Here is a 134,205-nt window from a genome sequence, read left to right as displayed (position 1 = left end):
GGAACAAATTAGTTAGGTCTTTCTGTGGATGCCCTTAACAGTATGCTCATCTTTAAGTGGCCAGAATCAAGGATAATTGAAAGTAAATTAGGAAGTGTTATTTACTCCTCCTCATAACACAAGAACAAGGGGTCACCAAATGAAATTAATAGGCAGCAGATTTAAAAGAAACAGAAGGAAGTATTTTTTCACACAACACACAGTCAACCTATGGAACTCCTTGCCAGAGGATGTTGTGAAGGCCAAAACTATAACAGGGTTCAAAAAAGATCTAGATAAGTTCATGGAGGATAGGTCCATCCATGGCTATTAGCCAGGATAGGCAGGGATGGTGTCCCTTGCCTCTGTTTGCCAGAAGCTGGGAATGGGCAACAGGGGATGGATCATTTGATGATTACCTGTTCTGTTCATTCCCTCTGGGGCACCTGGCATTGACCACTGTCAGAAGACAGGATACTGGGCTAGATGGACCTTTGGTGTGACCCAGTATGGCCGTTCTTATAAGTTTCTACTATTTAGGAAACACATGTTTTAAAAGTGAGTTAAGAACTTCTGTTTTCTAAGCCATCTGCATGTTCTGGAGGCTTCAGGCTCTAGAGAATAGCCAGCTTATGATACAGTCCTGGCTTATAGATCCAGCAGGTTTTGAAATCCTTAGTGGGGAAGATGTTTATCTTCCTGGCTACAAAATAGTGTTGCATAATAGGAAATGCTGCAATTAATGGAAACAGGTCGCCAAAAATGAGGTAATATTCAAAGAATGTTGTTTCTTCTTAGCCCATCAGTTCTGGAAACGATTGCATGTCTTTGGCACTGTAGCTCTCCAGAGAAAGAGATGTGCCATCCTTGGGGGAAAAGGAGAAACTCTCTTTTCCTCCTCTATGCCACTCACAGTGTAACTGTCCAAAGTAGGAGCTGGTTAGAAAACCAGTTACTTTTTTTTCCAATATTGAGAAATGCTGCCCAGCTGTAAATCATTTTAGAGACATTAGGCCTCTATTCAATCTTTACAACCACTTACTTTTATCCTCCAATGTGTGAGCCACATTTGTCAATTTATGGACTAAAGGCCAAACCTCAGTGCTTTCTCAACTGTGACCCTTGCATTGATGTTGGTCCTGGATACACTGGTGCTGGAAGGCCATTTAATTGGCTCTCCTTGAATCATCCAGCTGGATGCTTGTAAGTACAGCCTAAACAATTGTGTGAGCTACACCCAAATAAGACTGGTATTAAAGCCTACAATAATCACATCACTAAAAATAATACAAGAGAGACTCTCTTAAAAACAAGACAGAATTAAATGGAAAAAAAGAACCACAGCAGGTAATGATGAGACTTCTTTTGAATCCTGGTGCAAATGGCTGCTGCCCTTTACTGAGAGAAGGGGAGCTGATGGATACAGGAAGGTACATAATAGAAATCTTCTAGCACTGTCTACAAAACCACACATCAAGTACCTAATGACTTAGCTTGGAAGGTTCTTCACTGAGCTATAAATCACTTGCAATGTGGCCCAGGATCAGGGATCCCTATAGAATACTTTACACGCTGCTTAATTCATAGAGAGCTGCTGGGTCTCAAGTAGACCATGCTGCATGGAGGACGCCATTTTGCAGTGTGCGCTGCTCTGCCCCGGCAGCATGTACGCATGTGCTCAATGCGTGGAGGACACTGTGACGTTGCACCCCATAAGGCTTTATGGAAATATACTTATGAATGTATATATAACATAACTGGAATATGTTTATGCTACATATGCCATGTAACATATCTCTGTTAAGGTTATGATCTACTGAATCTATTCCTCCTATTTGTATGCATGTATCATGTTTGTATTCAAAGTTATGAATATTGGCTGTGTACTGGTTTGATTTTAAGTAGCCTTAGTAAGGCAATTGGGCAGCCTTGAGAAAGGAATTTGCAAGTTAAGTGCCCAGTCAAGAAACACGTAATGGACAATGGATCTTGGAAGGCTCCAATCCACATAAGAAGTATACTTGAGGACGTTCAAGGTAGCATGTGAACCATGGCTGCTACCTGTAAGTTCTGAGTCATGCATGGACATGTGACTTGCCCATGTGACTCCAAAACTCCATCTTGTATCTGTGATTCTACACGGGGAGGGAGGGGTGTCTACCCACAAGAGACAGTCTACTTAAACCTCTGGGGACCCTTCCATTTGGTCTTCAGCTGTCTCAAGCCTCTCCACCCCCAAAGGATACCTGAAAGAAACTGGAACAAAGGACAGTAACCACAGGGGGTGTGAGTGATTGCTGGACCCAGACTAGAAGGAGACTAGTCTGTAAAAGGAAGCTTACTGGAACTCCTCTGAGGGTGAGGTTTTATCTGTATTCAGTTTTCTTACTGTATTAGGCATAGACTTGTGTGTTCTATTTTATTTTGTTTGGTAATTCACTTTGTTCTGTCTGGTTACTACTTGGAACCACTTAAGTCCTACTTTCTGTATTTAATAAAATCACTTTTTAGTTATTATTTAACCCGGAGTATGTATTAATACCCGGGGGGGGGGGTGCAAACAGCTGTGCATATCTCTCTCTGTGTTACAGAGGGCAAACAATTTATGAGTTTACCCTTTATAAGCTTTATACAGGGTAAAACAGATTTATTTGCGGTTTGGGCCCCCTTGGGAGTTGGGCATCTGAGTGTTAGACAGGAACATTTCTTAAGCTGTTTTCAGGTAAGCCTGCAGTTTGTGGGACATGGTTCAGACCTGGGTCTGTGTTTGTAGCCGGGGAGCATGTCTGGCACAACCAGGCAGGGTTCTGGAGTCCCAAGCTGTAAGGGAAGGCAGGGGCAGGAATAGACTTGGCACATCAGTTGGCAGCGCCAAAGGAGTTTCTGTGATCCAACCAGTCACAGACACCATAGCAGAAGAGGTGCTAGAGCTATGCCCCAGCATGAAAAGAGGTGCTGGGACCAAGCCCTGGCAAGCTCTGGCACAAATTCTGACTTTACAGAAAGAAATGTGCCACCCTGAGCAGTAGGAGTGAAGAGATGAGCACTATTCACCACTGCTGAGTGGCATGCCACAGGAATTTTAAAATGCTTCTAATGTCACTCCGAGAGGTTGAACAAGTATAGGTCCTCTTTCTTCTTCATGCTGACTCAGTCAAATAGCAGGTGATGCTAATTCTGTTTTCTTGAATATTCAATGTGAAGTTTCTCAAGACTGAACCTCTTTTCCAGTGATTTATTTTTCTTGATTTACAATTTTGCCTTTCAGCTGCATCTCTCCTGTCAAGTATCAGGGTTTTTTTTTAACATTAGGAAAGCTCTATATAAGTGCTCAATATTTAGACCTTGATGATGTCTGTTTCAGTGTAACAGAGTGTACTAATGGAGCTAATGTTGCAATAAGGTATCTTCAGCAGTTTGGGGTATCAAACCCCACATACTTCCTCCCATAATTCATTCTGGCCCTGAACCCTTTTGAAGTCTAGCTTGAGTGAAGGATATATTTGCAGTCTGTTAGAAGTTGAACATAAACAACGTTGTTTTGTTAAACATTTATGCAAAGTGATAAACCAAGAAGGTGGCTTGCTAGCAAAGTGCTAGATAAGTGTCTGATCGCTTATAGTTTACTAAACAGCTATTTTATTGTAATAGCTTATTGCAGATTTATTCCCTTTTAATACTCTGCGGCTGTGAAGGCGGATGAGGGCTGCAGGGCCCTGGTTGTCTTGGATCCCCTTGCCACTGGGTCAGGGTTTTCCTCCTGCCGAGTCTCGTGTGGTCACTGCCTGCGCACTGGTTTCCCCACGTTAAAAGATTTCACGTGCAGGCCTCTGCCAAAGGGTTCACACCCACACAAAGCCCTGCGGCGATGGACAAGTGGCAGGGAAGACAGGAGCACAGTGATCTCTGGGAGTCTTTAGTCACAAATCTGCATGCAGGCGGCAGCTGTGTGATGGTCGTCTTGGGCTGGGATGAGAGAAGTGCATTTTGACAGCAGCAGCTGTGACTGAGCAGGCCTTTTCAGGATCCCCTCTGCTCACCCCAAATGGGGAGGGGGCTAGAAAAGGTGCCCCAAACATAGGCGCTCTCTCACTCTTCCTACTGGATGGCTGTATCCTGTGGGTTCACTCAACTCTGCAGCCAAAGTAAGAGCTATAAGACAATGAATTTCACCACCTGGAGTGTCCGCACCCTTATGGACTCTCAACACATTGAATGCCCAGAAAGAAGAACTGCCATAATTGCCAGAGAACTGGCAAGACTCAATGTTGACATTGCAGCTCTTGGTGAGACCCACTGGGCCGATGAGGGCCAATTAAAAGAGGATGGAGGTGGCTACACCTTTCGGAAAGGAAAGCCAGCTGGAGAGAGACGCATTCACAGGATTGGCTTTGCCATCAAAAAGAAGATCACCAGTCAGCTTTTGGAGGGTCCCGTGGGGATCAACGAGCATCTCCTGACTCTTCGGCTCAAGCTCAGCAACAACCAATATGCCACGATTATCAGCGCATCCGCCCCAACACTTGATGATGAGGAAGGCAATAAGGAGCAGTTTTATAGTGGTCTCGATGCAGTCCTCACCTAAGGCAGACAAAGTCATCCTCCTGGAAGATTTCAATTCCAGAGTCGGATGGGACTCCCACCTCTGGAGTGGCACAATAGGCAAAGAAGGGGTGGGAAATTATGTTCTCCTCCTCAGCCAATGCGTGGAGCATGACCTGCTCATCACAAATACCATCGTTAGGCAGAGTAACAAATTTAAGCCCAACTGGAAACATCCTCGGTCCAAACACTGGCACCTCCTTGACTGTTACAGTCAGAGCTGGAGATTACGCCAATGTCCGTACAACACAAGCCATGAGAGGTACAGATCACTGTTGGACAGACCATCGATTAGTAAGGTCAGTCATGTACCTGCAGCTTGCTCCACCGCACTGCAAACACCCAGAGACTAAGCAAAAGCAGTACAATGTCAAAGCACTTCAGGACCAAGCCAGCTGCGAGATGTTCCAGCAACCCCAGTCTGAGAAACTCTCTAACTTGGCTGATAACATCATGGACGTTCAAGAGTACTGGGATCAACTTAAAAATACCATTCACAGTGCACTTGCTGAAACGATAGGATACTCCACTCATCGGCACCAAGACTGGTTTGATGAAAATAAGGAGGAAATCCTAGCGTTAATTCAACAGAAAAGAACTGCATTCTGGAACTGGCAAGATGATTCCTCTAACCAATGAAAACATGAGGCTTATCACCTGCTCAAAGTCCAAAGGAGGCTACATGACATCAAAAATAAATGGTGGCAAGAGCAGGCCTCTGAGATCCAGGGTTTCATAGACCAGGATGACATGAAAAGCTTCTTTCAAGCAACAAAAGCTATATATGGGCCACACTCCGAAGGCCCCACCCCTTTACGTTTCCAGGATGGCTCCACTCTCAAGGGCAATGTGGCCATTAAACAACGCTGGAAGGAGCCCTTTGAGAGCTTACTAAACTGTGAATCCATGGTCTCTGAAGACACCATCAAGACTATGCTATAGAATACCTGACTCTCTCAATCCCTTGGGCTGCCTGTGCTATTCATTGCTGTGAAAACAGCTCTTGATGTACCCATTGCAATTGGCTCCTGCAAGTCTGGGTTTAGTGGCTAATGGCTGTTGAATTTCTTTAGCATTGGTAAAAATGGTTGCAGGCTGAAGTCCTGGCTGCAGACAGCACTTTGCAAAGATAGAAAGCGGTGATTAGGGACCGAATGGCTAGGCAGCAGTTCTGCAGAAAAGGACCTAGGGGTTACAGTGGACGAGAAGCTGGATATGAGTCAACAGTGTGCCCTTGTTGCCAAGAAGGCCAATGGCATTTTGGGATGTATAAGTAGGGGCATTGCCAGCAGATCGAGGGACGTGATCGTTCCTCTCTAGTCGACATTGGTAAGGCCTCATCTGGAGTACTGTGTCCAGTTCTGGGCCCCACACCACAAAAAGGATGTGGAAAAATTGGAAAGCGTCCAGCGGAGGGCAACAAAAATGATTAGGGGACTGGAACACGACTTATGAGGAGAGGCTGAGGGAACTGGGATTGTTTAGTCTGCGGAAGAGAAGAATGAGGGGGGATTTGATAGCTGCTTTCAACTACCTGAAAGGGGGTTCCAAAGAGGATGGCTCTAAACTGTTCTCAGTGGTAGCAGATGACAGAACAAGGAGTAATGGTCTCAAGTTGCCATGGGGGAGGTTTAGGTTGGATATTAGGAAAAACTTTTTCACTAGGAGGGTGGTGAAACACTGGAATGCATTACCTAGGGAGGTGGTGGATTCTCCTTCCTTAGAAGTTTTTAAGGTCAGGCTTGACAAAGCCCTTGCTGCGATGATTTAGTTGGAGATTGGTCCTGCTTTGAGCAGGGGATTGGAGTAGATGACCTCCTGAGGACCCTTCCAACCCTGCTATTCTATGATTCTATGATTAGTAATGTAGAAATGGGGGTTGGGTGTGGGGGGTGTCTGTGTCCCCAAGTGGGACAATGGGCCTTCCAGACGTTCTGTTGATGAGACTCACAATTATAGTCAAAATTTTTGACTTATGTATTGTTCACAGAAGTCACTTTATCCCTAAGGACTGATGCTTGTTCGGCTTCTTCTCATGCTGAATGAAGAGGGCAAGTGGAAATGCTGGGCATGGCATGGCACATTGAATATTCTGGATCTTTTTTTGACTGGGAAAGAAGACTGCAATAGAGTGGAGCTGAAAATGCAAAGTGTCAGCTTGGCTCTCTTCCTTTAGAACAGTGGTTCTCAATTTATTACATGTGCGGCCCACAATGTGTTACCTAGGCCGCCGCCGCAGTCCCGACCCCCTGCTGTGGCAGCCCCCATCCCCGCCGCTGTGGGCCGGCCTGGTGACCCCGGGGCCCTGACCCCGCTTTGCTGGGCAGCGGGACAGCCCAGACCCCTCACACCGGGCTGCTGGGAACCTGGTGGACCCCAGCACACGGGCCAGCCTTTAGCACGCAGCTGAGCTGGGCTGCAGCTGTGTGCTAACTGGGCCGCGGGCTGAGAACCGCTGCTTTAGAAGGATCCTATTCCTCTGTGCACAGTCCAGTTTTCTTAAAAAATGTATCCTGTCTCTGACTTCTGATTGCTCTGGGCTTCTAACACTGTGATGGCTTGAATTTGATTCTTTAATCTTTTGTGTGTGTTGGCTTTACTGGCTTGTTCACCCACTATCCATCACAGATGGATGTATGACCTAGTAGACCAGGGGTCGGCAACCTGCAGCTCTGGAGCTGCATGCGGCTCTTTGGCTGCCCCCTTGCAGGCAGCCGTTTTTTGAGGTGGTGCGAGGTGCAGGTTCGGGCCGGGAGGCGCTTACCACAGGCGGGTCCCGGCCGGCGGCGCAGGAGGGCTCTGGCCCCACGCCACTCCTGGAAGCGGCTGGCTGCTGGCATGTGCTCCTTGCAGGGACGGGGGCAGCAGGTCTCTGTGCGCTGCCTGCGCCCACAAGCACTGCCCCCGCAGCTCCCATTGGCCGGTTCACAGCCAATGGGAGCTGTGAGGATGGTGGTGGGGGCGGAGGCAGTACGTAGAGCTACCTCCCCCCACCAGGGGTGTGCAGAGACATGCCAGCAGCCAGCCACTTTCAGGAGTGGTGTGGGGCCAGGGCGGGCAGGCAGCCTGCTTGAGCCCTGCTGTGCTGCCAGCCCGGAGTCGCTGTGGTAAGCACCTCCTGGCCAGAGCCTGCACCTCACACTCCCTCCCGCACTCCAAACCCCTGTCCCAGGTCAGAACCTGCTCCTGCACCCAAACTCCCTCTCAGACCCCGCACCCTCTCCTGCACCCAGTCCCCAGCCCGGAGCCTCTTCCTGTTTATATTCAAATTCAAACTGCAGAAGTCCAATTAAAAGTATTGGTGAGCAGTAATAACTTTTAATATGTAATATGATAAATTCTAACTCTACGAGTAGCTTTGTGTGTGATGCAGCTCTCGAAATATTTTGGTCAAAGACAAAAACAAAAAAATGGCTGCTCTCCTTGGAAAGGTTGCCGACCCCTGTAGGAGACCGTCTCGTGCAGGGGTCGGCAACCTTTCAGAAGTGGTGCGCCGAGTGTTCATTTATTTACTCTAATTTAAGGTTTTGCGTGCTAGTAATACATTTTAACATTTTTAGAAGGTCTCTTTCTATAAGTCTATAATATATAACTAAACTATTGTTGTATGTAAAGTAAATAAGGTTTTAAAAATGTTTAAGAAGCTTCATTTAAAATTAAATTAAAATGCAGATCTTATCAGTTTAGTGTGATCCGTGCCCTTGCTTTTCCTTGCTGAGTTTTCCAATGTCTGGCATGTATTTGGATACTTTAAGCTGCACACAGGCTTCTGAGTGATCAGTTGTTAACCAGCTCCGAGAGGGACAGAGGACAGATTTCATGTGTGAAAATACCTGTTCACACAGGTATGTGGATCCAAATGCTGAAAGCATTGCAAACGCAATTTCCTTCAGACAGTTAAATTTCACTGGCAGGGACATCTAGCAGGTCAGAATAGAGGCCCCATGATCTCTCTCGATAGCTTCAAGTGCACTCCACAGATCTCCAAACTTTGATGCCCGCTATTCTGAGCTTTTTAACTGAATGAGCTGCATTTCGAAATCTTCAACACCCATCCACTGAAATTCAGACAAATCCAAGTCGCTTTCGTTGAACTTTTCCGGTTTAATTGGAAAAGAAAGCATTGGGCCAAATCGCTGGAAATCTTGAAATCTGTCAAAATTCTGATTCCAGTCCTTGCATGTACATTCTAATCTCAACGTCAAACACAGTGTGCTGTTCCACGTGGTACGATGGTGATGTAAGCAGCAAATTAGGACTTAAAAATATCCCAGTATAGTGGTGCTGGAACAATTTTAAGGTGGGGGTTCTGAGCTGTGCCCCCTCTTGCTGCTGTCGGCACCCCTCACTGCCCCAGGTGGGGGCCAGTGGGCCACAGCTGGGGCTGGCTGCAGAGCCCCGGGCTGGCGGCCGGGACTCCAGGCCGGCAGCAGAGCCCCCCGGACTCGTGGCCAGGACCCGGGGCTGGCAGCGGGCTGAGCGAGGCTGGTGGACGGAACCCCAGCTGGCAGGGGGCCGGCGGCCAGTACCCGAGCCCCCGGAACCAGGGGCCAGGACCCGGGCAGTGTGAGTGCCACTGAAAGTCAGCTCGCCTCCTGCCTTTGGCATGCGTGCCCTAGGTTGCCTACCCCTGGTCTAGTGTCTCCACATAGCAGCACAGGGTTGTTCCCTAAAATATAAAAGAGAATCCACAGTTGTGGCGCCCTCTGGTGGCAGGTGGGCCATCTACAGGAGGGTCACACCTCCGTTCCCTGAGTCTCTGTGCTACTTCAGAGACAAGTCTGTGACCTGTTTAGTCTAACTATTCCCCTTCTTGAGGTGATTCTTTATGTAACATCAACAAATCCACCCCTCTTCCAAATTCTAATCCAGCCTATGAACTGGGATTAGTCTTTACAAATTAGTCTTTAATCTAGGGATTAGTCTTTACAAATTCCTCATCAACTCTCTCCTGGCCTGGCTAAAACACCCTTGTGTCTGGATCTCTCACCACTTTATTTAAGCTCCTCTGGTTTTAGACTTCCAAGGCTTCTCTTGCTTTTTAGGCTTAGCCTGCACCTCTGCCAAAGGCTGCAATGTCCACCCAGATATTTGAGCCCACTAGTGCAAGTCTGTCTACCCTGGTTAGGAGGCTGACTCACCCGGAATATTTTTCACTTTTAGGTTAGTTAAATGTCCCAAGGATGGGAGCTGCAGACCAAAAACCCACCCCTCTCGTGGCATTTGGAAGTACAAACTTCCTTTTGCAAACACTGCCTTTTCTTATTTTTTCTCTGCACTTGCTTTAATGACAAGTTATTGAAATAAAAAAATCTGTCTGTACCACAGGTGTGACTGAAAATTAATCAATTAGTTCCAAAGAGTCCCTTTTCTAGCCAGGTTAGGAAATAAACTTGTGCTCTGTTTGCAGTAGTTAATGAAATGAGGCTCTGAATCTCGGGCTTCACATTATTTGATGCCTTCTTTATGTCCGATGAAGTAAATGCAATAACATTGATCAACAATGGGTTCTTTCCCCTCCACTTCTGCATGTCTTGTGGCAAAAATAACATGGATTTGACAGAGTCTTTGCAGTAAGGTCATGTCTACACTGAGCATCTTCCAAAATTCTAGCACGGGTGTAGGGTTGCACGATATGGTACCAAAAACTCCTGCATCTCGTCTGCATCAACAATTGCTGGCCTTGTTACCAGTGCGAGGCCAATGGTGGGAGAACTTCTGAAAGTATCTGCACTGCTCAAGGTCTGGTGTTAGAGGCACCAATCAAGGACTTAGGCCAGCATTGTGCTAGGTGTTGCATGGACACACAGTAAAGAACTCCTAATCTTATATAGCACCTTTCACTAGGGAATTTGAGCTTCTCAGAACACTAATTATTCCTTGCAACACCAGCTGCTCCTCCCTGCAGTGGTCTAAGCAATGTGAAGTAGGCTTTATTCGATCTTCTACAGATGGAGAAATTGAAGCCCCGTGGACAGCAAAAAAGCAAACTGGTGTTTGAGATGGGAATAAGCAGAACCTCCTGAGTAGCTGTGTTCCAGCAGATGTAGACAGTAAGGAATGATGCCTTTTATTTGTATTGGGCCAACATAATCTACTCAAACTTTTGAGGGTTTATTTTGCACAGTGAGATGAATCATTAATATGCAGATGTAATAGTTTCCATAAATCTTTCAATTCAGATTGACAAACACCTGTAGAGTTGGCATTTGTGCCATAACTTCTGCAGTGTTAAGAATATGTTTAAAGTCCAACGAGATACTGTTGGCAATAGATTTAATAAATAAATAAAATTTAGCTTCCACACCAGGAGAGCCTTTGAGGGGGAAATGTTTTTTTTTTTTCAATAGAGTGACAGCTAAACTTATTGTTTATTAAAGTGTGGGGTGGGGGGCCCTTAGTGAACTCATGCATCACCCATTGCTCTACACTTGCAGAATATTTCAGAGATTCCTTATAACTGACCTTCTTAGCAAACAGTCAGTTTACTAGGATTTCATTTTTCTTCAACGTTTTGGGGCAGAAAGATGTCAGCTGATAAGGTCAGCCAGAAGGCATGGATCTTGTTAATATTCATTTTGAACCACAGGCATCTCTCTGATCATGAAACCAGAAATATTTTAATACCTGCCATGGATTTTTAGCACAGTAAGTTGCATTACAGATGTTGTGTTTCCATTTCATTTTTCACAGCTATTGACAAAGAAAAGCTTCAACTGGAGCAGCTCCAGTCATTCCTGTCAATTTGCAGAAACATACTTTCTGCTCCTCTTATTTATGCTCCCGTCTTATTTTGCTTCACAGATCACCTGTGAAATTGTAGCTTGAGGCCTTCCTACTTAATTTAATTTGTGAGGAAACCCTTTTGCTGCTAATATTTGAATTCATTAATATTTTGTCTCTGAGTGTTTCCCTTTGTAATATTGCCTAACCAGCATGTTGTTGTTTGTACTTCACATGTTGCAAGTTCAGATTTGAGGGGTCTAGTTTTTGCATAAGCTTGTTTTCTTCTAAAGCGTCTATAGTCTACTATCAAGTTTTCTTTAAAGATTATAGTTTTTTTTTAAAATAAAAGAACCAAACTATCATCAGTTCTGATCAGTATTAAATCAAAACTGAAGTAGATAATTTTTAAGCATGAACCAAGTACCATCAGCTACAGTTCAACTTGTGCTTAAAAAGCCTCTTAAAAGCAAAGAGCAACATTTTGCTGAAGGCGTCCCTGCCAATAATGTTGAAGGAATTTCCCAAGTGGAAATATTTTTTTTTTCTAATCTAAATGGCTCTGTAAATACCTGCTGTGTGGCATCTTGGTTTTTCCACTGATTGTGGACTTAGCACAACATACAGAATTTTAGGTGAGACCCTCTTGTTTAAATGTTTGAATCTCACAGCCACAAGGATGACAGGATGATGCATTGCTTGGTGATCAGGTACAAATAGTGAAATACTTATTTAGCCATTTCGTCATAGAAAATGCATCGTTTTCTAAGATTATCTTCCTTTGAGTTTTATGGGGTAATGTTCTATTTTGAAAGGAAAGATATTATCAAATTGCCAAACTGCAAATCATAAATTACCACAAGTATTTGGCTTTTCTATGGTGTTCAAGTTTCTGTTGCCAAGACGGCTAAAATGTGTTAAGAACAGTGTAAGGAATGTCTTTTGTGTGACGAGGATGAACGAATGTATAAGGCTCCACAGTGTGTTTATAACTTAATGTTTGTACTCCGTGGAAAAACTGCTTACACACGTATCTGTATGTAAATAAATGGTTTTTAATGGTTGCTTAGTTTGTTTAATCAAAATGGATAAAATGAAGCTGCACAGATGCCAAAGGTGGGCTGTCCTTAAGAGTGAGATTTACAGCCCCAAAGAGTGAGATTTTCCATGTGGTGTGTTAGGTTATTGCTTAAGTCAGGGATACCCATCTTTGGTCCTAGTCCAGGTTTTTAATCCAACATGCACTTAACAGTTTGTTTTAAAATGTACACTGCTTAATATTGCATATGAAACGCTATGTCCTAATTCAAACCAGTGGATTTTAATTTTAAAACAATCAATTGCTGGTTGGAACAACCACCTGGATGGTTGGAGAGCCCTTGAAGACCAGAGTTAATAACCCTTGGTTTAGTGGACAGAACAAGAGAAATATTCAAAAATGAACTGTTTTTACATAACCTAACAAAGAGAACTTTTTATCAATACAATGTTTATTTTCCATATCACCTTGTCATAATGATCATCCATTTGAAAACCACTTTACAGTATAAATATTTTTTGGTTTGTATATTATTGCTCATATTACAAAATTACAGCAAAGTAAAATAATCAGATTCTAAAATAAAGAAATGCAAAATAAGGTAATTAAAATAAACCACAACCAAACAATACATTAAATGAAAGATTTAAATTAAATTAGCTTATTTTTACAAACAAACCATATGTAAAGGATTAGATTCCACATTGCCTTTTAATATCTAATTTGGTTTCACATTTTATTCATGTGCTTTGTTATATTGCCAGGTGGCCCCCTTTGCTATTTTTTTAACTTGAAACATGGCTAAGGATTTGCAAGGTCACTTGGATGATAGGATGACTGTGTCCTATCTAGTTCAAGGTTTGGTCTAAATGGTGTCTTAGTCTTGTTCGAAAAAATAAGCACTCTCTCTGGGGGTTGGCTACACTGTGAAATTAGGTTGAATTTATTATAGTTGACCTGTAGCCTCCGATTTTACAAAATCGATGGTGTATGTCTCCACTACCCTGGGTAGCATTGACTCACGGATCAATTCACTGTGGGCAGCTATCCCACAGTTTCTGCTGCCAACTGGAATTCTGGGTTAGGCTCCCAATCCCTGATGGGACAAAAACATTTTCGTGAGGTGTTTGGGGTACATAGTCAGCCTCCCATGATACACTTGGCTCCTCCCTCCCTCCTTCCCACCCAGAAAGCAACGGCAAACAATCATTTTCATGCCCAAGTCTGGATTACGTGTGCAGACGCCATAGCATAGCAAGCATGGACCCCGCTCAGATGTATGCTGTTGTGAGCGTCACAAACACCTCGCGCATCGTCCTGTGGTATTTGCAGAGCCTAGCCAGGAGCAGCCGCACGGAAGAATGTGATGCCATGCAAATAGCTGTGTGAGAAGCCATGGAATGGAGCAATCTGACATACCTGCAGTAGCAGCCGGGCTTGTTGACACAGTGGAACGCCGCTTCTGGGCCAGGGAAACAAGCACAGACTGGTGCGACCACATCGTGATGCAGCTATGGGATGACGAGCAGTGGCTGCATAACTTTCGAATGCATAAGGTCACTTTCATGGAACTTTGCGAATTGCTTTCTCCAGCCCTGAAGCACAGAAATACCAAAATGAGACCACCTCTCACGGTTGAGAAGTGAGTGGCGATAGCCCTGTGGAAGTTTGCAACGCCAGATTGCTACCGGTCAGTTGGGAATCAGTTTGGAGTGGGTAAATCTACCGTGGGGACTGCTGTGATCCAAGTAGCCAGGGCAATCTATTCACTTCTGCTAAGAAGGGTAGTGACTCTGGGAAACATGCAGGACATAGTGGATGGCTTTGCCGCGATGAGATTCCCTAACAGTGGTGGGGCAATAGCCAGAACGCATATCCCTATTTTGGCACCAGACCATCTTGCCAAAGAGTACATAAATCAGAAGGGCTACTTCTCAATGGTGTTGCAAGCACTAGTGGATCACAGGGGCCGTTTCACTGACATCAACGTGGGATGGTCAGGAAAGGTACATGACGCGCGCATCTTTAGGAACTCCGGTCTCTTCAGAAAGCTGCAGGAAGGAACTTTCTTCCCAGACCAGAAAATTACAGTTGGTGATATTGAAATGCCAATAGTTATCCTTGGAGACCCAGCCTACCCCTTGCTCCCGTGGCTCATGAAGCCGTACACAGGCAGCCTGGACAGCAGTAAGGAGCAGTTCAACCATTGGCTGAGCAAGTGCAGAATGGTGGTAGAATGTGCCTTTGGATGTCTAAAGGGGCCCTGGCGCAGTTTACTCACGAGGTCAGACCTCAGCAAAACCAATATTCCTGTTGTTGCTGCTGCTTGTTGTGTTCTACATAATATCTGTGAAAGTAAGGGGGAAAAGTTTCTGGCGGGGTCGGGGATTGAGGCAGATCGCCTGGCTGCCAATTATGAGCAACCAGACATCAGGGCAATAAGAAGAGCACATCGAGGCGCACTGCATCTCTGAGAGGCTTTGAAAACCAGTTTCATGAATGATCCAACACTGATGTGACATTTCTCTGTGTTGTTCCTCACCAACCTGCCCCCTTTTTTGCATGTACTGCTTGTAACCTTAACCCCCACCAACTAGAGCGTGCACAGTGAATAAAGAGCTCTTTTACTCAATTTGTGCATTTTTATTATCCTAACAAACACTGAACAGAGACAGCAATGAATAGCAATGATAACCAGGTAAGGGCCTGATAACACAGGGAGGGAGGGGCAAGGACACATAGCTTATTACAATTGCACTGTCTAGCAATCAAAGCTGTTGGAATGAGGGCTTTCTGCTCCATGAACCATCCCCTGGAGCTGAGTTCAAGCGATAATGGAGCTTCCCTGCCCCTGCATTCTAGGACGTCTGGGAGAGGAGGATAGGGAACTTGGTGAGGAGGGCAGCTGGCTCATCATTTGGGTGCAGCGGGACTCTAAGGTCTAGCTGCCTTTCCTGCATCTCAACCAGATGCCTTAACATGTCTGTTTGCTCCCCCATAAGCTACACCATCTCCTCTTGCATGTTACGCTCTTGTTCCCTGCTTGCTTTCCTGTCCTCTTGGTCGATGTGCATGCTCTCTGAGAGTGTGAGCCTCCATGCATGCAGCTGGGCCCTGTCAGCCTTGGAGGAACGCATCAAATCACAGAACATGTTTTCCCTTTTTTTTGCCTTCTAATCTGGGACAGCCTTTATGCTGGAGTGGAGGAAGCACCCACAGAAAATGTTACAGCTGCACAGATTGTTGAAAACAAAATATTAATTGTTGCAATGAATGAAACAATTCACAGCAGTAAATACATTCCCTGAGGTACGCGGCCAAATTTTGTGTTTTCAAAGAACAGCCTGCCAGTGAGGTACAACATGTGGCAGAGTGCTGGGCAGCAGATTTCGGTTTGCAGGCAGGCATGGTAAGCACCCACAAAATGGTATGCGGTGTGAGGGCACACCCAGGGACGTTTTTTAGTGTGGAAACTCTTGGCACATAAACAGGCTTTTCTGGGAAGCACCCTTTGCAAGGCTGCACTGGCCGCCACTGTATCCCGATTGTTTACCTCAGATTAAACATTAACCACAATTGCATTTAACCCCTGTAGTGTTATTACAAGTGTGCACTGACTAGAGGTGCCTTCCCGCCATCACAGTCCCACACCAGTGGGTCCTTGGAGGCGATTGGCTCCGGAGTTAGGAAAAGGTCCTGGCTGTCGGGGAAAATGGATCCTTCATTTGCCTGCATTCTTCTCCTCCTCATCAACAATATCCTCCTTGTCGTTGTCCTTGGTCGCCTGGGTCCCCTGGGAGGTATCCACGGAGAGTGTTGGGGTCCTGGTGGGATCCCCACCTAGAACTGCATGCAGCTGCTCATAAAGCGGAATGTCTGTGGCTTAGCACCAGAGCGACTCTTTGCCTCCCTTGACTTCTGGTACACTTGCCTGAGTGCCTTTATTTTCACGCAGCACTGCTGTGTGTCCCTGGTGTAACCTTTTTCTCCCATGCCCTGTGAGATTTTGGCATAGATGTCAGCATTTCTTCTGCTGGTTTGGAGCTCTGCCAGCACAGATTCTTCTTCCCACACAGCAATCTGATCCAGTGTCTCCTGTATGCTCCACGCTGGAGCACATTTGCATACCTGGGCAGCCATGGTCAGCTGTGGTGGTGAGCTCTCCACGCTGATCAAACAGGAACTGAAATTCAGAAGTGCCTGGGGCTTTTCCTGTTTACCTGGCTGAAATGCAGTGGAGTTGAAAGTGCTATCCAGAGCGGACACATTGGAGCACTGTGGGACACCTTCCGGAGGCCAAACAAGTCGAAATACACTGTTCTGTGTCTATGCTACCCCTAATTTGACCCGGGAAGGTTGAATGTAACGCTACTCCTCTCGTTGAGGTGGAGTACAGGCATCGATTTTAAAAGCCCTTTAGGTCAGCGGGAAGGACTCCTGTAGTGTAGACAATCACATTATAAATTTGACCTAATGCAGGGAATGTCGATCTAACAACGTAGTGTAGACCAGCCCTTAGAATCATAGTAAATTAGGATTGGAAGAGACCTCAGGAGGTCATCTAGTCCAACCCCCTTCCCCAGCCAGGACCAACCCCAACTAAATAATCCCAGCCATGGCTTTGTCAAGCCGGTTCTTAAAAATCTCTAAGGATGGAGATTCCACCACCTCTGTAGGGAACCCATTCCAGTGCTTTACCACCCTCCGAGTGAAATAGTGTTTCCTAATATCCAACCTAGACCTCCCCCACTGCAACTTGAGACCATTGCTCCTAGTTTTGTCATCTCCCACCACTGAGAACAGCCTAGCTCCATCCTCTTTGGAACCCCCCTTCAGGTAGTTGAAAGCTGCTATCAAATCCCCCCCTCACTTTTCTCTTCTGCAGACTAAATAAGCCCAGTTCCCTCAGCCTCTCCTCATAAGTCATGTGCCTCAGCCCCCTAATAATTTTCGTTGCCCTCCGCTGGACTCTCTCTAATTTGTCCATATCCTTTCTGTAGTGGGGGCCCCAAAACTGGATGCAATACTCCAGATGCAGCCTCCGCAATGCCGAATAGAAGGGAATAATCACTTCCCTTGATCTGCTGGCAATGCTCCTACTAATGCAGCCCAATGGGCCGTTAGCCTTCTTGGCAACAAGGGCACACTGTTGACTCATATCCAGCTTCTCGTCTACTGTAATCCCCAGGTCCTCTTCTGCATTTGAGTGGGGTAAAACTAAGACAAACCTGGCACCCCTGGCCGGTAATGGGAACTTGAGAAGACCACTACAGCTTTTGACAGTGCTAAAACGTGTCCATCCTGTTCTGCACAGTAGTGTTATCCATGTCAGTTTGTAGTGCTGCCTCATCCCATACACCCTGAGGGGGAGCTGATTTCTGCATCAACTGGCAATCAACAACCTCCTCTTGCAGCTTCTCTATCTCAGGTGGAGAAAGATTGAACATGCTTAACCTGTTCAAAAGTGCAGTTTTCCTTAATATCAAAGTTCATAAATGCTGCCATCTTTAACCTTTCATCATTCAAAGGTAGCTTCTCACATGCAGACTTGGCTACGCTCGTATAGAATGCTCTGGCTGCACAAAAGAGCTTCTGTTTTGCAAGAGGACTAATGTCCCCTTGCTCTGCCAACTACTGTACAACCTGTTTTGTGACCAAACCTACACACGCTGTTTGTCTCTTTCAGATTCAAACTTCTTTTCAAATAGAGCATGACTAAGGCTAAGCTTTTGTCATGGTTATTTTTAGTAAAATATTAGTTATTGCCCAGGACCTGTCCCTGACTTTTACTAAAAATAACTGAGAAAAATGGGAAGGGAGGAGGCTCCAGCCCTCCCAGCTGCTGGGGTTCCAGGGTTCCCCCTGTGCCCACAGTGGCTGAGAGCATACGGTCCCCCTATTGCCACCACCAGCTGGGAGTTGCAGGGTCCCCCCGGCTGCTTGCAGCAGCTCAGAGCTGCGGGGGAGCCCCCGTCCCGCCACCACCCATGGCGGCTTGGAGCTCTGGGGGCACCCCCACTGCTGATGGTGGCTGGGAGCTGCGGGGAGCTGTGACAAAGTCTTAGCCTTAAGGATGACACAAATCACAAAGAATTAATCATCTTATAAATAGAAAAATGTGAATGATTCGTTTCTTAACACAAAAATTGAGATCTGAATAAATAAGGTAAGCTATATAATTGCTCAAATGTGTATAGCTATAGTATATCCTCCTGGCTAGCAAAAAGAAGCATGAAATTTAGTGTAAAGGCTATATTTAGTTGCAAATCTACGTGTTTTAATAGTTACCAACCAACGAGAATCAACCTTTCTTTAGGAAAATAAGTACAATTGCAAAACATGTTTAAAATTGAATATTTAAATCAGGGGTTCCTGCCTGCTGCTTTAAATCATGATTAAAATTGGTGATTTAATCACTTTGATTTAAATAATTCCACCCTGGTGAAGATAGGCCCAAGTTTGGATCAGAGCTGAAATCGGTATGGGGGTTTGATTTTTTTTTCATCCAGTGCTTTTGGCTTGGGACCAGCTCTAGGATCTTGGTATTTTCATGTTATAACTAGGAAGACTGTAGGTCTCTAAAACATAACTTTTCTAATACTTGTGTGCACTTTAAAAAGAGACTTCTACTTGTCTAGCTGATTTAAGGCTTCAAATTCAGGCTCTAGATTACATAAAATTTAAGCCTTTGAATAACTTCCAACTTTAATGTGTAGAGCCCTGCCTGGATACAAATGTATAGCTGCAGATATAAATCGGTATCCATGGAGCTGCAGGGCTCTCCCAGGAACCGCAGCGGTGAAAAGAGCAGAACGTGATGCCGCTGCTCCCAGGAGCCCATGCTGGCAGCTCCTCCGGCGTGGCTATACCGCCCCTAGCCCCATCCACTGGGGTGGGCACCAGGCTCACCAGCAGCTGTCCGTGGTCACGTTAGTGTGCACACCAGCACTCATGCCCCCAGACAGGAGATGCAGACAGCTGTGTGGAAGGGCCTCCATGTGCCTTAACAAGCTGCTGTTTGAATCAGTGGCATTATTAAAGGATGAGTGTTGGAGAGGGAAGCAGCTGGGTCCAACTCTGGGATAGGGAGAGTGTGATGTTCTCTTCTGGTGTGATCTGTTAGGTCACTCCAATCCTTGACTCTGGGAGCCAGCCTTACCCTGCTCTGCTGTGAGAACCCCCAATCCTGGGCTGTTCACACACAGCCGCTGGCACGTAAGCTGCTCCTTGGATTGTGCAACCGAATGATACTAGCCAATCTCTCCAGTCCCAGACACAACCCTAGGAACCTCTGTCTTGCAGTGCCCAGTTATGCCCGCTGGATCTGCAAGCTTATATGAGTTCATCAGTTTAACAAAGAAATTGATGCTTGTTATCCCCAGGGGAATCTGACGCTTCAAACCAAACACACTGCTTCAGGTAGAATAAACAAACAGATTTGTTAACTACAAAGATATATTTTAAGTGATTATAAATCAAAGCATAACAAGTCAGATTTGCTAATTCTAAGCTGATCTTAACACTTTGTGACCTTACAAACTTAGATGCTTCTCACCACAGGCTGGTGGGTTGTTTTTCAGCCAGGCTCTTCCCCTTTGATCAGCACTTCAGTCGCTTGGTGTGGTGTCTGTAGATGTAGGTGGGAGAGAGAAGAAGGGCATGGCAAACATCTTTCTTTTATCATGTCCTTTCCTCCTTCTTGGTTTTGCCCCTTCTCCCCTTCAGAATCAAGTGAGCATTACCTCATCGCAGTTCCAAACTGACCAAAGGAAGGGGGGTTGACTCCCTCGAGATTCTTTTGAATCTCAACAGATTCTTTTGTTGCTGCCTAGGCCAGCGCCCTTTGTTCCTGTGAGGCTGGGCTGGGTTTGTCCCATCCACGCCTTGATGAGGCGTGAATTGCTCCTCTGCTTCTGGAGAGATTTTGTCTGGGCTTGCTTTAAGCCATGAGGATATATTTTCAGCCTCATAACTATATACATGAAATTATACCCTATAACATTACTGTAACAAGATCTCTATCAAGCGTTCTTACAACTACAGTACTCACCTGCTGAAGTGAAGAAACAGATTGACAGAGCCAGAAGAGTACCCAGAAGTCACCTACTACAGGACAGGCCCAACAAAGAAAATAACAGAACGCCACTAGCCATCACCTTCAGCACCCAATTAAAACCTCTCCAGCGCATCATCAAGGATTTACAACCTATCCTGAAGGATGATCCTTCACTCTCAGATTTTGGGAGACAGGCCAGTCCTTGCTTACAGACAGCCCCCCAACCTGAAGCAAATACTCACCAGCAACCACACACCACACAACAAAAACACTAACCTAGGAACCTATCCTTGCAACAAAGCCCATTGCCAGCTCTGCCCACATATCTATTCAGGGGACACCATCATAGGACCTAATCACATCAGCCACACTATCAGAGGCTCGTTCACCTGCACATCAACCAATGTGATATATGCCATCATGTGCCAGTAATGCCTCTCTGCCATGTACATTGGCCAACTGGACAGTCTCTACATAAAAAAATAAATGGACACAAATCAGACGTTAAGAATTATAACATTCAAAAACCAGTAGGAGAACACTTCAGTCACGCTGGTCACTCAATTACATGTCAATTACATGTAAATGTCGCAATGCATTAAATGTGGCAATACTACAACAAAACACCATCAAAACCAGACTCCAACGAGAAAATGCTGAATTGGAATTTATTTGCAAACTGGACACCATTAAATTAGGCTTGAATAAAGACTGGGAGTGGATGGGTCATTACACAAAGTAAAACTATTTCCCCATGCTTATTTCCCCCCCTACTGTTACTCACACCTTCTTGTCAACTGTTGGAAATGGGCCATCCTCATTATCACTACAAAAGTTTTTTTTCCGCTCCTGCTGATAATAGCTCACCTTAACTGATCACTCTTGTTATAGTGGGTATGGCAACACCCATTTTTTCATGTTGTGTGTGTGTGTGTGTGTGTGTGTATCTTCCTACTGTATTTTCCACTGAATGCATCCGATGAAGTGGGTTTTAGCCCACAAAAGCTTCTGCTCAAATAACTTTGTCTCTAAGGTGCCACAAGTACTCCTCATTCTTTTTGCTGTAACAGTTACTATAATATCTCTATAACAACCATGCTCAGTGCATCATGAGCCTTCCGAAGACACCCAACATGACAAACTTTGCATTGGATACCGCACAATCATTTTACAAGGATGAACATGGGGGTTCTGGGTGCTCCCCCGAGGTACAGAGCATCACAGAAAGGAGTGGGAGGGAAACATCCTACTCCCAAGGAAAACATCTGGCACTGGAGTGAGGCACACTCCAGAAAATACCCCCTGCAAGAGCACTGGCATTAGTGACTCCTGCTTGGTATGGGGGGAGGAGGAAGAGGAAGGAGGTTAGAACCAGTCTTGGTCCCCCTCTCTGTATTTGCATGGATGATAAAAGGGCTATGTGAAGGGCACCAGACCTGGACTGTGTAACAGCAGGGGGTGCTGAGCACTCCAGGCTGGTTCAGCAGCATGCAGAATGGGGGTTCTTTACCCCCATCATATAATTGCCTTTCAGCAGGGCTGTTCCTGCTGCACGAGGTAGCAAATGCTTTGAGTGGGATGTCTCTCCCTGCTGTCTGGGGGGTGACAAATTCTTGTGCAACCTTCTGCCAGCAGCTAGGTTTCGGTTGCTGCATGGGGCATAAGCATTGTGTTTTCAGGCAGTCTCTTCTGCTACAGGCCTCACATCCCAGCTGAGACAGCCAGCAACTCAACAGTGCGCAGAGCACCCCAGGAAGAAAAAGGACCAAGTGAGGCAGGAACTAGAAACCATCACGATGGGGTCATAAGAGTAAAATCAATGAATCTCTCCCCGCCCCCTTCTCTCCCTTAAGGGCTCTCAGGTTAATTCATTAACATGAGACACTCAGATCTCTACATGAGAGGTGCCAGGGAGTTTCTTTATAAATGAATGGCTTGTCTGCAAGTGCAAAGGGGGTTTAGGGCAAGTATTTGCTTTAATTGTGCTTTGCACTGGTGTGTAATTTATTTATTTAAGCTTTTTGCTGTTGGGCTCTGCATTGTCACCCTCACCTGTTTACATTTAGCTAAACACCAGGGAAGATTAGGTCTTACCTTGCATGTTCTGCCATCCAGCAGATGTGTTGCAGTTGGACATTCCTAAGACTTGGTGCCAATATGTGGCAAAATCTCACACTCCCGTGGCAGAGCAAGACACCTTTCAGGACCTAAGGGCCAATTTCTCCTCTATTAGAGAGGCAACACCCTGCTGACATCAAGTGTACTGTAGCTGTGAAATGGGATGGCTACTGTTCTGACCTAGCACGGACACTGTATCCTTATGTAGATGTTTTCCCATAATGAACATCATGTAAGAACACTACATCAACTGGAATGGAGAGGTCTCTGAAGCTGAACTGTTTATTTCTGTGCCAGCTGGATACTTCCCTTACAGTAAGTGTGGGTCCATCTTCTACATACAATAGCCATGCTAATATGTATTTCCAGGCACCCATGCCTGATGGTCACACCCAACTGCACTGAGTGGCTGATGATGGGTAGATGCCAGCTGGCAAATAGGACTTAGTCAAATATGCCAAACAACTTGTGAGGCGGCTCAGTGTGAATAGACCACATGGGCATAAGTTCAGGGAGCCAAAACTTAGTATCGCACCCTCTCATCTGCAGTTGAGAATTGCACTAGCATGACTGAACCAGTGCAAAGCATCCACACTACCCGGCCGGCTTCTGGTACTCCAACTGCAGCATGTCCCTTCCCCCTCCATCCCCACCCCGAGTGCTGCAAGGCCTCTGGGCTGGTACATCGGTCCCACAGGGAAAGACACTGCTCGCTGCTGCAGGGGCACACCATCTATGGCTTTTACATCTATGTACCTGCTCACATTATTGGTGTGTTCCACTCACCAGCTGTTCTGAATAGTTCTGTCCTGTGCATCTCAGCATGAGGGGCAGAGATTACACTTATGCAGTGTGGAGGATCACTAGACGCTTACTCATGAGGCAGCTGGTTGGACTCTTGGGCCGGCTGCCCAGAGCCTGTGATGAGGATCACCAGTTTTTAGGTGGCACTGTTCAAGTAGGTAAAGACCTTGATTTTTTTTCTGTTCATTTAAGTTTTTTTTTTTTTAATTCTATTTTGTGCTTTACGGTGTAGCTGAGCCTATGTGTTTTGTTCCTCTAATATGTCTGTCTAGGATCCACAGATGGGACAGGGCTGGCAGAACATCCCTGCAGGTGCCTCACTATGGCCCAGCCGTTTCCCTTCACCACCTAGTGGTGTAGGATCCCCAGAAGTGGGAAGAACTCTTGATGTCAGAGTGTCACAGTGAGTCATAGAAGGTTGAGAGGAAAGATGGTCTGTCTGTGGTTAAGATTCTGCTCTGGGACTGAGGCAACCTGGGTTCTATGTCTGTCTGTCTACCACAGACTTCCGGCAAGTCTCTGAACCTCTCTGTGCCTCACTACCCATACTGTACAGATGGAGAATGACTCTGCTCTGCCTCATGGGCTGCTGAAGATCAGACTGTGAATGGGTGTGAGGTCCTGACATTGTATATCACTGAGCAAAACTGAAAAGCTTCTTTTAAAATGGATTTGTTTGGGGATATTAGGTAGCCTTGGTATGTGTCCACTAATGACTTTTCTTTTTTGGCTTTCGGAAACACTGCAGTGCTAATATGCTCAGCTGCTAAGAGGGAGGAAGCACCTCATGCTAACTGAGTGACCCTTCTCGCCAATTACAGAGAAACAGCGAGGGGCTTCAAAGTCTTTGGTTAGCAGATGAGTGGCTACAATGTGGGGGGCCATGAGGTAGGGTAGAGAAATGGGAGAGAGATTTTCAGAGCTCCATAGGGCAGATGGAAAGTCCATGCTGAAAATAAAGGAAAGCTGCTGTTCAGGCAGATTTGGAACAGGAATAGATCTGCATTTACACACTGCTTTCAAGCAGCTCTCAGTGGCTGAGTTTTCTTTTGCGGATTGAAAAACCCATTAAGGCCCAGAGACAGTGGATGCCTTGGAGCCGATTCCACTAGCCCATGAAATAATGAAAAGTCTCCTACTGACTCCTCTGACAAGGGACTGAATATGCCAAGAAGGCCAATGGCATTTTAGGATGTATATGTAGGGGCATTGCCAGCAGATCGAGGGACGTGATCGTTCCCCTCTAGTCGACACTGGTGAGGCCTCATCTGGAGTACTGTGTCCAGTTTTGGGCCCCACGCTACAAGAAGGATGTGGAAAAATTGGAAAGAGTCTAGCAGAGGGCAACAAAAATGATTAGGGGACTGGAACACAAGACTTATGAGGAGAGGCTGAGGGAACTGGGATTGTTTAGTCTGCGGAAGAGAAGAATGAGGAGGGATTTGATAGCTGCTTTCAACTACCTGAAAGGGGGTTCCAAAGAGGATGGATCTAGACTGTTCTCAGTGGTAGCTGCTGACAGAACAAGGAGTAATGGTCTCAAGTTGCAGTGGGGGAGGTTTAGGTTGGATATTAGGAAAAACTTTTTCACTAGGAGGGTGGTAAAACACTGGAATGCGTTACCTAGGGAGGTGGTGGAATCTCCTTCCTTAGAAGTTTTTAAGGTCAGGCTTGACAAAGCCCTTGCTGGGATGATTTAGTTGGGGATTGGTCCTGCTTTGAGCAGGGGGTTGGATTAAATGACCTCCTGAGGTCCCTTCCAACCCTGATATTCTGTGGTTCCTGGTGCCAAGACAGGTGCATTAGAAATATCATAATGACCTCCCTCAAAGACAAAGCTAAATGGGTAGCAGAGATGGAACTGAATGCAGCTCATCTGATGCCTAGTTCCAGTCACAGTACCCAATGTTTTAGAATAGAATTTATTCCCTCCTGTGACATATTTCCTAACAGGTCCTAAAACAGTGAAGTCAGCCTTCCACAAAAGGATTTCACTGAAAGCAAAATCCAGGGCCTGTGTTTTGAACAAAGCAGGAGAGAGAGCCCTAGGAATGCACCACTCTCTGGGGAAGATACAATTATTGGCTAAACAAGCCTCTGCTTGAATAGGCTTCAAAAGTAAGGTTGCATAGCCGATCTATTAATGTTAAACTTTTATTTCACATTTTTTTAGCTTAGTCATTTCATCCACAAGAAAATAAAGTGACAGCAGGGTTCTGTGTTCCCCAACCTCCGTGCAGGACAAAAGGCTTTGCAGGTAGGCATAATTCATCTTAAACAAGACAGATGCCAAGAGATATATGAATAATTACATTTTTTTTAAAACAGCCCTTTTCCTTCTCTGGTAAGGCTGGCACCCTTCCAAAAATTAAACAAAATGAGGTGGAGTCATGTTTCAAGATGAGGCTTTTTTCCCCAAAAGCCACACACTTAGAAATAGTATTTTTCTGTAAACAGTTCAGGAGACCAGCTAACTGCCTCATCCAGTCCACCCACTAAATAAGTTGCACATGAATGGCTCTTCTGGGTTTCTGAGCAGGCACAAGTTCCAGAGACTGCATCTTCTAGAAGCGAGGCCTTAGCAGCATTTGCAGGTTTAGCAGTTGCTGGAATTCCAGCTCTATTCATAGGATTTAATTTTCTGCTTCTTAAACATGTATCAGTTCTTGACTTTCCATTGTTGGCTTTGTCTTCAGAAATAGTTTTTTTGTCAAGGGGTTTGCAGATAGCTGGGCTCCTAGCTTGCAATCCAACTGTTTTTAAATTAGAAAATGCAACTGGCTGTAACAATTTTGTTGCTGATGGAGGGATCCATTCTTTAGAGTCATTCTCTGGCACCTCGCTGTTGATAAACGACTGCTGTGAAACAGACTTATTGATGGCTGTGTTACTTGAACTTTTGTGTTTCAGGAAGTTGCTGGTAAATTGTCTTAATAAAGTATTTTTAAAAGAAGGCCTAGACAGTTTACATTTGCAGTGGATTTTAGTAGGACTTTTAGATGTCAATTTAGGGAGAACTGATTCTCTCCCCCTCTGGGATCTGAATTTTTGAAGAGGTCTTGCAACAGGAGTTGACTGTGAATAAGGAACAAAGTTCTGGGTATCTACCAGATCAAGTTCTGAATCATAAAGTGAGTAAGTTATGGGTGTACTGTGTATACCAAAAGGAGGTGGTAAACTAAGTGAGGATCTGCACTTCGAATAGCTGCAGTCAACATCTAATGGACTACACTCTAATTCAGATGCTGTGTACTTTTCAGTCAAAACATCTTCCTGTGCTGAAGAGTTGTGAGACTTATCTGAAAATTCTACCATGGTTTCTATCTCTCTGGCGCTAGCATCGAAGAGGTCAGCAGAAGCATTGTAGCTGCTTTTGAGGTGATTGGAGTTGTTCTGTAGCAAGTCACTCTGGTTTATAGCTCTAACGGTATTTTCTTGCAATTCAGTTAATGGTTCTAATTCGCTCTTATGCATATTTTTAGCTTTGTAGGGAGCCGCTGGATCACAGCCCAGTTCTTGAGAACTTGTAAAATCTGTTCTTGGGTCTGGTGGATAACTACAATTTTCTTTATTTTCCCAATCAGCGACACAGCCATCATATAGAGAATGTAAGTGGGCAGGTTTCTCTCTCCTTTGTAAATACGGGCTTTCTGCATCTTTCATAGTACACTGAAGGTTGGTGAAAGAATGGGCACTGTTTGAAATATTAACATTTGCTTCCTCAGATTGTAGAAAACTGCCCGCTGAAAGAGCAGAAGTTGCTCTAACTGCTGACTGTGACAGCACTAGCAGAGGTGGGTTAGGTAAAAAGTCAGACTCTCTGCCTCCCTTAGTACTTGTAGATAAAATGCTGGTCAAAGGCTCACTCTGTGATACTTGGCCATTTACAGGAGTGAGGTTTGATTGATGGCAGGAGGTAATATGCTCTTTGCAAGTATTCACATTCTCTGCTAGTTGTGGGAACCTCCCTGTTGTGGTGGTTGATTTGCAGGCAGTATGTACAATGCCTTGCCTACATGATGTTTTGCTATGATTTTCATCCAACTCACTTCTTTCATGCATGGAACATTTATGAGCATTGAGACCTACTGGGGATATGGTGCTCTTGTTGTTTTCAATTCTGGCTATGAATTCATTTAGACTTTCAGAGAACGGCAACTCGTCCCAAATCAGAGAGTCATCCTGAGAAGTTCCAGCTGCAATTCCATGATTAGGAGACACTGCTGAGGTGCAAAATGAATAATCTTTTCTCTGGTAAAGCAAGGAGTTAAAAGAGTTTTCTTGAAAGTAATCATGTCTGCTGATAATCTCTGGGTAAGAGTATTTTAAATCCAATGGGCTTTGTAACAACCTGGACCTGTTCCTGTCAGGTGACCATTCTCTCTTTAAAGAAGAGAAGCTCTCTAGTTTTTCAGTTGCAGTGATCGTGTTTGAGTGACTAGATAGTGAACTGAATTCATTATCTTCCTGTTCATTTCTCTCATTCATAGGGTTACAGAGCTGTAAATCTTGAATGGCTTGGTTGCTGGGGCTTAGGGTGCATAGTTCTGCAGAGAAACGCCTCTCCTGTAGTTTACACTGTTCACCAGCAGCCTTGCCCAGTTCTAAAGATGAAAAGTCTTCTGTTGTTACCCAATCAACAGATGAAGAAGTCAGGCCAAAGGACTGCTGCCAGGGTCCTGAAAAACTCTCTCGGCCACTTGACTGAACAAAACATGAGTTGCTGCCAGAGCTACACAAGCTGCTGAGCTCACTGCTAGGCTGATCTATTGCAATGAAAGGACAACCAGGTCGCTGTGAGCTACTGTGACTGCTCCTGAAATTAGCTGATTGCAGGAGCTGACGGAAGTAGCTGATAACAGTAAAGCCGGCAACAGCCGTGTTTGGCAGGAAAATCTGGCAGGCTGTAAGATCTCTTGTAAGTCTATTATTTCTGTAGCAGTTTTGCAAAATGTTGTCAGAAACAGAGTGCCCTCCATCATGGTTTTCAGAGCTCTGCAAAAGAATTAATTATGTTTATTAGTGTAATGATTTGTCTGTATACAGAGCAAAATTTTATGGGGACTGAGAGCAAGAAAGCTCTAAACAAGTCAAGTCCACAGTTCATTTTAAAGACCTTCTCTTTTCATCAGGGTCTTAGGGGAAAGAGAGGAAAACCTGCTGTTTCACAGCAGCACACCCTAGCAAATGAGTGCTACTGAAAGCTATAAAGGACATCCCAGTCAGAAGGCCTTTGTGGCAATGATACAAAGAATTTTCAGAGCGCTTGGTGAAAACTCAGTAGGAATTCTGAGGAGAAAAGACAAAACCTGGGCAGAAGAAAAACTACATCACTAGAGAAGGCCACCTTGTGAAGAGGGACGTACTGCATAATTGACTAGGTGGCCACTAGACAGCAGATACCTTCCTTTGAACAATGACGTACTGAGCATGTTCGAAGCAGGGCACCCTGATACCGGGGAGCAGGGATTGGAGAGGAATATTATCTGGACCCCCTCGGTTAGGTCTAGATAGGCTGGAGCTGTATGGCCAGATTTTCAGAGGGGCCTCATCTGGAACTCTATTTGCACCCCCGTTTATCACTCACTGAATTGAAACTGCAAGTGCAAATTTAGAGGCATTCTTGGAAAAAGAAAGGCCTAAAGCATGTAGCTCATGGAGTGATTAAAACATCTGTAGTGTCTAGAGGAAATGCAAGTTGCCAGAGCTGAGCAACTGGTGGAAGGTACAGACTGCAGAACGATTCACAGATTCCAAGGCCAGAAGGGACCACTGTGATCATCTAGTCTGACCTCCTGAATAGCACAGGCCTGAGGACTTCTGCAAAATAATTCCTAGAGCAGGTATTTTAGAAAAACATCTAATCTTGGATGGTCAGTAATGGAGAATAAACCATGACCCTTGGTAAGTTGTTCCAATGGTTAATTACTCTCATTGTTAAAAATACATGCCTATTTCCTGTCCAAATTTGTGCTGCCTGGTAGATTGAAGAGTCCATTATTAAATATTTGTTCCCCATGTAGATACTTATAGGCTAGGGTAATCCCTTTGTGTTTGAGTCTTAGTTTTAACACTGCAGAGTTTAATACTGGTGTTTTGAGCTGGGAGCGTGTACAGATGGTGAACACAACTATACCCAGTCAGACCCTCCTTAAACATCTGAGTAATTCTTATAATGTGAGTAGCCTCATTCTCATCAAAAGGATGATTGTTCAGGTGCATAAAGTGTACTCACATTGGAGAATTGGAACCTTAGTGAATAGCTGCTCTCACATAAAGCTGATCTCCCAACTTCCAGTATTCAGATACCAGGGAGATCTGTGTATTTCTAGTGCACCTGTCACATAGAATTCCCATCATATCTGTGGGAGTGGGAGCTAGCCAGTATCTCTCAGGATTTAGTCCAGACTTTTCAGTCTAGATTAACAATACCTGAGATTACATAGATATAAAATGTTTAAAATGAACGTTTAAAATGAAAATATAACCAACACCTTGGAGTCTTCTATTGAGCTATCAGTTTCTAGTAGTGTCTTCGGATCTGTGGAGACCTCTATTAACAATCAAATGCAGAAAGGTCTGTGAATGCAGGTGCTAAACTGTAGCAATTGTAGTAATATGTTTAGCACTTTTTATCTTGCAGTGTCCAAATGTTAAAAAAAACTAAACAAAAAACCCGCAAAGCAAACAAACAAACTAGACATTTGGAGAGAGAGAAAGTTACTCTACAGTCCAGGGGTTAAGGCACCCACTTGGGAGGTTGGAGACCTCAAGTCCAGTCTCCTGGCTCCAATGACTAAAATATTTATACAAAGTGGACTAGCTTCATCAGGAGAGAAGGAGAGGTATCAGAATATCCCATGGCCAAGTGGTTAGAGCACTCTCCTGAGAGGTGTGGGAGACTTCTGTTCAAAGCCTCTCTCCCCATTAGGTGGGGCGGAATTGAACCTGGGTCTCCTACATCCTGGGCGAATTCTCTAGTCACTAGACTAAAAGTTACAAAGGTGGGCACCTCCTGGCAAGTTTTGAATGGGGCCCGATTCAGTAGGCTTGCTCCGAGCATGCCTATTGGATCAGATCCCACAGGTGAGATAGGTGGCCTCCCACCTAACTTCTCCCACTTCGTGGATTGTACTGGGGCTTAGGCAAGAGAGAAACATCTGAATGCCTAGAGGGAGGCAACAATGCATGTGCCCAGAGGCAGAAATGTAGGTGTCAAGGGGAACCTTTACCCTGAAAATGTAGGTGCCAAATGGCCTTAGGTCCTACACATAACAGCCGTGTGGGGGTTTTGCGGATGGCAGCGGTGCCTAAGATTGTGACATAGAAGCCTAAATCTGGGGTTTAGGCTGCTAAGTACCTTTGCAGATCTGGGCCTTATTCAGTTACATAGGAAGTTAATAGCAGAATTGAGAGTGGAACACAGGTCTGATTCCTCATCTTATGGCCTAGCCCCACTGCCTTCTTTGCTCGATATTTCAGTCCCCAGAAGAAATCATACATGCTGCTCTGCTACTGTCAGTGTGGGAACACGGTACATTAGACTCTCAAGCCTGCCTAGTAAAATTTGCATGATTCAACTGGAAACTAATGGATCAAAGGTGGAAAGTTACCTTCACTCCAAATATAAATCTTCTCCCAATGAAACAAGTTTTGACTGCTTGAATTAACACACTTGGAGATGCATCTCTGTCCAGCTCTCCTGATACTTGGTTAAAATCTTGAATATACCTTGAATGAAGAAAGTTAAATGTTAAGTATTGACATGGGCAGAGAAAGCTTTACATGGTATTTAAATTGTAATGATTAGGGCACCCACACTAAAGATGGGGTATTGGGTTAGGTTGTTGAGCTACACATGGAATGAAAAGACGAAATCAGAGTAGGAAGTTAGCAGTGACAAAGCAGTGATCTGCAGAGAATCAACTTAACTATTATATAGAAGAGAAGTAAGGACACATACAGCTGGAAAAAAAATCAAATAGAGAAATAATGGAGTAAGCAGACAACTACATAATTTGCTTTAGGACTGGTCTGTATGCAATTTTTATAGCAGTATCAGTATTTCTGTTAAAGGTGTGTTTTTATTGATAGTTAGACCGGTACCACCCACAGTGTGGATGCAGTTATACTGGTATAAAGGTGACATACCAGAGTAACTTGTTCCCCTTCTGGTATGGGAATAGCTATACTGGTACTAAGCACGCTTATAACAATATAACTTTGTCCACACTAACAGGAGGTGAGAGGTCTGCCATTTCATGTATAAAGATATAGTAAAAGCAGTACAATGTTTTATTGTAGACAAGGCCAAAAATTAAAGCTAGGACCAAGCTTGAAGTATAGCAGTAAATTCGCACTACACTGGGTGGGTTTTTTTAAAACAAAGTATTCATGATACATTCTTCTGCTATAAAGTAATAAAAATTTACAGAAGCATGTGTGCACACAGACTGAGCCCTGGTCTACACTACAAACTTGTCAGCATAACTATGTTGCTCAGGGTGTGGAAAATCCACACCACTAAGTGATATAGTTATACAAACTTAACCCCCGGTATAGACAGTGTAATGGTGACGGGAGGGCTTCTCCTGTCAAAATAACCATCGCCTCTCGGGGAGGTGGAGTACCTACGCCAATGGGAGAAGTTCTCCCGTTGGTGCAGGAAGTGCCATTGCAGCACTGTGAGCATAGACAAGCCCTGAGACACTATACACTCCTTATTCCTATCATCTACAGCTGCTAAAGGAACTGGAAAACATGGAATTGAAGCATGAGAATGTCAGTTGGTAAGAAGGTGGTACTACATATTACTCTAATGATGGGGCCTACCTGATGGACAGCTTACTCCTGGTGGAATTCTGCACCAAAAAATTAAAAATTCTGTGCACAATATTTTAAAATTCTGCATATTTTATTTGTCAAAAACAACACAATTATTTTTGGTCATTTATTTCAAAATACCTGTCAGCAAGTATGTCTGTAACAATACAGACAACAAAAAAGATTCAGGAAATGTTTTTCGACAAATAGAGTTCTGTATTAATATGCCTAGTAAGGAATCTGAGTAATAATTCACTTAAACTACACCACAGAATCATTTTCCCCACACCCCTCAGAAGCAGTGCAAAGGTTTGGGGGAGTCAGAGGTAACGGAGGAGCTGAGGGAGAGGGAAATATATTGCTGTGAAGGAGCCTGGGTGTGAATTTGGAGGGTTGTTGGGTATGAGTTGGAAAAGTATGGAACAGGTTTTTGCGGGGCGGGGAGGGATTGTTAGAGACCTTCCCCCATGCAGACCCTGGCTGACCCCTATCCTTTCCTATTCAGTCAGGCACATCTGCCCCTGTCCCCATGTGTCTCTGTTCCCCCACCCAGCTACTCCCCTGTCCCTACATGTCTCTGCATCTCCCTCCCCCGTGGCCCTGTGCCTCCACTCCCATTCAGCCCCTGCCCCAGTCTGTCCTCCCCCATTAGCCCTTAGGAGCCCCTGTCTGACCCCGCCAACCCCAGCACCCCATGCTGTTTGTGTCCCCCTAACCCCTGTCTCCTGACCTGGCCTGACAAGCTCTGTGAAGAAGGCAGCTCTCTCTCTTCCCTCGCTGGCCATGAGCTGTAGCTTTGTTTTATTGCCACAGTGCCCTCTGGTGGGCAAAAGACAAAACTGCATAAAGAAAAGGAGTACCTGTGGCACCTTAGAGACTAACCAATTTATTTGAGCATAAGCTTTCGTGAGCTACAGCTCACTTCATCGGATCCGATGAAGTGAGCTGTAGCTCACGAAAGCTTATGCTCAAATAAATTGGTTAGTCTCTAAGGTGCCACAGGTACTCCTTTTCTTTTTGCGAATACAGACTAACACGGCTGTTACTCTGAAAACTGCGTAAGTTATTTTCTGCTGGGAGCTGCTGCTGTTCTTGTGCCACAGTGCCCTCTCGTGGGCAAAAGGTGGAACAGCAGCAACATTTTTTTCTGTGCAAAAAATTAGAAATCTCCGGGGCTCATTAATTATGTGCACATGCAATAGTGCACAATTCTCCCAGGAGTAGCAGGTGCTAGACTGGGATAAAAAGCAAGAATATTATCCTAACTATTCAGAATGTAAGACAAAGCAAGCTTCTTTGTCTATCCACCACAGCTTGTGTGTGAAATTTGAGAGAGGGAGAGGTCATGGTGATGGTCTTGAAGCGGAGGAACAAGCTGTAACTATGTGTTGTAGAGAGTTAGCAAAGGATAATACAAATCAGATGGGTGAGAAAGGATTCCCTACCTAGGGAAGCTATTAAGGTGGTGTTTTCAGAAATGCTTGGCTTAGGTTCAATTCTGCTCCTACTGATCACATGCATAAAATTCTCACTGAAGTCAAATCCCACTCTAAGATTTTTATAGTCAGGATTTTTATGGCCAAAGGGTGAAGCTTGTAGGGCTGGTGGTTGAGTTCTCAGTAGCATGCCTGGGAATTCACTCCTTGCTAACTGCAACCTGACCACTTCAGTGACGAGCTATAAGACACATTTTCTACCTCAATGTCCAAAACACAAGGTAATGCAAGAGAGAGATGTCCCCAATGAGGCACCTAAATGACACGGAAAAGTGTGTCTAAACCTGAGGGAAGCTACGCTATTTAGCGACTTGCCATCAGACCAGAAATGATCACTAATGACAAAGGGACATAAGGGACCAAGCTCCCAATGCAGCGTGAAACTCACAAAGGGCAGATAATATCTACCTTTGATAGAGATCCTTCATGTCTCTCTCCTGCACTCTGGCAACACTTGTACAGCTGTCATACCAATACATTGTTAGTGAAATGAAATTGTGAGGTGCACCTCTTTGACAAGATCTTCTCAAATGTTAACCCCTGGTTTCCTAGTAGATGGATTAAGCTGCAGGCAGTAGGGCTCATGGGGTTTTGTCTCTTACGAACATCTTTAATGTCTCAACTTAAGTCTTTTAAAGTGTCCAGATAACATGGTGATAGGTGCCAAATAAATGCTTGTAACAAGTAGGTATTTTCCTGATTTCACCCTTACAAATAAATCACCATCTACTCAGATCTAATTTTTACCAGTTTATGGAGGAATACTGCTCAGATACCAAGTTGGCAAATAGTTCTAAGAAAATATTTAGAGACATGAATGTAGCCACACACTCATTTCCCCTCCTCCCCCGATTCTGCTAGGTTGAGTGAGGGGAGGCAGCTATATAATTTTAAAAAAAGTAATCCTTTACCTCTGCAGACTTCCTGCTGTGACCCCAAAGAATGGATCTAAAGAGCTTCCAAACACGGTAATGGCAAATAAATCACTAGTGCCAGCAACTTTTAGGGACAGCTTATACCTGTAGTTTGCATCCTTAGCTTCACCCGTGCAGCCACATTTTAGACAGTTAAACCTGGTAAGACAGTAAGAAAAATGAGCACACATTTTTGTTAATTGATGGTGTAGTAAGAATTTCTATCCATCAATAAATACCACCAGCATAATGCACCTTGTACCAAATCAGAAATGTAGTTTTTTTCTTATTCTTTGCTCTTTATGGTCCCAATCATGCAATACGCTCAACAAAGGCAGATTCCTGTGATCATGCAAAGCCACGTGAACTTCAGTGAAGCTCTTTTACATAGTTAGTAAACATAAGCCTAATATAGGCTATGGGGAAGTTGGGGTTAATGTTTTTTTTGGGGGGTGGGGGGGGTTGAGGGATGTCTGACTTCACTTTGAAACTCCTAGCACAGTAGTTTTTGTATTTCGGATTTCTTTTATTTTATTTGCCTAGAGCTTTGGATAAATCAAAAAGATAACAAAACCCCCTCAGACATTAGAAACCTCCACCATCTATCTTCTCTTCAGTATCTGACACTATGGAGATACCAAGCTTTGTAAAGCTGGATGTCTTGATTTAGTATTTATGGAATTCATTGTTTTCGTGTGCTTCAGAGTCAGTGCCCAGGGTTTGACAGGGCATCAATCTGGATGTTCCACACATTTGTGGGAGTTTCTTGATTTTACAGAACAATGGCACTATGTGATTGCCAAATGCTGTGGAGTAGGAAAGGGCAAAATTTGGGCACTGTCTAGATGTGAGATAAGGAGGAGAAATCACACAGGTGGACCCTATGTTATGAGAGGAAGGATGGGGTTGTCTACAGTCAAAGAATGAGGAAAGTCAAAAGGGTTCATGAAATTCAAGAAACCAGCTCAGTTTTAGTCATGTTAAACTGAAGTTAAGACATCCAGGAGAAAGTGTCTATAGATGCAAGAATGAGCCCATAATTCCTACTGGCATAAGAAAGCAGAAGCTAGAGAATCTAGATTTCAAGGAATCTATGGCAAAGTACACGTATTCTGCGCTCAGTGCCCCGTATTCTGCCACCATATTGTCCTCTTTCAAATCCCCCCTTAAAACTCTCCATTGCCATAATGCCTACAAGAAACTTTACAACAGTTAGGTTGCTAGTGTGCTGAGACCACTGTCATTGACGATCATGAGGATTTTCTCATTGTGCTCCCCTTCTGTCTTTTGTCTCACCTGCTGTGTCATCTTATAATTACATCTGTAAACTCTTTGGGATAAGGACTGTTTTTGTATGGGGCCAAGATCAATCAGATCCTGGTCCATGACTAGGGTTCTCAGGCACTAACATAATAGTTCTAATACAACTTTCTACAGGCCACTTATATATATAGCACCCAAAGTGTGGTAGGTGCTTTCCAAATTAACAATTAGCAATGCCCCAACATGGACCTACCTATTAGAATCTAGTATCAGCTTAGAAAAGCAGTTTTGACAAGAAGGGTACACAAAGTTGGAGTTTTGGACAGAAATTACAGAGGCAGCTAACAGTCTTCTCCTGCCATTCATGTGTTCACAGTGTCACCTGAAAAGACAGAAACACAGAATGATCTGATGAGATTATCATGTATGAAATTTTAACACAAACTTCTTTTTTTCTTAAAAATAAAACTTTAGCTTTTTTAAAAAGAGTAGTCTGTATCCCGGTTAACCTCAGCATATTATTTACTGCTCCTTGTGAAACAGAAGACAACGGCTACTTGAAGTTGTGTTAAAGAGAAACATTTAATAGTTTTTCAAATAAGTACTGCAAAATACTGTACTGTTTAAGGTGGTATTATAACTATGCTTCATACCAGCTTTAAAGCATAATTGTTCTGGGCTCTTTTTATTTAAGCTGGAGTCACAATATGGGGTTAAAAACCTGAGATACCTACATGGTGGTGTTCGCATTATTGTGTTGAACTTCAACGAGTTCATGAATGAGGGAGACAACCTAGTGACAGAGGATGTGGAAAAAGTGAATGTACTCAATGCTTTTTTTGCCTCTGTCTTCAAGAACAAGGTCAGCTCCCAGACAGCTGCACTGGGCAGCACAGTATGGGGAGGAGGTGACCAGCCCTCTGTGGAGAAACAAGTGGTTCAGGACTATTTAGAAAAGCTGGACAAGCACAAGTCCATGGGGCCGGATGCGCTGCATCCGAGAGTGCTAAAACGAGTTGGCGGATGTAATTGCAGAGCCATTGGCCATTATCTTTGAAAACTCATGGCAATCGGGGGAGGTCCCGGAAGACTGGAAAAAGGCTAATGTAGTGCCCATCTTTAAAAAAGGGAAAAAGGAGGATCCTGGGAACTACAGGCCAGTCAGCCTCACCTCAGTCCCTGGAAAAATCATGGAGCAGGTCCTCAAGGAATCAATTTTGAAGCACTTAGAGGAGAGGAAAGTGATCAGGAACAGTCAGCATGGATTCACCAAGGGCAAGTCATGCCTGACTAATCTAATTGCCTTCTATGACAAGATAACTGGCTCTGTGGATGAGGGGAAAGCAGTGGACGTGTTGTTCCTTGACTTCAGCAAAGCTTTTGACATGGTCTCCCACAGTATTCTTGCCAGCAAGTTAAAGAAGTATGGCCTGGATGAATGGACTATAAGGTGGATAGAAAGCTGGCTAGATTGTCGGGCTCAATGGGTAGTGATCAATGGCTTCATGTCTAGTTGGCAGCCGGTATCAAGTGGAGTGCGCCAAGGGTCGGTCCTGGGGCCGGTTTTGTTCAATATCTTCATTAATGATCTGGAGGATGGTGTGGATTACGCTCTCAGCAAGTTTGCAGATGACACTAAACTGGGAGGAGATGTAGATATGCTGGAGGGTAGGGATAGGATACAGAGGGCCCTAGACAAATTAGAGGATTGGGCCAAAACAAATCCGATGAGGTTCAACAAGGACAAGTGCAGAGTCCTGCACTTAGGATGGAAGAATCCCATGCACCGCTACAGACTAGGGACCGAATGGCTAGGCAGCAGTTCTGCAGAAAAGGACCCAGGGGTTACAGTGGACGGGAAGCTGGATATGAGTCAACAGTGTGCCATTGTTGCCAAGAAGGCCAATGGCATTTTGGGATGTATAAGTAGGGGCATTGCCAGCAGATCGAGGGACGTGATCGTTCCCCTCTAGTCGACATTGGTGAGGACTCATCTGGAGTACTGTGTCCAGTTTTGGGCCCCACACTACAAGAAGGATGTGGAAAAATGGGAAAACATCCAGCAGAGGGCAACAAAAATGATTAGGGGACTGGAACACATGACTTATGAGGAGAGGCTGAGGGAACTGGGATTGTTTAGTCTGCGGAAGAGAAGAATGAGGGGGGATTTGATAGGTGCTTTCAACTACCTGAAAGGGGGTTCCAAAGAGGATGGATCTAGACTGTTCTCAGTGGTAGCAGTTGACAGAACAAGGAGTAATGGTCTCAAGTTGCAGTGAAGGAGGTTTAGGTTGGATATTAGGAAAAACTTTTTCACTAGGAGGGTGCTGAAACACTGGAATGCGTTACCTAAGGAAGGAGAATCCACCACCTCCCTAGAAGTTTTTAAGGTCAGGCTTGACAAAGCCCTGGCTGGGATGATTTAGTTGGGGATTGGTCCTGCTTTGAGCAGGGGGTTGGACTAGATGACCTCCTGAGGTCCCTTCCAACCCTGCTATTCTATGATTCAACGATGAGGGGACAAGCGGATGCTGGACACTCGAGGCACTCAGAAAATCATTAGGTTGTCCTTTCAATTGAGAATGAAGACCATAATTCTGCCTTTTGATCCAACAGTGCAGACCAGCAAAGTGCGTAACTAACTTCAATGAGGCACAGGTCTGCCCATGTGTATCGGATAGCAGTATGAGGAGCTAAATAGTTTCCAAACTAGTCTTAATTTTCTCTGCAGAATTACCAATGTACTCTATAGTTAAGGGGTGGGCAAACTTTTTGGCCCGAGGGCCACATTGGGGAATAGAAATTGTATGGCCGGCCATGAATGCTCACAAAATTGGGCTTGGGGTGCAGGCTCTGGGGTGGGGCTGAGGATGAGGAGTTTGGGGCGTAGGAGGGTGCTCTGGGCTCGGACTGAGGGGTTTGGAGGGCGGGAGGGGAATAAGGGCTGGGGCAAGGGTGCAGGAAAGGGTGCAGGTTCTGGCTGGGGCCAGGGATGAGAGGTTTGGGATGCAGGAGGGTGCTCCGGGCTGGGATCAAGGGGTTTGGAGACTGGAAGGGGGATCAGGGCTGGGGCAGGGGTATGGGGAGAGGCCCAGGTGGTGCAGGCTTCCAAGCGGCGCTTACCGCAAGTGGCTCCTGGAAGCAGTGGCATATCCCTTCTCTGGCTCCTACGCGGAGGCACGGCTAGGTGGCTCTGCACTCTGTCCCATCCGCAGGCACCGCCCCTGCAGCTCCCATTGGAGCGTGTAGGAGCCAGAGCGGGGCCATGCCATGGCTTCTGGGAGTTCCATGGTGCAGCCCCCGATCCAGCGCCCCAGCCCCCGATCCAGCGCCCCAGCCCGAGCAGGGCCAAGCCACATGGTGCGGCCCCGAACTCAGTGCCCTAGCCGGAACGGGGCCAAGCCACGTGGTGCGGCTCACGGGCCGTAGTTTGCCCACTCCTGCTATAGTTAAATCATTCTTTTGAGGAGATATTTGGCTCATGTGGTTTTAGTCTTATGTTTCACCAAAATTAAAAAATGCAAGTCATCTGGTTTGAATTAATACATTTTTGCTCAGGAACACTTTACTCCAGGGGTCGGCAACCTTTCAGAAGTGGTGTGCCAAATCTTCATTTATTCACTCTAATTTAAGGCTTCACGTGCCGGTAATTCATTTTAATGTTTTTAGAAGGTCTCTCTCTATAAGTCTATTATATAACTAAACTATTGTTGTATGTAAAGTAAACAAGGTTTTTAAAATGTTTAAGCAGCTTCATTTAAAAGTAAATTAAAATGAAGATCTTATCAGTTTAGTGCAGTGGTTCTTAACCTGGGGTGCACGCACCCCCTGCAGGGGCGAGATGCCCTTTCTGGGGGTGTGAGACATGCGAGTTTTTTTAGAAAGTAAATTATCGAAAACACAAATTAAGCACAGGCACATAAGTACAACTACTTTGTTTCATCAAATCTATGTATTTATTAACATTATACATTTTTTAACGATTACTGTAATATACAAAGTTTTTAAGTTTTCAAGCTTTTAAGCTAACTCTAGTGTAATTTTTTATAAGGGCTGTACAGCGCTGGGCCCAGGCCAGGAGTAGCACCCTGGGCTGGCTGCCGGTACCCCAAGCTGGCAGGAGGGCTGAGCAGGGCCGGAGGCCTGGACCCCGGCTGGCCGGGGGCCAGGCGGCTGGAACCCCAGACCAGCAGCGAGGTGAACAGGGCCAGCGGCTGGTATCCCAGGCCAGCAGCAGGCTGAGTGGGGCAGATGGCTGGGACTCCGGCTGGCAAGGGGCCAGCGGCTGGAACCCCAGACTGTCAGCAGTCTGGCTGACTCGCTGCCGGTCTGGGGTTCTGCCAGTTCCTGCCAGCTGTGGTCCTGGCTGCTGGCCCTGCTCAGCCCGCTGTTGGCTGGGGGTTCCATTCACTCAGGTTTGCAGCGGGCTGAGCGAGGCTGGCAGCCGAGACCCTGGCTGGCAAGGGGCCGGCGGCCGGAACTCCAGACCATCAGCGGGCTGAGCGGGGCTGGCGGACACAACCCCAGACCAGCAGCGGCCCAAGTGGCTCAGCCTGCCGCCGGTCTGGGGTTTCGTCCGCCGGCTCCTGCCAGCCGAGGTCCCGGCTGCCGACCCCGCTCAGCCTGCTGCTGGCCTGGGGTTCCGTTCACCCAGCAGGCAGTGGCCTGAGCGGGGCTGGTGGCTGGGACCCTGGCTGGCAGCAGCGTGCCAGTAAAAATCGGCTTGCCTGCTGCCTTTGGCACGCATGCCGCAGGTTGCCGACCCCTGCTTTACTCTGAAAGCTGTTGTTTTCTCAAGGAGTCATTTAGCCATTCATATATGCTTCTTGCTCTGCAGGCTTTTTTAAAATATAAGACTAACACAAGACTTCAATTCTGAAACTGCAGAACACTCTATTTTAGTGAGACAGTCAATTTACCAAAATATTTCTTATGTATTTGACAGCAACAACTCTGTTTCTTCATTTGTGTGGGTCTTTCAAACAGCAATGGAGGAGAGAAAAACATGTTTAAGAATAGGAAAAAGTGATTGTAAAACTAAAAGAGTTATCAGAAGGATTCATATAGATGAAGTCCCTCAAGGTACTTTTAACATGAAATCAAATCAAGTTAAAAAAAACAAGCTGAAGCGTCTCTTTAAAATGTTTCATGATAAACATTTTTAATCCAACAGGGCAACACTTGGAATTTTAATGTTGCTTTTGTAAATCAACCTCCTCACTATACTGGCACAGAGAGAAAAAGAGCCCTTTTAATCATATGGTGTCATGAACACCTGCTTTTTACCCAGACAACGTTAAAATTCCAAATTAAAACTTTGTACCCTCAACTATATTCAAATATTATCTAACCTAAAATATATTTGAGAATTTTTTTTTTTTTTTTTTTTTTTTTTAAAAAGAGCTAGCACCTTATACCGTTTACAGTTCTAATTAAAAATACCCAGCTCTTCCAGTTTTCTTCACTGAATTATCCATTTGTCTCAGCTGTGGGTTACTACATAGTAGAAATATCTTCTACTAATCAATATGAAAGATGTGGTTCCAAAGCTGTCAAATAGAAGTGGAGGACTTTGTTTAAGGGCCTTATTTAAGGTGATGTGTAGTTCTTCAGATTGTTAAAGTTCATAGAATGGAGAACAGACTGTGGATTTCTGAAACTGACAAACTGAAGTGTTCATATAACTGACATATGCATTTGTGCATTCAACAATTTAGGTATCCCCCTGTCATAAATATAAAGGGAAGGGTAAACCCCTGTAAAATCCCTCCTGGCCAGAGGAAATCTCCTCTCACCTGTAAAGGGTTAAGAAGCTAAAGGTAACCTCGCTGGCACCTGACCAAAATGACCAATGAGGAGACAAGATAATTTCAAAAGCTGGGAGGAGGGAGAGAAACAAAGGGTATGTGTGTCTGTCTATATTTTGTCTTTGCCGGGGATAGACCAGGAATGAAGCCTTAGAACTTTTAGTAAGTAATCTAGCTAGGTACGTGTTAGATTATGATTTCTTTAAATGGCTGAGAAAAGAATTGTGCTGAATAGAATAACTATTTCTGTCTGTGTATCTTTTTTGTAACTTAAGGTTTTGCCTAGAGGGGTTCTCTATGTTTTGAATCTAATTACCCTGTAAAGTATTTACCATCCTGATTTTACAGGGGGGATTTTTTTTTTTTCTATTTACTTCTATTTCTATTAAAAGTCTTCTTGTAAGAAAACTGAATGCTTTTTCATTGTTCTCAGATCCAAGGGTTTGGGTCTGTGGTCACCTATGCAAATTGGTGAGGCTTTTTATCCAACATTTCCCTGGAAAGGGGGGGTGCAAGTGTTGGGAGGATTGTTCATTGTTCTTAAGATCCAAGGGTCTGGGTCTGTAGTCACCTAGGCAAATTGGTGAGGCTTTTTACCAAACCTTGTCCAGGAAGTGGGGTGCAAGGTTTTGGGAAGTATTTTGGGGGGAAAGACGTGTCCAAACAGCTCTTCCCCAGTAACCAGTATTTGTTTGGTGGTGGTAGCGGCCAATCCAAGGACAAAGGGTGGAATATTTTGTACCTTGGGGAAGTTTTGACCTAAGCTGGTAAAGATAAGCTTAGGAGGTTTTTTTCATGCAGGTCCCCACATCTGTACCCTAGAGTTCAGAGTGGGGGAGGAACCTTGACACCCCCCATAAGCTCCAAAGGTGCCATTTTTAAGCAATGTTTAGGCATAATTGCTCACAATGAGCAATACCCTTCACCTTAAATAGTCTAATTAAAATCAAAAGGAATATCCACGGATATTCTCCTCCACAGAAGGGTAAGACAATTTGGTCTTGCACCTTCAAATCAAGTCACAGACAAGCTACTTTTGAGCAGTGCAACATGTAGAAATCAAGCTTTTTTAAAGGACTACACAGAGCTTTACAACTGCATCAGGAGAGGCCCTAAAACTTCTTTATGGAAGATTCACTGTCATTGAACTATCCAAACCTATATATCCCTTTTCAAGATACACTAGCCACACCCATCTCTCCAAAACTTACAAGTTAGAGAAAACATGTTTTAATAATTTCAATGGAAACTGAATTCCCAGGTCCTACATTATCCATAGCATCAGCCTACAGCTCCTTCTGGTATGCATGTGTGTATGACTTCAAGGGCAGCGTTTGTAGATATAGCTATATTAAAATACTTCAAAAGGATATCTATTTTGTAAATATTTAAGGCAAAGTATCTAAATAATTGAGGACAGCTCCTCTGGCCTTGGCCAGAGCAGGCAGGGCTATCTATCATTTTGGAAAAGTAAAACAAGATTTGGAACAAGCACAGTGGTCATATTCAGGTTACAAGACTTGTTGTCTATGCATAACAAAAACAAAGTTAACATGTCCAGTGTTGTGCAGATATCAAGATGGACCCAGCCCCAGAAAGTTTAAAGTTTAGAAAACAGACACAGAAAGACAAAATACATTGGGACATCAAGTGAGAGGACAGATATTATCCATAGCATTAATGAACCGGAGAAAGATTTGACTGTATACACATTGTATTCTGTAAGTGCTACCAGAACTGCATAACAATCTTGATTTCAAGAATAAACACACAAGCGAGCTACAAAATCACACAACAGGACCAAGAAAATAAGTTTGGACAGGGAATAAATTTGAGAGTTGATAAAGAATGAGTCTGATCTTGTAACTGCTCCAAATATGAAATTCAGATAGAAATCAATAGGAGTTTCATGGAGAGAAATTGGAAGAATTGGCACCGTGCTGTCAAAACACCCTGTTACGTATGCATTTTCAGTCAGCTAGGAAATAAACACAAATGCACATTCTGAAACAGAGACAGGGTGAGAGATGTAATGTTTGTATTTTGTTGTTAACCCCTCAGGTGCAGTTTATATAGAAAAACATGTAATCAATAGTTCAGTTCCTGCATGGTGGAAATATTAAGGCCACTCAGTAATAAACATGTGAGAGACAGAGTCAGCTTTAGTTACCTGAATACAATTTTTGTCTCAGAGTGCTGTGTATCGAAAGGCGCAGTCCTGGAGACAGGGCTGTGTCACACAACTCTTTGACACACAGACAGGCTTCAATAAGCATCCCCGTTCTCCAGGTATGTTGTCCCCCTCAAACCCTATAAATCAGTGTTTAGTGCCCTCTAGTGGATCAGTTATTTTTTTCCCCCTTCAGCCATGAGTTTACACTGCTCATGAAGAGAGCAATACACCTGAATTGTAACTTGCAGTGCTCCTGCCATTCTAATCCTGAGATGCCTAAATGGAGCTCACTAGCTGTGCAGTTAGCATTTCTGACCAATCTGTTCCCTTGTTTTTAAAGTGAATGCTGATGAGGAAGGTACATCCACAGAGAAGTGGATGCTGATTAGGTCACGACCGTCTCAACACTGGTCATCTCAATTAAGACTTGGGTGAGCAAGCCACACAACTAGGATTTGGCATCTCCATAGCAACGTGCAGTACGTCATTCTGACACACCATCTTCCAGACTGCCCAATGTTGTGGCCATGCTGACGGTCTCTTTCTCTGCAGGAGATCTCTAGAGAGAAACCAGGTGCGCGCCAGCGCTCTTCCCAGGGCCGGAGCAGCGAAGGGGTGGAAGAAACAGCCACTTAATCCATGTCTGAGGGGACTGTCAGTGAAAGGATGCGGGGGGTGGGGCAGGAGGGAATTTGGACACAAATGATCAGCACCTGGTAGCAGGTTTAAAACAAACACAAGAAAGTATTTTTTCAAGCAACGCACTGTCAACCTCTGGAACTCCTTGCCAGAGGGTGTTGCGAATGCCAATACTATAATGGGGTTCAAAAGGAAGCTAGACAGATTCATGGAGAATACTCCAATCAATGGCTATTAGCCGGGGTGGGCAAGGACGGTGTCCCTAGCCTCTGTTTGTCGGAAGCTGGGAATGGGCAACAGGGGATGGATCGCTTGATCATTACCTGTTAGGTTCACTCCCGCCGGGGCACCTGGGGTTGGCCACTGTCGGCGGACAGGATACTGGGCCAGAGGGACCTTTGGTCTGACCGAGCAGGGCCGTTCCTGTGCTCTGCCCGCCTGCGCTGCGGAGGGTGGTGGTGGTGGTGGTGGTGGGGGGGTGTGGGGTGGAGGGGGACGCGGGGTTGGGGAGAATCCGCGGGGGTGGCCGGGAGCCCCAGGCCGGGGCTAAGCACAGGCCGAGGCCGCCTGTCCAGAACGCGGTGTGGGCGGCAAGGCCATCGCTGGGCCCAGCCCGGCGGAGGCGGGGCGCTCCCGGGGGGGGGGGGGTAACGGCGGGCAGGAGGCGCGATGCCAGCGACGGACGCGGCGAGGCGGCCGTTACTGGGACCAGGCGGACAGTGGGGGGGTTACTGGACTCACCCTATCGCAGCCCGGCTCAGGGAGCGGGAACCCCCTCCCCAGACACCGCTCCCGCCGCCCGCGCGGACCCGGCTCGCTTAGCCCGGAGGGGAAGTGACGTGACACGCACCGCCTCGTTCTCACACAGCAATCATCGTGCACAAAAGCGGCCCCTTTCTCCTCGACCCCCTGGGATAACAGCACGGAAACGGATCACGTGAGTGAAGCATCCTCAAGGAGCCAATCGCCGCCTCCCAATATCAGACCAGGTAGCCAACCCCTGCTCTTCACAGAGAATAGTCAAAGAATCCGCTGAGCGCGATCAGGCAGCCAGTCACCACTTCCAAACACAACAGCCAATCAGTGTTAGCCATCCCCAGCTTTGCAGCCAATCACTGCAGTCAAGCCAAAGAGAGACTCATTGCCCATCCCCGGAAATTCAACCGCATCCTGGCATGCCCGGCCCGCCGACCAATCAGAGCACCATGCTGGGTAGGCCCCGCCCCCTGGATTGCTGACGGGTCTGGAGGCTCTCGGCGGATAGCTCCGAACCTCCATACCCTGGCTCGGCCTGGGGGCGGGGCGCTGAGGCCCCCAGCAGCCCCTCCCCACCGGGCTCGCGCTGTCCACGGTCCCCGCCCCCGGGGTTGCCCCTCGGCCTCTCCCGCCCCCCACGCGGCCCCGGGGCCGGTATAAAGCGGGCGGAGCGCAGGCGGCGCCGCTCATAGGCGCTATGCTGCGGCTGCCGGGGCTGCTCCTGCTGCTCAGCCTGGGCAGCGTCTGCTGCCCTCCGGGGGTCCTCTCCGGCCTGCTCCTGGGCTCCCGGCGGGGCCCCCCGGGGAGAGCTCAGCCCCCCCGCGCCGCCCTCTACCAGACCCGCTATTTCCCCCAGAAGGTAAGCGCCTCTGCTCGCCCCGCCGGAGACACCCCCGGCCTCTGCCGGGGGCTCCCCTCCGCTGGGCCTAGGGCCACCCCAGCGTGAGTGTCTGGGGGGAGAGTCCCATCTGCTGGTCTCCCCCCCCCGGCCCCTCCCCAGCGTGAGTGTCTGGGGAAGGGGTCCCATCTGCTGGCCTCCCCCCCAGGCCCCTCCCCAGCGTGAGTGTCTGGGGGGAGGGTCCCATCTGCTGGCCTCCCCCCCAGGCCCCTCCCCAGCGTGAGTGTCTGGGGAAGGGGTCCCATCTGCTGGGCCCCCCCCCCCCCAGGCCCCTCCCCCAGGCCCCTCCCCAGCGTGAGTGTCTGGGGAAGGGGTCCCATCTGCTGGGCCCCCCCCCCCCAGGCCCCTCCCCAGCGTGAGTGTCTGGGGAAGGGGTCCCATCTGCTGGGCCCCCCCCCAGGCCCCTCCCCAGCGTGAGTGTCTGGGGAAGGGGTCCCATCTGCTGGCCCCCCCCCCCAGGCCCCTCCCCAGCGTGAGTGTCTGGGGAAGGGGTCCCATCTGCTGGGCCCCCCCCCCCCCAGGCCCCTCCCCCAGGCCCCTCCCCAGCGTGAGTGTCTGGGGAAGGGGTCCCATCTGCTGGGCCCCCCCCCCCAGGCCCCTCCCCAGCGTGAGTGTCTGGGGAAGGGGTCCCATCTGCTGGGCCCCCCCCCAGGCCCCTCCCCAGCGTGAGTGTCTGGGGAAGGGGTCCCATCTGCTGGGCCCCCCCCCCAGGCCCCTCCCCAGCGTGAGTGTCTGGGGAAGGGGTCGCCTCTGCTGGGCCCCCCCCCCCCAGGCCCCTTCCCAGCGTGAGTGTCTGGGGGGGGTCCCCTCTGCTGGGTCCAGCCCCTCTGGCCCCTCCCCAGCGTGAGTGTCTGGGGGGGGTCCCCTCTGCTGGGTCCAGCCCCTCTGGCCCCTCCCCAGCGTGAGTGTCTGGGGGGGGGTCCCCTCTGCTGGGTCCAGCCCCTCTGGCCCCTCCCCAGCGTGAGTGTCTGTGGGGGGTCCTTTCTGCTGGGCTCAGCCCTTCTGGCCTCTCCCCTAGGCCCCTCCCCAGCATGAGTGTCTGGTGGGGGGCGGGGGGGCTTCCTACTGAGCAACCCCGTTCCCAGCATGAGGGGTGTCTGTGGGGCCAACTCGGACTCTCTTCCCCAACATCTTCTCTGGGGTGCGGCATAGCTTTGGGGGCTTACCTGCATCCCATAGATGCTTCTCTGGTGTGTCTGTGGGGCCCCCAACTGCTGCCTGGGTAGGGCCCCTCTTTCTGTTGATCAGCACCCACTCCCTGGCACGAGGGTCTGATGTCTGCCCATTCCTCATGGTGTGTCTGTTAAGGGTCTTCTCTCTTATGCTTCTGAGGCTGTCTAAAACTTGGGCCAAGGGAGACCTCAGGCAGTTGTGAAAGAGCCTTTGAGAGTATCTCTACACTAGTTAGACACCTGCAGCTGGCCCATGCCAACTGACTCAGGGTCACAGGGCTCGGGCTCAGGGACAGTTTGATTGCCCTGTAGCTGTGCCTGAACATCTGCACTGCAATTAAACAGCCCTTTAGCCCAAGCTCTGTGAGCTCCAGTCAGCTAGCATGGACCTGCCACAGATTTTTAATTGCAGTGTAGACATACCCTAAATGTCTTGTTGAAATACAGCCTGTCAGGGTTCCTTCCACACTCTGAACTCTAGGGTACAGATGTGGGGACCCGCATGAAAGACCCCCTAAGCTTATTTCTACCAGCTTAGGTTAAAACTTCCCCAAGGCACAAAGTCTTTGCCCTTGGATTAGGTAAACGCTACCACTACCAAGTGATTTAACAAACGATCAGGGAAAGGACCACTTGGAGTTCCTATTTCCCCAACATATCCCCCCAAGCCCTTACACCCCCTTTCCTGGGGTGGCTTGAGAATAAACAAGATGAGCACAGACCCGCCTTGGATTTTTAAGACCCCCAAGAACCCAATCAGATTCTTAAAAAACAGAACTTTATTAGAAGAACAAAAAAAAAAGAGAACAACTCTGTAAGATCAGAATGGAAGATAATCTTACAGGCAGTCAGATTCAAAACATAGAGAATCCCTCTAGGCAAAAACTTAAATTACAAAAAGACACAAACAGGAATGCACATTTCCTCCAGCATAGTGAATTTCACAAGCCAAAACAAAGAAAACCTAATGCATTTTCTTGCTAGATTACTTACTAACTTTACAGGAGTTCGAGGGCTTGCATCCTTGATCTGTTCTGGCAAAGGTATCAAAAAGACAGACAAAAGCCTTTCCCCCCACTTCAGATTTGAAAGTATCTTGTCATTTTGGGTCAGGTGCCAGCCAGGTTACTTGAGCTTCTTAACCCTTTACAGGTAAAAGGACTTTGCCTCTGGCCATGAGAGATTTTATAGCACTGTATACAGAAAGGTGGTTATCCTTCCCTTTTTATTTATGACACAGCCCGAATAGCTGTACTTAAAGTGGAAGCTCCTGGAGGCAGGGACCATCTTTTTGTTCTGTATTTGTGAAGTTCCTTGTGTGGTGGGACGCTGGTCTCTGACTAGTGCTGCTAGATGCTGAGGTAATACAAACAATAAAATAATAATAGTGGTGCATAAACCAGTGTGAGATCTTACCAGAGCTTTAAAAGAAATCCCATGTGGAGGCGTCTGCTTAGAATTTAGGGGCACGACTGTATCTGGCTGTATTAGGGTTTTTTTTTCCCTTTAAACTTCAGAACGGGAAATCATCAGTCCCAAACTACTGGCCTGTGGGATCCTGCAGTCTTGTTGCAAATGGAAAGAATTGCTTATAAAATGCTGGATAATGCTATTCTCAGTGGAACTTGTTCTAATTTCCTAGCATTGCGCAAATGGACATAAAGTATCTGAATGATAATCCTATTTGAGCACAGGCTCTTTCCCTTTCCATATATAAAGCATTATCTCTGAATGCTTAATATCTAAAACTAATAAAAATTTGGAAAAACATTTCATTTCTGATGAATAGTTTAATATTACCTTTCTGTTAAGGGTAATGTTGCCCAGCCAGTAGACTTGCTGGGTAAGACAAGGTTGCTATAAATGGCCCTGTTTTTTCCTCTTGATCATTCAGAGGATGGTGATTGGCAATGAATTAGTCATGTCCCCTGTAGAGTCTCCTGGGTTGCTGCATAATTTTATTGTCACCCTTCTATGTGACTGTGAGACTGCTGTACAAGAGTGAAACAGTGCAGTGATGCTAATACGGTGTTTAGGGATTGGAAAACTTTACACACCTATTAGCAAGAGGAGGCCAATATGCAAAATAAGGCCACTAATGAAGTCCAGGGGCAATGCTCTGTGGAGGTGTCTAGTCCACTTCCTCTCTCAGCTATTGAGATTCTTGCCAAACTCTTGTGCTTGAACTATGCCCAATCATATTGACCTCTGGGTAGTAGGTATTGTGATACAGTTGAAATCACTTGACTCACATGGACTGCTGGAAGGGAAAGGATCTCCCTCCCCAATTTAACTTCCTACCTCCTATGGGATTAGGACACTGGTGTGGAAAGGGAGGGAGAGAAAGTCCACAGGATGGTCAGACAGCATGCCGTCCCCACCCCATGTATAAGCACATGACCTTACTGGGATGCTAGCACTGGACTGGAGTCCTCCCTCTCATGTTAGAGACAAAGGAGGGGAACGGGTTTAGTAAGGATTCCATGAAATAGTACTGCTTTCCTATGGATCATAATCCAATAGTCCCTGGGGACTCTCCTTTTCCAACTATCTGCCCACATAAGGGGGCACTTCCCACCCTTCAAAAAGACTCTCCTTATAGCCTCTTCCAATCACATATGTGCAATTTTTTTTTAATCTGGAAGTGGAATTCCAGCTTTCTGTCTGGTAACTAAAAGTCCCCCAGCTCTAACCCCTAACAACACAAAAGCTTTGCTAACCCTCCAATAGGCTTAATCATATGGAGGAACAGACTGATTCTTTTGCTAGTGTAGCAATGAGGGCAAACAGGGATGTGGTGCATCATTCATTACCATGATACTAGTGTTGAGTGCTGGTGCCCAACTAACTGAGATGAATACGCAGGAATCTCATGATACTGGTGCTGAGCATGAGTATCGTTGTGTTGCAATGAATATAATTACAGTTCTACTTTTTCTTCTTTGCACCTTCATGCATCAGCTACAAATTTCATTTCCTTCTAGGTCTTGATACTTAGTTATGATGAAAAACATTAGAAACTTCATTGTACGCAGTGTTGTTGTGGCTGTGTCGGTCCCAGGATATTAGAGAGACAGGTGAGGTAATATCTTTTACTGGACCAACTTCTACTGGTGAGAGAGAAAAGCTTTCATGCTTACACAGACCTCTTTTTTTTTTAAGCCTCTCATACTACACCAGTGTTCTGATCCCGTAGGAAGATAAACTGGGGAGGAAATCCGGGCAGCATGCCTTTCCTAGCCAATGCTAAAGAGCAAAAGTTGGTCTGATAAAAGATATTACCTCACCCACCTTCACATTAGAAACTTCAGGCAATTAAAGCTTTAGGTGGTATATGCTCTGGTGGTTGGAATAGGAAGTACTAGGAGCCAGGAATCCTGGATTCTATTCCCTGTTCTGCTACTGACCCTGGCTATGTCTACACTAGCGCTTATGTTGGAGTAACTTATGTCGCTTGGGGAGAGAAGGTGGGTTATTTGCACTCCTGAGCAACATAAGCTGTAATATAGATCAAGCCTAAGTTTATGCCTACACTATCATGTTGGTCGGTAAAACTTTTGTTGGTTGGGGTGTGAAAAAAAGGGAAACTCTTTCCTGCCAACACAGCTACTGCCACTCATTAGGGGTGGGTTAATTATGTAGGCAGGAGAGCAGCTATGTGGGAGACCTTACAGCAGTACAGATGCAGTGGTACAGCTTTGCTGCTGTAAGGTCTGTAGTGTAGACATAACCATGGTTCTGTGGGTGAACCACAGGTTCGGGGAGACTAGTCCCTGCCGCGGCCCACCCCTTCTGCTTGAGGCCCCAGCCCCCAAGCCCAAATTCCACCCCCTGCAGCCACCAGCTCCCCTGCAGCCCCAGAGCACCAGGTGGGGTGTGTCCCCCCCAACCTGAGAGCACCAGGTGCGTGGCTCCCCCCAGGTGTGTGTGTGGCCCGCCCTCCCTCCTCCCCCCGGAGCATTGGGCTTTGCAGCCCCGGTGCCAGGGACCCTTCAGCACGGGGCAGCCCCAGCTACTCTATCCCCAGGCCCAGCAGGCTTCCCTTCCTGGAAGAGTTGCAGCTTCCCTGGGCTGGGGCCAACTAGCTGCAGGGGAGGGACCTCTGGACTGAGTGTGGGTGGGGCCACCTTAGTCTCCTTTCCCACACACAAGCCCCCCCTCAGCTGTTCCCCCCCCATTTCCTTTCCTCCCTAAGACTGGAGGGGTGTTAATGGGCCACTTCGCCTTGAATGGTCCTTTAAATATGTGTTAAGTACATATCTAAACAATCTGTTCATCTTGTATTTATCAGTGACACTCTGAGACCTTGTCTACCTAGAACTTACTTCAGTATACCTTATGTTGCTCAGGGGTGTAAATAATCCACATTCCTGAACAACATAAATTACTCCGACCTAAGCGCCAGTGTAGACAACGCGGTATTGGTTGGAGAGCTTATCTTGCTGACATATCTACCGCCTCTTGTGGGAGGTAGAGTAATTAAGCTGACAGAAGAGCTCTCTCCTGTCGGCTTAGAACGTCCTCACCTGAAGCGCTACAGCAGTGCAGCTGTAGTTTCCCAGACCTGAAGAAGAGCTATGTGTAAGCTCAAAAGCATGTCTCTTTCATGGACAGAAGTAGGTCCAGTAAAAGATATTACCTCACCCACCTTGTCTCTAAAATCCTGGGACCAACCCGACTGTAACAATACTGCATACAAATGGGGATAACAATGTTTCACAACTTTATAGGACATCAGAGTATTATATTTCTGTTCCCTATTTCTTATTTTAGCTTCTCAGCAACAAAGATCCTATTTTGATTCAAATGGTCTCTAACGCAGGATTGAGAGAAGAAAAACATGTTCGGCATAATGACTTCTAGAATGTTATATAAAAATAGAGAACTGAATTTGTCCATACCGCAACAAACATTATAGTGTAAATCACAAAGCATGCTTTCATTTTTAACCCATTTCTGTATATTCACCACTTCCAAAAATTCTCTTTCGGGCTGAAACTTTCTATACTAGATCTCTGTCCAAAGAGGTACTTTAAAAAGTTTGAGCAGAATCCTTTCAACAGGGGGTAAATTCCACTGCCAGAGAACAAACTTGATACTTTAAGCTTTAAAGAATATTTAATGGCATGTTGCAAATGGATAACTTCAGAAGGATTACCTCGAAAAGTCTCAACTTTTCATATTGTAAGTTCTAACTAATCTGTTAGGTAAATTTTTTTTTTGCTGGGTGTGGGGTGTGCAGGGGAGAAGACTACAGTATTAAATAAAAAGTTGCAAATGACTGTAGGGGAAAATCACTTTTGCACAGAACAGTATTTCTGTGTTTAAATTGAGTTTGACTGTGAAGCATATAAACAGTTTATAGCACTGTTTGAAGCAGGATTTGTATCAAAGCTTTGCTGCTGAGATTCAACTATTGCTGAATATGCTCTTTGTGCAACTGGGGAAGTACATAGTAGAATTATAAAGTTTAACATTAACTTCCTCTTTACCCGTTTTTTCTTACTTAAAGTGAGATTAAATGCAAAACACTTATGTTGATGGAGGCTGAAGTCCAGAATGTTGAAAAACAAATCAAGTAATGCAGAAGTTAATGTTGCTATGAGACCTTTAACTTGCATACCTTGCTTGTACAGTATGGTGCATATCCGTGGCTGTCAATCTTATTTGTTGAAAACCAATTTTGGAATGGACTGGTGCAATGATGGCCATGTCCTGACACAGGTCTCTTTTTTTGCTACCTATTATTTCTCCTTACTGACCTTTTTCCCATCTTTTCTTTTATTTATTTTCTTATTCACTTTTGCTCTCATACATATTTCTTTCTGACTTCTGAGTCTGATTCACACAGAATTTTGTATCAGTTTAACTATTTGAGTTAGGTATGTGACTTTTCTAGTGTAATAGTGAGAGGTGTGGGGGTGGTGTACCACTTTGTGTGCACACATTTATACCAATATGAAGGTGCTTGATAGCTTAATTCCCTTCCATTACAAGAATAAGCTATATCAGCATAAGCACTCTTATACTGGTGTACTTGCATCCACTAGGGGAGATGTACTGCTTTAACTATATGGGTATAATTAATGCAGTATAATTTGTGTGTAGACAAGAACTTATCCTCTTTTCTTTGGTAGTTTTGATCCCATTCTCCTACTCACTAGAAGGCTACATATTGGGAGTGTTCACCGATGCTGTCTGAAGCCGAGCTGAGTGTAATGGAGAAGGGAAGATGGGGATGACAATCTAGAGCTTGCACCCACATTTGCTTGAGCTATTTTTATACAGCTAGCTATGTCAGAGGTCGCAACGAGAGGCAGGTGTGGGTAGCTCTCAAGGAGCCACTTACCAGTTTTATTTGCAGACTGGCAGCAGTTTTGCCATGTGTCGGGGGCCTGAGGGGTGGAGAATCTGGAATCATGCAGCTTTCCAGACCCACAGTGATCCTCTTCTGCCCCCTAAAACTCGTCTGGCACCTTTCTCCCTCCAGGAATCCCACATCCTAGATTGGAAACAGCGGAATGTGTATTAAAGTACTGTAGCCCTTGCAGGAGACTGTAGCCCGCACAATTGTTATAAGGTAAAGGACTAGGAACATGATGCAGAAATGCAAGGGGCCCATAGGCCTAGACCTATAAGAATGGCCCTCCACTCATGCTAACTGCTTAAGTTAAACAGCCTGTGTAGGAGTAGTTGCTTAAAAGGGTTTGTGATCATGGTGCCTGGATGGGCCATGCTGAGAATGCCAGCTCAGGGCAGACTGCAAGAGATGGGGCATACAATCACCAAGACTGGTGATTTATTCTATAATCAGATTCCCCAGTCCAGTAACAAAACAGCTTCTGTAATACCACACTGGTTAATCAGAAACCAAATACAGTCCCCTTTTAGGCAATCCAGCCTTTGGCTCCCATCTAGACAGCCAACTCTAAGGGCTTGTCTACACTACCCGCCGGACTGGTGGGCAGCGATTGATCCAGCGGGGGTTGATTTATCGCGTCTAGTATAGCGCTCTCCCGTTGACTCCAGTACCTCACCAGAACGAGAAGCGCAAGCGGAGTCGACGGGAGAGCGTCAGCTGTCGACTTACCGCAGTGAAGATACCACGGTAAGTAGCTTTAAGTACGTCAACTTCAGCTATGCTATTCACATAGCTGAAGTTGCGTATCTTAGATCGACGCCACGCAGTAGTGTAGACAAGCCCTAATATAGTGAGGGGTTACTAAAAACCTTATTCACCATAAAAGTTTTAGTCGTCCCAAAGGACCGGACGCATTGCCCACCAGGCCAGTGAATATTCCAGATTTCACCCAAATACAGCCAATCCTTATTAACTAAATCTTTTAAGAGATCAATATATGTACAAACGTGTGTAAAATCCTTAGGTCAATTTCATAGCAGAGATGGTGAGGCTGCTGGTTTGTAAAAGACTTTCTGGAATAAGTTTCGAAGGTTATAGTCCAATAGGCAGTCCAGGTGTAGAATCTGTTCAAGTTCTTCCATGAGAATTCCAGGATAATCCAAGGTAAACCCAGAGACTTCAGTTTTATGGTTTAGACCTTCCCTGTTCAGAGTTTAAGCAGACCTGAGATGGCTGGATTAGGCCCGGGGCTTTCCTTTATAGCTTCCTAGCAAGCTGGCAAGCCTCTTGTCACAGCAGGACCTCTCCGGAGGAAGCAGAGGCCGTGCAGATAGTTGCTTTGAAGCTAATCTTCTATTTCCTAGGCATACACAGATCATGAATGCATCCGATGAAGTGAGCTGTAGCTCACGAAAGCTGATGCTCAAATAAATTTGTGAGTCTCTAAGGTGCCACAAGTACTCCTTTTCTTTTTACAGATAAACTAGTTGCATTCATTCACATAAGCCAGTTAGCCACTACTTCATTGTGGCATAGATAATTAAGTTGAAGATAATATAGATAATATTATTAGTTTCCTGCAGTATCTTACATCTTCGATCTTAAAGTTAACTGAACGATCCGCATGCATAATATAAAGCACTTAAGACATGAAAGGGAATTAGCATCTACAAGCTGATTTCTATTACTACAAATAAATGGGTTAATGATTGCTGGTCTAGTACATTTCTTTGAAATTCACATACAAGTAGATTGTCCTGATCACATTTCAGTGCCTCCTGTTAAGTTATGGGTCATACCCAAGTTGGCTGATCTGTCAGTGTCACAGGGTTAGCATAAGTAAACTATTAGTGACCTTAAACCACAGGATGGCATAAGACTTCGTTTTGCTTGTTTTGTAGTAATCACAAGTGCTGAAATTAAGGAAAACTGCAGACAGGTAACAGCAAGAAGGCAGTTTGTACCAGTTTAGGGTGTTTTTGGAGAACATCCGCAGATGTCTACTGCATGTAGTCCTAGTAACCCAACCAATGTATATGCCAATACATTTAAACTAATTAATATACTAACCTATAAGATAAGGACACTCCAACATTATGAGGGTGAGGAATTTAAGATAGGGCATAGGAGGAGCTTCTTATACATATGCATGAAGAACATCAGACCCTATAAAACATCTGGTTTTAGTACAAATTTAACAACTGAACTGATGATCCAGAATGCTATGTATGGCCCGTATGGCTGAGGTGATGTTACTCTGAGAACTTTAACTTTTGCATTTCCTGATGGGTCTGATTGTATAGTACTTAATAACTTTTACAGTTTTTTCAGAAAAAGAGCTAATAAGATGTATGTCAGAGTTGTCTTTGATACATAGTGCTTCTGGGGGATTTGATGCATATGTCTGATAGGCCCTGTTTCCCCCTATCACTCATTCTGATTCCATGTTTCACAGAATTAAGCCTCTATTCAACAGCTTGTAGTGATATAATGCATTATTTAAAACTTAAACTGTTTTCCAGCATTGGTTTAAAAGATCAGGTCCTATAAATTCTATCAAGATCGTGAGACTATTATCTTTAGCAAGGGGTTTATATTTTCAAACTAGTGCATGTAAATTGTGTGACAGTTTTCAAAATGTACTCTTTTTGCATGCAAGCAGCTTCAAGTGCTAATTCGTACAGGCTATAAAATAGACACACACAGCCACCCAGTGGGTGTGTAATTGGTAATGCTCTAAAAAACAAATGTATGTGTGCATAAAAGGGAAGAGTGCATTGAGACACGAAAATTTGGCTTTTTTTCAATGGGAGCAATACAGCTAACTCAGTGCCCAGCTGGATCAGATGCCTTCAGTACCATGGCTTACATTACAGTCAGAAATGCTGCTAAACCTAGAAGAGCTGGAGAAAGAAAGACCTTAAGGTCAGAATTGCAAAAGTAGGGAGGAAAGAAAGAAAGAGAAGACAAAATATTCCTTTGGAATTAGTTCTTTCTGTCAGTCACAGAAGTTGCCCTGCCTCCAAGAGATGCATCAGGAACTCCCACCCATTCGTGCTTAATGTGTTCCTTTCCCAGCAACGCACAAGACCTAGCTACAATTTGGATTATTATTCATTATCAAGCCTTCACATTCACCTGGGGAAGTCCATGCATTCTTGTACCACCACCATGGGTGCTGGGATATGATGGTGCTGAGCATGCTCAAATGATTAGATAAAAAAAGCAGTGTCAAAGTGTGACTGGCCGTTTAAGGCTCCGAAGCCTGGTCCGCGCTAGGAAATTTTGTTTTTGCTGTGGTTTTATTGGGGAAGAAAGGGGGAGCGGGTTAAGCATGTTGTTTGTTTTCTTTACAATGGTGCCTAGAGGTCCAATGTTAGATCAGGGCCCCGTTGAGCCTAGTATTGTATACCTAGTAAGAAACTGTCCCTGACCCAAAGAATACAGTATGAGTTGATTTTATTATTAAATTAGAAATTTCTATCTTTGCATGTGCCTGCACTAGGAAATTTCTACTAAAATTTCCCACTGGTGGAGCTGAAGTGGAGGGAAAATTGTTGTGGGGAGAGAAGCAGGAAAACAGCCATTAAAAGGGTGTGATGCTTAATAGGTGTTGCCTATAAATTCCACAGTTGAATTGCATATGGCATGGAGGGTAGTGTATGTAGTAATCCTTCAAACTATTTGTTTGAAAGGTAGCTAAAAACATCTTTCACTTCATTTTTGTCATCAAATTCTCACAGTCAGAGATAGAACGCTTCTGTCAGATCCGGACCTTACTACAGTCACTCCTGCCTTTGTGTTGTCCAGACTGGATTATTGCAGTGCTGTTGTCAGTGTGGCTGCATATGAAGCTCACTTGGAAGTTACAGCTGGTTCAGAATGTGATACTGTATTGGCCACAAAGACAGTATTACACCAATTCCTCGAGAACAGCATTGTTTAATAATTTCTGGGTACAAGGTATGGACTCCATCTATCAAGCCCAATATGGCATGAGTCATGTCTACTTGAGAGACGGTCCCCCTTCCTGTGGAGCGCTAAGTCTAACAGTTTCTTGACCTGCCTGTGTACTGTGTTCACAAGAAGGGAGTTTATAATTATGAACAAAAATGCCTTTAGCCCCAACTCTGGAATTCTCAATGCAGTATGATATTTTTGTGTGGATTAGTGTCTGACTTGTTTTTAAACAGAGCTGTATAATGTAACTTGGCACAAACGTAGCACTTTTTATCCATAGGTTTCAAATCACTTTACAGTACCTCCTTTTTTGAACTGATAAAACTGAAGCACAGAGGCTAAGCCTGGGTAAAACAATGAATTGATGTAGGGTGTCCTTAAATCACATGCTCTTGAGATTAATACTTTTAATTCCAGTAATTATGGTGCAATATTTAATTGGTACTAGTGATGGCATCTCAGAATAGTAACATGTTGAGAACAAAGAAGTTGGATCTCTTCTTCATCACTGACAACATAATACAATAGCTTTTTAATTTTTTTGATGAAAGGAAAAAAAACAGTGGTTTTTGAAACCCACTTAGTGCTAATTAAAAGTAGTGTCATTGGTTAAAAAGAAGTGATAATTCATGTCTGTGACAAACACTGTGTTGATTATATGTTTTATTCATCAAATAGTATCGGAGTATTTGGCAACAGCTATGCTGTGATTTCATAATGGGATTTAAACCAGGAGCTATAAGTGAACACAAGCTATAAGCAAAAACAATAGATCTTGTTCAGCAGATAGGCAAGTGCGGAAGTACTTGTTACAGCTTGTCAGTGAATTTTTATTTTTATACACTGTTTATCTACGGGTCACAATGCAGACATCAACTTTTCAAAGTAAGCAGGAAACACTTAATTTCCTCACAACTTGCAGCCGCTTTCTTCAAGGGAGCAGTTAATACAGTAACTACAAAAGGCAGCAATAATCACCACTACCTCTTTGAAAATAAACACTTCCTCTTTCGTGCACCAGCCGTTTTAATCATTAACAAACTATAATAAGCAGAGCATGAGAATTGTGGATGACAGTGTCTTGATTAAAGAAAGTTTAAAAGGCGAAATAAATGAAACTTCGAAGTAGAAAGAGGCCTTTCATGAACTCCACACACACATTAGATTCTCAGTTGATATAAATCAGAATAATTCTATTGAAGTCATTCTGATTTACACCACTTGAGGATCTGGCCCTCTTTTTAATGGGTCAAACCAAAACTGTAAATTCCTCTGATGGTAAGGGTTCAGAGCCTGCTAGCAGTTCAAAGTGGTATTTAATGTCAACATGTTCTGCATTGAATTCATTCTCCAGCTGAGAAAGATCAAGACCATATAACTGCCTGAGAGCATGTCTGTGATGAGACATCATTGTTGTAAATGTAGATGATGTGTAGCACATCCCAAATTGTCAAGAGGTTAGGGACCACATGACTGTCTTTGGGTCTGTTTCAAAACCTGAAGGAATACAAAATGAAGAGAGAGAGATGGAATATAATTGAAACAGTGTTTGTTCTGCTTGATAACTTTTCTTCCCCACTAGCGTCCCTTGGTCTCCCTGTTTAGCTGATCCCCTCTCAACAAAACCCCACCCAAAAAATTAAATCAAACAAAGGGTGAAAACATGGTGGCACTAACAGGATGTTTGCAAAACCTTCTTTGTTATATCCCTTTCTCCTTAATCTTTTGTCTATTTTATCTGTTTAAATTGTAAACTCTCCAGGGCAGAGATTGTCTCATTCTGTTTGTGTAATGCCTAGCGGAGTTAGGCCCCTGATCCCAGCTGGCCCTTCAGTTACACCATGATATAAATAATAAAAATTGACTCTAAGCCTGTTAGTAGCCCGGACAAAAATTATCTTAGCTATGCAGGAATTCAATTTTAGTCACTTGGAATACCTATGTTAGTCTGCTCTTCTCTGCAGTTTTACAGAAATTAACTCTTGCTTCTGAAACTTTGACCTGTACATTTTACATAATCAGCTGCCCTTAACTAGGCACTAAATTACTGAATTCTGCAAACCTGTTGATTAACGCCACTCCCAGACTACAGGTGTGCAATAATCTTTGTCTCATCACATGAATTTAATCCCAAAATTAAAATGGGACCACTTTGTAATTTATTGCTGATTTTCAGATAAAAGAGTAGGCTAGCTTTTTAGGACATTGTGATGGGTTCCTTCCAGGGTGCTGGCTGAAACTGTGGTACCGTTGAGCCCCCCGATCCACCAGCCTGGGCTCCCACTCACCCTGTAATGCTTTGACAAGCTGCAGACACGCTCCAGGTCTCTCACTTTCACCAGCACACAGGTAGGGACACACCCAGTTGTAGTAACATGCAGACAGGCTTTCTGACCAGCCCCTGCATGGGAAGGCTATACAGCTAGGGCACTTATCAGCTTCTCAGGTGCATACCCCTTCTGGAGGGTTAACCCAAAATTATACCGTCTTGAGCTGCACCGGGAACTGTACAGCATAAGCTCATAAAATTCTTGCCCTCCCTCAGTGTGGAGAGGAATATACACAGCTTTGTGCCCCAAGTTACACACTGGTTTTAGACAAAACAAAAACACACTGGTTTTAGACAAAACAAAAACAAGTTTATTAACTACAAAAGATAGATTTTAAGTGATTATAAGGATAGCAAACAGATCAAAGCAGATTACCTTGCAAATAAACAAAAATGTAATCTAAGCTTAATATTCTCAAGAGATTGGATATGAGTAGCAAATTCTCACTCTAAATGATGATTTAGGCAGGTTGCAGAGATTCTTAAGCTGCAAGCAAGTGCAGTTTGCCCTTTAAAACCCCAGGTATTCCTTTCATAGGCTAGAAATCCCTCTAGCCTGGTTCAGCCCTTCTTTCCCAGTCCAGTCCTTGTTCCTCAGGTGTCTCCAGGAGCCTCTTTGGGCGGGGAGTCAGTGAAGAACCACGATGATGTCAGCCCCTTCCTTAAATAGCTTTTGCACATGGCGGGAACCCTTTGTCTCTAAACTTGTTTCCCACAGCTGGTCAGTGGAAGAACTTTGGTATTCCAAGATGGGAGTCCAGTATCAGGTGACTTGGTCACATGCCCCTGTACGGTCACAGCAGCCATGACTCAGGGACTGTTTGTTGCATCCTCAGGAAGGCTCCCCTGTGGGAGATTAGCTTCTTCTAAGACCTATTCTCCCTAATGGCCCTTCCCAACCAGCCATCTAGACTGATTGCATCGTGCCTAGTGGGCATTCCCCAGGTGTAAACACATTTGTAATAGATGCATAGACAATATTCCTAACTTCAGATACCAAAATGATACATGGATACAAAAAGGATAATCCTATTCAGTGAATCATAACCTTTTCAATGATATCTTACATGACCTATCCTGCCTAAAATACATCATAGTTATGCCATAATCATATGATAATATTACTATGAAGAATATGGGGCGTAATGCCACAGACATAACTTTTTTTTTAATACCAAGACCAAAGAGGATCCCAAGGAGTTTAAAAGTACAAGTTCTATTAAGGTTTTGTCATATTTCAGAATGTTAATTTTGCAAAACAACAACAACAAAGAATTGGCATTTATGGGAAAAATACGGTTAACATGAAAAAATATTTTTTTCTCTTTTAAATTACTCCATGGAGGCAGCCATGTTCCCAGAAGTTAGGACAGTTTAGGCCAGGGAGAAATTCATTCTGTATAGAAATCATTGGGGAAAACAGACTGCCTGAATACCTGCTGCTTACATGTGAATACCAGTGCAGATCTTGTGGGGCCTTTGTTTTTCATTTTAAAATGAAAGCCTCCAGCTGTCTTGTCTTGAACTCTGGGGAAAAAGTATTTCCACTCTGCATTTTGCTTCTGGCATTTCCAACTACAGGGGACCAAGTCTACTACTGCCCCAAATGTTCCAGCTCTCTCTACCATGTTGAGCAGCTGTTGTCTCCTTTACGACATTCACGTAGCAATGTAGAGCCATGCTGCAGCACTGCCAGAGTGGCAGCTGGTGATTTTTAATATTGTGTGGCTGTATGACTAATTGCTGCTTGCTTGTTGAATTTTAGCTGACTTGCCCAGTGGTTCATAGTCAAGCTGGAAGGGCATATTGAGAGGGGTCCCGCAGGTATTGGTCCGGTTCTGTTCAATGTCTTCATCAATGATTTAGATTATGCCATAGAGAGTACAGTTATAAAGTTTGTGGACGATATCGAGCTGAGAGGGGTTGCAAGTGCTTTGGAGGGTAGGATTAGAATTCAAAATGATCTCGACAAACTGGAGAAATGGTCTGAAGTAGGTAGGTTGAAATTGACCTCTTGAGGTCCCGCCTACTCCTACACGTCTACGATTCTGAAAGTTTACGTTTCTAGACAGAACCAGCAACTGTTTTATAACTGATATACCTGTTACTTGTAAAATCCTCCCTAAAGAAACTGGGATTCTGGACCTAAAAGTTGTGTTGTGGAAAACCCAATGCTGGAGGTCTTTAAGAACATATTAGTCAAACACCTATCAGGGATGGTCTATACTTAATCTTGCCTCAGCACAAAGGGGTGGGCTTGATGACCTTCAGAGTTCCCTTCCAGGTTTATATTTTTATGATTACACAGTACCTGTTCTGGGATTATACAATAAAAGCTTCCTCATGATGCAAAGTGGTTAACTTAATGGATATATGGGAATCTGCCATTTAAAATTCTGGCTATTCAGGTTTTGTAGGATTGACAGCATTGCATTGTGTGTGGCCCAGTCACTTACAAAACAATCCATCTGAAAGGAAGTGTTTTGCTACCCTAAACCTATGTTTATGTTTTTGGACCTATGTGTGTTATTCCTAACTTGTAAAATTCTAGCAAAGCCTGGGAGTAATAATGTATTATACAACATATTTTCACCATGTCCTATTCAAAAAGATGCATTTAGGGAGACTATTTCTCTTTCCTGGTTTGTTTTGAAATAGAGACTACGTAGCGTGTATTACTATCTAATGCTGTTATATAACAATGCCTCCAACTGCCTCCCAAAACAAACAACGCATCCCTGTACCAAGATTACAGCTTTTATCAAATGTCACATCAAGGGTGAGGGGAGGGGTACCAGTTCTCTTTCCTCATTCAAATCCATCCTTAAGACACTCGTCTTCTGTGACTCCCACAACAGGAGTTTATCATCCCTAATATTAGCTACTTAAAAAAATACTTGTGATTGGTTGTGTCTCCATCTTGATTGTTCAATCTTCACATCAGTTATCCTGGCTGTTTTGTCCTGTCTAATATCAGATTAACTGTTTGGGGTAGGGATTGGATTTTTTCCCCACCTGTTGCCAAGTGCCTAGCACATCTCTAAGTCCATGTCTACACTACCCGCTGGATCGGCAGGTAGTGATCGACCTATTGGGAATCAATTTATCGCGTCTAGTGTAGACGCGATAAATCGATCCCCGATCGCTCTGCAGTCGACTGCGGAATTCCACCATGGCGAGAGGCAGAAGCGGAGTTGACGGGGGAGCGGCGGCCATCGATCCCATGCCACGAGGACACGAAGTAAGTGATTCTAAGTCAATCTAAGATACGTCGACTTCAGCTACACTATTCTCGTAGCTGAAGTTGCGTATCTTAGATCGATATTCCCCCCGCCCCCCAGTGTAGACCAGGCCTTTGTGATGCAAAGTAATGCGCCTTGATTAATGCAGCATGGACGCAGATAGGTTTTTTTCTCCTCATAAAAATACTTCTCTCTGGGGCCATATTATTTATTGTATTTCAGACAGAATGTCCTAATTTAAAGTGTCACTGATGTGAATAGAAAGGAACATGAAGGCCATGCTGGGTCAGACCAAAGGTCCACCTAGTCCAGTATCCTGTCTTCTGACAGTAGCCAATGCCAGATGCCCCAGAGGGAGTGAACAGAGCAGGTAATCAAGTGATCCATCCCCTGTTGCCCATTCCCAGTTTCTGACAAACAGAGGTGAGGGACACCATCCCTGCCCATCCTGGCAAATAGCCATTGATGGACTTATCCTCCATGAGTTTATCTAGTTCTTTTTTGAACCCTCTTATAGTCTTGGTGTGACATTCCCCTGGTGTTATCTGGACCGGTGATCTGCTCGGTCACTCCAATCCTCGAGTCTGGGAGCCAGCCTTACCCTGCTCTGCTGTGAGAACTCCCACTCCTGGGCTGTTCACGCACAGCCTCCGTCATGTAAACTGCTTGGATTCTGCAACTGAATGCCACTAGCCAATATCTCCGATCCCAGCCACAACCCAAGGAACCTCCATCTTGCAGTGTCCAGTTATGCCCGCTGGACATTGCAAGCTTATGTGAGTTCAGTTTAACAAAGAAATTGATATGTAGGCTTGTTATCCCAAGGGGAGTCTCTGACACACTTCAAACCAAATGCACTGCTTAAGGTGGAATAAACAAACCAATTTATTAACTACCAAGATAGATTTTAAGTGATTATAAGTCAAAGTACAAGTCAGATTTGGTCAAATAAAATAAAAGCAAAACACTTTCTAAGATCTTTCAGTGCCCTTACAAACTTAGATGCTTCTCGCCACAGGCTGGCTGGTTGCTCTTCATGCAGGCTCTCCCCTTTGATCAGCGCTTCAGTTGCTTGTTGGTGATGTCTGTAGATGGAGGTGGAAGAGAGAGGAGGAGTATGGCAAACGTCTCTCCCTTTTATCATGTTCTTTCTTCCCTCTTGTCCTTTCCCCTTCCCCTTCAGAGTGAGGTGAGCATTACCTCATTGCAGTCCCAAACTGGGTAAGGGGGGTGACTCACTGGAAAATCCAACAGATCTTTTGTTGCTGCCTAGGCCAGTGTCCTTTGTTCCTGTGAGGCTGGGCTGGGTTTGTCCCATACATGCCCTGATGAAGTGTGAACTGCCCCTGTGCTCTTGGACAGTTTTTGCCTGGGCCTGTTTTAAGCCATGAGGACATATTTTCAGCCTCATAACTATATACATGAAATTACAACCTATAATGGGGAGGGCAAACTGCAGCCTGTGGGCCAGATCTGGCCCGTCAGGGCTTTCAGTCTGGCCCATGAGATTGCCAGCCCCATGGTGCAGTGAGATTAAGGCAGGCTCCCTGCCTGCCCTGGCCCCACACCACTCCTGGAAGCCGCCGGCACCACGTCCATGCGGCCCCTGTTGGAGGGGGGACAGAGGGCTCCATGCGCTGCCCTCACCTGCAGGCACCACCCCCCGCAGCTCCCATTGGCCAGGAACGGGGAACCATGGCCAATGGGAGCTTTGGGGGTGGTATCCACAGGTGAGGGCAGCGCGTGGGAGAGCTGCCTGCGCCACCCCACCCCCAAGAGCCACGCTGGCCACTTCTGGACACGCTGCTGGACACGCTGGCCACTTCTGGGAGTGGCGCGGGGCTAAGGCAGGCAGGGAGCCTGCCATAGCCCCGCTGCGCACTGCTGCCACCCCAGAGCTGCTTGAGGTAAGCGGGGCCAGGCTGGAACCCAAACCCTGAACCCCTCCTGCACCTCAACCCCCTTCCCTGAGCCCATTCCTGCACTCCACATCCCTCCTGTACCCCCAACCCCCTTCCCTGAGTCCCCTGCTGCACCCATTCTGCACCACAACCCCCTGCCCCAGCCCTAAATTCATAGCCCTGCATACAATTTCCCCACCCAGATGTGGCCCTTGGGCCAAAAAGTCTGCCCACTCCTGACCTACAACATTACTATAACAACTCTCAGTGCATCATAAGTCTTCCAAAGACACCTGACATGACAAACTTTGCATTGGATACCACACATTCATTTTATAAGGCTGAACATGGGGGTATAGGGTGTTCCCCCGAGGTACAGAATGTCACACTTGGCTTTCATAACATTTTCTGGCAAGGAGTTCCAGAGGTTGACTGTGCATTGTGTGAAGAAATACTTTTTTGTTTGTTTTAAACCTGCTGCCTATTAATTTCATTTGGTGACTCCTATTCCTGTGTTATGAGAAGGAGTAAATAACACTTCCTTATTTACTTTCTCCACACCAGTCATGATTTTATAGACCTCTATCATATCCCCCCTTAGTCATCTATTTTCCAAGCTGAAAAGTCCTAGTTTTATTAATCTCTCCTCATATGGCAGCCGTCCCATACCCCTAATAATTTTTGTTGCCCTTTTCTGAACCTTTTCCAAGTCCAATATATCTTTTTTGAGATGGGGCGACCACATTTGCACGCAATATTCAAGATGTGGACGTACCATGGATTTATATAGAGGCAATATATTTTCTGTCTTATCTATCCCTTTCTTAATGATGCCCAACATTCTGTTTGCTTTTTTGACTGCCGCTACACAGAGTGGATGTTTTCAGAGAACTGTCCGCAATGACTCCAAGATCCCTTTCTTGAGTGGTAACAGCTAATTTAGACCCCATCGGTTTATATGTATAGTTGGGATTATGTTTTCCAATGTGCATTACTTAGTATTTATCAACATTGAATTTCATCTGCCATTTTGTTACCCAGTCACCCAGTTTTGAGAGATCCTTTTGTAGGTCTTCGCAGTCTGCCTGGGACTTAACTATCTTGAGTAGTTTTGTATCATCTGCAAATTTTGCCACCTCACTGACCCCTTTTTCCAGATCATTTAGGAATATGTTGAATAGGACTGGAGCCAGTACAGACCCCTGGGGGACACAACTATTTGCCTGTCTCCATTCTGAAAATCATTTATTCCTACCCTTTGTTTCCTATCTTTTAACCAGTTAGCAATCCATGAGAGGACCTTCCCTCTTATCCCGTGACAGCTTACTTTGCTTAAGAGCTTTTAGTAAGGGACCTTGTCAAAGGCTTTCTGAAAATCTAAGTACACTATATCCACTGGATCCCCCTTGTCCACGTGCTTGTTGACCCCCTCAGAGAATTCTAGTAGATTGGTGAGGCATGATTTCCATTTACAAAAGCCATGTTGACTCTTCCCCAACAAATTGTGTTCATCTATGTGTCTGACAGGTTTGTTCTTTACTATACTTTCAACCAGTTTGCCCGGTACTTAAGTCAGGTTTACCGGCCTATAATTGCCGGGATCACCTCTGGAGCCCTTTGTAAAAATTGGTGTCACATTAGCTGTCCTCCAGTCATCTGGTACAGAAGCTGATTTAAATGATAGGTTATAGACCACAGTTAGTAGTTCTGCAACTTCACATTTGAGTTCCTTCAGAACTCTTGGGTGAATGCCATCTGGTCCTGGTGACTTATTACTGCTTATTTTATCAATTTGTTCCAAAACCTCCTCTATTGACAACTCAATCTGGGACAGTTCCTCAGATTTGTCCCCTAAAAAGAATGGCTCAGGTTTGGGAATCTCCTTCACATCCTCAGCCATGAAGACTGATGCGGAGAAACTAAATGAATTCTTTGCAATGACCTTATCCTTGAGTGCTTCTTTAGCATTTTGATCATCCATTGATCCCACAGGTTGTTTAGCAGACTTCCTGCTTCTGATATACTTAATTTTTTGCTATTACTTTTTGAGTCTTTGGCTAGCTTTTCTTCAAATTCTTTTTTGGCCTTCGTAATTATACTTTTACACTTCACTTGCCAGAATTTATGCTCCTTTCTATTTTTCTCGCTAGGATTTAACTTCCACTTTTTAAAGGATGCCTTTTTTTGCCTCTCATAAATATAAAGGGAAGGGTAAACACCTTTAAAATCCCTCCTGACCAGAGGAAAAACTCTTTCACCTGTAAAGGGTTAAGAAGCTAGGATAACCTCGCTGGCACCTGACCAAAATGACCAATGAGGAGACAAGATACTTTCAAAAGCTGGGGGGGAGGGAGAAACAAAGCCTCTGTCTGTGTGATGCTTTTGCTGGGGACAGAACAGGAATGGAGTCTTAGAATTTAGTAAATAATCTAGCTAGATATGCATTAGATTCTGTTTTGTTTAAATGGCTGATAAAATAAGTTGTGCTGAATGGAATGTATATTCCTGTTTTTGTCTTTTTGTAACTTAAGGTTTTGCCTAGAGGGATTCTCTATGTTTTGAATCTGATTACCCTGTAAGGTATTTACCACCCTGATTTTACAGAGGTGATTCTTTTTCTTCAATTAAAATTCTTCTTTTAAGAACCTGATTGCTTTTTCATTGTTCTTAAGATCCAAGGGTTTGGGTCTGTGTTCACCGATGCAAATTGGTGAGGATTTTTATCAAGCCTTCCCCAGGAAAGTGGGTGTAGGGTTTGGGAGGATTTTGGGGGGAAAGACGTTTCCAAGCGGGCTCTTTCCCTGTTATATATTTGTTAGACAATTGGTGGTGGCAGCAATAAAGTCCAAGGGCAAAAGATAAAATAGTTTGTACCTTGGGGAAGTTTTAACCTAAGCTGGTAAAAATAAGCTTAGGGGGTTTTTCATGCAGGTCCCCACATCTGTACCCTAGAGTTCAAAGTGGGGAAGGAACCTTGACAGCCTCTCACTGCTTCTTTTACTTGGTTGTTTAGCCCCAGTGGCACTTCTTTTGTTCTCTTACTATGTTTTTTAATTTGGGGTATACATTTAAGTTGAGCCTCTATTATGGTGTTTTTAAAAAGTTTCTGTGCAGCTTGCAGGGATTTCACTTTTTGTGCTGTACCTTTTAATTTCTGTTTAACTAACTTCCTCATTTTTGTGTAGTTCCCCTTTCTGAAATTAAACGTCACAGTGCTGGGCTGCTGTGGTGTTTTCCCCACCACAGGGATGTTAAATTTAATTATATTATGGTCACTATTACCAAGTGGTCCAGCTATAGTCACCTCTTGGACCAGATCCTATGTTCCACTTAGGACTAAACCAAGAATTGCCTTTCCTCTTGTGGATGGGGTGGAGGTTCGGGGGGTGGGCGGGTCAGGGGATAGGGAACAGTGGGGGTTGGATAGGCGTGGGCATCCTGGAGGACTTGTCGGGGGCGGGGGTGTGGATAGGGGTTGAGGCAGTCAGGGGATGGGGTTGGGTAAGGGGTAGGGTCCCAGGGGCAGTTAGAGGGGGGAGATCCTGGCAGGGTGTGGTCAGGGGATAAGGAGCAGGGGGTTTGGATGGGTTGGGGGTTCTGGGAGGGGGCGGTCAGGGAACAGGGAATGGGGGGGGTTGGATAGGCGTGGGAGTCCCCAGGGGACCTGTCGGGGGGGGGGGGGTGGATGGGGTTGTGGCAGTCAGGGGACAGGGAGTGGGGGGGTTGATAGGGAGTGGGGTCCCGGGGGGGGAGGGTGGTTAGTGGCGGGTGGTCCCGGGAGGGGGCAGTCAGAGGACAAGGAGTGGGAGGGTTGGATGGGGTTGGGGTCCTGGTCAGGGTGCAGGAAGTGGGAGGGGGCCAGGCTGTTTGAGGAGGCACAGCCTTCCCTACCTGGCCCTCCATACCGTTTTGCAACCCTGATGTGGTCCTTGGGCCAAAAAGTTTGCCCACCCCTGCCCTACACCATCCTCTCAGCCACACATTGAGACCCTGAAGTTCTCCCTGTCTAACTGGCCCTGCGCATGGAACTGGAAGCATTTCAGAGAATGCTACCATAGAGGTCTTGGACTTCAATCTCTTACCTACCAGCCTAAATTTGGCCGCCAGGACCTCTCTGCTATCCTTCCCTATGTCGTTGGTACCTATATGTACCACGACCAACGGCTCCTCCCCAGCGCTAGACATAAGTCTATCTAGATGTCTCGAGAGATCCGCAACCTTCGCACGAGGCAGGCAAGTCACCATGCGGTTCTCCTGGTCATCGCAAACCCAGCTATCTATGTTTCTAATGATCAGCTCGCCCGTTACTAATACCTGTCTCTTCCTGATAACTGGAGTTTCCTCCCCTGGAGAGGTATCCTCAGTGTGAGAGGATCCACAACATCATCTGAAAGGAGGGTTCCAACTATGGGATAGTTTCCCTCTGCTCCAGTTGGATGTTCTTTCCCTGAGAGACTCATCCTCCTCAGCAGCACAGAGGCTGTCAGACTGGGCGTGGGACCGTTCTACTGTGTCCCAGAAAGTCTCATCTGTGTACCTCGCTGTCTCCCTTCGCTCCTCCAGTTCAGCCACTCTGGTCTCCAAAGGCTGTTCACGGTCTCTGAGGGCCAGGAACTCCTTGCACCGAATGCACACATACACCACCTGCCCATAGGGCAGGTCATCAGACATGCTGCATTGAGTGCAATAAACAGGATAGCCCCCCTCTGTTGCTGGACTTCTGCCTGCATTCTCTTTTGACTCCTGAAGCTCGTTCCTTTGTTGTTGTTTTGTTTTTATCAGGGGGTGTTTTTGGCTTTAAGTTTAAAGAATGTTAAGTGTATCTAGCTCCCCTCACACTCCCGTTAGCTGCTCCTGTTATATATAACATGCAATATATTTAAGTCAAGCAGCAACCACAACACAAACAACACACTACAGGCAACAAACTTACCCCAAGGGTCACGTAATCTCTCCTCCTTCACCTGAAGAACTCCCTTGCAAAACTCCCCTGTTAGCCGCTCCTGTTCGCTAGCTCATGAAAACTGCTCATGTATTGGGACAGTGCTTTACACTCTTATTTGGTTCTCTGCAGGACAAACATGTCCATTGCTTACAGATCGATGTGGAGGGGAGTACTGTGGAGGGAGTGAGAGGGTATGTCTGTGCTGTGGCTTGTGTCAGCTGACTTGGGCTTGTGGGGATCGGGCTGCTGGGCTGTAAAATTGCAGTGGAGGTGTTTGGGCTCAGGCTGGCACCTGCGCTCTCAAACCCCATGAGGGTATTTTATTGCAGTGTAGACGCACTCAGTGTGATCTTACTGTGATTTCCACAGGTTTTTTTTCTTAAATAATTAAAACCCAATTTTATTCTGACGCTGCCTTACGTGGCAGGGATATCTATGCTTTTAATCAGACAGCCAATGCTGTTTCAAAGGAGTGGGGAGTTTGTCAAAGCATGTAACCAAGGTTGTCTTTCACTTCCCTAAGACCTTCACTGTGTTGCCATTTAAATTTTATCTCTTTATTTTGATTTTATATAAAAATAGCCCTGTATTATGTTCTGCTTACTGGGTGACCTGTTTTTAACAGAGGCTAATGTGAATAGCGTTGGCTACTTTCCTACAGTTTCCTCTGGGTATCTGAGTATTTTTCAGCCTGTTGTTTTCCAGGCAGTTTGTCTAAGCTGTGACACAGGACAATAGCAGAGTTCCTCTCCAAGATTTCCCTTTTGAGTGTTTCTAATCACAAATGAGACAAATGGGTGCTAGAAGCAGGGTGATTTATTTAAACTATGACCGCCTATTCAGAACAAGTATCAAGGCTATCACAAAATAAAACAAGCCCCAGTGAAACAAGTGAAAGTATAATAACTTGCTCTTATCCCCGAAGAAGACACACTAGCAATGGTACAGTCACAGTTGAAGAGGTGCTTCCTCGCTGACTCCCTGTTCTCAGGGTTTTCTGAAAAAATTAGGTTGTAAATTCCCATGCCTCTCCTGTGTTAGAGTAACCACTGGGGTAAGTGAATACTGGCCCCTGCCATATGACAAGGCATTAACCCTGTCTTGGGTCAAGGAGCTGGGCCAGGAAGTACAGTCATATCTTAACAGCTCTCCTGTATGTCATGTTATTATAGACTGATTTCCTTTTGGCACTTCATAAAATGATTTAATTTCCTAATCTAACCTTTGAAAATTAATTTAAGGTCTAAAATAACTTTAGCTTATCCTTATTGCCTAATTGCAGGCAGAACTAGGCACAGACACAATAGGAGTCCAGCCTTTTAAACTGTTTTTTAAAAAAATTGAAGCCGAGAGGAGGAAATTAAACACTAAAACCACTGAGATTTTATGAAATTTTTTAAACCAAAAAATAAAAGGCAAATTCAGTTATTTATCATAACTACTTTTCACTTATTTAGCACTTTAACATTATGTAATTGTCCTTGAGTATTTCAAGGTTATTAGAAAAGTGCATGATCCAGTGCAGTAAGAGGTGGAAATATATCGCAGATCATGCCTTCTGATAAATGGCACCCGACATTTCTCATACTTGGGATCGAGAAAGTACTTGGGATTTAGCTATATTATTTAATCAATAGCATCTTCTACAAGTATCAGCGTTCTGAAAAGAATACAACAAACACCCATTAAAAAAAATTGGTGCGCAAGTTGAAGCCCACTAACTTAAAATGGAAAATGAACTCATAAAGCAGCGTTTCAGTATTGCCAGCTCTTGTGATTTTTATCGTGACTCTAGCGATTTTGGGGTGCCTCGTTACCTGTCTCATGAAGATGTGTTCACATGTGGCCAACTCATGAATTTTCCCTTATTCAATGTGGCCACCATCTCATATTATTACCAATGGGTCTCGTCACCACTTCCCTCAAGTCTCTCTGCATCTGGAAGTGAGGCCGTCCCTAATAAAGTCCCATAGTTGGCAGCCACTTTGCCCATGGACTTGGCTTCAGTCTGCTTTAGGAGGCTGAGCGGAACACAGGGACTGTGAGGAGCAGCCAGCAGAGACTCTGTGCAAGGTAGACGGGGGAAAAATGAGTGGAGCAGGAGGTCTGTTTAGGGGTTTGGGGAATGTGGAGGCAGGTGGGAGGTTGAGGAGTATGCAGAGGACAATGTAAGAGTGGGAGATGGTGGGGATAGAATGGCAACTCCCTCAGCCAGGGGGTAGGTGGGTGAGTAAGTGGGAGACCCCTCTGATCAGCTCAGGGGAGGGCAGTGTTGCTAACTCTCATGAATTGATCTCCAGTCCCCTGTCTCAGGATTTTGGAGCCCACCTCGGGAGCTGTCATGACAAGACACTCCCATGATTCAATCCCATGATTTTCAGGGCTCGGCGCATGGGCAGAACGCTGTGGAAGAGCCTTGGGGCTGAGGACGCAGATCTGCCCTGGCTTCCTGTGGCCCTGTAGCAGAGAGCGGGTTCTGGGAGAGCAGGAGGATGGGGAGTGGGGAGCCGGGACAGCAGTGCCGCTGCATAGAGAAGTCCCAGGGCGGCAGGAGGTAGAGAAGTGTCACTGCTGCATCAGGACTGTGCTTGAGGGAATGGATGGCAGTTCCCCTCTTTGGGGTGAGGAGAGGGTAAAGGGGCTCCAGCTGAGCAGCCAGGGAGAGGTGCATGTTTGTGTGCATTAAAGGTTGATATTTCAACCTGAAATTCTCTCACATGCACGCCATTGGCAGGGGAGTAGAGGGGAGTCAAAAAACAGATTAAAACCATAATTTGATTATTTTTTTTTAAATGATGGTTTTTGATCTCGAGATTGGCAGTACTGAAGTTTTAGGGTTAGATTTAAACAAAACCAAATTGGCACTGAGAAGGGAGAGAATTTCACCCAGCAATAGGTGACACAAGGTGGCGCTTGATCCTTTATGTGAACAAGAATGAAAGTACAAGCAATCTCAAAATGGAAGTACAGTGTGAAATCCTAGCTATTGTAATATAAAAGCTTGATTTCTACCTAGCTTTCATTCCCTTTCCCTCCTCTTCCCCCCCCATAAAAGGTAAATTGCATTTTATTTTGTAAAATACTAGTGTGTCTTGTGGGCATAGACTTGGGGATGGTATTTATTATTTGTATTATGGTAGTACCCAGAAGCCCTAAACAAGAGTGGGGCCGAGTTGGGCTTTATGCTGTACGTATGCATAGTAAGGGACAGTCTCTACCCTGAAGAGTTTATGGCAGTGGTCCTCAAACTGGAACCCACCCCCTGGAGGGGTGCAGAGGAACATCAGGGGAGGGGCACAGCGGGGCCTAGGCCAGCTCCCACAAGGGGACAGGGAGGGATCACCCCCCAGCCCTGCTCTGTCTCCAGCCCCACTCCTGCCCCAGCTCCCACTCCACTACTGGTAAGGGGGTGGGGCAAGAGGAAAAGTTTAGGGACTACTGGCTTATGATCTACAGAGACAGGACAAGCAAAAACTGGGTAGAGAAAACAGGCACAGAAAAGCAAAGTAACTTGCCTGAGGTCACGCCGCAGGTCAGTGGCAGAGCTAGGAATAGAACCCAGGTCCTGCGAGTCACAGGCAGGTCAACGACCATGCTGCTTCTCAAGGGAGGAGGATATCCTCTACCCTTCCTGTGTCTTTCCACAGTGAGGAAATAATTCAGACAGGATGAGCTCTTGGAGGGTGTCTTTCTTTTACTTAAGTTCTTTTTTGGCTGTTCACCAATGGAATCACTAAAGTAAACTCAGTTGCAAATGAAATATCCAACTATGTAAAACAAAACTGTTATTGCATAAAGAAATTCTGAAATATAAGCCATCACAGCAATGCTTTAGAGTCTCATGATCCTGCCAGAATCTCCAGGGGGTAAATAACATTGCAGTTATTTACAGTAAAAAATGGGTATAATCTCCTCTGGAGGAGACTTAGAACTGAGGTCCTGACTTTGGTCATTAAAGATCAAATGGGACTTCTGAACAGAGAAGTGTTCTTAGTCTTGATGCTCTGTTCTGTTCCATATAGGTGGTTATACTATGTTTATCACAGTAGTATGTGATTGCCTTCCTGTAGTGCATTAAGGAATATGACTAACATCTGCCACTTGTTTTTTCTCTCAGCCTCTCCCCAGGGGCGGGGGGGAAGTATGGCAAATGGAGTATTTTGGTTTGGATAGCAACATGAGTATAATAAGGCAAGGTCAAGGAACTTCTTACATCCCAGGTGTTAACACTCCGTTTCAGAAGTGTAAATTCAGTGTTGTGGGTTACAATGGCTGTAGGTTAAGTGCTGAAGTCACACATGGATTACTGCTACAACTGTAGAATAGAGTGCTGTTCTGAAGGTCTGGCTTGCACCGCTACTGTTGATGGCTAGGCTTGTTTCTAGCCAAGTTCTCTAAAGCGACATACTTAAATTTTAAGCCTATATAGCCACTCAGGATGAATGTCTTCATACATGTGCCTTTAATAGTAGTATCCCTTCTGGTAGCTATACTGTAATGATGGGTTCACTATCTATATAAAATCCTTACATACACTGTGTATTTGTGTAAGATAATAGACCATCTCTTGATCAGTGTTACAGATAATACTTTAGATGATGATTAAAATCTGAATTTTAAAAATCTGCTGTGATTTCTGTATCATTGCTTCTGTTTTATTCCTTTGCGTTCCACACTGATTGGACAACAAAAGTGAGTTTTTGTTTCTTGTCATTTTCACTTTTAGATTTCTATGCACTAAGCGGAGTATTGTTCTGTGGGCTGATAAAGCTACAAAGGAAAACCTGTTTTCCTTCCACTGGAAAAAAATTCATACTAATTTTTTTTTAAAAATCTAACTAAAAAAAAGCTTAGTTGACAGGATCTGTAAATGTTTAAGCTGTGCCTTCCCTTTTAACCCTCTGTTGTCTGTCTATCTTGTTTAACTTTCAAGGATCTTTGTGTTGAGCTACCTGTTCTCATCCCAAAAGTGGATTTAAAAAAGAAGTGTGCAAAATCTGAGTTGTTTTAAATCCTTTGAGTAAATCTTGACGTTCGCTTTTGACAGTTCCTTGTCTTCAGTAAGCCTGCTCAAAATGGATTATGTAATAGCTCCCTCTGGTGTTCTCACATTTTTTTTATCAAGCAATCCAGGTTGTTCTGTATCCCATTAATTACCATGCCCCCATTTTTTTTGTCACTGCGAACTTTCAGTGATGATTTTGTTTTCTTCCAAGTCATTGATAAAAATGTTAAATAGCATAGGGTCCAGAACAGTTCCCCACAGGACCCACTAGCAACACACCTACTTGCTGCTGATTCGCTGTTTGCAATTACATTTTGAGACCTATCAGTTAGCCAGCTTTTAATTCATTTAATCTGTGCCATGTTCATCTTACCTTGTTCTAGTTTCTTAATCAAAGTGTTGTGCAGTATCAAGTCAAAAGCCTTACAGAAATCTAAGTATGTTACATCACCACTATTACCTTTATCAACCCAATTTGTATTATAACTTGATTTTTTTATTAGTTTGACAGGATCTATTTTCCATAAACTCATTTTGATTCGCATTAATTATTATTACCCTCCTTCAATTCATCATTAATCAAGTCCCATATCAGCTGTTCTGTTATCTTGCTTGGGATCTATGCCAGACTGACAGGCCTATAATTACCCTGATAGTCTTGTTTATTCTTTTTAAATATTGGCACAACATTAGCTCTCTTCCAGACTTCTGGAACTTCCCCAATGTTCCAAGGCTTATTGAAAATCCGTGTTAATAGGCCAGCAAGGTCCTCAGCCAGCTCTTTTAAAATTATTGGGTGCAAGTTATCTAGACCTGCTGATTTAAAAATGTCTAACTTTAATAACTGCTGTTTAACATTCTCCTGCCATACTAGAGATTCTTGTCTCTCTGGACATATATAAACTTTCAAACAGTTGCAACTTTCAAATCAGTGGAAACTGCATCATTAAATCTCCCTTGCAGCACTTAAAAATCAAAACATCAGATACATTGTCTAAGTTGTTTTGATTTCTTGATATTAATATTTAGCACTTGCATGTTCAAAGTACTTTACAAATATTGGATTCTCTCCTGCAGTCCTTCTGTGATAAACTGGCTTAGCCCCTAGTAACTGGTCCTATCAAGGATGAGCCTGCTACTTATTTAGTGCTTAAAGGAGTTACTATTTTGTCACAAGTAGAGGTACTTGTACTTTTGGTGCTGAAGGTCTGGAATTTGATCTCTGGGGCCAGATATGTGATGTCTCTGTGTTTATATGGCCACTGTTTGTTTACCGTGTTCAGGCCAAATCAAAGGGAATTTGTTTGAATAAGGACTGCAGAATTGGGCTTATTAACTAACCCTCAGCAGTGCTCTGAGGAAGGTAAGTGGGGTTAATACAACTTTAGAGATGGGGGAGGAGAGAAGAAACAGACATAGAGCCTCTAAGGGCATGTCTATGCAGCATTTTTTGGAGTGAGCGTCCCAGCCCAGGTCAACAGACTTGGGTTAGCAGGGCTCATGCTAGTACCAAGGGGAGAGTGTGGGCTTCAGAGTCCGAGCTACAGCCCGAGCCACAACTTAAAAGCTCTGTCTGTTCAGCTATTCTTAAAGCTCTAGCATGAGCCCAGCTAACCTGACTCTGTCGACCTGGGCATTGCTGCAAAATGCTGTGCAGACCTACCCGAGGTGATGACCACCACCAAGGAATGAGTCTGCAGCAGTACAGACTAGGAGCCCTGATGCAGAACTTTCATAATGTCGCTTGACTCATTAAAATCTTGGTCAATAGCAGTGATGAAAGAGGAAGTAAAAATAGAATTTCTTTCTCAATACTAAAAATCGAAGATATGCCATCAATAGTGCACTGGCAGTTTGGCCTTCTGCCTTATGTTTAGAAGGGACAGCAGAATAAAACCGTATAAAAAAGAAAATCCCACTTAACCAAAACTCTAAAAAGAAAGTTAGCCAAAAGCGGGGGGAACGACCGAACAATCCCCGCACCTCAAACCAAAGAACTGATTTCAATTTAAAACTCAGGATACTAAAAATTGTTAGAAAAATCAGATGCATGATTTTATGTAGAAAAATTCTCTTCTGTGTCAGAATGTTGGGAATCTGCCAACTTTTTACTAGCCTAATGTTAATCCAGATCTTCCACTTTAATTCACCATTTAGCAAGGAAAAATAGAACTCCTAGTACAGAACTGTTTAAAAAATGATGGTGCATATGTATAAATAAAAAACAAATGAATGTTTATACTAGAACTGGCTGGAGGTTGACAATTCTGTTTCACAGCAACTTTCAGGGTTTTGGAATTTGTTTTTGTTCCTCATTGGACCAACAACAAAACTTTTCAGGCATCTTTTGCAAAAGATGGAGTTGTCAGGGGAGGGATGTGTATGTATTTGTATCAGTATCACACCCCATAGGGTGGGGGTTAGGGTACTGGCCAGGTTTAAGGCCTTGCCCTACCTGACAGCAGAATTTTCAATCCCACATCACTCCAAATCAAGCAGAGCAGCGACTTGAATCTTGGTCTCCCACATCCCAGGCCAGTGTCCCAATCATCCACCTATAGAATCTTACTCTGTCAGGAAGAAGATAAGGAAGTTTTGTGGAAACAGATTTCTCATTCCTCCTAAAACCAGGCATAGACTACAAAATGGATTTTCCATTACTACCAACAGAGTATTCAGGTTAGTAGACTATATTATTCGAATAGTTCTTGGAAACTACTTATCAAATATGTTCCCTCTAAACCTGCTTAAATTCCCTCCCCAAAACGTGTACACTTCTAAACTTGAGTATTTTCTGCTGCTGAGTCTATTCTTGATTCATGGGAATCACTTTCCAACTACAGCACTAAGTTTATTACATGTTAAATAATGGCACTGCAAAGAGTAGCAAGCCAAATATCAGCATACAATGACATAATCTGTTGTCATCATTCATTAGGGCTGTGACCCAGCAAAGCCATTAAATGCATGCTTAACTTCAAGCATTCGTGTAGTCTCATTGACTGCAATGGGACAACTCGTGCTTAAAGTTAAGCACATGCATAAATAGTTTACTAGATTAGGGACTGAATTAGTTGTCTAATTTATGTGGGGGCTCCTACCCGTGGGTCAGGGCCCTGTTGTGCAAGGTATTGAACAAACACAGAACAAAGGAGATGGTCCCTGCCCCAGAGTTCACAATCTAAGTATAAGACAAGAGACAACAGGTAGTTTCAACAGACAAGGACAGCACTGGTTTGGATGATAGGCGGTGGTCACAGCACAGCAGCTGCCCAACTGCTGTTAAGTTTTTGGTAGGTGTGACAGCAGAGGAGGTGAGAGGTTGGTTCAGCTGCTACATCTGTTTAGTCCTTGGCCTTTCCACTCAGCCTCAACAATTAAAGACTAATCGGATGGAGATTTCTGTGATGTAGACAGGTGGCCAATAGGAACTGGATTGATTAATAGACAACTCATTTTGCCAGGGCCAAACAGCATCAGTTGGCAATAACTCACAAATAGGTCTGCTCTGACTATGCTCAGGTCTGGTGGCTGGTGCCTTGGGGACTTTTGCCAAATGGGCCAAGAAGAGTGTAACTAGCTTCCTGATGTCTTTCCATCCCCATCTTCACAGAGTGAGAACTTGGAACAACAGAGAACCTTGTCCTTCAATCTTATTTTGTTTTTTTATGTTAACATTTTGTGGAACTATGCAAGTGTTACACAACTGATAATGAACAGCAACAATGCCAAGAAAAACTGATATCCCTCTTACAGTTAAATGAGTGATACCATAGTTAAAATGTTTCATGCTTCATGACTTGGCAAAGCTAGAAAACTTTCAATCAATGCAAGTTCTTTTTGGACCAGTACAAATTTTCATAGGACCAGGAATCCCTGTGGTCCCTTGCAACCTGGTATATATTTCATCTGGTCACATTTGACTCCCATTGGCAGTTTGCTAAACCATCTGACATTCACACTTATCGTCTCAAGAAGCTTAAAGATAAGCTTCTTTGGTGTAGCTTTCTGATATTTACATTCATGAACACTAAATGGCTCAGACTTATCCTAAAGTTATGTCTGATCTTCTTTGTTAGACTCCAAGACTAATCGTATGAGATAATGACCCCAAACTGAAACTATGGCTTTGGCAGCTGCTTGTCTTCTAAACAAACAAATTGAGATTAAATACCAGAATTAAAACCATTCACAAATGGTGCAGGGAGAAAAAAAATAAAGGAAAGCAAAAGGATCAAATACTTGAGCACTTCTGATTTTATTTGACCAATGGTTGACCAGTCAATTGACCAGTTATTTTTGGACTAGTAAAAACCCTAAATCTAGTTAATAAACTCTCAGGCAAGGACCGTGTCTCTCTGTTTTCCATGTCTGTAAGGTAAAATTCACACACATGGCATTATTATGAATAGTAGAATGGGCCTGAGGCACAGAGGATCTGAACTTCTTCTACGTTCAGTGCTGCTAAGGCCCATCTCTAATAACAGCACCCCCAAAAGTGAGTGCGGCAAAATACTTTTTGCGAACTTGTTAGGTTTTGAAAATAAACCATTTTAAAATGTCTATTTTTTTTTTTTTAAGTTCAAATCCTGTTCTTGGGCCCAAGCAAAGCCTGGAGTCTTATCACATTCCCTGTTTGTACATACCAACCTCTTAAAAAGTGTGCGCACAAGGCCATGCAGTTTTGCTATCTGGATTGGAATATCTGGGTTCTGGTAGTCAGGAATTAGGCTCAGCATTTGAGCTGCATGGGGAAGTTTGCACAGCAGCTGCTCATGCTACACACGGCTTGATCTAGTACTGAGATGCCTCTTTTCCGTGAGCACTAAATCCACTTGCAGATGTTTGCAGAACAAAGGCCGTGTTAAAAGAGCCCAGGTTTTATGGGGCACATGAGGGACTGTAGAGGCTGTATGTTAACGACAGAAGGCAGCAGGCACAGATGTTCATTCCAGCAGATGTCAGGCTTCTACCAGCAGCACGCCATAAGCTACTGCCAATGTCTTTGTTCTGCTGGTCTGGCAGGGAGACTGACAGAGAGAGATGAAGCAAAGATGCTGCTCTCTCCTAGAATAATTCAGTGATATCCAGCTACAGGCTACCCTCACTCCCAGGGTGGAAGCACCAAACACTGGTTTCTAAAGCAAAAGTGATGATGTTTTAAGACTTGGCTGTGATTTGGAAATTTACTGAAACAGCTACTTCAGAATAGTTACCTTGAGATAAGCCCCCCTGTGGACACTCTTATACCAAAATAAGAGTGTCCACATAAGGAGATATTCCAAGATAGCTATTTTGGTAAACTTCCCAGCAGGGGTGGTGCCAGCCTCTTCTGGGTGGGAGCGCTGAGGTGGACTAGACAGAAAATTGGGGGAGGGGCTATGCTATACATTTTGTGTGCACACATGGGAGCACTGAGGCTCCCCTGTGCCCAAGCTGGGTCTTGGGAGAGCATGAGGGCTCTGGCCCCTCGCTGCCTCTTCACGGGAAGGGCCCCGGAGCCATCCTGGGCTCCGGACCTGGGGCTCAAGGTCAGCCCCGCACACCTCACGTTGCCCGCCACCCTGAGGCACAGCTCTGCTCAGTTCCTGGCAGCCCTCAGACAGCCATGGCAGTGGGACCGGACCCCTCACAACATCTGATGGCTCCTGCCTGCCCTGCTCACAACGGCAGCAGCATCCCCTGTGCTCCCAACCATGAGCTGCTTCATCGTGTGCCATCTCCTCTTTGCAGGGTGCCTGCCCATCTGGGACTTGTTCCCCCACCCACGCTCCCTCTGTTCGGGGCTCTCCACCCCTAGTCCGTGCCCCCTGTTCCCTTAACCATGCCTTAACCATGTGCTCGATATGTCACCCTTACTTCTCCACTTCTGCTGCTGGCTGTGGCTCCGCCTTCAGAGCTGGGTGCCCAGCCAGCAGCCATCGCACTCCCTGCTCTGCCTTCAGAGCCAGGCCCTGCCATGCCACCTTTACCTCTGTGTGACGTTTGACCTTTGCACTGGGAAGGGTGGCTACGGGGGGGGGGGGGCTAAGGGCCCTGCAAACCCTCCCCCCAGCATTGCCCCTGCTTCCTAGTGTAGACAGGCTCGCCAAGGGGTGGGGGGAAGGACGTGTGTAAACATTTGTGTGTGTAAAGTAGCATAAATGAAGGCTGAAAATTTCACCTTTGTAATCCAGGGTAAATTTGCAACAAGGTTCCAAATAGGGCCCTACCAAATTCAGGGTCCATTTTGGTCAATTTCATGGTCATAGGTTTTTAAAAATTGTAAATTTCATGATTTCAGCGATTTAAATCTGAAATTTCATGGTGGTGTCATTGTAGGGATCATGACTCAAAAAGGAATTGGCGCGGGGGGATCGCAAGGTTATTGTAGAGGGGGTTGCAGTATTGTCAGACTTACTTCTGCACTGTTGTTGGTAGCGCTGCCTTCAGAGCTGGGCAGGTGGAGAGCGGTGGCTACTGGCGGGTGCCCAGCTCTGGAGGCAGAGCCGCCTCCAGCAGCAGCGCAGAAGTAAGGATGGCATGGCATGGTATTGCCACCCTTACTTCTGTGCTGCTGTCTGCAGAGCTGGGCCCTCAGTCAGCAGCTGCCACTCTCCGTCCACCTGGCTCTGAAGGCAGCAGCGCAGAAATACGGTGGCATGGTATGGTATTGCCACGCTTCCTTCTTTGCTGCTGCTGGTGGGGTGCTGCTCTGAAGGCAGCACAGAAGTAAGGGTGGCAATACTGTGATCCCCCCTAAAATAACTTTTCGGTCCCTCTCTTTTGGGTCAGGACCCCCAATTTGAGAAATGCTGGTCTCCCCCGTGAAATCTGTATAGGGTAAAAGCACACAAGACCAGATTTCACAATCTGAGATGCGTTTTTCATGGTTTTGAATTTGGTAGGGCCCCAGTTATAAAGCTAATATTACTGCTGTTTTATGTAGAAAAACACCTCCCCACCCCCATGGAAAATTTAGATAAAAATGGGAGGAAAGTTTTAGTGAAAACATTCAGTGGAAAATTTCAACTCTTAAACAGAAATGAAAACTTTACCATTTTTAAGCTGTATACTGTTGAAAACCAAAAATATTTTAGCTAGGAAAACTTCAGTTTTGGGTTTTCAGTATTTCATCAAATATGTTCTAGGAAACATAATTCCTTGAAAATGTTTCCATTTAGTTGAAAAAACTACTTTGTATTTTCCCCACCACACCTCTCCAAAAAAACAAAAACAAAAAACTGACAGAAAACTTTTGACCAGCACTACCATTTGCCCCCTCACTCTTCTACCTTCCATCTTGCCCCATTTGTTTATTTCATACAGCTATCCCGTCTTAGTCATTACCCTAACAGCGTCCCAAGATGTGACCCTAACAGCATCCCAGTGCAAGAGGGCAAGGGATTTACTGGTATCTGGTAGTGAGTTTCAGCTGGCCTGACCAGTGTACCCCAATTCATTAATGTCATAAATTGTATCTGATAGGTGTCACGTAAGGTATCATTGAAAAACTAATAACGTACTGATCATTAATAGTCTTGCCTGGGGTAGGTACGGTAAATGCCCAAGGGACCATACAAATAATGAAGGAAATGCAGAACTAAAATATGTTTACCGGACAAGTCTGGGGACTGAGTAAACAGGTTTCTCCCAGACAAAGGACAAGCCAGCACTTCCAGCCAGGTGTCATCAGCCAATTCATATCACATCAGGAGGCCATTAATTTGCACCGGAGGGGGCAGGACCAGATCAATATACATTTTAGCAAATACCATTAGGAAAGAAACTAGCATGGAACTTCCTTTATCACTAGATCCCATGTCTCCTTCCTCACGGTTTGAATGAACTTTATTTTGGGAAGTAACCTTCAGAAGAATCCATTTCAAAGTTTCACTGGTCTATACAAGAACTTGGGGTATTTTGTCTTTGGGGAGAGATTTTGACTGAGTGGGAGGAGTCAGCCATCTTGCTCTTTGAGCGTGCAGTAAGAATTTTACCTTGAATCAAGACTGTAGTTTTGTTAAGTCTTAGTCTCTAGAAAGCATTTTTCACCTTTATTTGCTTGTGACTATTTTTAACTGTATTCTTAATACTTGAACTCACTTAAAATTCTACCTCCTTTTGTTAATAAACTTGTTTTACTTTTAATCTACACCAACCCAGTGTTTGAATTAAAGTGATACAACTGTGAATTTTGTCTCTTTAGAGGAACGAACGAACCTTGTTATTCCTCTGAATGGTCCAGGAGAGGGCTGGACATTAAAGAGCACGTGGTTTTGGGAAATCTTGGGACTGGGAGCATTGGAGTCACTGGGCTAATAGTAACAATCTTGGGAGATACCAGTGTGCGGCTGGGCTGTAACAAGCAGATGTGCTGAGCCGGAGTTGCTTAATACACAGATGCTCAGTGCGTGCTTGTCTGCTGGGTGTTGCTGTCCAGGCTGTGAGCCACACCAGCAGAGCATTTAAGGCCCCCTGGGTGACAGGGCAGGCTGTGACACAATCCAAACTAGTGAGTGGTTGTACCCCAGAACGTGACACAAGACTGTAAGCAATATGGGACAAAGACTGTGTTTTTACTGCGTTTGGAGAGCATACTCCTGGAGAGCATCGCCTTTAAATATGATGCTATTAAAACTGCATGTATCTTTTGTAACTGAGATTAAATTTCACTTCCGTCTTGAGTGTACAGCCTTCATCCAGCCCTGGTTAACTGTCTCTTGGAGAGGAAAAACTTTAAATCAATTTCAGTGTGTTAGAGTCAAAGAATCCTGGGTTAAATTATGTTTTTCAACCTTGGTGAATCTCATCTTGAATGTCAGCACTTTCACTCCTTGACCCTATTAGATCTTTCTGAAGCTATTTGTTTGTTTTTTTTCTGTTCATTCCCACAGATTGATCATTTTGGATTTGATCAAGATCTTACATTCCAGCAGCGGTACCTAGTAGCAGATCAGCATTGGAGAAAAGACAATGGATCGATTCTCTTCTACACTGGCAATGAAGGCGATATCACCTGGTTTTGCAATAATACGGTGTATATAAAATAGATTTTTGTTCTCTAATATTGCTCTTACTTTATAATGTGGCATATTAGTGGGAGACCGCATCGGAATACGTATTTAAAATTCAAGTCTGCAGTAATTTTGATTAAAATAATAGTGTTCCTTGAGGAACAGTGAGCTAAAAGAATAAACAAAATAAGAGTTTAGGGCCTGATTCAAAGCCCATTGAAGTAAATGGAAATACTTCCATTGATTTCAAAGGGTTGTCAATCAGATCCTGAGAGGAAGGACGATATTGTGGTTGAGACACTGGACTGGTTGTCAGGAGATTTTGGTAAGTCACCTCACATCACGTTGCTTTAGATTCCTCATCTGCCCTCTAGGGGAGTTGAGTCTAGATTCATGGACGTGGTCTGATAGTAAGTTGATGATCACCATAGGAAAGTCTATTATACATAATAGTAACTGAACATCCGTGCTGTCACACAGACATGGTAGTTGGGCGAAGTAATCCTCTTTCAGTGCACTCCATACAAGCAATGAAATTGTTGCATGTAAATTAACTTTAGAATTAGGCTGTGATTGTGATATATCAGAGGTAACTCAACCAATATCTAGGACTGTCACCATGGCATAGATACATGCCTTGCTGCCGCTTGGGTATAATTCCTCAAGTCAAAATGTCTGAGAACTTAAAAATGGGATGGTAACGGATTTCAAATCCCAGTGGTGATAGAACCTGGAGATGTTTTGAATAAAAAGAGCTTTCAACCATGCTTGTAGCTATTTCCATCACTTCACACTGACTCAACAGATAATCTAGACTTCAGTCTGTCACACCTCAGAGTAACGTTCTTGGAATCTTATATAGGTTATAGACAGGGCTTCTGTTTTTCAGGGCTTATTTTTAGTAATTTTTTAGTTTTATGTAGATATCCAAAAACCGGGTGGGGGGGAGGGGGAAGGGTTGGGGACCTTCTCTTTGTGTATGCTGCAATATATACATTACTCATTACAGTAGTAAGAACAACAGGAGTACTTGTGGCACCTTAGAGTCTAACAAATTTGAGCATAAGCTTTCGTGGGCTATGGTCTCTAAGATGCCACAAGTACTCCTGTTCTTTTTGCGGATACAGACGAGCACGGCTGCTACTCTGAAACCTGGCTTAACAGTAGTATATGCCGTAGCATCTTTAGCACGCAGAAGCAGGGACTACATGGACCACTTAATGCACAACGTGTGGCTGTGCTTTGTAAATCACACCCCTATTGTATGCGTTACTGCTCCATGTAGACAAGCTCCTAGATACAAGTAACCAGTTCCAGTGTTGTTCTGGTGTTCCCTGGATGAACGCTGATTTCAGGGGGTTATTTATGTCAGGGATGTCTTACTGGTTTTTGAGTAGCAGCTGTGTTAGTCTGTATCCGCAAAAAGAACAGGAGGACTTGTGGCACCTTAGAGACTAACAAGTTTATTTGAGCATAAGCTTTCGTGAGCTACAGCTCACTTCATCGGATGCGAATTGCGACTTTTAGGTCTGTAATCGAGTGACCAGAGAGATTGAAGTGTTCTCGACCAGTTTTTGAATGTGATAATTCTTGACGTCTGATTTGTGTCCATTTATTCTTTTACATAGAGACTGTCTGGTTTGGCCAGTGTACATGGCAGAGGGGCATTGCTGGCACATGATGGCATATATCACATTGGTAGATATATCCCTTGCAACAAAGTCACACTGTCAGAGGCTCGTTCACCTGCACACCTACCAATGTGATATATGCCATCATGTGCCAGCAATGCCCCTCTGCCATGTACACTGGCCAAACCAGACAGTCTCTACGTAAAAGAATTACGATTACAGACCTAAAAGTTGCAATTCTTCAACAAAAAAAACTTCAAAAACAGGCTCCAACGAGAGACTGCTGAATTGGAATTAATTTACAAACTGGACACCATTACACTAGGCTTGAATAAAGACTGGGAGTGGATGTATCATTACACAAAGTAAACCTATTTCCCCATGTTTATTTCTCTCCACCCCCCCCCCACCCCTGGCTACTGTTCCTCACATGTTCTTGTCAACTGCTGGAAATGGCCCACCTTGATTATCACTACAAAAGGTTTTTTTCCCTCTCCTGCTGGTAATAGCTCACCTTACCTGATCACTCTTGTTACAGTGTATATGGTAACACCCATTGTTTCATGTTCTCTGTGTATATAAATCTCCCCACTGTATTTTCCACCGAATGCATCCGATGAAGTGAGCTGTAGCTCACGAAAGCTTATGCTCAAATAAATTTGTTAGTCTCTAAGGTGCCACAAGTACTCCTTTTCTTTTTATTGGTTTTTATCAGTTAAAACAGTAACTAGAAGCCCTATTTATATAGTGTTTGCCGCAAAATGACGTTGATGTCACCTGTAACTTAATCAGAATCCTGAGATGTGTATAAGCTTTATTCATAGATTTCCCATGAGCCACATCCCTTTTGCTGCAGCAGTTATGGCAGCATTTCCTGAATTGGCTCTGGCACAATAATGCCACTCCCCCTCACCTGAGATGTTTCTCTTTTTGTGTACCCACTTGCCCCTTGCAGAAATTTGGCCCTGTGAATATTTTCAGTGATTTACTAAGCCTCCATTACATTCTGTAACTGTCTAGTTCTCTTTACTTTTACTATCCTTAGACAACAGTTGAGTGACTAGTAACTGAGTCAGTGGCATCTTCCCTATTGAAGAGTATGAGTTTAATGGGTATATTTAAATGAAAGTGCATAATAATTCAGTGTCTGCTCATTGTTTTAAATGCTCCTCCCCCCCCCACAGGGTTTTATGTGGGATGTGGCAGAAGAGCTTAATGCCATGTTAATATTTGCTGAACACCGATACTATGGAGAATCCTTGCCCTTCGGAAACAAGTCTTACAGCGTAAGTGCCTTTTCCCACTCTGATCACCCACTGGTTTCAAGGCTGTTGAGAAGAACTGGCTGCTTCCTTTCTGCTTAAAATTCTTCTTTGCTAGTGTAAATTTTGCTGGCTTGACTCATGTGAATAACCCTGTTGACTACATAGTAACTACTTGCATGAGTAAGGGGACGTGGATTTGGCTCCATGTTTACTAGTATTTGCGGCAGGAGAGTCACATTTTCTATAACTATTGATTCTGTACAGTTGCTTTCAAAAGCCTCTAGGGATTTCCAGAATTACAAGCTACACTTGCAGATATCAATTCACCTGTTGCCCAAATGCAGTCACCTCTGGTGTGATCCTCAGCAGCTCACAAATTGCAAATGGAAAAACAAAGATTGGTGTTTGAAAATCTGTCCCATACTATATAACGTGTTCTTGTTTCAGGATTCCAAACATCTGAATTACCTGACGTCGGAACAAGCTCTGGCAGACTTTGCGATACTAATTCAGCACCTAAAGGAGACAATCCCAGGAGCCCTAAGTGCCCCTGTGATTGCCATAGGGGGATCCTATGGAGGGATGCTTGCAGCCTGGTTTAGAATGAAATACCCTCATGTGGTGGTTGGGTAAGTGCAGTTGCTGTGCTTAAACACAGATCAGTAATGGCACATAAAAAATGACCTGGAAATAGAGGGATTGGTTAGGAAGATCTAATCCTTCTTTGCATTTATAATTTGCATTTATAGCTATGAATATTGTGGAGGCACTCTTGAAGGCTTAGTTAAGATTGGGTTAAATTTTTCATCTAAAACAGGGATTCAACTTCTTTGTTATTGACTGAAGAATAAAGTATCTCTTCCGAAATTTAAAGAACAGAATCTAGCAGTTGGTAGTAGTAGGCACCCTTCAGCCTTGAGAGGCCATGGGTATGCACCCCTGAGTGGTAAAGAATTCACTCAGTTGGTTTTATGGCAGCTGTAGCTGAAGACACCCACTTGAGAGAGACGATCTCTGCTGCATCTGTCACATTTGAAGGTGATGTTTCAACCCTCTGGGCTCTGCCTTCTGCGAGCTCTTTTCTCCTCTGCTAGGCTGGACGGCTTCCTCTCGTAACTCCGGAGGCCTTTAAGCTCTTGTTTCCAAAGGCTGCGGTCCTGAGTATGATCTTCCCAGTTGTCCACATCCAGGTCCGTTTCTTTGAGGTCTCGCTTGCACACACCCTTGAAAGCAATTTTGGACGCCCTTTGGGTCTTTTTCCAGATGCCACTTCACCATAGAGGATGCCCTTTGGGATGTGCCCATCATTCATTTGGCACACATGTCCAAGCCAGCGGAGGCATCTCTGTTTGAGGAGTATTTGCATGCTGGGTATGCTGGTCTGTTTGAGCACCTCAGTGTTGGTGACTCTGTCCCTCCAAGAGATTCCAAAGATTCGACGGAGGCAACGTATATGAAAGCTGGCAGCTAGTGTTGACTTTTTTCTGAAGATTTTCAAGTAAACCTGTTAATTAAGTTATAATTACTTTTAAATGATCCCTTTTAAGAAAATTGACTTTTTGAGTCTCCTGATCTTTTCAGACTCCGTTGTCCTTAAAAGTTGCAGGTGGTGGAAAGTCAACCATTTATCTGTGATAACATTTTGTCTCTCTCTGGGGTGAGGTAACTTTTAAAATTTATTAACAAAACTTAAAAAGTGATTGGGATTTTTGGCATAACCAAAAAGTCTTATTCAATGAATATCTGACCAATAGCAATGTGTTTTACAATGGCTGTTTTCGTCCCTTCACGCAGCAAATGTAGTTGAGCGTGGGAATCTCCTCGCCCCTGAAGGCTTAAAGTGCAGGCAAGCTTTCCTAGGCTGGCTAGGACTTCATATGGGACAGGCCAAGTTTGGGACACTTCACTTGGCGGCCCCCTTTTTTCTGAAGGTCAGGTAGAGAGAAGTACAAAGAGTCGCACTAGGATGAAAACTCAACACTTCTGTTTATATTCCTCTTCTCATCATGAGGAAAGAGAGCGGCTCCAGGATAAACTATGGTGTTGGAGGGTAAGGGTTTCCCACAATGTCATTGTGAACATAAGCTCTCTTCTTGGTGTCTAGAAGAAAGAGAAGCTCCTCTATATGCCCTCCAAATGCCTGAGCCAGCCTTATCACCCTCCAGCAAACGTGCAAGGGAATTAGTAGAGTTGTTTGTAACTTATGTGGTCTTTGCCTTGGCAAGCAGACTGCCCAGCTGTCCCAAGAGTTGACTACTGGGTGCTCTTTCCTTGGGCAACTTCACAGTTCATCATGGGAAAGTTATTTTGGTGACTTTGCTTTGTAGCATCTGAGGCTCTCCTTCCACAAAGCCAGCATCCATAGCCTTCTGTGGCTTTTATGACCGACGAAGCCACTGCTATTTTGTATTGTATCAGACCCTATATAGGATTACTGTATAGCTGTTGGCAAAGGATTGTCTTGTGGTTATGGCACTGGCTATGACTTGGGAGCTCTGGGTTCAGTCCCAGTTCCACAGGGGACTTTCCATGTGACCTTGGGCAGGTCACTTAGCCTCTCTGTGCCCAAGAGTCCCATCTGTAATATAGGAATAATAATTCTACCACCCTTTGTCTGCCTTGTTTGTTTAGACAGTAAGGTCTCTGGGGCACAGACTGTCTAGTGTGTGTGTGTGTGTGTGTATGGTGCCTAGTACACAGTAGTGTCTAGAGACCTCAGTTGGGATCTCTAGACACTACTGTACAAATAAATATAAACATGGACTAAGAGCTGCAAAATTTTTAAAAACGTTTGAACTAGCATCTGACATGGCTAAAACTTCTACTTGTTTTGCACTCCATCTTGTGGAATATTTTTGCAAATGTATGTATTGTTCATGTAATTCTCAGTCAAGAATGTCACAGATAAATTATAAACACCTATTTTTACAAGTTTTTAATTGGAAGACAGCAGCTGTGAGGAAAGTCTTTGTCCTCATGGCAACATTCATTTTTTTAGAGGTGCTAGATGCACATGTTTCACCAAACAATCTTGTCTTTCTGTCTCCATCCACAGAGCTCTTGCAGCCTCTGCCCCAATCTGGCAGTTTGAGGATTTGGTACCCTGTGGCACTTTCTACACTATTGTGACAAATGATTTCAAAAAGAGCGGGCAGTGCTGCTCAGAGAGCATCTTGAATTCCTGGGGGGCCATTAACCGTGTCTCCTCCACAGGTAGGCAGTTGGCAAGACCTTTCAGGAATCATGCTTTTCGAAGGATCACAAAGTTCAAGCAATTTGCTTAAAGAGAATCATTGTAAATTTTGAAATTGCACAAAGTGTGAGTGATTGTCTCGTGTATAATTAATTTTTTTTAAACATAGCCTTCATCAGCTGTTATGGATTAGCTTTTACATTTAAAAAATGAACTTTTTAAATGAGACCATTTGGAGTTGACTTTGAAGGTGGAATCAGACACAGGTTGAAGATGCTATCTTACCACATGAAAACAGGAGACCTTTATTAAAATAAACAACTACAGACCAAAACCAAAAAACAAGAACCAACAACAGATTTCCATGCTGCTTGAGTTCTAGCTTTATCTACCTTTTTTTCCAGGGCCACACCTTGCAATGGCCTAACATAGTCCAAGATACATCTGCATGCTCAGTACTGTAGCTAGTTTTTCAAAGTAAATAACTAGGTTGTTTAAAAATGACTACAAAATAGCAGACCTTAGTCTAGATCTAGAGAGTTCAGCCATTTCCTCTATCTGGAATGGGTAAAAGAAAAGAGGCTAGCTACGACTGAAATGCTATTTCTGCAGTCCCTTGGTATCAACCTTTCAAAAAGGGGAAGGTAACTTAAAAATAGACCTTGCTGATGGCGTAGCATATGGTTTGTACAAGTTTTATAGAGTGATTTAAAATCCAGGTCCAAACCTCCCTGACCACTGGGAAAACTTCAGATCTGGACTTGGTTCCATAGCATAACTTAAGGAATCTCTATCATGTTCCATCCTGGTGCAAACTAGGAAGGAATGAGAAAAGGTGAAGAGAGGAGGATGGGAAAGCAGATCTTAAAGGTAGTCTGTTTGGTTTTGTTTTTAAACTAGCTTAAAAATAAACAGGAAAGGAGGAAGGGAAAATCTTGGCCGTTGCACTATTTATCATTTAGCACTAGGGGGGAGAGATCAGATGGGATTGCAGCCTACCTAGAGCACAAGGATTTTAAAATGTATTTTCGTGTTCTAGTTCAGGACCCCACTAGAGATACCAGTATTCCAAGTTAGTCTGTAGAAATGGGAAACTGAGTCAGGGATTCTTAACCAGGCAAAACAAGGGAGAGAAGGGCAAGCAGAGTCCCGTGAGTTATCTAGTGACAGCTCTCATACGTTCAACCAGTAGGTTTGATGTTTCCTTTCAGAAAAGAAAGGCTTGCTGTGTGGTGGTCGTGATATGTCAAACACCATGTTCTCCAAACACCAGCCAGATTTACATTAACCTAATGTGCTTGATATGCACTATCCATGTACCTCTGAGTAATACAAATACTTGCTGGACCAGATTCTGCTCTCAGGAATGCTTGTGTACACGTGAAGAAACTTCAGTGGATTAATTACACTGAGGGAAGGGAAAAGGATAAGAGAGAAGCTGCACTAACGGACATGTTTCGGGTCCTCACCATCCATAGCCTTTATGATGTATGACTGACTCCAGGGACATTAACCCCTAATTTGTATGTTTTCTTGCTTAGATGAAGGTTTGAAGTGGCTTTCCAGTGCATTTCACTTATGTAGCCCATTAAAAAGCAAGCAAGATGTTGCTGTGTTGAAAGCTTGGCTAAGTGAAACATGGGTAAATTTGGCAATGGTGAACTATCCGTATAAAGCTGACTTCTTACAGCCCCTGCCAGCTTGGCCTATTCAGGTAAATGAATGTCTACATCTTCTATAACTGGATTCAGCTTTAGGCTGGGACAAGCTGATTTACTGCAAATTGCTGCTTTTAAAAAGTTAAGAAAATCCACATGATCTAGGACAGGGGTGGGCAAACTGCAGCCTGCGGGCTGCATCCGGCCTGCCAGCTGTTTTATTCTTCCCCATCAATATCCTGCTGGGGAGCTGGGTCTGGGGCTTGCCCCACTCCTGTGCTCTAGCCGGGGAGCAGGGTCAGGGGCCACTCCACACAGCTCCCGGAAGCAGCGGAATGGCCCCATCTCCGGCCCCTACACGTAGGGGCAGCCAGGGGCCTCTGCTCTGCATGCTGCCTCTGCTCCAAGTGCCACCCCTGTGGATGGGGCAGCATGCAGAGCCACTTGAGGTAAGCGCCGCCGGGAGTTTGCACCTGTTTCATCATCTTGTTGGAAAGTTGCTATCGGTCTTTACTTCCCCTTGGCCCTCCTCCTTATTCATACCTTCATCTGCTATGACCTCAGCTGTTGCCTTTCCCTCTTATGATCTTACCATATCCCTCTGGTCTTTAAAAGCCCAAAGTGCTGGAACTAGACTGTTTTTGCAGCTGTGTTCTGACCTCCTGCCTGCAGCTCTTCACATCCTCTGCCTTATTTGCTAGCCCACTTATTTGGAATGCTCCTTGCCTCTGAACCACTTCTTGGTCTTGCCTGCCTCTACTCTGTTAGCCCCTCAATGAGTTCCTTTGAGTCACTTTGAGATACTATGAATTACCAATGAAGTACAGTAGGTAAAATTAAAAGAAATAAAGTCAATACCAGTGTTATCTTCCATTAAACATAAATTCTGAACAGACAAACTGTTGATCTCCTTTAGTCAGCAGTCTTGGTTTTATATGCCACATAAGGGATTGATCCTGTTGGAAAAATCTTGCTGATGTGAGCGATGTGGTTTATTTGAATGGGACTAGTACACACCCAAGGACTTCTGCTCATACTGAGTAGTCCCTTAGGAATGCTCCCCTGGATTTGAGCATGAGGTACTACTCTGGGTGAGCAAGGAAAGCAGAATCTGGAGGTGAGTAAGGGATTTGCTGAATTGTGCTTCAGTGTGGTTTTCTGTCATGTCCTCGCACTGTGTATTGTCATGTTGTGTGCATAGGGGGGCTTGACTTGCTCTGGCTTGTTATCAAAAGCTGAAACATGCATACAAAAATAACCATCGACTTGACTGGTGGAAGGGAAAAGAAAGGAAAGGGGGGGAGAATGGAAATTCACCTGTCCTTTGCTGCTCTCCCATCAGCATAAATACCCTCAGTTCAATTTCAGTCTCTTGTCTGTCTAAATGCAGCTTGAAGGATACCCTTTATCATCTCACTATCATCCCTGAATTTGCTGTTTTCTTACTGATAGATGGAGCTCAAAGGTTTGAGTGAGCCACAGTGACTCAGTAAGATATGAAATAGAAAATCCTTTCTTCTGTTTGTCTTGGCACTTCTAATGTATGCGGCCTCTCTGGGTGGTTTAAGCTGTTTAGGTACCGTCTATCAAATGTGAACTCTAATGACAAAACTAATGTGATTAGCTGAGTGAGAAGGGTATTGAGAGTTTAGTGGAAGAAAATCTGTTAGAATGTGAATATGTCTGCATAATCCTTTCTCTAGTGTGGGTGGATGGTGCCCTCTGAGAAGTGATTGGTCTCTCAGCCTCCACCCTGGTGCTTGATCTACAGAAGTAGGGTTGTTTGCAGCTCTTTAGACTCTCATCTTTACCTTCTGCAGTGCACAAGGGCACTAGTGAGTGAGTTTTCAGAGCCTTTAACTGCTCAGAAGCAGAGCTGGTTAGTGAACTAGCCAGTGCTTCCTTTGTAATGAAATTGGTCAAGCAATTAGACCCTGGGTCTCAAGAAATTTTTTTTACATTCGTAACTGATGCAACAAGCCCAGAGGTGCCAGGGCTATGAACTGCCAAGTCTAGGGGTGTCGGGGCTCAGCCTGGAAAGCCCTGGCACAAATTAAGCCCAGGCAGAAATGATGATGGCAGAACAGTTGGTATCTTACACTTAGGCCTGGTCTTTACTAGTATGTTCTTGCCTCCTGTTAGCTAACACAAGGTAAAATCCTAGAGACGAAGCGGGAGTTAACTTCTACCTCGACCTGCTAACTTGTGTTAAAACTGCCATGGGGCAGCCTGGAGTTGACTGTGACCTGCTCACTCACGTTAAAACTATGAGCTGCCTGAGTTCGCAGGTCACAGACAACTCTAGGCTCCCCCATAGCCCCTACTTCAACCTGCTAACTTGTGCTAAAACTGGTAACTGCTTCTTCTTCAGTTGGATTTGACCTTGTATTAGGCCTTCTGTTTAGCTAACAGAAAGCAAGAACACACCTTTCCTCCTAGTGAAGGCATAAAGTGAGCTATACTCTGCTGAGCACCAGCAACTCTCTTCAGCTTCAGGGGGAGTTAGAGGTACTCTCCATACCTTTCAGGGGGCTGGATTGCACACCTCCACCCCCCATAAGTCTGTGGGAGGAGGCTAAGGGGAGAGGAAAGTTACACAAATATCCCCTCTCAGAGTTTCTTCCTGATTATCTTTAGATGGAGACAGGGACAGGATTAGCACACTGCACCCTCCCCCCTGCACACACCTATTCCCACCATGAGCTATGGAGCCTGCCCCCAAACCATGTAGATCCCAGAAGGTCTGCAGGTGGCCAGAACTGTTTGCACCAGCATCCGTGTGACTTCACAACGGATCTAGAGTCCTGGTGCATCTCCCCCAGTCCCTGGCAGGAGCCGAACTAACAGAGATTCCCATGGCCACCCATGGACTGGGTTGGAGACTGGGTTCTGATGGATGTACCCTGGCCCTCCCCACACTTACCATTGGGATGCTCAGTCTCTGCCCTTCCTCATGTAGGTCCAAGACTTACTGAGAGCCCTCCACAGATCAGGAGATAAGAAGGGAGCTCTGCTCAGGAATCAGCTGCCACATACCTCTTCTGTTTGGGAATGTGTGGAGGCAGATCATGGTGTGATGTGGCCCAGGATTTAACCCTGAGCTACCAACCAAACCCAGCGTTGATTTAATTCTCCAGCAGCACAGTGCCTCCTTCCAACAGGTTTTCCAGAGCTGAAGAAATAACAAAACTGCTAGAGTGCTTAAAAACAGTATCACTTTAAAAATGGGAAACTTCCCAATTTATGTTGATTTATTATTTATATTACAGTAGCACCTAGAAGCCCCAGCCATGGATTGAAGCCCCATTGTGCTAGATGCAATGAATTTACATTTTTAGGAGACATTTTTCATCGAAAAGGAACTCCAAATTATTTATTAACTTTGCTAACTAATTATGAAGCATAAGCAATTTTTATAAAGCAAGGGAATTGGATGCAGAAACCTCTAATGCAATATTAAGATTGTACAGCTGAAATAAAATCAGGAAATTCAAAATGTTGGGTTCTAACAGCAAAATTAACTCAGCTGTACTACACGTAATAGTTCATATTTGTGTTTTTCTGATTTAATATAATTGTCTCTGTAATATATACCATAAAATTAAATAGGATGTTCAAGAAATGCTGTAGTTCAGACTGACACAACTTTCAAAAGAAAGCAAGGCACCTTACCTGACTTGTTCTCAGGTTTGGTCAGTCTGCATCAAGGGCATCATTAGAGACATTTTCCCCCTTTCTCTTGATATAGGTAGTTTGCAAGTTCTTGAAGAATCCCAAACTGCCAGACAAATTATTGCTACAGAATGTTTTCCAGGCAGCAAATGTCTACTACAACTACTCAGGAGCTGCATCGTGCCTTAACACGTCTCAGAGTGCCACAAGAAATCTTGGGCTGATGGGCTGGTACTATCAGGTACACACACAAACCCTTTCCAGAATGTCCAAAGTGCCAAAGCACTCTGTGAATTCTCAATTCATGCTGTCAGAATCTCTTAACTTGTGTTAATATGTGGGTGCAGATCCTTGGTTGATGTAAATTAGCATACCTTCACTGAGAAATCAACACAAGCTGTGCCATTTGCACCAGCTGAGTGTCAGGCTTCATTTTTTCAAAATCAAGCTGGTCTAGAACTCAATAGGAATGTGTCAAGGGATTATCAGTAGCTTTTGTGAACAGTCCTGGCCTTCCCAACAAAGGAGTTTGTGTTAGATGATCTCTATGAATTAGACTGTGATCTTAAAACATTACTTCAGTCTTTATCTGTGAAATTGATTAACAGAACCTGAACGTTCTCTTGAGCTTGTATGTATGGTGGTGAATAGGGTGGAACCTTTTTAATGACATGAGTAATATGTCTTGCTGACCTGCAGATGTGAAGTAGGGAAAATTGTCAAGAATTAAAATAATGAAAGTTTACAGCACTTTTCATCTTTAGGGCACAAAGCCCTTGACAATGGAAGGTCGGTACCATTATCCCCATTTTAGAGGTGGGGAGACTGAGCTATATAGAGGGGAAGTGACTTGCACGAGGTCACACTGCAAGATGGTGGCAGAGCGGGGAACGGAACCCGGGGCTCCTGGGCGTTTGACGACTGGTTTAAGATTCACACCAACATTTTTATTAGAAGCAAACCATTAAGTTCGTGCAAAAAAAACATAATTTGAGTTCATGTAAATTTACAAGGGTAAATTGATTCTGGTTAATTCAGATAGAACCACTTCTGATGTGTCCTCTGGCTAGTGGTATTGAGGTCAGTGGGATAACTGGAATGGGAAAGGCAAGCAGTTTGTGGCTCAGTGTCTGCATTTTAATATGTAGCAAATATCTATTGTTATGTGAGGCATTGAAAGGAGTCCTTTACAGTACAATTATAGCCACAACTAGCATATTTAAAATGTCCCACAGAGGCCACTATTACATTTTCCTGCTCTGCCTTCCAGGCTTGCACAGAAATGGTGATGCCCATGTGCACAGATGGTGTCAATGACATGTTTGAACCTAGGAAATGGAACTTCCATGCGTTCTCTGAAGAATGCTTCAAACTGTGGAAAGTGAAGCCTCGCCCTTCCTGGATTCCTTCTGTGTATGGAGGGAAAAACATCAGTTCACACAGTAACATCATCTTCAGGTGAGCTTACTTCCGCTTCTGTAACAATCCCCCTCCACCAGCATGGGTTGCTGGTGGGGATAGAATCTGGGGCTTTGAGCACCAAAACCACAAGCCTCTCCCACTTTTTGTTTCATCTAATGTGTAGCCATAGCCAGGAGTCCCTAGCACTCCCCAATTCTCTCCTCGGTGCTTGTGCTGCAGTTGATGGGAGTTGCATGTGCACCTCTGAAAGGTGAATTTGGCTTATGGCTTTGTGGAGCGTGGCTTTGTTTCTGTGAGGAAATGTTCTTGTCTCTCCACCTGTAAACGTGGCCATTGCCATAGTATCCCAGGACGGTAAGGCCATCTAGTTTTCCGGCTAAACTGGACCGCCAACCCTTCCCCTGTAAATGGAAGTCTAAAAAACACAAACTTCCAGCACCAGGAGTCTTCTGCCCAATCTGTCACCCTGAGTCACAGCCTCTGCTGTGGGCTGGAGCAACCTTCCCTCCCTCAGCTGGATGCAGGGGAGCTGCCACCCATCCTCTTTTGAAAGCCTTAGCTTGGGGCCTGAACATGGAAGCCAGTCATGTCTCAAGCCCTCTATTCTCTTGGCCAAGGCCTGAGTCTCTTAATTTCCCTGTGGGATGTTGGCTGTCCAGCCTCACACACCCCCTTGTTGGGGTACTCCAGGAATACTGGTTGTTGCCTGCCCCTGGCTCTGCCTGTCAGCTCTGTCACCAAGTCAACATCAACTTTCCCCTTCCCAGGGTTCCTTGCCCTTCTGTCTGTCTACTAGGTCTCCTTCTGGGCCCCTTTCACCAGTTTTGTTCTCAGGCCCTTTTAGCAGAGATTCTGGGGGCCTCCTGCTTCTTTCACAGTCTCCTCTCAGTATAGAAACCAGTAGCCTAATCTTTTACAGCCCGTCTTCTAGTCTCTGTAACATGGGGAATGATCCTCCTTTTAATAAGAAAATGTAGGGAGTATAAATATAATTTGTAGTATAGACTCCAAATCCACAAACTGGCCCTCCTTTCCTAACACGAGACAATTCTTTCAGCAAACGACTATTAATCATTGTTTCTTAAGCAGCTTTCTAGATTTCTTCCCCCCTTTATTTTTAAAGACAGAAAGATAGGAACTCTGATAGGGAGATCAGTCTTTCTTCTTATGCAGCACACAGTGATTGCCTACAGCTTGCAGCTCCCTGAGAGACGACTTGTGCTATCGTTCATATTCAAGTTCTTTTAGAAAAGACACTTCTTTAAACAAAAGTCAGAATTGGTCTTTTGGACCTAGTAAATAGCTGTGTATTTTAAAAGTAAGGCATCCTTGCTTGAATAAGGGATTATTCTCAGGATTTCAGCCTGTGACTTTGGTCTCTTAGCTCCAAGGCCTATTGCTTTTCTCTCTTATTGGTCTCTTGCTGTTCCTTCCCCAGCAGGGTATCTGCTCCAAAGTGTGAAACTGTGCTTTGACGGAAACTTTATTTAAATGATAAACCGCCCCCCCCCCCCAACCCATCTAGTTTAGTTCCTGCAAATTGTAGCTTGTTCTTAATAGAATTCCATAAAATTGTACAGTATGAATCTGCTTTATAAATTGACAGATGAGCAAACATATTTAAAGCATGTTTAAGCATTTATGCCAGAAAAGCATGGAAGCAACCAAATGAATGAAAAAGAAATGCTTTACACACAATGCTTTGGACCACAAGCTGAGCTGTTTTCCTTCGGACAGGCATATTATCAATACCATACATATATATACCATATATACACACATATACCATATATATACATCAATGGAGAGATGTACATATATCACCTTTTATCCTGACGGGCAACAAAGAATCCCTACACCCACCATGGAGATGCAGCCCCACATGGAGTAAAATGTAACATCTGTTTAACTGCAAAGCAACTCTCACAACAGTTTTAGGACAGTGAGTGAAGCATACTATATTGGAATGGAACCGTTGGGTGGATTTTCTTCAGGCCGAATGTAATTACCCAGATTGGAATTTGGCCAGGATATTGGAACTGATGTCTCTACTCCTACAAAAAATGCCCTGAGATACATAAGAAACAAAAATTGTCATGACTTCTGCCCTGACATCCAAAAAATGACACCCTTAGCAGCAGTGTCTTAGAGCACCATGCTGATGCGTCAGCATTGACTCAGAGAAATCCACAGCACCACTTCCGTAGCTCCTTGGAGAACTTCCATCAAACTCTCTCAGCTTGTGAACACTACTGAGACCATGGCCAATGTGGTATGGCTCTCTGGGAAAGTGCACCTTTATTACAACTTGAGTTTTTGTGAGCTTGGTGTTCGCAGTGACTGTTTCACTCTCAGCAATTTTCATACCAGAGAGTCTTATTGGAAGCTATTCAGTTTTTCAGTTGGCATGGCATGGAAACTTTGCATCATGGTGGAAACCATACTTTAATCCCATTAACACATGGGGTTGTAGAGTTTTTGTTGCGAGTGGCAAGTTTCAGAGCTGAGTGATGATGTCAGACTGAGAAGGCTCCTCCCAGCTGCTTCTCCTGATCCCTAGGAGGGGCTGGGGGTGAGGGTGACAGATGGGCCTGTTCTGAGAAAATGGGTTGGGAGCTTTCTCAGAGGGATGTTTCTTTAGGGTCAAGGCCCCTTAGGAAGTTCTGTTTGTACTGTCTGTACTGGGCAGTGATGGCAGGGATAAAGAACTAATGATGGGGGTGGGAAATAGGAACTTTACACTGGAAACTTGATTTTTTTCAAAGCATCACCAGGATCCTTGTCGATGATGATTTGCTTTGGAACTTGTCCCTCAAGAAGCATTTGTAACCATGTAGTGAATGGAGAGGAATGGCTGACTCCTGAATATTATTTCTCTTGGATAAAAATGAGTGTTTGCTTGAAGTTATTCTCTTGTATTCTCAGACTCATTACTTGCAAGATGCTCAGCAAAGCACTTAAGCTTAACTTTGAGTCTGCATTGAAGTAAATAGGACTATTCATATGCTTAAAGTTAAGCACATGCTTAAATGCCTTGGTGGATCAGGATCCGAGCACTCAGCACCTTCCAGGATAAAGCCCCTACTGAGCATTGTTTCTCAATCTCCATCAGTGCCGCCAATGCCATCACTTGGCACGTTGGCCAGAACCTTGGATGGAGCAGCCAGACTCTCCCATGAAAGCCAGGGTTAGTGCTGGTTTCCTGCTGCACGCTTTAATTTCCACATGAGTGGGACCAAGAAATCCAAGTCCATGTACGTTTCAAGTCTCTCAGCAACTCAGCCTACTGTTGCTAAGGCACTGGGCTGATTCAGGTGACCTTTTGAATCAAATGCATTTTGCTTATTGTGCAGTTCTCTCTGTGTTTTTGTTTTGCAAATACAGAATGTTTTTTTCTCCCGAGCCATATTAAGATCTATTGAAATTAGAGGTACAGAGAGAGATGCAAGATTTCCTGTATTTTCCACTGAGGAAAAACAAACACTGTAATACTATAGTTCAAACGCAGTCAGTTTTTATTTGTAGTTCTTTAAGGTCAAAAGTTGGAGACAGAGACAAATGTTTTGAGTGTAATCGACTGATATTTTTATGAAACACGATGGCTGCGTGACATCAACAGGCCCCTGTCCCTCTAGGCATCCGATTCTGTAATGCATCAGATTTGGCTCAGGACAGAACATCATGAAGGTGCACAAAGTGTTCAGTGGCCTCTATGCTGACCAAGCAACAGCCTGAGATCTAACCTAACATATTTCTAGCTGCGTGACTACAGATGTAATAGAAACGTCTTTTGTGTCCCAGGAAGAGTATCTGAAAGATTTAACTTAAAACTAGCATTCTAAATAAAATAAAATAAGAGCCCAGGGCTATAATCCTTTTTGTTGCAGCAGTTCCCCTGATTTAAATGGGAGTGAACAAATAAGGATTACCCCCAGAGACTATGCGTTTATTTGGTGTGCTGTCCAAGGTCTCTCCTTTCATTTGGAGAGATGGCACTAGAGATAACCTTGTTGAATGGAAAGGATGGGGGACAAAGTACCATAGGTTTTAGTGGACTGAGCCCAGGATTGGGAATTAGACGTTCTTAAATGCTAATCCTGATTCTGCCACTGATTTGCTGTATGGACTTGGGTAAATCACGTTGGACCTGATCCAAAGCCCATGGAAAGCCTCCCATCGATTTCATTGGGGTTTAGATTGTTGCCTGTAAGGCTTGAATTTTCAGAAGTGTCCACTGGATGATGTCTCTAGCTGGGCATCCAAAATTCATGGACACTTCGAAAAACTGGACCTTTCCCAGTTGACCATCTGTAAGAACAGGGAAGTTACTCCATGATTTTTGCAGAAAAGGCATTAAAATAAAGGCATAAATAAATGAATAGCTTGGTACTGAAAGTGCAGAAGGGAAAAGAAAAGATAGAAGTACATTGACATATCACTCTGCTACAGTCACTCTTATTCTGTATGGAAAAGGCAATCTGTGTGTTTGAAAAGTTTATCCATTTGAATGTGAATTTGCAAACGAAGATGGCTCAATTCCCCCAGTAACTTTAAGTGAATGTAGGCTAATTCAGTTACTGTTTAAGCTGTCGCATGTTGTTGCTGAACTCTATGAAAAAACGGCCACATTTTATCTCATGAGGAGCTGGATTTCAGTGGGGGCAGAAATGGATCCCCAAGGAGTTCATACAAATCATACTGAGCCAGCATGTGAGACCAATTTAGAGTGGTATGTTATTCCACAAGTAGCCCCATTCACTTTGGTAGGACTGTTCATGGAGTAAGGTGCTATAAGTATCACAATCTGACCCGTACACTCACAGTGCTTTAAATTCTATACTCCCTGGATGAAAAACACTGCATAAGAGCATTAGCAGGACACGTTGTCTGAGATGAATGTCCCCAAGGGGGGGAAATGTGCTTAACTCTCACCAGTTGCCCTGGCAGCTGAGGATCGTCTGTGCCTTGCAGGATTGGGCTGTGCATTTCTAGCCCCTATGAATCTGAAAAAAACCTTCACAATGTGGAGTAGATGGGTCATGAGGATAAGACACGTGATCGTCCTCCCCTCTGGCCCTGTTAGCTGTGAAAGTTAATACAGCCTCGGATTGTGAGCCAAAGCCCCCAGGAGCTGCCATTGTCTGGTGGGAGTCTGTGAAAGTACAGGCCCAAGGGAGCCCTTCCGCTGGGAGAGTGGGCAGATAGTGCCATCCTGTCATTCCCTATGGCTTCTTGTCACCTCCTGGAATCAACAAGTAAGGCCCCCCTCCTTATGTGGCAACCTAAGGTAACCTTTGCACTGAATTTTTCACTGAGTTGTTCTCGTGAGACGTTCCCTTCCGTGGCTTTTTTGTGTGGGAGGGGACAGCCTGCGCCCCAGTTGGTGGCAGAATGCTGAAGCAGAACACCACAGAGCAGGGGGACTTTGTTGTAGAATTTGGATCTATCCTGAATACTGAGCCTCTGATCAGAACCGTGGCTGTTGAGTGACCCCTAGCTTTATCACACAGGTACCGTCACTCAGGCTATTAACTGTAATCTAACTGGCTATATGGACTTTCCTTATAGCAATGGCGGATTGGACCCGTGGTCTGGAGGTGGAGTGACTCGGAACATCACAGACTCTCTCACTGCAATTGTGATCCCAGAAGGAGCTCATCACTTGGACTTGCGTGCCAGTAATCCCGGTGACCCCAAATCTGTGCTGCAAGCCCGGGCCTTGGAAGTTCAGCACATGAAGCAATGGATTGAAAAGTACAGGCATAAGCACTAAAGTGGTACTGTAATAATGGTGGTCATTATCTCCCATTGCCTTCAATGGGAGCAGGAGCATTTCCTTATTACAGAGTTCTATTCAAAACGTTTTTTGCCCTTGCTTCCTCACGTCCTTTACTAGCTATATGTATGGTGGCTGTCAGCCCTGTGCCTATCTCTGCGGGATAGAGGAGGTGGCTGACAGTTGCAAGTCTGCTCCAACAGCAAACCTCAATCAATAAAGTACATGGCTTGAGTCACCCATGGTGGCTTGCTTTCCTGTTCCGCTACTACCAAATGCTGCATTACATCCTCTTTGCAACATGCTTGCGTGGGGCCTGATTCCTGCTAGGCCACACATATCCTCACAAAATCAGTTTCCAAAGTTACTAACGAAGTGTGTGCTTGACCAAATGCAGGGACTGCTGAACTCCATGGCAAAGCTCTCACTGATTTCAACTGGATCTCAATGCAGGGGCTGCTTCTCAGCTGGTGTAAATTGCCATAGCTCCGACAGGAGCACCAGCTGAGATCTGCCCTAGGACTTTCCCTTATCAACACAAACTGCATGTATGCTGTCTTCTATCAGACACAGACTAATTAGTTAATAGTGTAACCCGAAGAGTGAGAAAGCACATCTGTTCAGTTGATAAGTAGAGGGAGACCTGCTGAGTATCGCCTCCTACAGGCAAACCCTTGTCTTTAGAGACTGCTTGCAAGTCTCTCCAGGCTTTCCAGCAAGAACTTTTATTGTTTCCAACGTCCAGTTGAAAACAAAACCATGAGAGGGAGCTGAGTTTGGGTGATCCCTTGGCTTCAGACAGTTGTCGTCTCTGTACTGGAGAGTTACATGGGGATACAAACCATTCTGATATGGTGAGGGGTGGAGGAGTTATTTTAGAGTACGAACAAAACCACACTGGGATGTGATTTCATGGGCGGAAAGACTTTTAAAGCAGAATAGTAGGAATCGGCTCAATATTTTTCTTGTTTTCAGCAGCGTCTTAAGCAAGTTGTCGTATACTGTATGGTTGTTCTGTGCAGAGGAGAATAGAAACAACCAGGACTGGCCCCTGAACACACTTTTGTTGATTAATTCTCTAATTGATTGGCTGTGCACAATTTATCACTTTTCTCCCTCCCACACTGCTTCTCTTAGGTCCAGGGCCAGGCTATCTGCTGCTGCCAAAGAGAAATGTGGGTATTTTCTTCCTTGTGTCTTTCCCACAAACATTTCATTTGGTTTTTGTTTTTTTTCAAATCATCACTGGGAAACTTTTTCTCTAAACTCTCCTCCTAGAGAGGGAACCTGACACAGTACTTGTGCTAGCTAGATGGTATTAAGTGACAAATAATTGGGGCTGGACCTTGTTTTCTTTTCCCTTTCTGTGTATTGATGAGATTCTGCATGGTCTGGTTGCTGATGGTGGTTCAATAAAGGCCTTTTAAAAATTGTTTGCAGGGCAAACTATTCAGAATGCAGCTAAACTGTTGCGACAGCATTAACCCAAAGCGTGAGGCAGTGCTCAGCAGGGCAGGTGCATTAGATGGCTTTCTGTAGGGCTTCCAAAAGAGAGAGACTGCCCAATTCATGCAGACAGCATATTTGACATTAATAAATGGCTGAGGGAGTCCCATCACTTTGCAGCTTTGGCTTTGTTCACACTGAAAGCCTTCTTCCAAAAGGCCCCCTTTCTAGGCTAATGGGACTAGATAATTTCATTTCAGAAAGTCTCAACGCAACAAATGGACCCAAAGGTCTGTTAAAATTCCAGTTTTGTTTGTATTTCTCAGCCTAAAATACAGCATTTCTTCTTACTCCAAACAGCTTTTTACATTCCCACACAATCCAGCATTTTCTAGGAACAAAATGGATCTTATTCTGAACCTTTAATTTTTTTGATACACTCCAGTACGTCCGGTTCTCTTGTTTGACAGAGCTCTTGGGATATCCTTGCTTTTGCTCCAGTGTTCTCGGAAAGGTTGATTTGAACAAGGAGGCCTTTATGTTCAGGTTCAGCAGTCTGGACCTTTCATGCTCTGTCTTTAGCAGGTAATCACTTTGGAGCCTGTAAAGAGTGAGACCAGAGAAGCATCGAAGTGCAAGGGGAAGAGCTCTTTAGAACTGGACTAAAATCTGTCAGGTGTTAGTAATCTCCATTCAAATGGGTCAATTTTCTAGCATTATGATGTAAATGTGTCCTAATCTCGGGGGGGTGTGTGTGTACGTTACAATAAAATAGTGGCCTTATATTTTTTGTGTTAAAACGTTTTAGATCAAATAAAAACTAACCAAATTTCCTGCGGCCACTGCCAAACAAAAGTTAAAACTTGAAGACACAATCAATAGTATTTTAAGATGGCATCTAGGTTTCTTTTTAACATACTTTATTGGAGGGCAAGGGAGAGAACTGACCAAGTAAATCTAAACATTGGGAATGCACGAACCACTCATAATCAAGGAGAGAGAGGATAAGGGCCTAATCCAACTACTTTCATTGACTGCAGAGGGAACACTTGTCAGATCTAAAGATGATTGAACTAAAATGTCTTGAAAATGCTTCTGTTTTCAAAAACAACTGTCTTTAAAAAAAACTTTCTTTTTTCCCCTCCCCCTCCATCTCTGCTTTTTGCCATTTTCTGTGGCATTTTGTTTTCATTTTTTAAAGGAATATTTCAAATATTTTTTCACAATTTTATGAAAAGGCCCTTTTTTGACTCCACTCCCCAAATCTTTATATTAAAAAAATATTTTCAGTAGCTCTATCCAGTCCCTCGCTCAGACTTCTAGAAGATGGTTATTGCTTCCATCTGTTGTAGGCTGAACTCATGCTGTACCATTCTTGTAGTATCTAAGGGCTTGATTCAAAGAGCCCATCGAAGTCACTGAGAGTCTTTCCATACACTTCAGTGTATGGATCAGGCCCTTACCACTTTTCCTAGATTTTTAACAAGGTGACCAGTGTTCTGTTCTGCTTAACAGGGCTTTCTACAGGTCTTCATCCTTATCATTGAAACTGTAGGTCCATCTATGTACTTTTTTCCCTTAAAGGATCTTTCAGACCTGGTCCAAGAATTTGTCCTTTAGGGAATGACCATCAACAAAGATCGACTACCTCATTTTGAAATGTAACTTTCCCTGCTTATGTCATGCACGTTAGACTATCAAGAGCCATGATAGGATTGTTACTTTCTATGCTCAGCTGTATCATGATAGGACAATATTTCATGCCCTTCAAGAAGATATTCCCAGATACATTAGATACACTTTTGTTCTCCATGTGTATTGTGAATTCTTTTGTTTTAAGTATATGTTGCCTTTTTGGGGAAAAATGCATAAAATAAAGCAAATTTAAATTTGTATGTGTAGCACTGATGACATGTGAATCAAAAACCAGTAACAATGGATCTTACAGCTAGAAGATTTTGAAATTGAAATCTGTATGACAAAAATATGCTGTAACAAGTATTAAAGATAAATAAATGTGAATTTCTGGAAGTTGCTTGTTTCATTTTTAAAGTAAGCAGATTGCTGATATTAGACAGATGTTGGGGGTCTGTTAGCATTTCTGTAAGTAAGTTTTTCTACTTTATGCTTGAGCCACAGATGGGGAATGTGAGCTAAATATGCCACCGTTAAGTTACCACTGCTTTGTAATATCCAAGGGGTCAGGTGTTCAGATGCCCCATGCTGGTTCAAATAAGAAAGCTGTTTTAACTCTTCAGTGCTTGGGGGATTTGATGGCTCAGGAGCTTGGTAATGGGCAAATAACCCTTTCTTCTCTAGCCTGCTGGTTTGAATCTAGCTCAGGTGAGTAGTATTTGAAAGTTGCTAACTGATTGCTGGTTTTTGTTCGTCTCAGTCCAGGCCCCAACAGACAAATGTCTGCTCACATTTCTACACTGATATGAGGGCCATGTAAGTATCTAGATAGACAAGCATCATGGAAACCACTGGTATCCTTGGCAGTAATTGACAGTCCCAAAAGGTGAAGGTTAGATAGGACTAAGCAGACTGAAATGCGAAAGTTTGAACAGCTGCTGTCCACAGCGTACTGTGCTCCTAGGAAATGTTAAATACTTACACCAGTGGTTTTCAACCTGTGGTCTGCGGACCCCTGGGTGTCCTGCAGATTATGTCTAAGATTTCCAAAGGGGTCTGCATTTCCATTTGAATTATTTTAGGGGTCCACAAATGAAAAAAGGTTGAAAACCACTGACCTAGATCTCTAATACAGTCAAACATGCATTGTCAGAGAGGTTACCAAAAATATCTAAACTCCATCTCGAGGAGAAGCTATCCTGGCTGTGACACTTTACCTCAGAGTAGCACCCTGGAACCCCATATTCACCACTGTCATATAATGATGTGATTTGTACAAAGTATGCCTTGTGAGGTATCATTTTAAAAGCCTTGATTGGTTGAACGTTACTGTCCTGTTGGATTGTATGTGCTATCATTGTATGTGAAATTATGAAGTATTGCTGTGTGTATCACTGAAATATGTTTTACGGCTGGAAACCCTCACGGCCAGCCTTTCAGTTGCAACAAAGGAGGGTCAGACAGGCGTTGATGGCCCACCAAGAAAAGAATCCATTATCCCAGAGACTCCTTAGAGAAGGTATGTACGCAGTGGAAACTTCTTGGCCAATGGGGGCAACCTGTCCCCCACGTCACAGAAAGGATCTTTCTAGCAGCTGGAAGAAAGTATAAAAGAGGGACAGTGACATCATCATTTGGCTTCTCTCCTCCCCATCTCAACACCTGGAAGAACGTCTGCAAGGAAAAGACTTTGACCTGGGGAAGTTTGGTTTCAGCATGGAAAGTGGTCCAGTCTGTATGCAGAGGAACTGTAACCTGTTTGTACCATCTATTAGGGTGAGACGTTGCTTGATTCAAATCTTGCTTAGTCTGTTAAAGTTAAATTTTAGGCTGCAGATTTATTTTTGTTTCTAACTGATCTCTATGCCTGCTACTTACAATCACTTAAAATCGATCTTTGTATAGTTAATCTGTTTTATATCTTACCCAGAACAGTGTGCATTGGTTGAAGTGACTGGGGGAATCTCAGCTCAGGTCACAAAGGCTGGCGCATGTCCACTTTCCTGTGAAGAACTGGTGAACTAAGTAATGAACTTACGCTGGTCAGGCTTCTGTCCAGTGAAGATGGTACAGTTCTGGGGTATAAGACTGGGGGGCATTGGCTGAAGCCTCTCTATCGGGTGGCCAGCCTGGGGCTCCGGAGCCACATGCGGCTCTTCAGAAGTTAACATGCGGCTCCTTGTATAGGCATCGACTCCAGGGCTGGAGCTACAGGCGCCAACTTTCCAGTGTGCCGAGGGGTGCTCACTGCTCAACCCCTGGCTCTGCCACAGGCCCTGCCCCCACTCCACCTCTTCCTGGCCCCTCCCCTGAGCCTGCAGTGCCCTCGCTCCCCGCCCCCCGAGCCTCCTGCACGCCACGAACCAGCTGATCAGGAGGTGTGGGGAGGGAGAGGGAGGCGCTGATCAGTGGGGCTGCTGGTGGGTGGGAGGTGCTGGGAGCAGTGGGGGTGGGGGAGCTGATGGGGGGCTGCTGGCGTATTACTGTGGCTCGTTGGCAATGTACATTGGTAAACTCTGGCTCCTTCTCAGGTTCAGGTTGGCCACCCCTGCTCTCTATTGATGGTTCATGAGTGGCTGAGAGATAATTCAAGTTACTCAGGTGTGTCCTTGCCTGTGGATGGCTCTGTAAGTGCAGAGTCTGTCAGAGGCTTGCAGGTTCACATCAGCATCACAGTGAGAGGCAGCCCAGGTTGGAGGGCTTAGTAGTCCCACAGTCCAGGTTGCACCCAAGAGAGCCCGTCACACTGACTCATCTACTTAACAGAGCGAAACTAAATAAGAATAAAGGGAAAGTTTGGAACCGATGGCTTGAATTTGTATTAGTAAAGAACCGGGTACCAGAAAGCAGCAGGACAAGGCTTATGGAAAGAGTTTTGAGGATTTAAGGTTCAAGCGGAGGAGATTTCAAAAGACGCAGAGGACAGTTAGGCCCAAATCCCACTGAGGTGCCCAACTCCCATGCGTGCCTTTGAATATCACCCCTGCAGGGAGTAAGGTCCATATGAGGAAAGATTGAGTTCACCAGCCTGGAAGGAGGCTGGGGAACCCTGAATGAGGCCCTAATTAGAACACAACAGACTTCAAGTCCTCCAACAAGTAAGAATGCAAGGAAGAAATGGCTGGTGTGCCTTCCTGAGGCTGTGCTCGGAGATCTGAAGGTGAAACATTACAACTCGTACTGTAAATACAGCATTCTCCCCTGAAAGCTTTAGGTGAAATTTGTCATGCCCCATCAAATGGACTCATGCTTTGCCCAGGCAAAGTTGGTAGGGAATAGTGTCCCACTGCTGGCTGGCATAGTAAATTTCTTCATTAAGGTCCAGAGTATAATGCCTATATTTATCTTGACTAGTGCCCAACATGACGAGTAGGCCCATGGCAGTCTATCTGGTCACTTGTGGAGTTAGGCGCTTTCAGTACGAATAAGGGTATCAGAATCTGGCTGTAAGAAGGGGCATGTTACCACCCCAGTGTCCAGGCTCAAGAAGGGCGTAAGATCTCCTACCTTTAAGAATCTTGGCAGCTACTGCCTTGTCTCCAGCTTTTCCTTCCTAGGCAAGATAAATGAGGAGATGATAGATGCTGCTGGAGTGAGTGCACTGCTCTCTGCTAAGATCCAAGAGCCTTTCCATTCAGGCTTCAGAGTATCTTACAGCACTGCAATGACAGACCATCTCCCTGTGGCTACTGATGGGTTTGTCATCCATGTTCTTACTACTTGCGCACTCTGTGCCTTTTGATAAACCCTGTGTGTCACTCCAATCAATCATGTACAGTGTTAGGCGCACCAAGCATGTTCCAGATAGACTATTTTACAAATGTCATAGAGGGTTTTAAATAAAGGGACTTTTTAACCCTTCTGCCTCCAATGCAAGGTAGTTTAGTTGCTATTAATCCAACTGTGCAGGTCTCAGGAGCCATCATTGACCTAAAGTAGTTTTCTATACTTGGATGCTTTGTGAAAATCCAGCCACGTAAATTCCAAAATATAATCTGAGGAGCCTAACTTTAGGTTTTTATTCCTTTTGAGATTTTGGCCTAGATATTTGTTAGGGGCCAACTTTGAAACTTTTTGACCAATGTACGTTTGGGCAGTGTCACCCTCCGGCAATGTTAGTAACAGTGAAGTGTAGCTCGGTCTCACGTGTCTGTTGTCTAGACCTGCTCCGAGCAGGCTCGCGTGATGCAGTGGTAGAAATGTCCATGCCCTGGCTGCACTAGAGCGCTCACCATTTGTACTTTAGTGGTGCAGCTGCTAGAGTGAGGAATTTAGAGAAAACCCGTCTAGTGAGGACAAGGACAGTGAGGTAGTGGGTGTACTGTGGTGGCTGCGTGTTGTGCTAATGGTTGGAGCTGTCTGGAAATCGGAATTCCTGTTCCACAAGGAATTCCAAAATTTAAAAAAAAATTAGTTCAGAAAAATCCAAATTTCCCCTGGGCTGGGCCTGCTGAAATGTCATGTAGAAAAAGGTAAAGCACAGCTTCATTTAGACATTTTTGCAACATTTCAAAGATACTCCAGCAGCTCACTGCAGAGGGGGGCGGGGAGAAGGGCAGGAACAAGCAGCTCACCAGGCAGCTCGAGGAGCCTGAGATTTTGAGAGCTGGGAATCCCAGGCCCTGGAAGTCCTGGTTCAGCAGCAATCTGCCTAGCAGGCTTCCCCAGAAGCCTGGAAATCTGGGTGTTCTGTGCTGACAATGAGCAGGGAAACTGCAGAGCTGATGATAATTTTCTGCCTCCCCTCCCACCCCACCCCCAGCCCTACTTCCCCTCAGCCCACACAAAAGTGAATTTTTCTGGATGAAAATAATTTAGGTGAAAATTTCCAAAAACCAGCTCTACTAATCACAATAGTGTGTCTATATGTTACAGTCGGTTTGTTGCTGCTCATCAGACACTTTGGGGCCAGGATTGACTTCTCATGATATGCATGTACCCTGCTGGATGCCATGGGGCTCCGACACTGGATTGGGCTTTAGGTGCTACGCTACTGCAAGACAAAAATTAAGGAAAAGGCTAAACCATGGTTCCCTAGTATGGTTGTAACCTATTTCTCCTCACACAGAAAAGAGTAGCAGATGTCATAAGCTGGTTAAGCTGAAGTCAGGATTCACAAGCTTGTTTGAACATGCTGGCTCAACTGGGGTAAATCAGCATAGTCCGGAGTGTAGTGTGGACAGGGCGGTAGGTTTCCATTTACTTGGCTTTAAGCCTCTTTGTGTAATACCGGGTGTCACCTCAGTGGGGAGCAAGTGCTCCTCAGACAAGGTTCTACAGCACTGTCCTGTCATGTGCAACTTCCCAGAGCCTCCTTTCTGATGTGGTTCTTCAGTATTGAGCTGGGGTAGAGGCAGGGCTGAGTGCAAAGCTGCCCAGGACTCGGCTGCTTTACCCTTTGCTGATAATTTGCAAAATCTTTTAGTTCAATCTCCTGAGTTTAGAAAATAGGTGCAGTGAAACGCTGAGACAGGGAATAGCAAATCCCTTCCGTTTGGCTTGTTGTTTTCTAATGTATGTGACCTCTCTGGGTGGTTTAAGCGGTTTAGGTACTTTCTATAAAAGGGATCTTTTAATGACAAAACTAATGTGATTATCTTAGTGAGTGTGAGAGGGGTATTCAAGGCTTAAAGAAAATCTGTTAGAATAGCTGAATGTATCTGCTTAATCCTTTCTCTAATGTGGGTGGACAATGCTCTGGGAAGCAATTGAGCTTTCTTTCTTAGAGTAAATGCCTGGTCTCCAGAGGTAGGAACTGTTTGCAGCTTTTTATACCCTTACGCTTCACCTTCTAGAGAATACAAAGGCACCGGAGGGAGGGGGAGAATTTTCAGAGGCCAAGTGTTGCTGAGGTTGCCTTGGGCTAATTCCGGCAAGCTGCTGAGTACCCTCAGCTCCCCTTCACTACATCAAGAAGAGAGGGAGCTCAGCATCCCACAGGATATGGCTCACTGTGGGTTAAGAACCCTGGGTTCTTTCCCCCATGTCAGGCAGCAGTAAATATATTAACACTTTCAAAAAAAGAAAGCTATGAATACGATCTTTAAGGGTGTATGAAATGTGACCAGGGTTACTTGACTGGACAGATGATTTTCTGTATTACAAAGTTGCCTCCATGCATGGGAGTCTGCCTTTGTTTGTCTGGGTTCTCAGTACAGCAGCATTTCCTGTCCAGAATAATCGCAGCATTGCACGGTCTGGGAACAGGAATGCTGGGAAATGGAATTCTCCATGGCATTTTCCAAATGACCACTGATTTTTCAGTGCTTTGAGTTTTGGGTGCCCATCTTGGGAGGTGCGGAGCAGCCACAAATCCAGTTGATGTCTTTGGGAGCTGTGGGTGCTCAGCGGTTGTCACAAGATAGGGAACTGCAGTCTGTCTTAACCAGGATGCATTAATTTGCAGTTGTCCGCTTTAATAATAGAAGTAAACAAATACTGTAGTTTGAGTTTCAGCTTTGCCTCCCTTGTTTGAGTGACCACATCCTGTCTAGAACTCTGGACAACACATGGAGACACCTAGAAGCTGAATAATATAGTGCAAGTTATCATATCGTTAGAGAACCTTTGGAACTAAGGCCCCAGAGGTCTCAAGCTGGGCATCCAAAATGGATACTTTTAAATCTGCTGGTCTTGATTCTGTTGTGTTCCTTGATGGAACCTAGGCTGCGTCCCTTGGGCCCTAGGCTGCCTGAGAATAGGCTTCCTATTCCTCCAGTTTGGAGGGTCACTGAGTTGTCTCCTCTCTCTCACCCCCACAGCAGAAACACAGAGAGAGGGGAGTAACTCCCAGCCCTTGCGTCCTCTTAGAGAGACTCAGCTAGCTCTATGAACTGCTGAGGTTACATGTAGGGAATGCGCGTGGATTAATTTTTGTAAATAGGCCAATATTCAAAGACCTATAACAAAGCCCATATGGTGTCAAAGTATGACTTTCTTTGAGGGGTGCAAAATAAATTATTAGACAGAGCCTCAGGAGCACCAGAAATATTCAGAATCTCCCCCACAGGATACTTGCACAGTCCGTAACAAAGCTAAAAAGAGCCAAATCAGCCAAAAATTCATAATCTGGGAATTAAATGTTTTCTTTTTTAACACTATTCTAGAAACTCTGCTGGGAAAAGATTACTGGTCCTGAAAGCACTTATTCTAGTCCTCCCTTATAACATGTTTCTGGCCTCGTCAGGATGCTAGATATTGGGCATTAAAAATGTCGTCATTCTGATTACCTTCTTGTGTAAGAAACTTCAGTTCTTACACATTTTCTGCAGCTGACATCTCACCAACAGCCAGGGCTACTGATTAATGTTTTATACCAATTTATTTTATTTTTTTTATTATATATTTTATTATATATTTTTTATTATATATTTTATTATATATTTTAATTTTATACCAATTAATGTTTTATACCAATAACACTGTATATAGGATAGATGTGGGGGATGGGTAGGGGTGTGTGTGTGTGTGTGTATAATAATCTTTGGGGTTCACTGATTGTAAGTGTGTGTTAGTGTTTGGTAACCACTAACCTCCTGCTGCAGGAGAAGGGTTGCCTACGTGCTTGTGCTGGAGTCTAGGCACAGCTTCCAACATTTAGAAAAGTTCTGTAACAACCAAGCGTCCACATAAGCCAGCGCTGGGAGGGCAGCAGGCGGGGTCTCCTCCTCCCACCCAGCAGTGTGTATGTTCTGACACGTCACCACTTGTATAGAGCTTCACTCGCCTGAACAGTTAAGGGTCCCACAGACCCTTTGAGATAGATGAGTAAGTACTATTGCCTCCATTTTATTTATGGAGAAACTGAGACAGCTGAAGATCCAGGAGGGCTGGATTTTGACTTGGATTCCGTGCCCCTTCTGGCTGAGCAGGAAGGAGCAAGAAGCTTCCTTATGTCCTGGTGGGGCGGCCTGACGTTGGAGCTAGAGGTGGAGGAGTACCAGGGTGCTGCATTCCTGCCTCTTGGAGCAGGTAGGAAGAACCCTGGGTCTGTCCCTCAAGGGGCTGGCAAGCACAGCTGAGCAGATGTGGGGAATATCATGATTGGTTGCCAAGCCAACAGCAAATTATTGCACCTCTCCCCGCCCTGCCCTCCCCTCAGAGCAAGGGCACCACTCCCTGCTAAAATTGTGCCTCTGGGCACAATCTAGGCCAGAGGGAGTCGCTGTGAAATAATATTAATACTTTAACACAGTGCCCCCAATGCAAAAGTGGGGCTGGGGCATTAGTTCAACAGTGATTGAAAGTGAGGAGCTCTCTACCTATTGAATGATAGACACCACTTCCTAGTACCTAGCTGTTCCCTTGACATTTCCTCTCTACACACTCAGACACAGAGAAAGAATTATCCCCATTTTACAGGCAGATGACTGGAGCATAGAGAGACCAAATGATTTGCCCATGCTCCCAAAGGAGCACTGTAGCAGAGCTGTGACCTGAACTCAGATCTCCTAAGGCATAGTTCAGTGCCTTATCCATCCTTCTGCTCATAGATCTGTATGTCTCTTTGGGTGTGCAGCTTTGAAAACTGGTCTGCTCAAACTTGCCCTCCAAGATAGAAACACCCATCTTAGTGGAAACGAGGATTGAACGGTTCAAATCCAATGACGATCTTTCCCTACAGAGGAAAGTCTGAGGTTTTTGATTTCCTCAGTCAGGGCCTTTAAAAAGCCCAGGCTCTCGTGAACCAACTTTGATGAGAGGGATGCTCTTACCTTTTCTCCTGAGAGATGAAGTCAGCATTCTGTGTGTAAACGAGACTAATAAATGTTGGGGCAGCAGGAGGTGAGTGTAATAAAGTGAGAGAGCCTGAGTTATAGTGGTAACCTGCTGAATTCCTAGGTCACAAAGTAATTTACAGAGCAGCCCTAATGTCATTCAATAATTATTCAGACAGCCCAGGCCCCAGGGTGCCTGGCCTCCCACTGATTATATTATTAATACCATCAACAAACAGCAGGATGTTGGTGTGAAGAAAAGAAACACAACACAAGCATCTGAGCTAAGGAACAAATGGAGACCGATATTAACTGGTTGTTTGTACCAGCACCAAAAGAGTAAAGAGAACACCAAAACCCTTTCCTGACAAGTCATTCAGCAAGTATTGCCAACTCTCCCGTATGTCAACAGCGAAAATCACTCACCACCGTTTGCAAGGAAGGGGGGTCGGGGGCAAGAAACCGGCATGTCAGTATCTGTCCATTTATATCAAATGCGCTCTGCGATAGTCCCCGTGGAGATGGTGGGGAGGGGGGAGGAAGAATGGTTTCTAGGCACCCCCAGAATAATTTAAATTAATATCCAGTGAACAATGTAAACCTTTTCTCTGACGTGGCGTGGGAATAGGCAGTCACAACACTATAACTGGGTCAGCTGAAATGGAAGGTAATGCCAAAAGCTTGGGATCTGACCAGCAGAGTAGGCCAAGGTCCTGACCTCTGCTATCTCAGTCACTTGTTACATTTCTCTTCACGCTCCCTCCTGCCCACCCTGTCAAAAAAAAAAAAAAAAGGGGGTCTAGAAAATGGTGGTGGAAATCTTTCTTTAGAAACTGATAACTTGTTGGGTGGCGCTAATGTATGTAACCAGAGAGTGTGTGCACAGCGAGTAACCCTATGTATATGTCTATATATATGACTATGTATATGTGTATATACACACATACATGTATGCTTATATATGTGTATGCATATATACTTGTGTGTCTACATGTCATAGTAGTGACCCTATAGTTAACATTTTAAACCTTGTTCCATTATAAGACTGATTTTGACCTGTCTCTCCTCGCAAAGCTCCTCTCTGCCTGAAATCTGTTATGTGACCCCTGCCCAGGGGTGTGTTTTAGACAAACTCTGCGGTTAATTGGCCAAAATTGTCTCTGAGTTAGGAGATGAGGGATGAGTGCTGCTTTCCTACTTTTTGAAATTTGTTCTGATTTTTTTATTTTATACATTCAGAGCTAAAACTATACAAATGCACTACTCCTCCCCCCACTTTTTAATACACTATTTTGCAGTGGGAACATATGGTTTAGCATTTTGCATTCATTCAACAAGCCTATTTCATTTTTTCTTACCTAAGTAATTCCCATCTGAAAACATTAGACTGGTGATCTTGGGAGATCAGCAGGCCAGCTTTTTTAATTGACGTGTCTTGAGAGGACGTTGTTTGAGGATTGACCAATGTAAGCCTACCCATCATGCACTGAGTCTTGGGGAGATAAATGGAGGATATCAAACTATAAGATGTTCTTGGAGGTCTCCTACCTAGTTACCAAGAAGTATTATCACTCAGATTGCCACCAAGTGAATAGAGAACAGATAGGTGATATTGACTCAAGGGGGATGTAGCCTCAGCTACAAAGCTGAACCAAGCAATAAGAAAAGGAGCTGGTAACATAGATGCAGCTTTCTGCCTTCCGAAAAACAAGCTGTTTAGGAGTTGGGGATCAGACAAAGAACTTTCTACCATATTTGACTTTTGTGTTACTTAATCTCTATTATGTAATTTAAGTTTAATGCCAGTCTAGTGGTGCTTTCCAGAGGAACCAGCTACCCTGGGGCTTTCACTAGCAAGGCTTCCCATAGCATCCAACTAAGTGTGTTTATCCCTGTATTTATATTTTATTGGGTAATTTTTCTCTCCAATTAGATTTTGACAGTCGAGAGGTGACTTGATTACAGTGTACAAGTACCTTCATGGGGAGAAAATCCAAGTGACTAGAAGGCTCTTTAGTTCTGTGGAGAAAGGCAAAACAAGAACCAATGTCTGGAAGCTGAAGCCAGACAAATTCAAATTAGAAACAAGGCACAATTTTTTTTAACATGGAGGGTGATTAACCGCTGGAACATACTATCAAGGGAAGTGGTGGATTCTCCATCTCTTGCTGTCTCCATCTCTTGCTGTCTTGAAGATTGGATGCCTTACTGGAAGACAGGCTTTAGCCAAATACAAGTTATTGGGCTCAAGAGAGGGGTAACCAGGTGAAATTCTATGGCCTGTGAAACACAGGTCAGACTAGATGATGTAATTGGTCCCTTCTGGCCTTAAAGTCTATGCAACTGGGAATCTTTCTGTAAATTTGTGGAGCAGGTGGGAGTTTTGAGCCACTGGGTGGTGGTGTGGTGTGCAGTGCTAGTGACCAACACATTTATATTTTGTTTCCCTTCTATGGGCATTTGGTATGTGCATGGTAAACAGTGAGGGTACCTAGGCTTGCTAAATCTTATTTGTATGCCATGATGGCCTCGCAATATTTGCCAGCTAGCTTATCATGGCAAGCCCTTGTAGTAAGAGCCAGGATCAAGAACAAATGGACTGATGCCGGATGTCCCTGATCTGTAGGAAGTAGTTGAAACGAAATAGCCATCAACATTTATGAGTACCGTCTTGGCTGGATTCTATGCTGGGTTGTTGTAGCCATATTGGTCCCAGGATATTAGAGAGACAAGGTGGGTGAGATTGTATCCTTTATTGGACCCACTTCTGTTGGTCAGAGAGACAGAGCTCTGTGTAAACTCAAAATCTTGTCTCTCTCGTCCACAGAAGTTGGTCCAATAAAAGATATTTCCGCACCGATCTTGTCTCTCTTTGGCTGGATTCTCACACACCAGGAAGAATGTGCCATTGTAATGGTGATGGGAACTATGAGATAAAGTGCTGGGTCATTTCAAGTGGAAATCATAAAGCGGATCCTTTTGGTGCAGAAGCATTTCTGCACAACTAGCTATGCCCCCAATCCAGCAAAGCACTTAAGTACAGTATGTGAATAGTCCTGTTGGCTTCAATGTTAAGCATGCATTTAAGTGCTTTGCTGGATAGAGCCCGACTGAGCATGGTCAGAAAGTCTCCAATCCTGCTAAAAAAGCTATACATTCTCGCTGCTCAGGAAGCAAATTACACAGGGCTGCTCTAGTTTTCCAGTGTTCTTGGCTACCACAGGGGGTCCCTGCACTACTTTTCATTTGGGCCATGCCAGGAAGCCCTTTGCGGTGCACTTGAATGGCTCTGGGATATGACAGGGCACTATCTTATGCCCCCTGCTAGGGGGTCTAGGATTGTGGTAGGGGCTTGTAGAAGGATACTTTTGTGACTGAAGCACAGGGCTGGTACCTGGGGAACTAACGTTTGGGAGATGTGAGCTGGAGAATACCAAAAAGATTGCTGCCTCCCAGAGGAGACTGAAGCAGGGTGGAAGTGATACTCAGTGACAGTGATCTGAGAGCATCTCCTAAGTGCACTGCTGGACATGATTACATCAAGTGGAAGGGAGTAAACAGAGCAGCTTGACCCTACAGAGTGTTGTGGTGGATGAAAATTCTCCACCTTCTTGTGCTGGCCTCTTTTAAATTTTTGGCCAACAGTTTCTTCAGTGCCAAGTTTCCCCAGAAACCAGCTCTTTGTTCTGCAATTCCGCCATCCCCCACCTCCATCTTGGCCTGATCATAGACATGGAGGCTATGGCAGAGCCTGGTGCCTGTGTAAATAGGGAGGAACAGAGAAAGGATTTCAATGACAGCTCTCCTCACACCACCTATCCTTCTGCTTTTATTTTCCATACATTCACCAGGAGCCTGGGGACATCGAAAGGCTCCTTCGCCTCATTAATACTTGGCCTGGGCTGTGGTGACTCACTGAGCTGCTGATGGCACAATCACAGGGATGGTGGGGGTTTTTTTTTTTTTGAATGCTGCCAATGGACAGTACATTTTTAACAGGCTCAGCAGGCAGCCCGTCCGACCACAGATAGCACAGCTACTTCCCCAGGCACCAGTGACTTGGAGGTGCAGAGGCCGTGGGTCCTTCCCCTGATCCACAGCTTAGAACTTAATCGCTGGTGACATCCATTCCCTGTTCCAAATGCCCTCTCTTCCCCGCCCCTCCCCGGAACAACTGAAAGCAACTGTAATTTTGTCAGTTGTTTTTCTTCCCTGTGGGATCTGGAGAGAAAGGGAGAGAGCTGCATTATTCTGACATTATCACTGTAACTGCCGAAGCCCAGGATTGCTGAAATACTTTTATTCTCCCTTTTGTGTTTATGCACAGATGTTGCAGATGATATTTCCTGAATTCCCCTGAAAAATAAAGAGTGTTTTATCAGTATTCCCCAAGTGTCCAATACAAATGCAAATCAGCTGTGGGCGGTAAATGTTGTTTTGGCTTTTTATTGGCTGCCCAGCGTTAACTGGCTGATCTTTTCTCACTTCTCTCCTTTCACTCCATTTCCTTTAACCAATGTGTTTGAAGTGAGCTCCCTCCAAGGTTCTGAAATGTTCTCCCTTTCCAAACTTTTTTTTTTTCTCTCTTTGGTCAATGCATTTGTTTAAGGTTGTTTGTTTATTAACCCTTTACAAGTTTTCCCCCCTGTGCAGGGTATTTTGAGCTAGCTTGGAATTCTTTAAAAGACTAACAGATTTCCAAACAAGACCCATTTGCATTTGATATTACTGGCTCATTGCCTGTATTCTTTACCGCGCTCTCCTCCTTAGTTGAATCAAACAAGACTTCATGGCCAAAAAGACAGCTCCTGTCCCCATGCAAAGAATCAAGCTCTGAGAAAGGAGGTTGTTTCTGACCTCACTTACTGCTTCAAATGTGCTAAAGCTTTTCCAATTAAAAACAATGTGAAGAGCAGAATCATAGACAAAATTATCAGACTCGGGTGTTTAAAATTAGGCTCTTAAATCCCTATTTAGGGAATTAAATATGTGTCTTGATTTTTCAAAGGTGCTGAGCCCCCAGTAGCTCTCACTGAGATCAGGGGGAATTATAGGGGTGTGTGTGCAACACCTTTGTAAATTAGGCCAATGTTTATGTAGGTGCCTAAGCCCTGTAGTGGCTATACCTGTATTATTTTAAGCATCCGCATGTAGATGTTGGTCCCTAACTTAAGCAGCCAGGTTTGAAAGCATTTGAATCTTTACTGTATTTTGACATTTCTTCTTTTGGAATTTTCAAGTTTTCCTACTCGCTCCAATTTACAAACAAACTCTCTAGACTGCCAGTTTCCCATTGTTTGTGTTTGTTCTTTTTAGAAACAATTTTTTAGTTCTATTTGAAATCTCCAGTAGAACAAACATGCAGGTGATGTAACACGCATAATAGATCATTACAATGAAAGAAAAAAATTAAACATTAAAAATCACAGTTGCCTTAACGAGCAACATTCCGTTTTAACTACTCAGGGTTTGTTGAGAGGCGAATAGTTAGTACACGGCAAGCTGGGGTGTAAATCTACCTCACGCTCGCCTGCTGCACCCTAACCGTCCATGTGGACCCTGCTGCTGTGCTCTAAAAGTTCCGTCGTGTGCTTTGATCTCCTCTGCTTTGAAAGGGGAGTACTTCAAAGTGCGCTAGGAAACTTCTACTGAGTGGCAGCAGGGTCCATATGGACAGTTAGCACACAGCAGGCTAGTGTGAGGTAGATTTACCCTCAGTAAAATATAGTGTAAGGGCCTGATCCTGCGAACAAAGACGCTTAACTTTACTACCACGGATAACCCCCATGGCCCTGATCTACACCTAAATACGTGCTTAAAGTTAATCCCATCCCTATTCAGCAACATACTCTAATCTTGTGCTTAATTTTAAGCATATGCTTAAATCCCCATTGATTTCAATAGCATTTAAGCATGTGTTTGAAATTAAACATGGGAACTGGGTCCTTTGCAAGTAGATCCAGTGAAATCACAGTATCTGCTTGTATTGTAAGGCCCAGATTCAGCAAGGTACTTAAGCAGATGCCTATCTTTAAGCAGTTGTGTAGTTCCATTAAACTCATTGAAGCGAGGCTTAAGATACTATTCAACATGACTACAGGTGACAAAATCTGACCCTAAATAAGAATCTGACCCACATTTCATGATGAAACATCTAGAGCAGTTGTTCTCAACCAGGGGTACATGTATCCCTGGGGATACGCAGAGGTCTTCCAGGCGGTACATCAACTCATCTAGATATTTGCCTAGTTTTACAACAGGCTACATAAAAAGCACTAACCAAGTCAGTACAAACTAAAATTTCATACAGACAATGACTAGTTTATATGGCTCTCTGTACTGTACACTGAAATGTAAGTACAATATTTGTATTCCAATTGATGTATTTTATAATTATATGGTAAAAATGAGAAAGTCAGCAATTTTTCAGTAACAGTGTGCTGTGACACTTCTGTATTTTTGAGTCTGATTTTGTAAGCAAGTAGTTTTTAAGTGAGGTATAACTTGGGGTTACACAAGAGAAATTCCTGAAAGTAATCTGGAAAGGTTGAGAGCCACTGAACTAGAGAATATCTATGCTGATATGTTCTGGGCTGATGCACAGACTTACACTGGGGTGGGGTGGAACCACATTATCCCTCCACAAATGCCTTCCCAAGCTTCTCATCACATATGTGATGAGCTCTCCTCTGAAGCAAGCAGTTCAAATGAGTTTAAGGACTGTGATTTTGCCTTAATCCTGGCTAGGAGGTCAGGTGAGAGCAGGCTCTCTGCAACCTTTCCTCATGGCACATCCATGCAAGAGCCAGGCACAACTGGGCCCTATTTGTTCAAGCAGATATGTCAATTCCCTTTGCCTATCCAGCTCAAGCTGGCCGTGGGTCCTTTATCCAGTGCCTCATTTTAAATAGGAATGCAACGTCCCACAGTTATGCCATACATTTGAGTGGCTTTTTTATATCTCATGCCTGCTGCTTGTTATGTAGCTTGAAATAACCTTCAAATAAATCCAGAAAAGGCCATTTGAAATTGCTGCTGTTTCCATTGTTAATTATTGTTTTGTTTCAGAGTAACAGCCGTGTTAGTCTGTATTCGTAAAAAAAAAAGGAGTACTTGTGGCACCTTAGAGACTAACCAGTTTATTTGAGCATGAGCTTTCGTGAGCTACAGCTCACTTCATCGGATGCATCCGATGAAGTGAGCTGTAGCTCACGAAAGCTCATGCTCAAATAAACTGGTTAGTCTCTAAGGTGCCACAAGTACTCCTTTTTAATTATTGTTTTGAAATTCTATTTTAATAATACCTAGCACTTTAAAAAGGACTAATATTTATTTCACAGATGGGGAAACTGAGGCACCAGGAGGGGAAGTGACTTGCCCCAGGTCACCCAGCAGACGAGTGGCAGACCTGGGACTAGAATCCTGGTTTCCATCCAGTACTCAAGGCACCTGGCCAATCGTTCAAAATACATCCTCCCATTCAGGTACTCTGAAGTTAAATGCGGCCCCTCTCTTAACAGCTATTTCCCCTATCAGACTTGTTTTTCAAAGCAGAAAACTATCCAGAGCAGATTACTAGCACTTCCGTGACAACAGCGTCTACACAGCTTGTTTTGTTACAGAGGCAAAATAGTGCTTTGAGGGTAGCCTCACACACACCCCACATTTTCATAGGCTAATGGTATGGTTCTGTATTAACAAACCCAGAAATGAAGCAGTTAATTGCTCTACTGGGGAGGAGGAAATTTCTTGTAAAAATCCAGAATCTCATTAAACAATGCACCCTTTTATTTTTCAGCCTTGGAATCAAGCCTGGCTGCCCGTGTAAACAAAGAAAGGAAAGAATCACTGAACCAACCCAACACATAAAAAAGTGACCATGTCTGTCTTTGAAGGTCCCTTTATGTTGCTTGGAAAACTTAGGATTACAGGGTTTTTTGGAGTTTTTTTTTCTTTTTTCTTTTTTTTTTTTTTAAAGAAAAAGAGGAATGGGAGTTAAGGGAAACTTTCTCTTAAACGGAGCAGAAGTCATTAATTAAGTATCCCATTCATTCCTCTGGCACCGGCTCATCAATCAGATTTCTTATTAGCATTCTGATGACCTGTATGACCCCCAGTCTCTGTACTGTCTGCATGACGAAACAGACGATCAGACCACACACCAAACGGGGGAGGATTATTCTACAGTTTTCCTTGCTCGGGGACGATGACTCAAGTTGTTATTTTGGGTTGGGGCATTTTAATAAGCAGGCCAGAAGAGAAGCCATCAGGTATTTCAGAGTCCGCTTAGAGAATATTTCTAGTGATTTACAGATTTATAAACTGCTCTAGTTGCAGCAATGTGAGAGATTAAGTGAAGTCCTGAGCACCAGGAACTGAGTACCGCTGAGATTAGACTAGAGGAGCACAATGGTCCCTTCTGGCCTTGGACTCTATGAATAAAAAATTTGTGCCAGCACAGTGTCACAAGAAGAGTCCCCTTGGACTTGGGTGATCTTCACAGGGCCAGAGATGCTGGCTTTAGGGCATCTTGAACATGGGTCAAGAGAGGCATGAAGAGTCCAAGGCTGTACAGGAAGTCAGCAGCAAAGGTGGGAGTAGAATGGCACCTAGTCCTGCACTCGAACCACTAGTTAACTTCCTTGTCGGAAAATTGATTAGCGCTTGAAAAATGCTGGTAGACCCCCCAAATGGGCCTAGTTTTAGGGTCATTGGGCTGGGTTATAAGTAACACAAATATAGCAATCTGCTTAGTTTTTACTTCTTAGATTATTACAGCCATAAGTGATAAAATATTTTGAAATCTGCCTTATGAAAAGGGCATTTACTTGTAAAGCATGTAAGGGAATAATAATAATGATAATGACAGTGCTGTAAGTGCGCATTGTGCTTAACAGACAGTTCAACAACAACAGAGCCGTGCTCGCCCCAGGGGCTTACACTATAAATAAGACACCACACAGCAAGGTTTGGCACGAAACAAAAGGCAGGGAAGGAGTTTGTTATGGCAGCAGGAGGGATACAGCAGTGAAAGATCATGAGATGCTCCCAAGTACATTTTGAAACACTTTATGCAGAAGTGCATTTTACAGATGAACCAATCAAATGTGAATGATTGTGTGTGTGTGTGTGTGTGTGGTTTAAGTGATGCTAGAAACAAGACCATGAACAAATAGTATTTGGCTGTCTCTGGCTTGGGGTGAGCACGGATCTCTGGAAAAATAGCATGGACTTGTGGACCAAATTAGTGGAAATGACTGGGGGTATAATTCCATATGATGCCTACATTAAATTGTAACTTGAGCAGAGAGCATGGGAGGAGTGACCTCTATGGCGGGGTTAAAAGAACAAATCAAGTATTTTATTATTTATTTTTATTTATTGGAGCTGATCATTTTTTTATGTCAAAAATGACTTATTACAAATGAAAACTTTGTAATTTTTTTTGAAACGTTGAAGGTTTTTTTTCCAACCAAAAATGAAAATTTTTTGTTTTTCATTCTCCCCCTATTTTTCTTTTTCTTTTTCTTTTTCCACCGTTTTTCAGATACCAAATGGAAAAAAGCAGAGGAGGAAAAAAAGGGAGGAAAAGGGGAAAAAAAAAAAAAAAAAAAAAAAACCCAGAAAAAGCTGGTAAAAGCATAGTGAAACTTTTTGAAATCAGTTCTTTCTGACAACTTTCAAAACTTGTGAATTTAGTTTTGCTTTTTGACCAGCTCTAATTATTAAAGATTTTTATTCCAGCAGGTGCTACCTATCTACCTAACATCTCAGAATGTTTAGTAAAAAGAAAAGGAGTACTTGTGGCACCTTAGAGACTAACCAATTTATTTGAGCGTGAGCTTTCGTGAGCTACAGCTCACTTCATCGGATGCATACTGTGGAAATTGCAGAAGACATTATTATATACACAGACACCATGAAACAATACCTCCTCCGACCCCACTCTCCTGCTGGTAATAGCTTATCTAAAGTGATCATCAAGATGGGCCATTTCCAGCACAAATCCAGGTTTTCTCACCCTCCGCCCCCCCCCAGAAAAACTGAATTTATCTTCACAACAGTGCTTTGAAGCAGGGCAGTGCCATCATCCCGATTGTACAGATGGGGAACTGGGGCACTGACAGACTAAGTGACTTGTTCAAGGTCACACAGGAAGTCTGGGGGGAAGAAGGGAGGGAACTAGACACTGCAAGGTCTTCCGAGTTCCAGGCTAGCATCCTAGCCACTAGGCCACCCTTCCTCCTTGTGATTTTAGACAGGGGGACACAGTCTCTGCCATGCACCTAAACAATCCATCCCCTGTTGCCCATTCCCAGCTTCTGGCAAACAGAGGCTAGGACACCATCCCTGTCCATCCTGGCTAATAGCCGTTGATGGACCTCGCCTCCAGAAACTTTTCCAGTTCTTTTTTGAACCCTGTTATAATCTTGATCTTCACAACATCCTCTGGGAAAGAGTTCCACCGGTTGACTGTGCATTGTGTGAAGAAATACTTCCTTTTGTCTGTTTTAAACCTGCTGCCTATTAATTTCATTGGGTGACCCCTAGTTCTTGTGTTATGAGAAGGAGTAAATAACACTTCATTATTCACTTTCTCCACACCAGTCATGATTTTATAGACTTCTGTCATATCCCCCCTTAGTTGTCTCTTTTCCAAGCTGAAAAGTCCCAGTCTTATTAATCTCTCCTCATATTAACAATGACTGAGGGGAAGTGGCTGGGGAAGCAGGGTCATAGACCTGCAGATGCAGGAAGTGCATACAAGGTGAGGAGCGTGGCATACTATTTGTGGTGCTGAAGAAAGTATAACCAGAGCTAATGGAAGGGGAAATGAGAGAGTGAGGGTGAAATGGGGCAGCAGATGCAGCAGCCCCATTCCTGGCTATTCAGTCCCCAGATCTGCCTAACCGGACCCCCACTTTCAGCTGGTTCTTCCTCTCCCCCCATCTCGGGGTCTTTGATTTCCTAATATAGGGCCTTATCCTGCTGTAATAAGTATTCACTTTATGGTAGAACCCATCCTCATGTGAGCACAGCCTGCAGGGTTGGGCATTTGGCTGTTTTTCCAGATGCAATGAACAAGACATTTCAGTCAGTGGCAAAGTTTGCAGCTGATACAAAATCACTCAAGATCATTAAGTTCAAAGCAGACTGAGAAGAGTTAAGAAGGGACCTCACAAAACTGGGTGACTTGGGCAACAAAATGGCAGATGAAGTTCAGTGTTGATAAAGGCAAAATAAGGCACGTTGGAAAACATGCTCCCAGGAATACATACAAAATATGAGTCTAAATTAGCTTTTACCACTCAAGAGAGATCTTGGTATCACTGTGGGTAGTTCTCTGAAAACATCCACTCAATGTACAGCAGCAGGCCAAAAAACCTAACAGAAATTTAGGAACCACTGGGACAGGGATAGATAATGAGACAGTAAATATCATAATGCCACTATATAAATCCATGGTATGTTCATATCTTGAATACTGGGTACAGTTCTAGTCATCCCATCTCCAAAAGGTTATATTACAAATGGAAAAGGTACAGAGAAGGGCAACAGAAACGATGAGGGGGATGGAACAGCTTCCACATGACGAGGGATTAAAAAGACTGGGACTGTTCAGTTGGGAAATGAGATGACTAAGGGGGGGATATGATTAGGGTGACCAGACGTCCTGATATTATCATCCCCTCACTGGGACAGTTACCATCCCAATATTATGGGTTTTGTCTTATATATACAACTAACACCCCCCCACTGCCAAAGAAAAGCGTCCCAATTTTTCACATTTACTATCTGGTCACCCTAACTATGACAGAGGTCTAAAATGTCTTGACTGGTGTGGAGAAAGTGAATAAGGAAGAGTTATTTACCCCTTCTCATAACACAAGAACTAGGGGTCACCCAATGAAATTAATAGGCAGCAGGTTTAAAACAAACAAAAGGAAGTATTTCTTCACACAATGCACAGTCAACCCATGGAACAACAGGAAGGTTGCCAGAGGATGTTGTGAAGGCCAAAATTATAACTGGGTTCAAAAAAGAATTAGATAAGTTCATGGAGGATAGGTCCATCTATGGCTATTAGCCAAGATGGTCAGGAATGCAATCCTATGTTCTGGGTGTCCCTAAGCAACAGACGCTGGGACTAGACAATAGGGCAGGGATTGGCAATCTTTGGCATGCGGCCCGTAAGGGAAATCCGCTGGAGGGCTGGGATGGTTTGTTTACCTGCAGCATCCGCAGGTTCGGCAGATCACAGCTCCCACTGGCCGCAGGTTGCCGTTCCTGGCCAATGGGAGCTGTGTGAAGTGGCGCGGGCCGAGGGATGTTCTGGCCGCCTGTTCCTGCAGCCCCCATTGGCCTGGAGCAGCAAAGTGCGGCCAATGGGAGCTGCAATTGGCCAAACCTGCGGACACTGCAGGTAAAGAAACTGTCCCGGCTCGCCAGCAGATTTCCCAGACAGGCCGTGTGCCAAAGGTTGCCGATCCCTGCAATAGGGGATGGATCACTTGATAATTGCCCTATTCTGTTCATTCCCTTTGAAGCACCTGGCACTGGCCACTGTCGGAAGACAGGATCCTGGGCTAGATGGACCACTAGTCTGACCCAATATGGCTGTTCTTATGTTCAGAATGAAAACATTTATTTTAGTCTTAGAAAACAAGAAAGAACAAAAGTAAAGTCACCATGAGAGAGAACAATGTGTACCTCTTCTTTGACAATCTGTGCTGAATTGAATACAAAATGGCTTTCTGTCTCAGTAGGAAGCAGAGTCCTTAGATATTTATGATGCAATAAACAGCAAATAAAGGAGATCAGTTCCATAATTAAATACACATATACAGTGATTGGAAAGGAAATTAAGAGAATTACATAAATACATTGACTGTATCACAGAAATAAAAGGAATACAGTTCAGCTCTGCACTGCTGTCTAGAGTGGCTGAATTTTTAGTTTTTACGTTATAAAGTGTCTCCAGAAATCATACTTTTTCTGTTTGTAATAAGGGCTGGGAGATGTCTTAGCATATGATACTCTTTTCATGGTTTTCATTAATCATTTCTGAACACAACTGGTTAAGGTCAGAGAACAGATTTTGGTGGAAAAATTGGCTGTGTCAGATAAACATTAGTCCTGGTGATTATCTGCCAGCAAATGTAAACAGGCTACAAAGCGATAAGAGAAGCTGCTGGTGCGAACAAGCCTGTTTACATTTTTGGCATGTACAGAGAATTTAATTTATTCAGGCTTTGAAAACAACATCCGATCACCATGTCGGATGGTCCATCAACAAATCAGCAATTTCCAACCTTCCACCCATAGAAACTCACTTCACAATTTACTGCGCTGGATGGAAATGGAGGGGATTTGGCCCTCACTCCCTACTTGAAGATTATAATTTGGCTTTTCTGTGCACTTTTTAGATGTGTGGTGCAGCACGTATTATCTTATCTGCTTCTCTTTTGTAACATTATCTACCACATGCAACTCATCGATCTTCCTTTCCAGCTTTTATTTGCTTCTTCCTGTCAGCAAGGCCACTGGGTTGGAAAAATGACATCATCAGAGAAATATCCAACATTTTAGCTGATCTAAATTCAAAGTACACTCAACATTGAATAGCATGGCGAGGCACACAAAGACAACTGACAGTCATGGGACACAGAGGTATACTTCAGAGAGGAACTAGATTGATTGCTACTTCGGTTAACAAGGACCCATGAAAAGTAGACTTAATTGTACATATCTAAGCCAAACCTGGATCGTTTTCTTTACCCATCACCTACAGTGTTTAATGTCCTTCTGGATTGTCCAGCTTCAAAATACATCCCAGTAAAACTAAAAGGCTGTGTCTGACCTTGCATGGGTTCAAGAGTCTGAGAGGAAAGGGCAGTTTCCATCCCTCCTCCATGTGTCCAGAGGACAGGCACAATCTTGGTCTTTAAACTCTCATCAGACCAGGGCCAACAGCAGTGGGACAGGGAAGGCAGGACTTCCTTCATCAGGACTCAGTTAGATCATAGGGAAAAGTGAATTCCAGCACCACGGGCATTCCACTGAGAATGCATTCACCCCAGCTTCTGGATCAGTAACTGGTTAAAAGATAGAAAACAAAGGGTAGGAATAAATGGTCAGTTTTCAGAATGGAGAAAGATAAAGAGTGGTGTCCCCCAGGAGTCTGTCTAAGACTGGGATTAGTGCTGTTCAACATATTCATAAATTATCTGGAAAAAGGGGTAAACAGTGAGGTGGCAAAATTTGCAGATGATATAAAATTACTCAAGATAGTTAAGTCCGAGGCAGCCTGCGAAGAGTTACAAAGGGACTGCTCAAAACTGGGTGACTGGGCAACAAAATGGCAGATGAAATTCAATGTTAATAAATGCAAAGTAATGCACACTGGAAAACATAATCCCAACTATGCATATAACATGATGGGGTCTACATTAGCCATTACCACTCAAGAAAGAGATCTTGGAGTTATTGTGGATAGTTCTCTGAAAACATCCACCCAATGTGCAGCGGCAGTCAAAAAAGCAAACAGAATGTTGGGAATCATTATGAAAGGGATAGATAATAAGAAAGAAAATATAATATTGCCTCTATATAAATCCATGGTACGCGGACATCTTGAATACTGTGTGCAGATGTGGTCGCCCCATCTCAAAAAAGATATATTGAAATTGGAAAAGGTTCAGAAAAGGGCAACAAAAATGACTGGGGTATAGAACAACTTCCATATGAGGAGAGATTAATAATACTGCGAGTTTTCAGCTTGGAAAAGAGATGACTGAGGGGGGATATGATAGAGGTCTATAAAATCATGACTGGTGTGGAGAAAGTAAATAAGGAAGTGTTATTTACTGCTTCTCATAACACAAGAACTAGGGGTCGCCCAATGAAATTAATGGGCAGCAGGTTTAAAACAAACAAAAGGAAGTATTTCTCCACACAACGCACAGTCAACCTGTGGAACTCTTTGCCAGAGGATGTTGTGAACGCAAAGACTACAACAGGGTTGAAAAAAGAGCTAGATTAGTTCATGGAGGATAGGTCCATCAATGGCTATTAGCCAGGATGGGCAGGGATTTTGTCCCTAGCCTCTGTTTGGCAGAATCTGGGAATGGATGACAGGGGATGGATGACTTGATGATTACCCTGTTCTGTTCATTCCCTTTGGGGCACCTGGCATTGGCCACTGTCGGAAGACAGGATACTGGGCTAGATGAACCTTTGGTCTGACCCAGTATGACCATTCTTTTGTTCTTATGTTGGATGTCCAAATCTGAGGACCGTCTGGCTTAAGTGTTTGCAGTTCATTTCACTTGCTAGTTTGAAGCATGAAGACAGATGTACTTTTTAAAATGCACCAGACCCAAAGATGCATATACACAACAGGGAACATTGACTGGGAAAAACAGTGCAACTGGCTTCCTACAAAAATGCTGCCCCAACACCTAATGAAGTCACTGGGAGTCTTTCCACTACCTTCAGTGGACTCTGGATGAGGCCCAAAGTGCTGCCAAAGTAAAGACATTGTCAGAGCAGGATGGTTTCTATTGTTCTGTTCAGTGTCATTTTAAATGTCCCAGGTATTATGGCTGAAGGGCCAGCCATTTGGAGGTTTTAGGCAAATGACTTAATCTGGATACATTAATCCTTGTCAAAGACCAGAAATGTCCTGATTACCAGAATGCTGCCGCATGGAATGAGCTTTAGGAATGCTGGCATCCCCCTATCCCTGCCTGGCTCTGGCATTTCCTTGGGTTGGTCTCCAGGTAGCTCTGTTGGCTCCTGTTTCATTAGCAAAGTGTGAAGCTGAATGCAGGTTAAGTTGAAGACATGACACTTTATTAAACTCAGTGGGATGCTCTATTCCTGTGGCTGGATTACTTCCAGCCTAACTCCTCATGTTCCCTGGTCCATTGCTGTCCTGTCAATAACAATCCCTCCAGCGAACATGGGCCCTCTGACTCCAATTCCACGGCTCATGGTACAGCTCCTTAAGGCTCTGCCCCAGCTGCTCTTTGTCCTGGGTTGGGTGGATAGCGGAGTTGGGTTACTCGCAGGGCCGGCTCCAGGCACCAGTTTTCCAAGCAGGTGCTTGGGGCGGCATTCAGAATGGGACGGCAGTCCGTGTCCCGCGGTGGCAATTCAGCGGCAGCTCCGCCGCTCTTCCAGCCACGGCGGCAATTCGGCGGCAGCGACAATTCAGCGGCGACTGCTTGGAGCCACAAAATTGGTAGAGCTGCCCCTGGTTCCTAGCCCCGGGGGCCTGCTGCTTCATGACGTCAGCGGGGGATGCTCCGGCTGGGCTGTGGACCCCCTAGCTCCACCTGCTCCTTGCTGCTTGGCTTAACAGCCTGCCCCTCCCCCTGTTCATAGGCCAGGGAGAGATGGTAGGACACTGCCTGGCATCATTCTAGCGGTAGCTCTGAGTCTAAGGCCATGGCTGAGTTGGGAGACTACACTGTAGGCTTTGTTTCTACAACTGGAGTGCTCCCATCCAGTATTTATGGTTAGAGACTCTAAGAGACAGCACCTAAAGCAACTACAACCATGGAGACATATTCTTGAGTGTCTCCCCAAACTGGGAAATTAAAGACCCCCAAGATGGTGGGAGAGGAAGAACCAGCTGAAAGTGGAGGTTCCGTTGGGCAGATCTGGGGACTGAATAGCCAGGAATGGGGCTGCTGCATCCGCTGCCCCATTTCACCATTGCTCTCTCATTTCCCCTTCCATTAGCTCTGGTTGTACTTCCTTCAGCACCACAAATAGTGTGCCACGCTTCTCACCCTGTATGTACTTCCTGCATCTGCAGGTCTATGACCCTGCTTCCCCAAACACTTCTCCTCAGTCATTGTTAATTTGAGGAGAGATTAATAAGACTGGGACTTTTCAGCTTGGAAAAGAGATGACTAAGGGGGGATATGACAGAGGTCTATAAAATCATGACTGGTGTGGAGAAAGTAAATAAGGAAGTGTTATTTATTCCTTCTCATAACACAAGAACTAGGGGTCACCCAATGAAATTAATAGGCAGCAGATTTAAAACAAACAAAAGGAAGTATTTCTTCACACAACGCACAGTCAACTGGTGGAACTCCTTGCCAGAGGATGTTGTGAAGGCCAAGATTATAACGGTTCAAAAAAGAACTAGATAAATTCATGGAGGATAGCCATCAATGGCTATTAGCCAGGATGGACAGGGATGGTGTCCTAGCCTCTGTTTGCCAGAAGCTGGGAATGTGCGACGGGATGGATTGTTTAGGTGCATGGCAGGGACTGTGTCCCCCTGTCTAAAAGCACAAGGAGGAAGGGTGGCCTAGTGGCTAGGATGCTAGCCTGGAACTCGGAAGACCTTGCAGTGTCTAATTCCCTCCCTTCTTCCCTAGGCAGGGCAGTTGTCTAAATGCAGTACCACAAGCTGTCTCGGGAGTAAGTCCAGTCTTGGGAGGCACAGTGCTAATGTTTCCACACATAGCGCAACATAGACTTCATTATCTGTTACAGACCGACCCCACTCTGTTCCAAAGAGGGCAAGGTTTCTTACTACTCTGTCACCTCCTGTGCAATCAGGCACGGGCAGTACAGTTCCTCATTCAAGCTACCACTATTTCCTCATTCAAGTCCCTCTTTCTATGAGGCCCACAAAAAGTGAGCTGGTAAATTAAAGAACTACCAAACAAAACCTAAAATCACTGCCATGCCCCACCTGAGTTTTGCCAGTGCATACCATCTTAGGTGTGCCATATCATAGACAGTAAGCTTTTGAAGGCAGGGACTTTCTTTATATGTATACTGCTCAGCACCGCTTAGCATTCTTGGCACTCAGCTAATAGAAAATACTTTGGTCTTACACCAGCGTAACTGAGATCAAAGATTAAAAAAAGCAAGGCAGGAAAAGGGATTAGGTGGCTCAGGTTATTAGTAATAAACTAGTTTGCATTTTATCTCTATGTGACTGGTCTGAAGCCATCTAAATTAGCAGGGGCACATAAGCGGTTACTAGCTGGCGGATGTGTGATGGCCTCTGTAATACAGGCTTAGTGATCTTTGAGTGGCTTAGACCAACATTTTCAAAAGTGGATATGGATTTTAGGCAATGGTATTGTGACACCTAGAGCCTGATATTCAAAGGTGCTGAACACCTGTGGCTGCAGCTGAAGTCAATGGGCGCTGCAGGTGCTTGGAACCTCTAAAAAGCAGGCTCAACATGTCTCCATGGGCAGCCAAAATCACTGGCCAATTTTTGAAAATTTGCCTTTCAGTCACAAGCTGTTTGAGAACTTTCTGCAGTTTGTAGTGTCAGCCCAAAGGAAACCACATGGATGGCAATTTGAACATGTTAAGCCAGAGACTGCATCTTTCAGCATTCCCACTGATGTGTGGTCAAAGATATGATAGCTTGCCAGAAAATCATTCGCGCTTGAGGGGGAGGAGCCCATGGAATAGTATTTAAAGTGTGGTCTAACCTTTTCTGCAAACTGAAAGCAAGAAAAATGCTCATAAAACTGCTCTTTGTGCACAGGAAGAAGTCGGTTTTTATACTGTTGCTAAGTTCCTTATTGTTTTCTGGCTGTTTTTTGTGTTTCTGTGGCAGCCTTTTCTGTGGGCCCCTTTCAGTGACTTGGCTATATTGGCCTGCAGATAATTAGATCAGTGCTATCATTTTCACTGTCCTTTTTCCTCTGGGCCTATTTGCATAATAATGGCAGTTTGTGTTACTCTCTCTCTCCTCTCTTTTAACAAGACACCATTTTCAAACATGAAATAATTCATTGAATAATCTATGAATGCTTTGGTTAAGAAAAGATGGAAAACATCTGGTTAAGAGAAAATATTTTCAGGGCTCCATATTCTCTAATTTAAATATAAATGTTTTCATTAGCTATCTCTTTCCTAGTGAGTTTATTTTTGCTGTATTCTTATTATAATCAGGATGTATTTCCTATAATAGTAATAAAATGCTATTATTCTCTAACATTAATTTAATTTTATACATGTATATGTCATGTGTTACATGAAGAAACACAAACTCTCTGTGTGTATGTATCATAAATTAATTTTTGTACAGCCAGTCACTTTACAGACAGGTAAGAAGTTAGGTTCCGTGCCCTAAAATGCTTTCAATCTAAAGAGATTTCATGAATAGGGTGGGATAGATGAATATTTAAAAGGTAACTGTATCCAATAAGGTGGTTTAGGACAGGGGCTCTCAACCTTTCTTTTCTGAGGCCCCCCCCCCAACATGCTATAAAAATTCCACGGCCCACTTGTGCCACAACAACTGCTTTTCTGCATATAAAAGCCAGGGCCGGCATTAGGGGGTAGCAGGTAGGGCCGCAGGGGGCCCCGCAAAGCTACGTTGCTCAGGCTTTGGCTTCAGCCCCAGGTGGCAGGGCTTGGGGCCCCAGGCTTCAGCACCGCACAGCGTGACAGCAGCTTTCTGCCTTGGGACCCAGCGAGTCTAACACCACCCCCTGCTTGGTAGACCCCCTGAAACCTGCTTGCGGCCCCCCAGGAGGCCCAAGACCCCTGGTTGAGAACCGTCGGTTTAGAACAATGTTTACTGTGAATTAAGGCCTCTGTCTAGGGTGACCAGATAGCAACTGTGAAAAAACGGGACAGGGGGTGGGAGGTAATAGGCACCTATATAAGAAAAAGTCCCCCAAAAAAGGACATCTGGTCACCCTACCTCTGTCCAGCAAAGTACCTTGAGCACGAGCCTGAAATCCAGGGGCCGACTCAGGTGCTTAAGGTTAGGTGTGGGCTTAGGTAACTT

General features: G+C 44.4%; 2 protein-coding genes across 9 annotated transcripts; one reads left to right on the top strand and one right to left on the bottom strand.

Annotated features, from left to right (window-relative positions):
* Positions 1-25,461: 25,461 nt before the first annotated feature.
* DDIAS (DNA damage induced apoptosis suppressor) lies at positions 25,462-45,537 on the bottom strand. 7 transcript variants are annotated; one of them, XM_043528258.1, is made up of 6 exons: positions 45,178-45,428; positions 43,795-44,510; positions 36,071-36,199; positions 34,660-34,713; positions 30,935-31,052; positions 25,462-28,316 (listed from the first exon to the last, which is right to left on the bottom strand). In XM_043528258.1, the coding sequence occupies exons 3-6, from the start codon at positions 36,181-36,183 to the stop codon at positions 25,752-25,754; spliced, it is 2,850 nt and encodes a 949-aa protein (XP_043384193.1). In that variant the 5' UTR covers positions 36,184-36,199; positions 43,795-44,510; positions 45,178-45,428; the 3' UTR covers positions 25,462-25,751. The 7 variants fall into 7 exon arrangements, with proteins under 7 accessions (XP_043384193.1, XP_037744392.1, XP_043384191.1 ...); XM_037888464.2 differs by having other exon boundaries at positions 34,552-34,713; positions 45,178-45,423; XM_043528256.1 differs by having other exon boundaries at positions 34,552-34,713; positions 44,296-44,510; positions 45,178-45,423.
* A 104-nt stretch (positions 45,538-45,641) lies between these two features.
* On the top strand, positions 45,642-106,095 carry LOC102934920 (prolylcarboxypeptidase). 2 transcript variants are annotated; one of them, XM_037888193.2, is made up of 9 exons: positions 45,642-46,051; positions 83,882-84,022; positions 86,817-86,918; positions 87,345-87,526; positions 89,953-90,110; positions 91,632-91,804; positions 95,497-95,661; positions 96,691-96,878; positions 102,411-106,095. In XM_037888193.2, the coding sequence occupies exons 1-9, from the start codon at positions 45,890-45,892 to the stop codon at positions 102,613-102,615; spliced, it is 1,476 nt and encodes a 491-aa protein (XP_037744121.1). In that variant the 5' UTR covers positions 45,642-45,889; the 3' UTR covers positions 102,616-106,095. The 2 variants fall into 2 exon arrangements, with proteins under 2 accessions (XP_037744121.1, XP_037744203.1); XM_037888275.2 differs by lacking the exon at positions 45,642-46,051 and having other exon boundaries at positions 83,885-84,024.
* Positions 106,096-134,205: the final 28,110 nt, after the last annotated feature.

This window comes from Chelonia mydas, chromosome 1 (assembly GCF_015237465.2).
Source record: "Chelonia mydas isolate rCheMyd1 chromosome 1, rCheMyd1.pri.v2, whole genome shotgun sequence".
NCBI classification, from domain to species: domain Eukaryota; kingdom Metazoa; phylum Chordata; order Testudines; family Cheloniidae; genus Chelonia; species Chelonia mydas.
This window is presented reverse-complemented; position numbering and strand designations above follow the sequence as displayed.

Excerpts from the sequence above, each read along its gene's own strand:
- DDIAS (XM_037888728.2), bottom strand. The coding sequence starts at position 36,183 with ATGAATGGCAGGAGAAGACTGTTAGCTGCCTCTGTAATTTCTGTCCAA. Across the intron at positions 34,714-36,070 it reads CTGATACTAGATTCTAATAG|GTTTAACTGTCTAAAATGTG; the intron begins GTAGGTCCATGT and ends CTGTCTTACCAG. Across the intron at positions 31,053-34,551 it reads ACAGCAGGAAGTCTGCAGAG|GTATATTCAAGATTTTAACC; the intron begins GTAAAGGATTAC and ends TCTTCATTCAAG.
- LOC102934920 (XM_037888193.2), top strand. The coding sequence starts at position 45,890 with ATGCTGCGGCTGCCGGGGCTGCTCCTGCTGCTCAGCCTGGGCAGCGTC. Across the intron at positions 46,052-83,881 it reads CCCGCTATTTCCCCCAGAAG|ATTGATCATTTTGGATTTGA; the intron begins GTAAGCGCCTCT and ends TCATTCCCACAG. Across the intron at positions 87,527-89,952 it reads TACCCTCATGTGGTGGTTGG|AGCTCTTGCAGCCTCTGCCC; the intron begins GTAAGTGCAGTT and ends CTCCATCCACAG.